Raw genomic sequence first — 119,084 nt, forward strand, 5'->3', positions numbered from 1 at the left:
TATCAGCTGTCACTTCTTGCTCCACTTCCTTTTCCTTCTCTTTTAAACTGGCTATCTACCTTCTTTCTTTCCAGTCCTGATGAAGAGTTTACAGTACAAAATGTCAGCTGTCCATTTCCTAGATGCTGCCTGACTCACTGAGTTCCACCAACCTTTTGTCTGTCACTCTTTCTATGTATATATCAAAATCACAATGGCTTTTTTATATATTATATATTCTATAAATTTGCTGATGATACAACTATTGCTGGCAGAATTTCAGATGGTGGTGAGAAGGCGTACAGGAGCGAGATAGATCAGCTGGTTCAGCGGTGTTGCAGAAGGAAGCTTACACTCAACGCAAGTAAGACCATGGAACTGATTGTGGACTTCAGGAAGGGGAAGTTGAGGAACACACACCAGTCCTCATTGAGGGATCAGCTGTGGAAAAGATTAGCAGTTTCAACATCTCTGAAGATCCATCCTCGGCCCAACATATTGATGCAATTACAAAGAAGGCAGAATGGCGGATATATTTCATTAGGAGTTTGAGGAGATACGTCACTTGACAATTTCTGCAGATGTACCGTGGAGAGCATTCTAACTGGTTGTATCACAGTCTGGTAAGGAGTGGCCATGGCACAGGATCAGAAAAAGCTGCAGAAAGTTGTAAACTCAGCCAGTTCCACCATGGGCACTGGCCTCCCCAGCATCCAGGACACCTTCAAAAGGCAATGCTTCAAAATCGTGTTATCCAACATTAGGGATCCCCATCACCCAGGACATGCCCTCTTCTCATTGCTACTATCAAAGAGGAGGTACAGGAGCCTGAAGGCACACACTCAATATTTCAGGAACAGATGCTTCCCTCTGCCATCAGATTTCTGAATGGAAAATGAACCCATGAATACCACCTCTATTCCCCCCCTCTATTTTTGCATTATGTATTTAATTTAATTTAATTTTCTTTTTTATATTTACTTAATGTAATTCATAATTTTTATTATTATGTATTGCAGTGCACTGCTGTTGTAAAGCAACAGATTTCATGATGTATGCCAGTGGATATTAAGTCTGATTCTGATTTTGCATTGATAAAGAGAGATCATGTAGTCTCATATTTCAAACAGGAATCTGCACAACGGAATCAAAGTTCCTGCAATGATAACGCTTTTCTCTCTGAGTCAGAAGGACACTCCTCTCTATGTGCATTCATTTAGAATCCAGGGCCAGTGATCTTAGTGAATTCCAAATCTTAACGCCACTTACTTCCATTTAGGACCATCTGATTTGTAAGCAGTGTTAATTTTGTAATTCAGTTCCAGTGCGGTTAATCTTTTATAATAAAAGTCTAGAACCAGAATTACAGAAGACTCACACCCCATTTATTTTCAGAATAGTTTGCTGGACCACCTTTAGACATAATTTGTCCTTTTTCTTAGTCAATGAATTAAATGCTATGTAAGCTCAAGGATTCCACTTTTCTCTCAATCAGGAGATAATGGATTTCAGCTCCCTTCCAGATCTTATGGAATAACACTTCAGGATATGTGATTGCCTTGAATTAAATAGGGTTCCAAAAGTAATCTTACATTTGACCTGATTTTATTTCTTGCTAGTTAACAAACCTAAATTCAAATTTCCCCCATTTTAACCCTTTCTTACTAAATTGTAACAGATCTGTTTTTGCCTTTGTGTACTTATTAACCACAAGACTGTCGAAGCAATTAATCAATGGCTATAACCGAGGCACCAATCATGAGTTGGAGAGCTATGAGAGAGGAGGCAGTGCACAGGTTCAGGAGCAAAGTTTAAAAGGGGAATGCTTCATGGGAACTCAGCTATAACCGGAGCACCAATCACGTGTTGGAGAGCAGGGAAGGTTCAGGCGTAAAAGGGAGACACTGCCTAGCGGAGCAGTCATCGGTGGAGTGGTCTGAGGCAGAGTGGGAGGGCTTTGGCTCATTCGGGCTTTGGCAATGTAAGTGGGTAAGTGGACTTGATTTTTTGAGGAATAGAGGGCATGCCTGTAGGGTTAGTACTTTGCTCTGGACGTCAGATGTGGGAATCCTGGGACTCTTCCTGTATTCCAGATGGCCACATCTATGCGAGATGCACCGAGATGCAGCTCCTGAGAGACCGTGTTAGGGATCTGGAGCTGCAGCTTGATGACCTACAGCTTATTAGGGAAAGTGAGCAGGAGATAGATGGGAGCTACAAGGAGCTAGTCACCCTGAGGCTGCAGGAGTTAGATAAGTGGGGGACCGTCAGGGAAGGAAAGGGAGGAGCTCAGATAGTAGGGAACACCCCGTGGCCATCCCCCTCAGTAATCGTTATCTCGTTTTGGATGCTGTTGAGTGTTTGACCTGACAGAGGACGATCACAGCAATCAGGTATCTGGCACTGAGCCTGGTTCCATGGTGCAGAAGGGAGAGAAGAAGATGAGGAATGCGGTAGTCATAGGGGATTCCATAGTGAATGTAACAGACAGGAGGTTCTGTCAGCCTGATAGAGATACCCGCATGGTGTGTTGCCTCCCAGGTGCCAGGGTACGGGATGTCTCAGACTGGGTGCAGAGTATTCTGAAGGGAGAAGGTGAAAAGCCTGAAGTCTTGGTAAAAGTTGGTGCCAGTGACATAGATAGAAAAAGAGAGGAGGTCCTGAAGAGAGAATTCAGGGACTTGGGTAGGAAGCTGAAAAGCAGGATCTCCAGGATTGCTGTCTGTTCCATGTGCTAACGAGTGCAAGAATAGCATGACCAGAGATATTAATGCGTGGCTGAGAGACTGGTGCTCAAGTTCCTGAATCATTGGGGCCTCTTCTGGGGGAGGTTAGACCTGTACAAAAAGGACAGCTTATACCTGAAACCAAAGGGGTCCAATATCTTAGCGGGCAAGTTTAATAGAGATGTTAGGGAGAGTTTAAACTTAATTGGCAGGGAGATGGGAACTGGAGTGATAGGGCTGAGGAAGGGGGAAACAGAAATAAATCAAAGATAACATGAAACAGAGATGATAGAAAGGACATGCAGGAGATGCGGCATAATCACAGCCAGTGGGATGATTGACAGGGCAATTGAGGTGTGGTGCAGTTAAAACAGAAAGCAACAAATACTGGACTGAAAGTGTTATGCACGCAGCATAAGAAATAAAATGGCCAATCTTGAAATTCAGCTTCAGATGACGTTGTGGACATCTCTGAAACCTGGCTCCAGTGGATGGCTGCCATTGTGAGCTGGATGTCCAAGGATATACAGTGTATCAGAAAGATAGGTTAGTAGGCTAAGGGGGTGGTGCAGCCTATGTATAAGAAATAATATTAAATCATTAGAAAGTGATGACCTAGGGTTGGAAGGTATATAGTTTCTATGGGTTGAGTTAAGAAATGGCAAGGGTAAAAGGACCCTAATGGCAGTTGTATACAGGCCGCCAAACAGCAGCAGGGATGTAGATTACAAATTGCAGCAGGAGATAGAAAAGGCATGTCAGAAGGGCAATTTCATGATAATCATTGGGGATTTTAACATGAAAGTGGATTGGGAAAACCAGGCCAGTACTGGACCTTAAGAGACAGAATTTGTAGAATGCCATCCCTTAGGCATCCCCTGCTAGGGGATTGGCTGTGCTAGATTAGATGTTGTGCAATGATCCGGAGGTGATAAGAGAGCTTAAGGTTAAAGAACCCTTAGGGAACAGTGATCACAGTACAATTGAGTTCACATTGAAATCTGAGAAAGAGAAACTAAATTCTGATGTGTCAGTATTTCAGTGGAATAAAGGAAATTACAATGGCATGAGGGGACCTGGCCAAAGTTGACTGGAAAGGGACACTATCAAGAAGGACAACAGAGTAGCAATGGCAGGAGTTTCTGTGAAGAATGAGCAAAGTGCAAGACAGATATATTCCAAATAAGAAGACATTTTTGAATGGAAGAAGGACACTACCAGGATTGACAAGTGAAGTCAGAGCCAAAGTAAAAGCAAAAGAGAGGTCATACAAGGAAGCCAAAGCTAATGGCAAGATAGAGGATTGGGAACCTTTTAAAACTTACTGAAACTAAGACAGTCATTAGGAAGGAAAAGATGAATTATGAAAAAAATGCTGGTGACTATATTAAAGAAGATATTAAAAGCTTTTTAAGTATATTAAGGGTAAAAGAGAGTTGAGGGTAAATATATGACCAATAGAAAATGACACTGGAGATATTGTAATGAGAGACGCAGAGATGGCAGAGGAACTGAATGCATATGTTTCATCAATTTTCACAGTGGAAGACATCTGTAGTATATGAGACATTCAAGATTGCCAGGGAAGTGAAGTACGTGCAGTGAAAATTACGACTGAGAAGGTGCTCAGGAAGCTTAATGGTCTGAGGGTGGAAAAATCTCCTGGAACTGATGGAATGCACCCTTGGGTTCTGAAGGAAGTGGCTGGAGAGATTGCGGAGGCATTATCAATGATCTTTCAAGAATTGATAGATTCTGGCTTTGTACAGGATGTCTGGAATGTTGCAAATGTTACTCCACAATTTATGAAGGGTGGGAGACAGCAGAAAGGAAACTATAGACCTATTTGCCTGACATCAGTGGTTGGGAAGTCATTGGAATCAATTGTTAGGGATGAGATTACGGAGTACCTGGAGGCACATGACAAGGTAGGCCAAAGCCAGTATGGTTTCCTGAAAGGAAAATCTTGCCTGACTAACCAGCTGCTGTTTTTTGAGGAAATTGCAGGCAGGGTGGACAAAGGAGATGCAGTGGATGTGGTGTACTTGGATTTTCAGAAGGCCTTTGACAAGGTGCCGCACACGAGGCTGCTTATCAAGATAAGAGCCCATGGAATTACAGGGAAGCTACTAGTGTGGGTGGAGCATTGGCTGATCAGCAGAAAACAGAGAGTGGGAATAAAGGGATCCTATTCTAGCTGTCTGCCGGTTACCAGTGGAGTTCCACAGGGGTTGGTGTTGGGACTGCTGCTTTTTATGATGTATGTCAATGATGTGGACCATGGGATTAATGGTTTTGTGGCTAAATTTGCTGATGATACAAAGATAGGTGGAGGAGCGGGTAGTGTTGAGGAAACAGAGAGCCTGCAGAGAGATTTAGATAGTTTAGAGGAATGGGTAAAGAAGTGGCAAATGAAATACAATGTTGGAAAGTGTATGGTCATGCACTTTGGTGGATGAAATAAATAGGAAGACTATTATTTAGATGGGGAGAGAATTCAAAATACAGAGATGCAAAGGGACTTGGGAGTCCTTGTGCAGGATACCCTAAAGGTTAACCTGCAGGTTGAGTTGGTTGTGAAGAAGGTGAATGCAATGTTGAAATACATTTCTAAAGGTGTAGAATATAAGAGCAGGGATGTGATGTTGAGGCTCTATAAAGCACTTGTAAGACCACACTTGGAGTATTATGTGTAGTTCTGGGCTCCTTATTTTAGAAAGGATATACTGACATTGAGAAGGTTCAGAGAAGATTCATGAGAATGAGTCCAGGAATGAATGAGTTACCGTATGGGGAACATCTGGTAGCTCTTGTTCTGTATTCCCTGGAGTTCAGGAGAATGAGGGCAGCACTCATAGAAACATTCCGAATGTTAAAAAACCTCAACAATTAGATATGGCAAGATTATTTCCCATGGTAGGGGAGTCCAGGACAAGAGGGCACGACTTCAGGATTGAAGGACGTTCATTTAGAACAGAGATGCAGATAAATTACTTTAGTCGGAGGGTGGAATTTGTTGCCACAGGCGGCTGTGGTGGCCAAGTCATTGGGTGCATTTAAGGCAGAGATAGACAGGTTCTTCATTAGCCAGGGGATCAAAAGGTATGGGGAGAAGGCAGGGGAGTGGGGATGACTGGAAGATTTGGATCAGCCCATGATTAAATGGCAGAGCAGACTCGATGGGCCAAATGGCCTACTTCAGTTCCTATATCTTATGGTCTTATAAAAATTAGAATTAAATATTGGCATTTCTTTCCAAACCTTCATCTATCCTTTAGGGTTTCTAATAATTATATATGTTAGGGAAAAAAAAAACTAATGCTATCTATTCATGGTTGACAATGTCCTCTGCCTTCAGATAGTCAAATTCACGTTGGTTCATGAGACATCACCAATTATATGGTACCCACTGTACTATCTCCCTGATTGACTTCTTTTCTCTATCTTCTCTTTCACACTTTTGTGCTTCCTTATTGATTATCTAATTTTTCACAATTGCTTCCACTCTCCCAATAGCTTATCCCTTTTAAATAATACCCACCTCTGAATGACCTCCCTCTGAGAATTGCTGCTTCTATCTCTGCTTTCTGCTGCCCATGGTGAAATGCTGCAATGTTTAAATCCACCTGTCTGGCAATATTCGGTAGCTCTCTGCAGATTGTTAATCTGATTTAAATGGAACCTTATGCCAAGTTTAACAATTTGAAACATAAGCTTCTGAAAAGGATTGGAAGTTTAATTGCTATAAGTTACTTCCCCAGACTGGATACTAAAGCAAAATGGCTATATGCTGGATAGGAGTCAACTGCTTAATGATCATCCATTAAGAAATTTCTTTACATGAAGTAAAGTTGTAAACTTTGTTATTATTTATCTTAAGATGTTCTTTTCATAAGGCATATTCAAGACTACAATCAATATATTTTTGGACATTATATAAATTAAAGAAGTGGGAAAGCTGACTGAGATTTAGGATTATGTATGAGGAAACAGCTCCAGAGCTTCATTGTCCAATCTTTACTCATAATCATTGTATGTTATTATATTGAATATGGTTAGGGCGTCCCTGCTCAAAGATATTTCCGTCTATTTGTTGATAGACTGGTAGAGCAGTAATCAGATGGATTTTTTTTATCAGCGTTATAGCCAACCTAGTGAATTTGTTATCTCCACTTAATTCTTGGAATAACTTAGGATGAATCAAATGAACTGGTTCTGATGGTATAGTTATTTAGGAGTAACCTGTGGTGCTCTGTCCATTTGACAGACAGACAGACATACTTTATTGATCCCGAGGGAAAATTGGGTTTCGTTACAGCAGCACCAACCAAGAATAGTGAAGAAGTACACCAATATAAAACCATAAATAATTAAATAATAATAAGTTAATCATGCCAAGTGGAAATAAGTCCAGGACCAGTCTATTGGCTCAGGGTGTCTGACACTCTGAGGGAGGAGTTGTAAAGTTTGATGGCCACAGGTAGGAATGACTTCCTATGATGCTCAGTGTTACATCTTGGTGGAATAAATCTCTGGCTGAATGTACTCCTATGCCTAACCAGTACATTATGGAGTAGATGGGAGTCATTGTCCAAGATGGCATGCAATTTGGACAGCATCCTCTTTTCAGACACCACCGTCAGGGATTCCAGTTCCACCCCCACAACATCACTGGCCTTACAAATGAGTTTGTTGATTCTGTTGGTGTCTGCTACCCTCAGCCTGCTGCCCCAGCACACAACAGCAAACATGATAGGACTGGCCACCACAGCCTCGTAGAACATCCTCAGCATCTTCTGGCAGATGTTAAAGGATCTCAGTCTCCTCAGGAAATAGAGACGGCTCTGACACTTCTTGTAGACAACCTCAGTGTTCTTTGGCACTTACTTCTGAAAAAATGCTTGGTCAATGTTTTTCAATTGTGGTCTGCCTTTGTTGAGTAAAGGAATTTGTTGAAGACTTCTCTAGTTAGTGGTTAATTTCACTTAGCCATCCACAACTTGTTATGTTCTCCTTGGGTTCATTACTGAAAGAAGGATACTCTTATTTTACAGATAGTTCAGCAAAACCCCACAAGATTGATTGGGATGAGGAGTTTGCTGTATGAGGGAACATCTTAATGGCCTTATAACCTCAGGAGTTTAGAAGAATGAGAGTTGATCTCATTCAGTGTGGCCACTTTATTAGGTACACGTTCTCGTTAGTACAAAATCTAATCAGCCAATCATGTACCAGCAACTCGATGCATAAATAATACATCTCTTCTTTTCTGAAAATTGCGAATCTTTGAAATTCTCTACCTTAAGGAGCCGTAGACTCTGAGTAGTAAAGATTTAGACTATTGGAGAATTAAGGGTTCAAGATTCAAAGTTTCAAAAGGTTCTGTCAATTGTTCACAAAATGAAGTCAAGGTCACAGATCAGATCAGCCATAATTTTACTGAATGCTGAAGTCTGTACTCAGATTCCTTGTTTTGTATTTTTATGTTCCTAAAATGCACTAGCTAAATACAGATTATTATCAAAATATTTTAATAGAAATTTCAATTTTATTGAAAATGGTTTAATGTATTAAGAAATAAAAATAAGCTAATTCCTGATTTCTCTTTAAATTCCATTGTATTTTGAATTAGTTTTACAGTCATTATTTTTCATACTGAACACAGCCCATTCCATATTCATTGTCATTACAAATTCAGGTCAGTTCTTGGCACTTTATTACCAGTCACTCACACACGCCACTAAATGGTCTTGCCACTTAGAAGTTGATTCAAACCATCTGTATCTACTTGTACAACAGTAACCTGAGGGGATAAAAATATCATCTTTTGATTTGAATCAGATAGTTGTTTCTTTTTTTATGTATATCTTCAACTAATTACATATCTAAATAATGTTTTGCATTACCTGACTTTAATAGTAAGTTAGCTAATGCACAACATTTTTAGATATGTAATTATGGTATTTTATTCCAAAGGTTTGATGAATAAAAAGAATTTGCTTAGTATAATGAATAAAACATACCATGTGGTGTTTGCTCTAAAAACAATGACACGCTGCACTACCTGATTTCATTTCTGTGAAGAAGAATTGCTCCTCAGCATGTTGTCCAACAGCTCAAGCCAGAACCTGCTTTCTCTCCAGTCTTCTGCCTCTTTAATCTTCCTTTGGCACATTGCTACCATTTTGTGTCATGCTCTGCAGCTCGCACTGTTGTTTTAAATTCTGCTTCCAATATCAGATTTTAGTTCAAATAAAAATCCTCCCTCCTGTGCAGTATCTACCAGTTTAACTTGGTAATGGGTCACTGTTGAATTCACATGAATAGAGTTATCATTGGAGCATTAAGTGTGAATGCTCGCACAAATGTCAAATTGTTTTCCATTGTTTCCAAGATACTGGTCCAGATACCTGGTCTGAAATCTAATCTACAGCTGTTATTCCTGTGGTTTTGAAAATTTAAGCCCTGGAGAGTTTAATTTATGTTAACAGAAGCATTTTTAACATATTACACAAAGATCCCCCCCCTACCATGGCAGGACAGTCTGTAATCCCAAAATATGACAGTGATCAGATGGCGGCTTGATGGTTTAGAGAGCTGCACGCAATGACTTTATTTCATTCTTATGGAATGTTAATTACTTTAATTTGCATGAAATATGAATATGAGGAATTTATGATTAAAGAATTGTAACACTGAATATACATGCTGAATACTCAATAGATAATATGTTATGCAGGGATAATGAAACAATCTTTAAAGCTGCCCTTGAAATTTTTTTATGTTGATACATCAACATAAATAACATAATGTGGATATCAGCACTGAAGTTCCTGGGCTATAGCAACAGATGTTGTAAAATGTCATGCTTTTCACTTTAGTTTTGTATCTTGTTTCTTACTTATACCTCTCTTTATTGATTTTTTTTAGATCTTTATTCACTTCACTTTTATTCCCACTCTGTTAGCAAGATTTTCTATGTTTCCTCCCTTGAAGACAGGCATAATATATTTGTTTGATTTTTCTTCTTTACTTTATTGTCACCAAACAATTGATACTAGAGCGTACGATCATCACAGCGATATTTGATTCTGCACTTTGCGCTCCCTGAAGTACAAATCGAAATAAATATAATACAATTTAAATTATAAATCATAATTAGAAAATAGAAAAGGGAAAGTAAGGTAGTGCAAGTCAGGTCCGGATATTTGGAAGGTACGGCCCAGATCCGGGTCAGGATCCGTTCAGCAGTCTTGTCACAGTTGGAAAGAAGATGTTCCCAAATCCGTCTGTATGAATCTTCATGCTCCTGAACCTTCTCCTGGAGGGAAGAGGGACAAAAAGTGTGTTGGCTGGGTGGATCGTGTCCTTGATTATCCTGTCAGCACTGCTCCGACAGAGTGTGGTGTAAAGTGAGTCCAAGGATGGAAGATTGGTTTGTGTGATGTGCTGGGCTATGTTTACGATCTTCTGCAGCTTCTTCCAGTCTTGGACAGGACAACTTCCATACCAGGTTGTGATGCACCCTCGAAGAATGCTTTCCACAGTGCATCTATAAAAAGTAGTGAGGGTTTTAGGGGACAGGCCAAATTTCTTCAGCTTTCTCAGGAAGTAAAGGCACTGGTGGTCCACTACTCCTTCTGAAGTCAACAACCAATTCCTTCGTCTTGCTGACGTTGAGGATAGGTTATTGTCTTCGCACCATGCCACCAGGTTCTTAATTTCCTCTCTGTACTCATACTCATCGTTACTCAAGATACGGCCTACAATTGTGGTGTCATCAGCAAACTTGTATATTGAGTTCGATGGAAACTTGGCTACACAATCATGGGTGTACAGTGAATACAGCGGGAGCTGAGTACACAGCCTTGTGGGGCACCGGTGCTCAGAGTGATTGTAGAGGAGAGCTTGACCCCTATTTTTACACCCTGGGTCCTGTCTGTGAGGAAGTTGAAGATCCAGCCGCAGATCTGAGTGCTGAGACACAGGTTCCTGAGTTTAGGAATCAGTTTATTTGGAATGATAGTATTAAAGGCAGAGCGGTAGTTAATGAAAAGGAGCCTTACATATGCGACTTTATTCTCCAGGTGTTCTAAGGAGGAATGTAGTGCCAGAGAGATGGCACCTGCCGTTGACCTGTTGCTCTGGTTGGCAAATTGCAAAGTGTTGAGGTTGACCGGTAGGTTATGGTTGATGTGTGCCATAACCAATCGCTCGAAGCACCTCATAACAATTGATGTCAGAGCCACAGGTCGATAGTCATTCAGGCATGCCACCTTTTATTCTATTTCTTATTCCCCAGAATGGTCACTCTGGTGTCAATTTGTATAGGCACCACATTAACAACTACTAATTGTTTTCTTGTTCCATGTCTATAGTAGCTCTCACAGTCTCTTGTCATATTTCTTTCAAGGTCACTTTCACATTCTACTTCTTTTTTTCTCATTTCTGCATTGGTTTTTTTGTAGACACTGAAATATTCCAGATCAACTTCTTACTGCTCTTTTTGACAATATAATGCCACTTCCTTTAATCTACACTGCCTTGAATAAGTATTCAGCCCCCACAACTATTTTCATGTTCTGTCTCAGTTTCTAAATTTGAAATGTATTGAATTAAGATATTTTGAATAAAACTACAAAACATTGTGCATCATGCTAAATCAAAAGAAAAACTCCAAAACTTGTCAACAGCTTGCTAAAAATTAAAATCCAAAATTGTGGGGTTGATTCATCCCCTTTGTAATTACTATGCTTACTTTCCAATATACCTTACCAACTCACCCAATTTGTTGATGTAGAAAATTGGAGGATCATCTTTTTTAAATGAATTCATAAGACTAAATACCCCCCCTCTCTGTCAGATCGAACAGCATGGTAGATTTTCAACAGACCAAACCAAAATGAAGTCAAAAGAGCATTAAGAGCATCCCACGTGGAATGCTGGAGGAAATCAGCAGTTCAGGCTGCATCTAAGGAAAAGAGTAAACAGTCAATGTTTTGGGCCAAGACCCTTCTTCAGAACTGAGAAGGAAGGGGAAGATGCCAGAATAAAGAAGTGGGAGAGAGGAAAGGGGCTGGTTGGAAAGTGATAGCTGAAGCCAAGTGGGTGGGAAAGGTCAAAGGCTGGAGAAGAATGAATCTGATCAGAGAGGAGTCACCTTGTCCTCACCTACCAAATCCCTGCTTCTGTGTCCAGCACATAATTCTTCTTAACTTCCACCATCTCCAATAAACTGGATCCCACCACCTAGCACATCTCCCTTCCCCCCCATTTTCTGCTTTTCACAGGGATTGTTCCCTACGTGACTCCCTTGTCCATTCATTCCTCCCCACTGATCTCCCTCATCTCTTTTACCAGTCCAGATGAAGGGTTTCAGGCAGAAATGTGGACTGTTTACTCTTTTCCACAGTTGCTGCCTGGCCTGCTGAGTTCCTCCAGCGTTTGCTATGTATTATTGATTTCCAGCATCTGCAGATTTTCTCTTGTTTGTGGTATGAGAGGAAAGTGGACAATGGCAGAAAGGGAAGAAGGAGGGGACCAGGAGAAAGTAATAGGCAAGTAAGAAGAAGTGAAAAGTCAGTGTGGGGAGTGGAAGAAGGGGGGAGGGTGATTGTCCATGTAAGGAGAAGTCTATATTTGGGCCATAAGATAAAGGAACAGAACTAGGTCATTTGGCCCATCGCATCTGCTCTGCTATTTTATTATGGCCGATCCAATTTTCCTCTCAGTTGCGGTCTCCTGCATTCTTCCTGTATTCCTTCCTGCCTTCTCCCCGTATTCCTTCCTGCCATGACCAATCAAGAACCTATCAACCTCTGCCATAAACATACATAAAGCTTTAGCCTTCACAGCTGCCTGTGGTAAAGAATTCCAAAGAGTCACCCCACTATCTGGTTAAAGAAATTCCTCCTCATCTCCATTATAAAAGGATGCCCCTCTATTCTGAGGCTGTATAATCTGGTTTTAGACTCTCCCATCATTGGAAACATTCTCCCCACATCCACTCTATCAAGGCCTTTCACCATTCGACATGTTTCAATGAGATCACACCTCATTCTTCTGAACTCTAGTGAATACAGGCCCAAAACCATCAAACGCTCTTCATATGACAAGTCATTCAATCCTGGAATCATTTTCGTGAACCTTCTTTGAACCTGTTCAGTTTCAGTACATCCTGCTCACAATACTCCAAGTGAAGCCTCACCAGTGCTTTGTAAAGTTTCAAAATTACATCCTTTCTTTTATATCCTAATCCTCTTGAAATGAATGCTAACATTGCATTTCCTTCCTCACCAGACTCAACCTGCAAATTAACCTTTAGGGAATCCTGCACAAGGACTCTCAAGTCTCCTTGCAGCTCAGTATTTGGTATTGTTACATACGCGCAACCCTGTAAAAGGATCAGCAGCAACAGAACACACCTAGAGTCTGGTTTTGCTGTTAACAGAACTATTTTATTAGTAACTACATCATATAGTAACTCAACCAGGTAATCCAAGGGTTAGCAGTGTTATGCATATATAGGTGTAAAAAAAAGTTCCCAAACTCATTCAAACTCAGGTGGCAAGAGTTACAGTCTTATGATGGTATGTAAGAAAGTTCGGTTCAGTTCAAATGCACAGAATTGTTATTGTTGTCATGGGGGAGATATTTGTAATCCAAGGCGAAATCCACAACAGGAGAAAAACAAATAAACAGGTGTCATCGATCTTCCCGTTGTCCTCCGCATCCTCACGCGAAGTATCACCAACAGTGGCTTGTCACAAAGGGGACCATCTTCAAGGGAACCACCACCCAGGCAAGGGTCGACACACCGGTAGATTCCACAAGGTTACCCCAATCACACACAGCGTAATAGCCACTTATCCAGTTCCATGACATACGAAATAACTACAACAGTGATTTGTCACAGGGGTGCCTTTCTTCAGTGAATTACCACACCCAGACAAAAGGTAAACACATGCGTGGTATTCACAAAGGTTTCCCCCTCGCCAGAGAACCCACTCCTGTGGATTAACTATGAGACAATCACACTTTCGTATTCAAATGGAAACAAACTTGTCCTCACAGGCTACTTAGAGAGAGAGTCCAAACAGTGAACTCTTTGTCACTAAGTTTCTTCTGTTTCAATCTTACCTTTCCTCTCCTCTCTCTGCAAATGACTTCTACTTGCAGAACTTGTGAGAGTCAATCTTCAATACTCTGGATCTATCGTCAACTCACCCCTTTTGGGCTACTGAAAGTTTAAACCAGTGACCCACTCACTGGTGTCTTGCATTGACTGAATCCATCTTGACTCATTCCTCCATCTGTGTGTCTGTGACTGTCCTTGTGAAAAGTAAGCAAGCTGTAGAGAACCATAACATTCATTGTTCCATCAAGTAACTCCACCTCTCACTCTCACTCTCTCTCTCTGGGGCAGCTCAAACAGTGTCCAAAAGTCAGTCTCATTCTCCCGGCGTTTTAAAGTGACAGTCCACAGAAAAAATGAACCCTAGGGGTATATAACAGTATTTTCTTTCCATTTAGAAAATAGTCATCCCTTTCATTTCTTCTGCCAAAGCACATGATCATACATGTACCAATACAGTATTTCATCTGCCATTTCTTTATCCATTTTCCTAATCTGTCTGAGTCCTTCTGTGGCCTCTCTACTTCCTCAAAATTATCTGTCCCTCCACCTATCTTCATATTGTCTCCCAACTTCACAATAAAGCCTCAATTTCAACATCCCAATCATTGACATATAATGTAGAAAGAATCGGTCCCAACACAGATCCCTGTGGAACACCAGCCGACAGCCAGTAAAGACTCCTTTCATTTACACTCCTTGCCTACTGCTAACCAGCCACTACTTTATCCATACTAGAATCTTTCCTGTAATACCATGGGCTTGTAGCTTGTTAAGCAGCCTCATGTGTGGCAACCTGTCAAAGGCCTTCTGAAAACCCAAGTACACAACGTTAACCGATTGTCCTTTGTCTACCTTGCTTGTTATTTCTTCAAAGAATTCTGACAGGTTTGTCAGGCAAGATTTTCCCTTGAGGAAACGTATGCTGGCTATGGCCTATGTGCCTCCAATTACCCTGCATCCTCATCATTAATAATTGATTCCAACATCTTCCCAATCATGGAGGTCAAACTAACTGGCCTATAGTTTTCTTTCTTCTGCCTCTCTCCCTTCTTGAAGAGTGGAGTAAAATCTGCAATTTTCCATTCTTCTAGAGCCATTCCAGAATCTAGTGATTCTTGAATGATCACTACCAATGCCTCCACAATCTCTTCAGCTACCTCTTTCAGAACTCTGTGTTGTACACTTTCTGGTCCAGGTGACTTATCTACCTCCAGACTGTCTAGTTATGGTAACTTCATGCCATCAAGTTGGATTATTCGAGACAAGTCAGGGAAATGATAATAGAAAAGCACAAATATAGGGAAGGGGTCAAGGTCATCTCAAAAGCACCGAACATACCTCGGAGCTCAGTGTAGTCCATCTTGAAAAAGTAAAGAAAGTATGAAACCACAGCCATACTGCCTAGGTCAGGCCTTTCCTCTAAACGTAATTGCCGGAAAAGAATGGGACTAGTAAGACAGGCCACTGTGATGCCAGCAGTCACTCTGAGGGAGCTGCTGAAGTCAGTGCCTGCAACTGGAGATGAAGTTCATGGTTCCAAATTCTCTAAGGCCTCGCACAAAAAGGTATTTGTGGAAGAGAGGCAAGGAAGAAGCTCTAGCAAAAAAAAGCATATCCTTGCCTGTAAAAGACTTTGCAAAGTGTCACTTAGAAGACACTGTAAAGATGTGGAAGAAGGTCTTGTGGTCAGATGTGACTAAAGTGGGACCTTTTGGCCTCAACAGTAAGTGGTACATGTGGTATAAATCTAATACTGTGTATCAGACAGGTAACACTATTCCTACTGATGGAGGTAGCATCATACTAGGGGGATGCTTTTCAGCACCAGGGACTGGAAATTTAGTCAGGATTAATGGGAAGATGAATGCTGCTAAATACAGGGAGATCCTGGTAAAAACCTGCTAACCTCTGCCAGAAAGGTTAAACTGGGGAGGCCGTTCATCTTTCGGCAGAACAATGACCCAAAGCACACTGTCAGAGCAACCATGGAGTAGTTTCAAATGAAGAAATTTGATGTCCTTGAGTGGCCCAGTCAGAGTCCTGTCCTTAACTTGATGAAACATCTCTTGTAAGACTTCAAGATTGCTATGCATTGTTGCTCCCTAACAAACCTGGCAAAGCTTAAAAAATTTTGCAAGGAAGAATGGACATATCTTGCTCCATCAAATTATGCAAATGAAGACTTATCCAGAAAGGTTACTGGCTGTAATAGCTGAGTGAGGTGGTTCAACTAAGTTCTGTGTAAAGGGGGATGAATACTTTTGAAGTGCTGGCATTTCAGTTTTGAATTTTTAGTTTTTCATGCTTTACAATTTTCCTTGTTTTTTGGGCTCTACTGTGAAAAAAGGAGCATATGATTCACACATAAAAATTATCAGTTAAATTGATCAAAGTCACTGGTTGGTACACTGATTTATGTGAACAAAGGTTTGGGAGCTGAATATCTTTACAAGGCCCTGAAATACCTTCTTTAATATCTCAAATCAGCTATAGCTGGATCACTTTTCTCTTTGTGCTTATAGCCTTCTGATTTCAGTTTTATTTATTAATATTTTAATTGGTTAGCCATTGTTTGTTTACTTTCATACATTTTAATGTAGTTTCTGAATCTGTCATAGTCATCTCATGATCATATATTCATAGTTTCCTGTGTTTAGATTTAAGAATTGGGTTTCAATTGAACTAAATCACTTCCATTTTTATTCTGTAGCATTATGGTAACTTTTGCCTCGATGAAGATCCTTTAACTCTTCCTTAGTGCCCAGCCTCTTTGCTGGTAGGTTTCTCAACAGCCTGACCTAGAAAAAATTCATTAGTGCACTCCAGGAATTTGTCCTCCTTGTTATTACTGATTATTTAGTTTGCCTTATTTATATGCTGATTAAAGTGCTCTATTATTATTCTATTGGCTTCCTTAACAAGCACCTCTAATTTCCTGATTGGTATTTTGACTTACATTACATCTGGAATTTGATTGTAGACAAGGTGAGAGAGTGGAAACCTGATTGAATGAGGGCTAACCAATCAGGAGGGACAGACTATGGGGGTATAAGTACCACCAGACTAGACATATCCAGGCATCATCCCTGATGAAAGTGGCAGAGTTTGTATTTGAAACGTTAGTTAAAATCAATACCTGTACCCGGCTGGAAGCCTGAGAAGAGTTTATTCTTTACAACTATTGTTTGGAGATTTTGGATAACTCTATTAAGATGTTTTCTGTCCTTTCTGCTTCAGAACTCCACTCAAACTAATTCAGTTTTTTATTTTTTTTAAAATCCATTTGGTTTCTTGAATGAATCCCATCCTTTATAATCTAGCTATTCCTCCCCTGTGTCTAATTTGCCTAAAAGTTAAATGTCCTGGGTTACTTTATTTCCAATCTTGGACCCAGCCCTAAGACATAGCAGTTATCATTGCTACCTCACAGCTTTTGTTGTCTCAGGGTCAATCCTGACCTTAGTGTTGTGTGTGAGGAGCTGGCATTTTCTCTCCATGGCCAGATGGGTTTCAGGCAGGTGCTCTGCTTTCATCCCACATCTCAAAGATGACCTGGTAGTTTAATTTTTTATTATTAATTACACAAGGAGCACGTGAGAGACAATAAATTGCAGAGGCACAGAGAATTAAGGAGAGGGATCATGAAAATATGGGATTAACCTGGCATGGAAGTGTTGGGTTGAATGAACTCCTTCTGTGTTGGAATAAGTAAATCACTTTGCAATCATGTCCGTTCACCATTGCTAATTGGTCAGTTCCAGTTATTTCTAACTGTGCTGCTAATTCATCCACCTTGTTACCAATGATGTGTGCATTCAGATAAGCAGATTCTTTTTTTTCTTCCATACTCCGATTTCAATTGGACATAAAGCCTCATGCTTATATATTCTGTCCCTCCTGGTCAGAATATGGCAATATTACAGATATTTATTTCTTGGGATATAATCCTTTTTTATTGTCCTTAACCTTTTAAAATTTCCACTCACCAGAAACTTACCTTAAATTAAATCCTTATCTGCAGACTGAGTTATTTGTCTCACTGGGATACTGATCCCAACACCCTATGAATTGAAACCTTATCTCATACTAGTCTTTGAGCTCTGCATTCAACTCTCTGATCTTATTATCCTTGTAGTATCAATTTGCACATAGATCGGGGAGTAACCCAGAGATGATCACCTTTATGGGTCTCCCTTTTAACCTGAACCCTAGCTGTTTCATCCATCTTCTTTGTCCTTCCTATGTCATGGGATCTTTCTCTCTATCTAAATTCTTTTTCAACCCTTCTCCTGGCGCTGGATATTGAGGAAGGGGCACACTGTCAATTCCAGAGATTAGCATTTATTGAAGGCAATTTATCACTACCAAAAATCAGTAACATAAGCCTAGATTTATAGAGAGTTGTAGGGAGTTAGCGTGGAATAGAGGAAGGAAAGAATACAACAAAATGTAGGGCTTAATGGGGAATGAATTTCAATGAAAGCCAATAAACAGCAATAGGCATCAAGTTTTAAACCAGGTTAGTTGGTCGAAGAGCAGCAATGGGTATCAAGTTTTAAACTTGACGCTGAGAACAAATCTGAGGTACAGCTAAGGGATATGTCTGAAATGCCTCATTTATTTGCTGTGGTTACCAATCTCTCCCCTGTAGTTATAATATTTAAGTGCACTCAGACACAGGCTGATAAAGATTATCATTGCTCTCATTGAACTACTTAAGCACTCTTGTTCTCTGCCCTGCTTTTATACCCTGTCAAATTCTCCATTCACTCTAAGTTGTGATAATATTTACTTCATTAACTTTGTTGAGTGCTGCTATTTCTCTCAGATACCTTGCAAGCAGTTGATTGGCACTTTTTCCCTTCATTTAATTCATTGTGTTTGTCTATTGTTGGAGGTAATGAAGCATGAAGCTGTAGTTTGTTGGTCGTCCATCGTCTATCTGACAATGAGAAGAAACCTGTGTGGGAGAGTATTTAAAGTGGAAAAGCCGTTCCACAGGGGCAGTTCTACTGTCGACCTCAGCAGTCTGGGTCCAGTGGTACAAGTACTCATCACAAGTGGTGTCTTGCTTGGTTACAGTGGATGATCATGACTTCTGTGCCTCATCATGCCCTGCACTCTCCACAAGGCATTGCAGAACCATCTTCCTGGCCTTTGGATCTCAGTGTTGATCTCATTTGCCCAGTCCACCAGAGCTGACTTAGCATGCTAAGACAGGCATTTCCCTATCCCACTGGGGTATAAGGCCCACTGGCTACCATTACACGGTTTAGCCCGCCTGCATGAAGTGGTATTTTCCCGCTGTCGCATGCAAATTGCTATATGGAGCCACAGGTGAGAGCTGTGCGTCCATTGGGGACCCACGGTGAGTGAGCTGCACCAGAATGGGCATGTCAAGCCCCTTCACTTGAGGTGCTGCCCCTCCTAGGACACACCATGCACCCCAATTTAAAATTAGCTTCAATTATTCCAATTATTTTTCATCCCCAAGAGATAGTATTGTGTACATTTTTAACATCTTTCTTTTTATAATTATTTGGGTTTAATGTCCTATTGGAAGACTAACAATAGTCACTAAACGTTCGTATCATCCATGCATAGATGTCTGAAGTGACCTCATATACACCAACTTAAGAAAATAAACTCCAGGAAAAAGGCAGAAGTCAAGTGTTGCTCTTGGAACAGAGTAGGCTTTGGGTCAACATCATGAGGCAATTTACACACAAGAAAAACAATTTACAAGATTTTTTATTCAAAATAGAATGTATATGAGTAAAATGGGGCTAACAGCACCAAAGTCATGGACAGAGCAGCGCAGTAGCAAAGCAGAATTCAATAATTCTATTGAACTGTCTGTGATCTGGGATCAACTTCTGTCACTGTCTGTAAGGAGTTTGCACGTTTTCCTCCAGGTTCTCCAGTTTCCTCCCACATTCCAAAAGACTTCTGGGTTCGTAGGTGAATTGGTCACATGGGTGTAATTGGGTGGCGTGGCCTCATTGGGCTGGAAGGGCCTGTTACCGTGCTGTATCTCAGGAACACAAAACTTTTTCCTATTATAACCTGTAATCTCACAAAATGGCTTAGCATCATTCTATGGTTGGCATTAGGTCATAAGACCATTGTTAAATTTATTTTAAAAAAAATTATTTAGAGGTACAGGCTCTTCCTGGCCAACAATCTTGCACCACCCAAATACACCCATGTAACCAATTAATCTGCTAAACATTATGTTTTTGGAATGTAGGAGGAAACCTGAGCACCAGGAGGAAAACCGTGCGGTCATGGAGAGATTGTAAGAACTCCTTACAGAGAGTGGCGGGTCACTGGCACTGTAAGTTATTATGCTAACTGATACACCACTGTGTCCCCCAAAACTGAGGAGCAAACCAAGCTATAACACAGGAAAATCATTTGAAGAAGTATGCAATTAAAAAGAGCTCAATGACCCTCATAAGCAATAGATTAGATCCAAACACCCTTGTCTTACATCAAATGAATATTGGTGAACAATTAAACAGCTTAAGGAAGGACATGGCTCTTTGAACAATAATCTATTTCAATGATTAGGTCAAATCGCAAAACTGTCACATATGCAATCACCTTCAGTCAGAAATACCAAATAAGTTAATTATCTTGGTCTCCCGTTGAAGTTCCCACTGTTCAACCAATTTGACTCATTTCTAGTAACATCAGAAAATGGCTGAGTGCACTGGAGATAGCAAAAGGCTGTGGGCCCGGCAACATCCCAGCTGCAGAGCAGAAGACATGTTACTAATGTAGCCACATTCCTAGCCAAGTTGTTCAACAGTTACATTTATTTGGCAATAGCAAAGTGTAAGACTTTTCTGCTCACAAAAAGTAGAACAAATCCAATACAGCCAATTAGTGCTCCATCACTGTAATTTCAGATGACTGATGGAATCTGTTGCTGGCAGGGCTATTGTATGATACTTACCCACTAATAACTTCTCGCTGTTCAATTTGGGTTCCACTCAACTGCAAATCTCATCATGGTTTTGGTCCATGATAAGGACAGACAACAGTATGGTAATCTAGAGATGAGGGAGAAAGGTGAATCCTGATAACAAGGGCAGCTTTTACCACACAACCTTAATGTGTCTTACACTGAAGACAATAAGAATCAGGGGGAACATTCTGTCAGTACCTCCAGAGAAATTTGTCCTTTTGTGTGTTTTCCCTCTAGCCGTCAGTCTGTGGTTTTGTCTTGCTCTTGTTTATCTTCATGCCCCACATGTTCCTGTCCCCACTCCTGCTCTACTCCGGCCCCTGTATTACTGAGTACTCTGTCTCTCACCTGTTTCTCATTATTACCTGTTTTGCTGCCACTTCTGTCTCATTGTGCTCCACCTGTCATCGGCCTCTCTGTTTATTGCTCAGTGTATTTCAGTCCTGTGTTTTCACCTATTTGTGGCCAGAATGGATTTAGCAGACCCTGATTGTCTGAGAGCTGCCCTGGAATAACAGGGAGTGATGCTGGGGAGACACCAGAAACAGCTGGACTCTGTGCAGGGCAGTGAAGTCACTTTTCTGCCAATGTAGCTGATCTTGTGGCCCAGACTCAGTCACTCCCATTGTATCTGCCATGCTCAGATCCCCTTGTCTCCAAGCCCAGATCCCCCTGTGGAATTTCTGGACTTTAGTGCTATCCCTCCTGAATACATGGACCTCAAGGCCGAGTTCAGCAAGCCCCAGGCAACTTCCCTACCATCTCATTGTCCATATGATTATGCCATTGACCTCTTGCCTGGCACATCCAAGGGGCTGCCTGTATTCCCTGTCCATACCTGAAACAGAAGACATGAATATGTACATTCAAGAGTCACTGGCTGCAGGCATCATCCGGCTGTCTTCCTCCCCAGCTGGTGCCTGTTTTTTCTTCGTTGAAAAGAAGGATGGCTGCTTACATACGTGCATTGATTATGGGGCCTGCATGAAGTCACTGTTAAGAACCATTACCCTCTTCTGTTAATGACCTCAGCATTTGAACTACTGCAAGGAGCCTCAGATTTCATCAAGCTTAATCTCTGTAACGCCTACCATCTTGTCCGCATCTGCAAAGGGGACGAGTGGAAGACGGCCTTCAACACCACCACAGGTGAATCTGGTCATGCCATTTGGTCTCACCAATGCCCCTGCCGTCTTCCAAGCCCTGGTAAACGACTTTCTCAGGGGCGTGCTGAACCGATTTGTTTTTGTGAATCTCGACGACATTTTGATTTTTTTTCTAAATCCCTTGCTGAACACACAGGTCACATCCGCGGAGTTCTCCAGCACCTTCTGGAGAATCAGCTCTTTGTGAAGGCTGAGAAATGTGAGTTTCATTGCAATACCTGGGGTATGTAATTTCAGGCGGTTCCGTTCAGATAGACCAACAGAAGGTCAAGGCGGTGGTCGAATGGCCCCAGCCTTTGACTTGTTGGGAGTTGCAACGCTTCTTGGGCTTTGCTAACTTCTATTGCCGCTTCATCAGAAATTACAGTAAACTGGCTGCACCCCTCACTGCTCTTACCTCATCGGCTGTCAGATTCTCCTGGTCCCCTGCTGCTGAAAAAGCATTCTCTAACAGAAAAAAACATAGAAAACCTACAGCACAATACAGGCCCTTCAGCCCACAAAGTTGTGCTGAACATATCCCTACCTTAGAAATTACTAGACTTTCCTATAGCTCTCTATGTTTCTAAGCTCCATGTACCTATCCAGGAGTCTCTTAAAAGACCCTATCGTTTCCACCTCCACCACTGTTGCTGGCAGCCCATTCCACACACTCATCACTCTCTGAGTAAAAAACTTACCCCTGACATCTCCTCTGTACCTACTCCCCAGCACCTTAAACCTGTGTCCTCTTGTGGCAGCCATTTCAGCCCTGGGAAAAAGCCTCTCATCAATGCCTCTCATCATCTTATACACCTCAATCAGGTCACCTCTCATCCTCTGTCGCTCCAAGGAAAAAGGACTGAGTTCACTCAACCTATTCTCATAAGACATGCTCCCCAATCCAGGCAACATCCTTGTAAATCTCCTCTGCACCCTTTCTATGGTTTCCACATCCTTCCTGTAGTGAGGCGACCAGAACTGAGCACAGTACCCCAAGTAGTACCAGAGCCCTATATAGCTGCAACATTACCTCTCGGCTCCTAAATTCAATTCCATGATCGATGAAGACTAATACACTGTATGCCTTCTTAACCACAGAGCCAACCTGCGCAGCTGCTTTGAGCATCCTCTGGACGGACCCCAGGATCCCTCTAATTCTCCACACTGCCAAGAGTCTTACCATTAATACTATATTCTGCCATCATATTTGACCTACCAAAATGAACCACTTCACAGTTATCTATGTTGTACTCCATCTGCCACTTCTCAGTCCAGTTTTGCATCCTATCAATGTTCCGCTGAAACCTCTGACAGCCCTCCACACTATCCACAACACCCCCAACCTTTGTGTCATCAGCAAATTTACTAACCCATCCCTCCACTTCCTCATCCAGGTCATTTATAAAAATCATGAAGAGTAAGGGTCCCAGAACAAATCCCTGAGGCACAGCACTGGTCACTGACCTCCATGCAGAATATGACCCGTCTACAATCACTCTTTGCCTTCTGTGGGCAAGCCAGTTCTGGATCCACAAAGCAATTTTCCCTTGGATCCCATGCCTCCTTACTTTCTCAATAAGCCTTGCATGGGGTACCTTATCAAATGCCTTGCTGACATCCATATACACTACATCTACTGCTCTTCCTTCATCAATGTGTTTAGTCACATCCTCAAAAACTTCAATCAGTCTCGTACAACATGTCCTGCCTTTGACAAAGCCATGTCGACTACTCCTAGTCATATTATACCTCTCTAAGTGTTCATAAATCCTGCCTTTTAGGATCTTCTCCATCAACTTACCAACCTGACCTGAAGAAACATTTCACCTCTGCCCCCATCCTGATTCAACCTGACACCGACCGGCAGTTCATTGTGGAGGTGGACGAGTCGGACATTGGTGTAGGAGCTGTTCTCTCTCAGCACTCAGCCAAGAATAAGAAGCTACACCCCTGCACCTTCTTCTCTCACCTCCTTACTCCCACAGAGCGGAATTACGATGTCGGAAACCAGGAGCTGTTGGTTGTGAAGCTAGCTCTGGAGGAATGGAGGCATTGGTTGGAGGGAGCAAAAGTGCCATTGTTTGTCTGGACTGATCACAAGAATCTGGAATGGCCAAGCGTCTCAACTCCCGTCAAGCTCTGTTTTTCTCAAGATTCAATTTTACTCTGTCCTTCTGCCCCGGTTCCAAGGATGGAAAACCTGATGCCCTCTCCTGAAGATTTCCTTCCTCTGGTGCTCCTGAGGTACCAAATGTCATCTTCACTGCTCACTGTCTTGTGGGTGCAGTGCAATGGGACATTGAATCCATTATGCAAACTGCTCAACAGAGTGAGGAAGCCCCTAGTCAATGCTCCACTAACTGTGTTTATGTTCCCAGCTCTGTCCACTCACAGGTATTGCAGTGAGGTCATTGTTCCCGGTTATCCTGTCACCCCGGAACTAAGCGTACTCAGGCCTTCATCAGTCCATTGTTCTGGTGGCCCTCCATGGGAGATAACATCCGCAACTTTGTCTCAGCCTGCTCGGTCTGTGCTCAAGACAAGAACTCTAACCGGTCACCTACTGGTCTGTTACAAACCCTGTCTATCCCAAGAAACCCTGGTCCCACGTTACCCTGGATTTTGTTACTGGTCTTCCCCCATCAGATGGTAATACTACCATTCTCATAGTAGTTGATCATTTCTCCAAGTCTGTACACTTCATTCCTTTACCTAAACTCCCCTCTGCCAAAGGAACAGCCAAATTACTAGCACTGCATATTTTTAAATTACATGGTTTACCTGTAGATGTTGTGTCAGACAGGGGCCCTCAATTCACATCCAACTTCTGGAGGGCATTCTGTAATCTTCTGGGTGCTCCATGAGTTTGTCTTCAGGATTCCACCCACAGACCAATGGCTAGACCGGGCGGGCCAACCAACAGCTAGAGACTGTATTGCGGTGTCTGGTCTCCCAGAACCCCTCCACATTGGAGTCAGCAGCCACCCTGGGACAAGTACGCCATAAACTCTCATCCGTCCTCATCAACTGGTCTGTCCCCTATTGAGTGCCACCTTGGCTACCAACCTCCACTGTTTCCTGCCCAGGAGGAGGAGGTTGGCATTCTATCTGCCAAGGCATTCATCTGCCATTGTCAGCGGACCTGGAGGTGCACTCGCTCTGCCCTTCTGCGTGCCTCTACTAGGATCAAGCGTCAAGCTGACCACCATTGCTCCAAGGCCCCATGTTACTGCCAGGGACAGCGTGTGTGGCTTTCAACCCGAGACCTGCCTCTCATTGTGGATTCCTGCAAGCTCGCCTCCCCCGCTTCATTGTCCCCTTTCCCATTGCTGAAGTCATCAGCCCTGCTGCTGTTTGTCTCAAGCTTCCCTCCAGTCTCCGCCTCATTCATCCCACCTTCCGTGTGTCCTGCATCCTGTCCTCAAACCCCCCCTCCCCCACAGCTCATCAATGGGTCAGAGGCCTTCACGGTGCGTCAACTGCTGGACGTTTGTCGCTGGGGCCGTTGTTTTCTGTGGACTGGGAGGGCTATGGACCTGAGGAGAGGTGCTGGGACCCTGCCCATAAAATCTGGACCCCTTGCTCATCAGGGACTTTCATCGCCAGCACCCCAGCTCTACCTGCTGTGATGTCTGAAGAGGGAGGGGGTACTATCAGTACCTCTAGTTGAAGTTCGTCTTTTTGTGTGTTTTCCCCCTAGCCATCAGTCTGCAGTTTTGTATTGCCGTGTGCTCGTTTGTTTTCATGTCCCATGTGCTCCTGTCCCTGGTCCTGCTCTACTCCGGCCCCTGTATTACCGAGTACTCCAGCCTCACCTGTTTCTCATTATTATCTGTTTTGCTGCCACTTGTGTCTCATTGTGCTCCACCTATCATCTGCCTCTCTGTTTATTGCTCAGTGTATTTTAGTCCCGTGTTTTCACCTGTTTGTGCTAGTGAATTTTCCTGAGCCTTTCTAGCATTGGTAACTGTACTCTGTCTGCCTGAATACTGACTCTGCCTGTTTCCTGATTCTGGATTTCTCTGGTTGTTTTGATCTCTGCCTGAACTTTGATGCTGACTTTGTTTGTACCTTGGGATTTGTTGCTCAATCAATATCACTGTGTGGACAGTACTGGGTCTGAGATTGGATCCCTGCTCCAGCACCCTGACACATTCTTCAATGGAAAGCATGATGGAAGGTGGCCATGATTGTAGGAGGTTTGTCTCTTCATTCACATGCTTTCACCACAGAAATTCCCCTGAGGAATATCTTGGGTTGCCTTCTGATGTTAATCTGTGAATTTCCTTCCTTCATTAGATCAGATTTGCCCCCAATATGATGAACTGAGACCGAGTCTGAGGGCCAATTCCAAACTGCTTTGGGGATTTGGATCTCAGGACTCAGTTTGGTTTGGAATGCTGTGCTCATTTCTATTGTTTGCACAATTTGTTTTGTTTTCTTTCTCTGCGCATTGGTGGTTGGTCTTTATTTTTTAAAATTGGGTCTTTTTGGGTTTCTTGCTTTGCGGCTGCCTGTAAGCATATAAATCTCAAGGTTGTATAATTTATACATTCTTTGCTAATAAATGTACTTGAATTGAATCATTATTGATTGACAACGGAATGCAGTTCTTTTTTTCCACTTGGCTTTTCAAAATCCAAAGGTAGAAATAGGGTAGGGATAAAGTTTCTCAGAATTGAAAGTGGGGCTTGGCAAAATGGACTGTTTGGATGGGGATGTTAGCAGGTGTTTGAGTGGTAATGTCCTGCAAATAGAAAATTGGTAGAGTTGATGGACCTGGTAGAAATGGGTTGGCAGTACTGCACTAGGAATGACAAAAGTGAGGATTCAAAGGCACAGTGGAGTCAGAGATGCTGTGATAGGACTGGAAATTGCTTCTGCTGCACTTCCCTAGGACTGAATTGTTCATGAATAGGAAATCATTTTTTAACAATCCCAATTTATAGAGGAGCAGGGGCAGAGCAAACATAATATGGGAACTCCAAGGGCTCACAGCCATTTGCAGGATTATTTAAATAGTCACTGTGTGGGTGTTATGGATCTGTTCAGAAAATGAAAGATTTGGGTCATCCTAAAAGATTAGTTTTATTTGAAACATGTACATACAGTGAAATGTGCTATTTTCATCAAATCAGTGAGGATTGTGCCGGGGACAGCCCACAAGTATCAGCACGCTTCTGGCACCCACATAGAGTTACAATTAGTAAGTGGTTATACTAACTGTACATCTTTAGAATGTGGGAAGAAACTGGAACACCTGCAGAAACCCATGCAGTCACAGGGAGAACATACAAACTCCTTATTGACACTAACGGGAATTGAACCCTGATCGGAGATCACTGCTATTGTATATCGATTGTGCTAACAGTTGTCCCCTTAAGGGGTGTCGGGTCAAAATTCAAAGTACATAGAATGTATGTTACCACACACTGTAACTATATACAACCCTGAGATTTGCCTTCTTGCAGCAAAAAAGAAATGCAATAGAATGTTACAAAAAACTAGACAAAGACTAACAAACACCAATGTGCGCAAGAAGACAAACTGTGCAACTAAATAATACTGAGAACAGAAGCTGCAAAGAATCCTTGAAAGTGAGTCTGTAGATCATAGAATCATTCAGAGTAATGGTGAATAAGTTATCATTGGCAGTTCAAGAGCCTGATAGTTGTAGGGGAATAACTGTTCCTGAACAACCTGGTGGTGTGGGATGTAAGGCTTTGTATCTCCTACTCAATGGTGGTAGCATGAAGAGGTCATGGTCTCTAATTGTGGATGCTACTTCCTTGTTGCAGCACTCCATGTAAATGTCCTCCATGGGTGGGGAGGCTTCACCTGTGATAGATTAGGCTGTACCCATCACTTTCTGTAATCTTTTTCTGTTCCTGGGCATTGGTATTTTCATGCCAGGCCATGATGCTACCATTTTGCATCTATAATTTTCAGAAGTTTTTGGTGACATACCAATTCTACGCAAACTTTTAAGATTGTAGAGACACTGCTGTGCCTTCTTTGTGATGACACTAACATTGCTGGTCCCAGGACAGATACTCGGATATGTTAATGCCAAGAAACTCAAGTTACTGACACTCTCCACCTCCACTCTCCAATGAAGACTTTGTTTCCCTAATAAAGAATTAAGGAATATAATATGCAGTAGTCTGTGATCTTGGTGTAGTCTGGTTGATTGAACAGGCACCTGCAAGTAGAATGCAGATTGTTCTGAAAGGTCCTTGAGAACTGTGGTGGGAGTTTGTAGATCAAAGTGCAAGATAGATCTGGTGGCAGTGTCTAACAGTGTTGGGAAAGCCTCAGGCCTCAATGGCAATGGTGGGGTAGGGACCTGGGAAATGCACCTTTACTTTAGGCAGGCTACATTAGAGATTTTACCTGCACTCTTGTAAGTTAGCAGGACTAATCTTCCACTCTCCTCTATCACCCACACCAATGAATCTATCACACCCAATACTGCCTCCAACATATAATCAACGAGAAGTGATATTTACTATATTAACAATGTTGTAAAAGTGCAAATTGTTGCTGTTGCCCTTGCTAAATTCCAAAGCACCAGCCAGGAGCTGGTTGTAGATCAACTAAAACTAAACACACCATTTGTTGCTTTCATGCGATTGCCAATCTTTCCCAGTCTATCTGATTGCCAGAAGTCGAAAAAAGAAGCACCTTTTCACAGTCATGAGAAAAACACCAGCAATGGGTCTGTTGGAGGAAAGATCACTCCAGAAGGGTCAGGAGGGAGGGAGGAAGGAATGTAGCAATTGTGGGACTGTAGAAAAGCTACTCACTAACATAATAATCATCAGTAAAGTAATGTAGTATCAGTAGTAACATGAAACAGTTATCCATTAAACAACCCATGTGAAATGAGGTCATTTGGTTAGTGAGCAGAGGTAGCAGCAGCTTGGAACAGGCAAAATGCCTGATCTGAGTTCAGGAGGCATAAACTGTTCAGAAAGCTGCCATCCATAACACTAAAATGCAAATGAACACCTGACAGCCTTAGACTTGGACCTCGGTCACTAGAAGAGATTAACCAATCAGAAGAATAAAATGTAGGATAGCGGAAAAGTGTTTCAGCTAAGTGTGATAGGAAAAATAATGCGAAAGGCTTAACCAGAAATATTGCAAAGTGGTTAACTTTACAGTGATAGCATACCAAATAAATGACTTTGTATATGTTACATTAGAAAGAAGGTATTATGGGACATCCTCCAAAAGCATTTATGGATGTCCACTGACACCAAGCCATCCTTCATGAATAATGCTCAATGCAGTGATGCATAAGATTTCAACTTGCATTTATATATTTAGTAATGTTGCACTTCAAGTACAAGCAGCTTAAATTATAATATTTTAATTTAAATGAATGCAGCAGCTTTCAGCATGGAATCAGAAACACGAGAGACTGGAATTCTTGAAAGTAAATATAAATTTTAGTTGTGGATTAATTGATCTCTTGATCAAAGGATTGAAAACCAACTTTAAAAGGGAACATATTTAAAACTCTTGGTTTTTTTACCTTGCAATTCCAAAAACTTTTGATTCAGTGAGTACTACTCAGGTCTTCAGAGTTATGGAGGTTATGTGTTAAAGCACCACATTTGATAATCAGAAGTGATGTAAGCTCGTTTGATAGACTGACATCCCACCCAGCACTATAGAAATGAGATGCTGTTGTAGCTGTTGGGGTTGGGATGAAATGTTAAATTGAAATTATGTCCACCCCTCTTAAGGGGCATAAATGATTCATTCACCATGTGAGTTCTCTTCACATGGTGACATGGTGACTTGACATGGTCAAGTTAACAAATTTCATGACACATGACGGTGATAATAAGCCTGATTGATTCTGATATTTATCCTTAGACTGGCAACACTAAAGACAGAATATCTGACTATTATCTCATTGCTACTTTTGGGGCCTTGCTATTTACAAATTGGTTGCATGTTTCTGAATATCAAGATACTTCAGAAAGTACTTTATTTGGAGTTAAGTAGTTTAGCACTTTGGGTTTGTGAAATATTTTACATACTCTCCTGTTTAAAAACAAGTTCTGACTCATTTCAGTTGATGAATATTTAGCCAACTTCCAGGAAGAAGATTACAAGGAAAAATGCAAACATATGATCTAATATAATATGCTATTGTTCATAGGACATGTAGACAAATTTTGAAGGAATTTCAGCCAATGAGAAATTTCTTTAGCTCAAGGATGGTGAATCTGTGGAATTCATTGCCATGGACATTAAGTATATTTAAAGTGGGTTTGATTAGTAAAGGCATCAAATGTAGAGAGGGCAGGAAAATTGGGTTGAGTGTGAAATAGATCAGCCAAATTGAATGGGAGAGCAGATTTGATAGGCTGAATAGCCTAACTTTGCTCCTACCATATGTTTTATAGTCCTATGGTAAACCTTTCAGTTTGGGTTGTTGGTAAAATGGATTGTGATTGTAATCTATGGAAGGAGTGAATGTGACAGCCGAAATCATCTTTACTCCCATCAATCTAAGGAGTACTTTTTATATATTCTGGTTGTTCCTGTTGGATGATTGGAAATCTTTATCTTCAGTTACTTTCACAAATTCTGTTCCTTAGCTGCTGATTCCTTTGCTGTCATATCATCTGAATCTGAGCTTGACCTGGAGGTGAGATTCAGCCTGCTGGTTACATGCTCCCACTCGGACTATGCAGTACCACAGCAATGATGTGGCCTGAATCCAGCCCTTCCCCAACTCATTGCTGCTGAAACTCTTGTCCATGCTTTCATGACTTCTGGACAAATCCAAGGCACTCCACTCTGATCTTCCTTGCTTTCTTCTCCATAAAACTGAATTCATGTATTTCCTAATGATCGACTGTTGTTTCTAGATACCCCAAACTGTAAATATTCTCTCCTTGTTTTCTCTTTGATATCTGTAACCCCTCGCTCCCTGAAATCCTCACTAGATATCTGTGCTCCTCCAAATTTGGCCCTTTGTATATTTTGGAATTTAGTTAATCTGCCATTGGTGTCTTCAGGTGCCAAGGCTCTTATACCTGAAATTCTTTCCTATCCCTCTCCATCTCTACCTTCCTTTTTGTCTCTCTTTGATCAAACATTGGTCACCAATATCATCTGCTGCGTTTGGATGTCAGCTTTTGGATGGGAAAGAAACTAACCAATTGCTGTTGTTACTGGTGCTCAATGCGCGCAGGAATATACATAGGAGTAGCGAGCAAGTCTGCAGTGTCCGGTGCAGCAGGTAGAAATCCAGTCGTTAGACACCTGCCTTTCTTTTGATAATCCGTAGAAAACTATTCGTCATGTTTCATTATCCCTCCCCGTAAACAATTCTGCCTATTCGTCGCCGTAACAGGGGTTCTCTTCAACCTAATCCGCTTCTTATAATAAAACTGCTATCGACGCATCAGCAGTTTGTTATATTTGCAAAATACCTCTTTAACAACCTTCTTGGCAGGTAATTATGATTTCAGGTCTCACAACAACATCGCAGACAAATGACTATGCAAAGATTTTTTTTTTCTAAAGCTTTTTTGAGGCATTGTTCCCGCGAGCTCTAACTGAAGGATGGGAAACATCATACTAACGTTGATAAAATAAAACAGCACAGATCATTATTGCACACTTGCCAAACTGAGAACTCACAACTACTCTCAATCCGCTCTCTCTCGTACATCATGGCATGATAAGTGAGCTCAGTCTTTTGTCTCTGGGGAAATATGACGGAATTTTAAAAACAACCCTACACACACACACACACACACACACACACACACACACACACACACACACACACACACACACACACACACACACACACACACACACACACACACACACACACACACACACACACACAGACACGCATTTTATTCACAATATCCCATCAGATCACGGAGATCTATATTTAAAAAGAAGTTTCGAATGTTGTCTCTGTTTGGATGAGCTTTTGTTAAACTACTTTGAACACTTCCTCGCAATATGTCACTTTATGATTGTTTCTGTCGGTTGTATCATAGACATACTGGTGGATTTTACATTCTTGTAAGAGGCAGGATGAATGTTCCAGAGATTTGATAATAAAAAGACAAAATGCACTTTTATTTTTTTTATTGCCAAATGGCACCATTCAGGAATAGATATGAAAACTACCTTATAGAAACCAGCTCGTTATTTCAACCACAAAATATTCTGAACTAGGCAAAAAACACATTTAGAAACCCTGAAAAGACGAGAATCTTTGGATGTCAGTTTGATATGTCCTTTTTTTTGTTTGTTTTTTGTTTTTTACAAAATCCGCGCACTTCAGGGGTGCTAACCAGAGATCGGGCAGTCATTAGAAATTCAGTTTTTGGTTCAATTCACTAGGAGAAGATGGGCCCAGATTATTTTATAAACGTTTTAAGGGGTATACTAATCCGGGAAATAAATAGCTGGGAGTTGCTGCACAATCTGGGATTCTCCTCCTTTGCTTACCGTGTTCAAAACTGCGACACATTCTACCAAGAAAAATAAACATTTTATACAACAGCAACTGCCACGGACCTTAAACCATTTAAATTAAAGCATGAAGTGCGAGTGCTCGACTCTCCTAGAAACAACAACAAACTCATTGCACCAAATATTTAAATACAAGGGAGGGTGGAAATAAGACAAACGTAAAAAGCTCTACCTTTAGAAACAAGTGCGATATGGGAGGCAAAAAACATCACTGCTTTCAAACAGCAACCAAGCACGGCGAGAAAGAAATAACAGCTTACAGCTCTCCAACAGAAAGTGTAAACACTCGACTGTGAACAGATGGCACAAAAATAACAATTGACACACGTTTATATAAAAATAAATAAAAATAAAATAGAAATATACTAATTATCAATACGCACAATTATAAAAAATAAAATTAAATATAAATATACCGCACCGACTAACACACTTTAAGGTCACAAATAGAGTTTAAAGTTCCATTTGTTTTGGAAACGGTGGCACTTGACAACCTCCTCAAACATTTTTATTTTCAGTTTTAAATCCACAAACTTTACTTTTCTTTTCCGTTCTCCACTGTTTCTCTTTCTCTCTCTCCCTCCTCTCTCGCTGCCTAGACATCCAAGACATGATTTAGGTAAGAAATGTAGCAGATGGCCAGGCGAAGGATTTCGATTTTGGAGAGTTTTTTGTCGGGAGGCAGAGTTGGCAGCAGTTTGCGAAGTTCTGCGAATGCCACGTTGAAGGCCTCTACCCTAATGCGCTCCCGGGTTGCGTGGGCCGTGCGGTACTTGGCAGTGGCTCTCCGCCGGCGGCGTTTCTCTTCCCGGCTCAATGTCTGCTGGACCCCTCGCTTGCCTTCAGCATCATCCGGCTTGTCTCGCACACACCCTCCCCGAGCATCCGACAGCACCGACTCACTCTCGGAAGAGCTGGGGTTCAGGTCCAGGTCAGTTTGATCCGAGTTCAACATCCTGAGGAAACACGATCGGAACTGCAATATGAGCACGAAAACCTGAAGATGCAGAGAGGGGGGAAAAGCTTGAGATTCATCACAGTAATTGTCTCCAAAGAAAGGAAAATAAAAGTCCAACAGTGACAACAACGCAATAAAACTGCACGGAAATACTGTTCAAAGTGAATCAATCATTGATAGCAATCCACACAAATAGAAAAGCATTGAATTATAAGTCAGACCAGGCCATTTCAGGAAAAAAGTTAACCTAATAATGAGGATCTGGAATGTTTACTTGAATAAATTAAACAAACAGAACAGAAGAATACAATTAAATGTATGAATTCCGAAAAAGAAAATGTAAAAACGATAAGTTTGTCAAATTAATATCTGAATTTAATTTATCTGCTTCATTCTGTATATTTGGTGATACGAGATCCTGTTTTATTTTGCTTCTTACCTGCTGATATTATCAGTCTGTTTTAGTTTATTCTTGGTATTCACTTGTAATATCTAACAATCGTCGAATCCAGGTTGTACATCTTCCCTTTTCTTTCTTCTATTCTACCTATGCTCTTTCTTTCTCAGCTCTCTTTTTCTGTCTGTCTGTTTGTCTGTCTATCTATCTATCTATCTATCTATCTATCTATCTATCTATCTATCTATCTATCTATCTATCTATCTGATCACTACCTATATCTGTCTTTCTTTCTCTGGCTAGTTTAATATATGTTTAGCTGTATCAATCTAATCTAAGTTTACAGCTGTTTATATTTCCAGGGCTATTGATTCCTGCCTGTATGGTTATTACTCAAGGCCTGCAGGATGTTGTATTTGTAATGGATATTAAATGAGTTTATTAGAAAACCTTCTAGCAGATTAAGACAAAGGCTTTGTTCGCAGTATTCCTGAGATCTGACCAGCAGTAATCGATGTTTGCCCGTGTAGAATATTAATTTATTATTATTTCATTTGGAACCGAGCCGGGGTGAAAGGAGAGACAGACTCAGGCACCATCTGTCACCCGGAAAAGCAGACTGCAGGGACATCCTCACACCCAGGCACACACACACGCACACATACACACAATGTGCATCAAGACTAAAGTAAACTGGGCCAGAAGGAGAGAAGAAAAGATAATCGACTAAAATATTAACACTGTGAGGCACAGGCAGAACATAAACTGCGCCAGTATCCGATTGTTGTTGTACATGAATTAATACCACTACATTGTGTATATATAATGCCAGCAAAGAAAATGAATAACGTGAACTAAAATATAGGCACCAGCTAGACACAAAAGAGAAGGGGTTCAGTGAACATTTGAAGAAAAACTACAAGCTAAATCTCAAGGTGCACTAAAACTAAACCAAGAATGAGACGTTATTAATATGGGAAATATGCAGATATTATTTGAAATTGAAACAATTTTCATACACATGTCTGAATGCCTCTGGGATAGAAAGCCAGAACTAAGGGAAAATGATAGGAAAATAACAAAATGAACGAACGGAAATACAGGTTTCCCGTTAGAATGCATAAATACTTACAATTAACACCATAATCTTAACCTCATTACAACAACATTATAGCGGGGAAAGTTAATCAATGTTTTAAGAAGTTTGCGTTTCTATTTTTGCACACGCTATAATTGTTTACTTGATTTTTTTTCTCGCAAATAGTAGGCAACCGCGGAAATTTTTCTTGCGGAGTGTGTTTCAATATTCCCGAAATAATTAGTTTCTGTATCTGCAGAACAGAGGTCTAAAACCTTATTTTATGTCACAGAGATAGAAATCTTACCAACAAACGAGGAAACGCGAGGATCCAATGGAATGAAGCAAGATGGACTTAAAAAAAAACTGGATTCCAATCACTAGTAATTTTTTCTAGAGATCGTATCTTCGTCCTTTATCCACAAATCAACCCTGCAGATCCTTGCATTTTCTGTCGGTTCAAATCTCTGTTGGGAGGGACAGAAATTTAATAAAATGCCCTTTGAATCCTGGTTCCTAGTGGCAGGAGTTTGATAGAATGTCGTTCAAGTCTCTGATCGCAGCGATAAGAGTTTGATATAAAAAATGTCCTCTCGGTCTCTGATCGTAGCGATAAGGACTGTTTCTCTCCCTCTCCCTCTGTCTCTCTCTCTCTTTCTCTGATGGTCCTGTCTGATCTTAGTGGAGATGGAGATGAGAGAAGGGCTTGGCCAGGCTCGGGGGCCGGGCTGGAACCAAATCCTCTTTTAATGGAGCCTCCGATTGGAGAGAAATCTCCCTAGGAGTCACCTAATGGGATCCGACATCTGTCACAAGCCGAGAATATTCACAGAGCAAGCACATTCAACAGATTCATATCACAAATACAATATCACAGATGCCAATCCATTTTGAAATACAATCCACTGTGCCATAATATAGTCAAATAAAGCAAATCGCATATCACAGGCGCGCTACTAACGAATCCAATCGGGACTAAAATGTAATCCATACTTCGAGAACTATCTACATAATACAACCATATCACATCAATAAAATCTTCTAATCCAATGAACATTTAAATATTCGGTATGGTGTTATTACAGATAAACAAATTCGTATCCCATCTGTTGTATTATTCAATCAAGAGAAGTCTAGCATTAATGCATTGATGTTATTCTACAAACATAAACAAATTCGCAATAATCCAGCTAAGATTTAAATATAATACTTGGTGCAACTCTCCTGATATTACACATTTAAATGAGCCCAGAGTAGATAACATATGGTGTTAGACAAACGCACACCTCATAAATCAGTTTCACTTATTCTTGTGGCAATGTTAAATGTAATAGTGGGTCTTATTGCACCAGCAGCAACCAGGTTCAGTAAATCTAACTGACATTTAAATATAATACCCCGTGCTATCAAACTCACATCTATATCTAACAATTCATTGAAGATTTGTATTTCTGGTATGGTACACCTAAGTAACCACGTTTATATAATACAATAGCATTCAACGCAATGGAAAGCTAGACATAATCTATCATATTGCGCACATAAATAGACTTTTACCGCGTCATCCACGGTAAGAATTAAGTCAATGCATGTTTGAATACATTTTGAAACTTACATCATAAACAAAAGTCGGAATACGCAGCCTTGTCTCTCACTGCAGTCGGTCCTACGTTGGTTTAACAATCATCTTACACCATGAAAAATGTTGGCATTATATTTTTATGCTCGAATAATTCTCTCTGGGATCTCGATCATTGTACTATATGGACCCTAATCAAGTATACAGCTCATCACCAACAAAATCAGGCCGAATGCAATTTCTCATTATTGCAGAAGTTGATCATATTTACCTGTTCTACGTGATCACCCCAGCTCAGCTCCAAACACTTTTGTTTAATCTATCACCATCTTTGTCTTTCCTCGCATCTTTTTCGCAAATAGTGTGTTTTCTCTTCTTATTTTTAACTCATGCTACGGTACGTCAATATTGTCATCGCCACGATATCCACACTTGCAGCGTTAACATTCGTTACTACTTATTTCACTTCGTCCGTCCTTATCAACATTCACACATGCCATATTAACTCCTAATCCCTTTCCATACATCCACTTGATGTGTGTGAAATCTCATATTCCCCCTTTACTTCAACTATCTTTTAAAAATATTCTTTATTAGATGTCTATTAATTTGAAAATCTGTTTGCATGCAAACGTAACTGCATAGAATAAAATGAACGACCGGTCTTAAAAATCTGACGTCATCATGAACGGCGGTCATTTAATGGTGTGTTTACATCAATATATTGTTGGTTTACTATGACCCAATCAGAATCTACGGACTTTATCACATGACGGTTTATCATCACTGTAACAATAGAGAAGTTGGCACTTCCTAAAATTAGTTTTAAAGATTTGCAACTAAAAGTTAAGAGTCGGTTCCAGACTAACATGAATAACAAAATATGTCAAAATAAGTAGTTTCACCAAAAAATGAAAAAAGAACTGCAGAGAACAACAGCCATTCAAAATATTTTGTTGTATTAGCTTATAGTGAATAGATAAGTAGTGGGAAATTGGATGGGCTTCATCTCTGTACTACATTAATTTCTCTAGTTCTTAGTATAATTGCAGAAAAAACAGCTCTTCTGCTTAATGGAAGGTGTTAGAATATGCTGTATCTATGAGTATCTTGGTGTCTAGTTTTGGAAGTCTTTAACCTCATTCTTTATTAAACTAAGTGAGAAAGCTGACTTCAGCAGCTCTAGGCTGGTGAATAAGTATCCTTAGGATTTCAGGATGGGTTCCTGTATTTGAATGGGAATATAAATGACTACTCATGGCCTAATCATCAATTGTTCAATCTGCACATCTTCTACGCTGCTAAAACAAAGTACATTTGCATGTTCATTGGTGGACTCATAAGAAACTGATACTAACTTCTCCAGAACACTGAGACTACCAAAATGATTGGAAACTGTTTATTTAGGGTAATGCTGGCCCATAAGTGAAACATCAGAAGGTTGATATACTTTCACTAGAGACCCAGAAGATCTGCTTTATTCAAGTAAGAATATTTTGACACTTTTTCTTTCGCTTTCAAGCAGATAATCTCATTAGTGTTAATGACCAATGTTCTGTAACATTGACTTTGCTAATAACCTTGTCTTACTTTGCTTTTGGAGAAAATGTATAAGTTGGCTTAACTTAACATGCACCAATATTTAGGGTTATTATTTTGAAGAAGCAAGGGATCAAATCTGGGAGCCTCCTGCTTCATGGTCTGGTATGGAAACACCAATGCCCTTAAACAGCCAAGCCTACAAAAGGTAGTGGATATAGCACAGTCCAACACTGGTCCACCATTAATTGACTAACTGAAAATGGTTCAATTTTACCTCCACAACTCAGATTTGTGTTGAAACTGCAGAGGTTTTCTACTTTCTTCAAGATTCAATGTGATTCAAATTTTTCAATTCAGAAAATCCATATATGTATCCATGTCCTATTCTGTTAAATGAAATTACATTGTCATGAATTGCGAGACACAATAGGCATAGTTGGAAGTTAGCATTAATAATTCCAACTGTGATGTGATGAGAATGAGAGAACCTACAGAATGTTTCTATATATTAGAGGCTTGGTACTGAAAAATGTAAGTAGAATTGAAAGTAACTGATTATGTTACTCAGATATAGTAATGGTGCAAATATAAACTGGCAGAAATAAATGCAAGTTGGCAGTACTATTGGAAGAATTCAATGGACAAGTATTGCATGTTCTACACTTGTAGACAGCTTATAGTAATAATACTAGAGTGAAGGTGAATGACTAATTCTCCTACACCTGTGCACCACACTGGAAAAAGTGACTGAGATTGATTTTATCTACATAGTTTATAAATCTATCATCTACCCTTTGCATTTTTTTTCTGGAGATTACCCTGCTTTTATTAGGAGCATTTCCTCTAGTTTCTGTTATTTTAAATTGAGATTGCTTGTACGACAACATGCTTGCTGTGTGCAAGTCAATTACCATTGGCTGCTTTCTATTCGTTGGGCAACACAGCCTGAGTTTCTTTGGAGAGATGTCTGGTGAAGGAGAACAGTTGATATAGGTAGGGGAAGAATATGGAAATGTACTTACATATGTAAACATTTTCTTCAAAATGTAGAGTGCAAAGAAAAGTATGTCTCATGATGAGATCATGTAGCATAAATGGCCAGAGTTTCGATATCTCTAATTATGAGGTCGATAAAGTGAGGACATAGAGACTATCTGCTTGTGGTCTGATTGGTGGGAGAAGGAATCAGAGAGGACATAAGTTGGTTGAGCTGCCTGTCTATCTCAGTAGAGGAAACTGCTTAGCTGAGGTAAGAGAAAGACATTAGAGTGTCATCCCAGTAAATGTGACAGAGACAGGGAAACTGGAGCAATGGAACAGAAACGTTACTAGAATGGAATATAATAAAAGGATAATTGTGAGAATAAGTGACTTAATATAAATGTGATTGAGAAGTGTTCCTCATGCATTGAGGACAAAATCCAGGAGTGGAAGAGACACCCAGGAAAGGAACAACACACCTAATGTAGTTGAGAAGAATGAATGTGAAATATTGGATGGGACAAACTTAGAATAAATAAGTTTTTAAAGACCTTAGCATGACTGAAAGTGGATAAATAATCTAGGTACAGATGAAATCTATCCCAGTATGTTAGAAAGCTCTCTGTAACTATTCAGTTCTGTATGGTTACTAGAGCTGTGATGAAGGATTAGAGCTCTGTTAACATAGTGCCATTGTTTAGAAATAGAGAAAGGGTGTATTATATAACTACAGGCCAATTAGCTTTACTGGACAAAATATTGGAATCACTTCTCAGGAACAGTATTATCCTTCAATTAACAAAGTACAAATGAATTAGGCACAATGTGCCTGAGTTGTAAGGCGAGTTGTTTCTGACAAACTTGAGTGAATCTCATGAAGAGGTAACAAGGAAGGTTGACATGATCATATTTGATATAAATTAAAGGATTTTAGCAAAGTTTTTGACAAGATTCCACATGGAAAGCTGGTTAATGAAAGTAACCAGTTCTGCCAAAGGGTTTCAGCCCGAAACGTTGACTGTATTCTTTTCCATAGATGCTGCCTTGTCTGCTGAGTTCCTCCAGCATTTTGTCTATATTGCTTGGATTTCCAGCATCTACAGATTTCTCTTGTTAATGAAATAATCAACCAAGGGATCCAAATAAGAGTGACTAATTGGATCCAAATCTGATTCTGCAACAAGAACCTAAAGTTAATGGTTGATGAGTGCAAAGGAGTTGTACCTTTGTTTTTTCAATTAATTGTTAATTGTTTAGACAAATGTGGGTGGTATGATGATGAATGTGGTACATGATTCATAAATTGATCATACAGTTGGTAGTGATGAAGAATATTAGACTGCAGGTAGCTATTGATAGCCTGGTCAACTGGGCAGATAGAATTTAATTCAAAGAAGCGTTAGAATCTGTATTTGAGGAGGTGCAGTAGGTGAGGCAAGGGATTTTAGGGAAAGGATCTCAGTAATCAAGAAGCTGCCCCCATCCTACACATAGAGATGATTGGGATATAGTGGTGCACTCATTCTCAGTCCTCTTTCTGAAATATAATTACCTTCACCCACCCTATCCTGCATTCCACAATCTCTACTCTTTGTAAGATTCATGCTGTTTAAAATGTCTCCCACTTGCCCCTCCTATCAATATGACCAGTAATACCACTTGGTCCATCCGGCTGTTGCTTAAAGCTAGAAAAGACAACATCTGCTGGATCTAGCAAATTTCTACAGAAGTACCATGGAGAGCATCCTGACTGGTTGCATTGTTGTTTGGAATGGAATGGAGGCACCAATGCACGAGATCGTAAGAGGCTTCCAAAGGGTTGTAGACTCAGCTAGCTCTATTATATGGATAGGTCTCCCCACAAACTAAGTCATCTTTCAAAGGCAGTGCCTTAGGAAGGTGGCAACCGTCATTAAGGACCCTCACCACCTGGAGCATTCCCACTTCTCCTACTGCCATCAGGGTGGAAGTACAGGAGCTTAAAGACCCACACAATATTTTAAGAGCAGCTTCTTCCCCTCTGGCAAGAGACTTCTAAATGGTCCATGAACCCACCTTGATAATCCTCTTTTTGTACTATTTATTCATCAGTTTTTATTGTAACACAGTAATTTGTTATGCCAGCAGGGTACTGCTGCCACAAAATAACAAATTTCATGACTTACTGTATTCTGATTCTGATTCTGCACCACTTCATCTGTTCTGATCCTAGACTACAGAGAATTCCTTATAGCTGGATCTGCCTATAGCTTGATTGAACAGTAGACAGGCCAGGAGGATGGGTAGGTGATGTATTTTGCACCCCGGGTGGTACCTCCACCTTAATGGGTGGGTTCATTCTTCAGTTCTTGTCATTTTCCTGGACTGGTCTTCGCCAGTCATAGCCACTTAATACACTTAATGCAGAGTTTGTGCTGTTCAATGGAAACTTCTGTACCTGTAATTATCAAATGAATTTAATTGAAATTTGAACTATAAATTTTCTTGCGTAAATATACTCAAACATAATTTGTGGCCAATTTCCTGATCATGCCCGAAAGAAAGAAAGTTTCACCAAAGCAAAATATAGCAATGTTAGTTTTAATAGCAAGTTTTACTGTTATTTAGATTGGGATAAGTCTGAAACATAATTAATTTGAATAGCATTCAGCAACTGGAGGTTCACCTTACTCTAGAGCCAGCTAGAGTAAGCCATATTAAATTTGGTAATGAATAGTGAATCAAATTTAGCTAACATACACTAATCTGATAGCAATCATAATGTTATTGAGTTGAATAGAGTATTTAAAAGGATGTGATATGAAACATGTAATAATACTGTAGTTTTGGGTAAGACTGACTAACATGATGGTATATACCGTGGTTAAATCTGCTCATGGATAAAATAACAGCCAATTGGTGGTAGATATTCAGGACAGTAATTCACTATTTCAGGAAACAATTTACATATTTACCAAGCAAGAACTCAATTTTTTCAAGTAAATGACAGTAGAAGCAAAAGAAGACAAAAGGAAAAAATTAATACAGTTCCTGGTAATTGGAAATTGCAAAAGAATTGAAAAAGTTGATCAAACAAATGATAAGACCTGTTTGAAAAGAAGCACCAAAAAAAAATGGGGTTTATCAAAAGCAAAACAATAACATTTACAAATATTTTAAGGAGAATTGGGAAAATTTGTATTATATTTTATACTTATGTATTGATTTACATTATAAAGGAAATACTGAATGGTCCGAATGCTAATACGAGGAAATCTGCAGATGCTGGAAATTCAAGCAACACACACAAAAAAAACACCAGGCCAGGCAGTTGCTATAGGAAGAAGTACAGTTAACATTTCGGGCCTGATGAAGGGCCCCGATGAAGCATTTTCTGTGTGTTTCGTATGCTAATTTTATTTTGGTAATTACAGTTGGAGAAGAGGGTTGCATTCTACTCATCCTAAGGAAATTAATTTTTATTCGGGGACAAGGACTCACTCATAATAATGTAGGCAAAATACCAGAAATGGAGAAAATAATGACAGTAAAAAGTAACAGTCTCCTATGCTCACATTTCTTCTGTCTCAGCATTTTATAGTAAAGCAGTGAAAACACTTCAGAGCTATAACTATCATTTTCCAAAATTTCTGTGGTTCTGGAGCCAAGAAAATGGCTTGTTTCTCATTAGAAAGTTGTGCATTCTCTTCCACTGTTATCTTAAAAAGGTGAGAGACAAGAATCAGGGAATTATACAAAAATTCTTTCCTCTGGGAAATCACTAAAGTCAATAATGATGATTAGTGTTATGGAAAACTGAAAATTTATACTTGATTTCTAAAAAAACAGTTGTGCCTAATGAACCAAATACAATGTTTGGAACTGGTGATTAAAACGGATTTAATGGATAGTGGAATGTTTGTCGAGGTTATTTGGTGAAGTTCCTGATATGAGACTGTGAGCTAAAGCTGGAGATAATTGAAGGTAAATTATTGACGTGTCTAGGAAAATGGGGTAGGAAAGCTTAGATTCAAATTGGTGATGGTGTTCTGGTATTATCTGCTTTAGGGACCCAATAATTCTCCCTATTAAAAAGCTACATATCCATGTTTGCCTATAAGATGGGTAGCATTCTGTTCAGTGCAGACAGAAGTCATAAGCAAATGTGCGCAGGATGGAGTCATACTGTCTGGACATAAAAAGGATAAACTGACTCCGTTACAAATAGTAAAACCTGAAGCAGATTCAAAAAGACAAGGTTCGATGTACACAGATTACTGAAATGTCAGGGGCAGGTACAGAAATAATTAAAAAATAATGGAATGCTGGCCAATATATTTAGAGGGCAGGTGTGCAAGAGACAGAATGAATTTTATATGTTTACAAACCTTAGTTAAACTATTCCTGGGATATTATGGGCTGTTTCTGGCACTGAATCTCACAAAGGATATGTTGTCCATCAAGAGAGTTCAATATTACCTCAGTTTCCAAGGTTTAAATTATAAAGCATAATCACTTACTCTAGGGTGCATACCCTAGAATTTGCAAGATTAAATTTGGTTCTATTTTTCAATATTTTAAGGGAAATAACAATTATGGAGAGAACCATGGTTTTATAGATTGTGGAGATTGAAAATAAGAAGCAGTGTTTAAAAATTAGGACTGGCCTTTCAGGATTGCATTTAGAAGCTTTTTATACACATTGAGAATGGTAGTTATTAGGAATTCTGCTCTGAAAAGTACAGTTATTGCTAGTTCAATTGCTAATTTTAAATTTGACTGACAGACTTTTGTTGACTAAATCCCTAAAGGAAAGTAGGAAAAGGTGTGTATATGGAATAAGGTCACGAATCAGCTACAATCTCATTAAGTCGCTGAATAGTCTCAGGGGTTTAAATAGCCATTTCTTCCCCTCTTGTGTTTTTGTGTTCCTAAATCAATCCCACTAGCATCAACGTTATTTCCAGATTTAAGAATAAAATGAACTTAAGTGGTCGAATTGGTGCACATATTCTTGAATTACTAATTTAGTAACCACAACAGTTCACGTATTGCCTCAGGCGAAGAACAGGTGAGAGAAACGAGTACACAAACTGCTATGCTGTTTTTAGAAATGCAGGTGGTGAAACGGGTGTTTTTCCCCAATGTTTACAACAGGCATCTTAGTGTGAATCAGCACTGGGATCATGACACTTTGTACAAAACAACTTCTTGTGCAGACTGCTAACTTTAGCATTATTAAAGAAAACTGAGCAAATTAAACCCAATGGCTTGATTTTTTAAAAGTTTTCCTTTTAGGGATCTGGTCATCTGTAGTAAAAGCCAGCATTTAATGCCTATTCCTAATTGTCCTTCAGAAGATTGTGTTTGAGCTGGTCTTCTTCAATCACTTTAGTCCTATTGTTTAAGGTACTTGCACACTGATATATTTCCAAGTCAGGATGATGAGCATCTTTGAGGGAAAGCTCCACGTGTGGGTGGTGTCCGCATGCACCTGCTGCTGCTGGTGGTCGTCACAGGCTAGCGACTTACTGTGGGAGATGCCTGAGTGACTAACTAGATTGTAATGAATGTTTAGAGTGGTTAACAGGGTGGCGATCAAGCAGGCTGCCTTATCTTGTATGTTGTCAAGCTTCTCGGGAATTGTCATCCAGGAAAGTGGAGAATATTCCGTTGCACTCCTTATTTGTGACTCATAAATGGTGGAAAGGCATAAGGATGTCAGGAAGTAAGTCACTTACCATTGAATACCTTGCTTGTGCCTTGTCCTTGCAGCCATTACACCTATCTGACCACTCTACGGGTATTGACGATGGGGAGCCTGGAAGCGGTGATATCATCAACTTCAAATGAATCTTTCGTATTGGAGATGGTCATTATCCATCCCTTTTCATGAATATTGCTTACCATTTATCAATCTACATCTGAACGTGTCTAGATTTTGTTGCATATACATGTGCATTTGCTGAGGGGTTTTGAATGGATTTGCATATCTGCAAATATCCTCACTTGAGATCTTCGGATAGAAAGAAGGTAATTGATGAAGCTGCTGGAGGTGGTACAGTCTGGCCTGTTGAGGTAATATTACTTTGTGTATTGTGTGTGAGTTATACGCACCGTGTTGTGCTCCTTGGTCTGGAGGGAACTTTGTTTTGTTTGGCAGGATATGGTGGAAATAACAATAAACTTGACTTAATTTGGCACTTACAGGAAGAAATTCAGCAGAGATGCCCTAATGGTCCAGCCTCAGCCTTAGCTTATTGTTATTTTAGTGTTTCAAGGCTGACTGCCATCTTTCTTTATGTGTGACATAACTCTAACCAAAGGAATGTTTCCCTTTGTTGGTCATTGACTTCAACTTTACAGCCGGGCGCTCATGCTAGGCCTGGTCTAATGCTGCCTTAAAGGACAGGCATCTTCACTTAACTTTTGGAATTCAGCACTTTGGTTCATGTTTGAACAAAAGTTGTGATGAGGTCTGGAACCATGTTGTTTGTTATAAGTGTGTGATTAAGTGCCACTTATTGACAATGTCAGAGCCTTTGCTGTGACAGTACCCCACTATTTCTCTTTCACACTATTTATTTATTTATCTATCTATCTATCTATCTGTTATTCTATTTATCAATCAATTATATATCTATCTATTTATTTATTGTTACTTAAGAATTTTTTATGTCTTTCATTGTCCTGCTGCCACAAAACACTAGCTTTCAGAAAATAAGCCTGATTCTGATTCTGATTGAGTGTAGAAAGGTTGGGCAGCATTATATTGGATCTGACCTGTTTTGGTGAAAGGAAAATACCTGGGTACTGTCAGGTAGATGCTGCTACCATAGCTGTAATGGAACACCCTGGCCCCTGGCACAGCTCGTTCTGGGGTGCTGGCCTTCATTGCTGCATCTGGGATATTGCATAGTTCTGTAACCTTTGCTGTAGTTTCCAACCATTTCTCGGTATCATGTGGCGTGAATCAAATAGATGCAAGATTGGTTTCTGTCACAGTGGGGATCTCAGGAGGAAGCCAAGATGGATCATCTCTTCGTCACTTCTGGAAGAATATAGTTGTAAATGTTTCATCCTTTTCCTTAGCCCTCGTCTGCTGAATCTCACTATTACTGTGGACAGAAACTGTATGTTTAAAGTAGTTTCAACCTTAACTGTTCTCCTCAAGATATCAAAACAATAACGACAATTTGCCTGTGTTACCTTCCATCATAACACTAACCTTATTTTTCTTCTCCGAGTTAAAAAGCTTTCAGATAGCTGGATTTAGCCAATTGTTCCTGCTGAGATTTGGCTGACTCATGAGCGGAGTCCAGGCAATTCACTGCAAATGTCTAATGACCCCAGAGCTGTCTATCAAGGGCCATTGACCTTGCACACAACACAGCCCTAATCTAAGTCCTCACCCAAAGCCAAGCTGACAAACACTTCCCCAGGATATCTGTCATCAAGAATTTATTGATCTATGGCAAATAGTTTGAATTGCCTGTGATATGGGCTTCTAAGTAAGTGTAACACAAACCAGCAAATCAAAAATGCCAAAGATACTCAAATCTATTGAAGCCTCTTTCCTTACTCTGAGCAATGAATTTCAGCAAGTCTTTTTGTAACTTCCATGCAACTTGCAAATTGCAGATGCTGATTCTAATTGCAACCCTTTGTGTTTTGTTGCCACCAATCAATAAACTTAATGATCATCTAATGGCCCAAATGTTTATTTTTATGATAAATCTCAGATATAAAGCAAAATTTTCAAACCAAGGAAACTGTCTGTGATGAAAATTTAATCTCTCTTTTACAACAGGCCAATAATGTGTATAAGTTATTTCTATCAACAAAATGGTTCAGAAGTTAAAAAGTAATCCCCTTCACTAGCTGGAAATTGCGCATTATGTTTGGCCAGCTATCACACATCAAAGAGGTCAGTGAGAACTTCTATGTTATGAATATACAGTGGCATACAAAAGTTTGGGTACCCCTGGTCAAAATTTCTGTTACTGTGAATAGCTAAGCGAGTAAAAGATGACCTGATTTCCAAAAGGCATAAAGTGAAAGATGACACATTTCTTTAATATTTTAAGTAAGATTACTTTTTATTTCCGTCTTTTATAGTTTCAAAATAACAAGAAAGAAAAAGGGCCCTAAGCAAAATTTTGGGCACCCTGCATGATCAGTACTTAGTAATACCCCTTTGGCTTGTACACACTTTTTGTAACTAGCAAAGAGTCTTTCAATTCTTGTTTGGGGGATTTTCGCCCATTCTACCTTGCAAAAGGCTCCTAGTTCTGTGAGATTCTTGGGCCATCTTGCATGCACTGCTCTTTTGAGGTCTATCCACAGATTTTCTATGATGTTTACATATAAACATAGAACAATACACCACAGTACAGGCACTTTGGCCCACAGTGTTGCGCCAACTCTTAAACCCTGCCTCCCACATAACCCCCCCCACCTTAAATTTCTCCATATACCTGTCAAGTAGTCTCTTAAATTTCACTAGTGTATTTGCCTCCATCACTGACTCTGGCAGTGCATTCCACACACCAACCACTCTCTGAGTAAAAAACCTTCCACCCCTTACCTTATGTCCTCTTGTACTGAGCAGTGGTGCCCTGGGGAAGAGGCGCTGGCTGTCCACTCTATCTATTCCTCTTAATATCTTGTATACCTCTATCATGTCTCCTCTCATCCTTCTTCTCTCCAGAGAGTAAAGCCCTAGCTCCCTTAATCTCTTATCATAATCCATACTCTCTAAACCAGGCAGCATCCTGGTGAATCTCCTCTGTACCCTTTCCAATGCTTCCACATCCTTCCTATAGTGAGGCAACCAGAACTGGACACAGTACTCCATGTGGCCTAACTAGAGTTTTATAGAGCTGCATCATTACATGGCATATCTTAAACTCTATCCCTTGACTTATGAAAGCTAACACCCCATAAGCTTTCTTAACTACCCTATCTACCTGTGAGGCAACTTTCAGGGATCTGTGGACATGTACCCACAGATCCCTCTGCTCCTCCACACTACCAAGTATCCTGCCATTTACTTTGTACTCTGCCTTGGAGATCGTCCTTCCAAAGTGTACCACCTCACACTTCTCCGGGTTGAACTCTTCTGCCACTTCTCAGCCCACTTCTGCATCCTATCAATGTCACTCTGCAATCATCGACAATCCTCAACACTATCCATAACACCAACAACCTCTGTGTCGTCTGCAAACTTGTCAACCCACCCTTCTACCCCCACATCCAGGTTATTAATAAAAATCACGAAAAGTAGAGGTCCCAGAACCGATCCTTGTGGGACACCACTAGTCACAACCCTCCAATCCAAATGTATTCCCTCCATCACGACCCTCTGCTTTCTGCAGGCAAGCCAATTCTGAATCCACCTGGTCAAACTTCCCTGGATCCCATGCCTTCTGACTTTCTGAATAAGCCTACCTTATGGTACCTTGTCAAATGCCTTGCTAAAATCCACGTAGATCACATCCACTGTACTACCCTCATCGATATGCCTGGTCACCTCCTCAAAGAACTCTATCAGGCTTGTTAGACACAATCTGCCCTTCACAAAGCCATGCTGACTGTCCCTGATCAGACCATGATTCTCTAAATGCCCATAGATTCTTTCTCTAAGAATCTTTTCCAACAGCTTTCCCACCACTGACGTAAGACTCACTGGTCTATAATTATCCAGACTATCCCTACCACCTTTTTTGAACAAGGGGACAACATTCGCCTCCCTACAATCCTCTGGTACCATTCCCGTGGACAACGAGGACAGAAAGATCCTAGCCAGAGGCTCAGCAATCTCTTCCCTCGCCTCGTGGAGCAACCTGGGGAATATTCCATCAGTCCCTGGGGACTTATCCCTCCTAATGTATTTAACGACTCCAACACCTCTTCTCCCCTAATATCAACATGCTCTAGAACATCAACCACACTCATATTGTCTTCACCATCATCAAGTTCCCTCTCATTGGTGAATACAGAAGAGAAGTATTCATTGAGGACCTCGCTCACTTCCACAGCCTCTAGGCACATCTTCCCACCTTTATCTTTAATCAGTCCTATGTTCACTCCTGTCAACCTTTTGTTCTTCACATAATTGAAGAATGCCTTGGGGTTTTCCTTTACCCTACTCGCCAAGGCCTTCTCACGCCCCCTTCTTGCTCTTCTCAGCCCCTTCTTAAGCTCCTTTTGTTTGGGTTGGGGGACTGTGAGGGCCATGGCAAAACCTTCAGTTGTGCCTCTTCAGGTAGTCCATTATGGATTTTGAGGTGTGTTTAGGATCATTATCCTGTTGTAGAAGCCATCCTCTTTTCATCTTCAGCTTTTTTTTTACAGATGGTGTGATGTTTGCTTCCAGAATTTGCTAGTATTTAATTGAATTCATTCTTCCCTCTACCAGTGAAATGTTCCCTGAGCCACTGGCTGCAACACAAGCCCAAAGCATGATCGATCCACCCCCGTGCTTAACAGTTGGAGAGGTATCCTTTTCATGAAATTCTGCTCTTTTTTTCTCCAAACATACCTTTGCTCATTGCGGTCAAAAATTTCTACTTTGACTTCATCAGTCCACAGGACTTGTTTCGAAAATGCATCAGGCTTGTTTAGATATTCCTTTGCAAAGTTCTGATGCTGAATTTTGTGGTGAGAATGCAGGAAAGGTTTTCTTCTGATGACTCTTCCATGAAGGTCATATTTGTACGGGTATCACTGCACAGTAGAACAGTGCACCACCACTCCAGAGTCTGCTAAATCTTCCTGAAGGTCTTCTGCAGTCAAACGGGGGTTTTGATTTGCCTTTCTAGCAATCCCATGAGCAGTTCTCTCGGAAAGTTTTCCTGGTCTTCCAGACCTCTACTTGACCTCCACAGTTCCTGTTAACTGCCATTTCTTAATTACATTATGAACTGAGGAAACGGCTACCTGAAAATGCTTTGCTATCTTCTTATAGCCTTCTCCTGCTTTGTGGGCATTATTTATTTTAATTTTCGGAGTGCTAGATAGCTGATTAGAGGAGCCCATGGCTGCAGATTGTTGGGACAAGGTTTGAGGAGTCAGGGTATTTGTAAAGCTTTGAAATTTACATCACCTGGCCTTTTCTAATGATGACTGTGAACAAGCCATAGCCCTAACAAGCTAATTAAGGTCTCAGACCTTGGTAAAAGTTATCTGACAGCTCAAATCTGTTGGGGTGCCAAAATTTTGCATGGTGCTCCTTTCTTTTTTCTCACTCTAAAATTGTACAAAGCAAAAGTAATACATTAATCTTGTTTAAAATGTTGAAAAGAATGTTTCATCTTTAAATTTATGACTTTTGGAGATCAGTTTATCTTCTACTCACTTAACTATTCACAGTAAAGGAAATTTTGACAAGGGGTGCCCAAACTTTTGCATGCTACTGTATCCTGCTTCAGAATTGTTTCAGCAGGAATCCTTTGACATGTCCTGCTAAAATTTATCCCCTCACTCTTTATTTCAAACATGTTTATGTCTCAGGTTGGAAGAAGTCTCTACGATGGGACTCATATTCCAGTTCTTTAAACAGTAAATTTAAAGAATTATAGATAAACAAATAGGGAACCCAGGAAGATTTTGCATATTTTTGTGCCACAGTGCCTGAGAAGACATTGGATTGCTCATAATTAGGCCTTTCAGTGAAAATACGTTAGGTTTAAGCAGAATGGCCATTGTGGGAGTGAGCCAGTGTTAAAGTGGGGAGTTCAGATTTTGGCCCTTCGAGCTTTTGGTGAGGAGAGTGTAGGCTGTAGGAAGATTTTTTAGCTATTTATTCTTTCTTTCTTAATGCACAATAAAAGCAATGGGGATACCAGGCAGGATAGTGGAATACTCCTCTTGTGGGATGTGGGAAGGCAGGGAGACCTCCACTACACCTGCAAGATGTATATCTTGCTGCAGCTTCTAACTCCAGAACTCTGAATAATTTGGGACGTACAGGGAGGTAGTTACACCCAAGGTGCAGGACACAGCTGACTGGGTGACCGAAAGAAAGGTATGACCACATAATTGGGATTATATCATAGGCCACCCAACAGTCCATGGGACTTAAAGGAGCAAATTTGTAGAAAGATTGCAGACCGTTTCAAGAAAAAAATGTTTCAAGAAATACAAGGTTGTGATAGTAGGTGATTTTTACTTTCTGCATATTGTCTGGGACTCCCCTTCTGTAAGAGTATTAGATGGGATAGAGTTTGTCAAACATGTTCAGGGATGTTTCCTTAATCAGTACATAGAAGTCCCAAGTACAGAATGTGCAATACTTGATCTCCTATTGGGGAATGAGGCAAGATAGGTGACAAAAGTTTGTGGAGGGGAACACTGCGTCGAGTGATCATAATACCATTAGCTTCAAGGTAACTATGGAAAAGGGTAGATCTGGTCACAGGTTGAGATTCTAAATTGGGGAAAGGCCAGTTTTGATGGTATCAGAAAGGATTTGGCAAATGTGGAATTGGGACAGGTTATTTTCTGGCAAAGGTGCACTTGGTAAGTGGGAGGCCTTCACAAGTAAGGTTTTGAGAGTACAGGGTTTGTATGTTCCTGTCAGAATAAAAGGCAAGGATAAGAGGTTTAGGGAACTTTGGTCTCTGAGAGATAATAAGGCGCTGGTTAAGAAAAGGAAGGAGGTGCAGAGCAGGTACAGGCAGGCAGGAACAAATGAGTTACTTGAGGAGTATAAGAAATGCAAGAAAACACCTTAGAAGGAAATCGGGAGGGCCAAAAGAAGGAATGGGGTTTTTTAGCTGTCAAGGTGAAGGAGAATCCTAACAGCTTCTACAGGTATATAATGAGCAATAGGATATCTAGGGACAAAATTAGTCCTCTCGAAAATCAGAGTTGTAATTTACCTGTGTTGCCAAAAGAGATGGGGAGATTTGAAATGGATTTTTACATCTGTATTTACTTGGGGGATGGACACAGAATCTATAGATGTGAGACAATGCAGCAGTGAAGTCATGGGCCCTATACAGATTACAGATGAGGAGGTGTGTGCTGTCTTAAGGCAAATTAGGCTGGGTAAATCCCCAGGCTCCGACATGGTGTTCCCTCAGACCCTGTGGGAGGCTGGTGCAGCAATTGCAGGGGCTCTAACAGAGGTATTTAAAGCTTCTTTAGCAATGGGTGAGGTGCCGGAGAATTAGAGGATAGCTAATGTTGTTCAGTTGTTCAAGAAAGGCTCTAAGATTAAGCCAGGAAGTTATAGGCTGGTGAGCCTGACATGAGTAGTGGGTGGGTTATTGGAAGGTGTTCTAAGGGACTGGAAATCCAAATATTTGGATGGACAGGAACGGCTTAGGGATAGTCAGCATGGCTTTGTGTGTTGTAGATCATATCTAGCCAATCTTATAGTGGTTTTTGAGGAAGTTACCAGGAAGGTTGATGAACACAAGGCAGTGGATGTTGTCTACAGGAACCTTAGCAAGGCCTTTGACAAGGTCCTTGATGGGAGGTTGGTCAAGAAGGTTCACTTGCTTGGCATTCAAGATGAGGTAGTAAATTGGATTAGACATTGGCTTGGTAGTAGATGGAGGCCTCTGAGTAGTTGTGTGCCATAAGGGTTTGTTGTTTGTTATCTGTATTCACAATCTGGATGATAATGTGGTAAACTAGATCAACAGATTTGCAGATGACAACAAGATTGAAGGTGTAGTAGACAGCGAGGAAGACTATCAAAGCTTGCAGCAGGATCTGAACCAGCTGGAAAAATGGGCTGAAAAATGGCAGATCGAATATAATGCAGACAAGTGTGAGGTGTTGCCCTTTGTGAGGATCAAGCAGGGTAGGTCTTAAACAGCAATTGGAAGGACACTGAGGAATGCGGTAGAACAGAGGGATCTGAGAATACAGATCCATGATTCCTTGAAAGTGACATCGCAGGTAGATAGGATCATAAAGAAAGCTTTTGGCACAATATCCTTCATAAATGAATGTATTGAGTATAGAAGTTAGGGTGTAATGTTGAAATTGTACAAGACATTGGTGAGGCCTAATTTGAGTATAGTGTGCAGTTTTGGTCACCAACATGCAGGAAAAATGTCAAGATTAAAAGAGTGCAGAGAAAATTTAGAAGGACATTGCTGAGACTTGAGAACCTGAGTTATAGAGAAAGGTTGAATAGGTAGTGATTATGTTCCTAGAACGTAGAAAGTTGAGAGGAGTTTTGATAGAGGAAGACAAAATTATGAGGGGTATGTATGGAGTAAATGCAAGCAGGCTTTTTCCACTGAGATTGGGTGAGACTACAACTAGGGGTCATGGGTTAAGGATGAAAGGTGAAATATTTTAGGGAAACTTGAGGGGAATGGCTTCACTCAGAGGGTGGTGAGTGCGGAATGGGCTGCCAGCACAGATGGTGGATGTAGATTTGATATCAACATTTAAGAGAAGTTTGGATGAGTATACAGATGGCAAGGGGATTGGGGGTGGGGGCTATGGCCCAAGTGTAGGTCATTTGTACTCAGCAGATTAATGGTTTGGCATGAACTAGGTGGGCTGAAGGGCCTGTGTGTGCTGTAGTGTTCTATGACTCTTTTACTCCAAATAGGGTAAACTGAAGTTAAATTGAGTACAGAAGAGTGGAAATAAAATTTCAATTAAGAATAAAAATGGTTAAATTTATTTTTAAATGTATTAAAACTTAAAATATTTAAAATCTCTAGCATTTGCAGTAATCTGGTGTTTATGCTGTTCCCTTCCCCGAGGCCAAAGTGTGAGTACTATACCAAAAGCACAAATATCCTCATTAAAAATTTATCTGTGCTGTTAAGTAGCAGTCCTAATTTTCTGCAGTGAGTTTAATTAATAGTTAATGCATGAATGCAATAATTTCTCAAAACTTCATTGATAGTCTGACAGCCAGCTCCCAATTTTTCAAGTTATTCGGGGGATTTGTGGTGATTTACAATTTGTGGAGCATCACATTTATAGCATAAGCATTCCAGTGAAATTATTTTGCCAGCATATTTTGGTCCAGATCCTCAAAAATATGTATTCAGTTCACCTGAAAACCTTTGGCATAAAAGAGCATCCAAGCTTTCATAAAGAGTAAGCATGGATTCCATTTTTTAAATCTCACTATGTTGACCTAACTAAACTTGATTGTGAAATATACTATGAATGAATATTTTTATTATGATTCAATAAAGAGCAAACATTCAGAGAAGCACACCTTTCACACAGAATAGTAGAATTATGATGACAAACCTGACTACCCTTTTGCAATTCCACTCTTAAAAAAGGACAAACTATTTAGAATGCTGTACAGCTTTGATTTCCTGAGAAAATAGAATGCACCGACAATAAACAGGCAATTAATTAGGTGCTAGATTTACAGAACTGATACACAACAATGAAACAAGTTCTTTATGCATAATTGAAAATATCAAATGCTGGAAATACTCAGTAGGTCAAACAGTATTAGTTGAGAGTTAAAAAAACAGAACAAGTCTCAGGCTGGGAAGTTACAGTTGTAAGATCTTCCACTAAAAATGAGGAGAGGAAGAAAACAAGAGTTGATGTTAGATTGGAAAGCATGAGTGTTAACAAGATAATAGATGGGTGATGGTGTAAAGTAAAAGTTTACAATAAATAGGAATCGTATCTGATGGGGTTGCAGGATCAGTTCATGACAATCTTTACTAAAAGCCACAGACGAAAAACATGGTAGAAAAGATTAGGTGCTCAGTTAAAACTATTATACTCTGTACTTAATTCAGAAATCTATAGGGTGCCTAGTCAAAGGTAAAAAAATGGGTGGAAGGGTACTGGGACAATGACACAGCCTTGTTTGTCATTGGCCTTCACTAAGCTGGCTTCAGCTGTAGACCTGTTAATTAGAATTATGTCTCCTGTGACATTGTGTGGCAAATGTAAGATGGGGGTGAATTATGGGCAGCTGAATTTGAGGAGTTGAGCTAATCTTAAGGACCAATAAGAGACTGTTCAACTTCAGGCAAATACTCAACAGAACCAAGGTCACTGAGGCCTCAGCAATCAAGCTGCAGCACATAGACACTGCTTGCTTTTGTACTTGTCTTGTCCGGGGCAAAGATCGTTTATTGTCATTCTTCAGTACAGAGCATAAAGGAGGACAAAGTGATCGCTACTCCAGATCCAATGCAGCACAACAGCACAACGAACATACAAGCACAATAGATATGAATATAAAAGTAATCCTATAAAACACAATGTACAAGCTGAGTATGGCTGTATACACATAAGATTAGCTTTTATGCATAAACTGACTGTATGTACATAAGGTGACGCTAGGTGTAGGAGTATCTGAATGTAGGTGACTCTGACAGGAAAGGATAAAGTGACAAAGTAAGTCCTGGCAAAAGAGGAACTCCTCTAGGCAGCTGGAGGGCAAATGAAAACGCAGTAAGACTGGCTGCGTCGGTGTAGTTAGGAGGTGAGGAGTTAAGTGTGGAAGCATGTATGAGTGTAAGTGGCAGTGTTGAAGGGAGTGATTGATGTGTATGTAGATGTGCGGAGGGTTATTGGGTGGCAGTGTAGATTAGCCCTAGGGCTTGGGGGAAGGGTCCTGAGGAAGGGTCTCAGCCTGAAATGTCAACATTTCTGAGATGCTGCCTAGTCTGCTGAGTTCCTCCAGCACTCTGTGTGTGGCTTGGGGGAAGTAACTGTTCTTGAGTCTAGTGATCCTGGCGAGGAAGCTGTCTCTTTCCTGATGAGAGTGGGACAATCAGTTCTAAGCAGGGTGGCTAGGATGCTTCATCATACTTCTGGCCTTTGTTTCTAGCACCTTTCTGTATACGGCACACGTCCTTGATGGTGGGTAGTCTGGTGCTATTGGTACATTGGGCAGTTTCAATTATCTCCTGGCCATCACAGTACGGTTTCCATACCATACTGTGATGCAGCATGTTAGGATGCTCTCCACTGCGCATCTGTAGAAGGTCATAAATATTGATTGATGTGTATAGCCCACCGCTCTTCAGCCTCCTCAGAAAACAGAGGCGTTAGTGAGCCTTCTTGACTCTGAGGATGTGTTCTGTGGGGATATGCACACCCAGGAGTTTGAAACTGCTCACAGTTTTCACTTCTGTGGCTCCAATGTGAAGACGGGTGTGAGAGGCTTTGTCTACTCATTTATCAAAGCCAACAAGAGGATGTTATACTCAACATCTGCAGGACCAAGGTCCCAGACCAATTTGTCCCTGCTGCACCATGTGACCCTTTAACATAAAGCTTCACAACAAAAATATGGACCAATTTCTATATCTTATGAGCCATGTTCCAGTAGAGACAGATGTCAGTAGTGAACAAGTGCCTTCAAGGCAACAGCACAGCCTTCAACTAATTCAAGAAAAGGGTATCTGAAGACCTCAGAACTGGAAGAAAGCTTATGGATTACCAGATAGGAGTAAACACTACTTCCCTATAGGTTTCTGAGACCTGAATTACCTATAGCAGGTGCCTCGAGGTACTGAAAAAATACCACCAGCACAGTTTTTACAAAATCCTCCAAATTCACAGAAAGGATAAATGAACCAGTGTCAACATCCTCTCTCAGACCAACAGTCCCTGCTTTGAGGCCGTAGTTTTTCCAGTTATCTACATTAGACAGGCCATGTCACTTCTGGGAGGGAAAACAGATCTACTGAAAACTTTCTTGAAGAAGTGCATCAAAATAGTACATTGAAGTAGATGGGACTCTTCATCCCCCAACCTGCCTTCCACCTTCTGCTTTTTGATTTGAGAAGTGTCAGTATCTGGAACATATGAGGAGTGAATGTAATCCTGTTTAAATATATGAAGTGGCAACGTTTTTCAAACTGGTTTACGTATTACCTATAAGTATTTCTCTAGTTTTATCCATAAGCAGTTTGAACAATGCTGCCTGCTTCATGTGTATGAAATCTGAATAAACATAATCATAATTTAATTTTAAACTCAAAATGAGTTGTCACTCTGAACAAGACAGTTGAGAAACATGGGATGAAGCTCTGGAGCAGTTTGTTCAAATGGAGGTGAGAAATAGTCCTGACCCTCGACAACATTCTTGCTGAAACATAAACAAGCTACAAACGTTTGTACAAATGACTGGAAATATTCAACAGTTCAGGCTCTACCCATGGATATAGAAACAGAGTACTTTGCAGGAATTTAACTGAGGATCCATCAAGGTAACCTCAAGCCAACAAGGTAGTCAGCGGCAATTGAATACAGGTTACGATCTAGGCCATTTTCTTTGTAACTCCTCAAACTATGTTTGGGGCAAATAACAAATAATAGTTCACATGTGAATTCTCATTTCTCATGACCTAAAAATACCTTTTCACATCCGTGGTCTAGAGTGTCTTGTAGACAGCTCAAGCACAAATGGAAAACCATAATCACACCATTCTTAGAAAATAATGTGTCCTAATTATCTGGCTTCTCTTCCTTGCTACAGAAAAAGAGAGTGATAGGTGCTATGATGAAGTTTGATGTGTTAGACTTAGCACATCACTGAATATTAACCCTGTGAAGCAATTTGTTGCTGAGTTTCTAGTAGAAATTCATTGACTTGTTCAGGATAGTTTCCTTAATCAGTATTTAGAAGTTCCAATGACAAGGTGTACAATACTTGATCTCCAATTAGGAAATGAGACAGGGCAGGTGACAGATGTTTGTGTAGGGGAACGTTTTGCATTTAGTGACCATTATCCTATTAGCTTCAAGGTAGTTATGGAAAAGGACAGGTCTGGTCCGTGGGTTGTGATTCTAAATTAGACAAAGGTCAATTTTGATGGTATCGGAAAGGATCTAGCAAGTGTGGATTGAGACAAGCTGTTTCCTGGCAGAGACAGCAGGTTTAGGGAACCTTGATTTCCGAGAAACATTGAGGCACTAGTTAAGAAAAAAGGAGGTGCATAGCAGGTATGGACGGGTAGGAACAAATAAGGTACTTGAGGAGTATAAGAAATGCAAAAGAATACTTAAGAAAGAAATCAGGAGGCATAAAATAAAGAATGAGCTTCCTCTAGCAGACAAAGTGAAGGAGAACCCTAAACACTACTACAGATATGCTGAGAGCAAAAGGATAATGAGGGACAAAATTGTTCCTTTGGAAGATCAGAATGGTAATTAATGCGTGGAGCCAAACGAGACGGAGGAGATCTTAAACAGGCTTCTTGCTTTTGTATTTACTCGGGAGATGGACACAGAGTCTATAGAGGTGAGCAAATGCAGCACTGATGCAGATTACAGAGGAGAAGGTGTTTACTGCCATGAAGGTGCCATGAAGGCAATGGATGTTGTCTATGTAGATTTTAGCAAGGCACTTGACAAGGTTCCGCATGGGAGGTTAGTCAAGAAGGTTCAGTCACTTAGCATCCAAGAAGTGGTAGTAAATTGGATTAGACATTGGCTGCATGGGAAAAACCGGAGAATAGTAGTAGATGGTTACCTCTCTAACTAGTGGAGTGCCTCAGGGATGGGTGTTTTGTTGTTTGTCATCTATATCGACAATCTGGATGATAATGTGGTTAACCTGATCAGCAAATTTACGGATGACACCAAGATTGTGGGTGTAGTGGACAGTGAGGGAGACAATCAAAATGTGCAGCAGTATCTGGACCAGCTGAAAAAGGTGATAGATGGAATTTAATGCAGTCAAGTGTGGGGTGTTGCACTTTGGGAAGACCAACAAGGATAGGTCTTACACGGTGAATGGCGGGGCACTGATGAGTGCAGTAATACAAAGGGATCTGGGAATACAGGTCCATAATTCATTGAAAGTGGCATCACAGGTAGACAGAGTTGTAAAGAAAGCTTTTGGCACATTGGCCTTCATAGATCAAAGTATTGAGTACAGGAGTTGGTATGTTATGTTGAGGTTGTATAAGACATCGTTGAGGCCTAATTTGGAGAACTGTGTGCAGTTTTGGTCACCTACCTACAGGAAAGATGTAAATAATTCTGAAAGAGTACAGAGAAAATTTACAAGGATGTTGCCAGGACTGGATGACCTGGGTTATAAGGAAATATTGAATAGGTTAGAACTTTATTCTCTGGAACATAGAAGACTGAGGGGAGATTTGATAGAGGTATGCAAAATTTTGAGGAGTATAGACAGGGTAAATGAAAGCAGGCCTTTTTCACTGAGGGTAGGTGAGACTACATCCAGAGGTCATAAGTTAAGGGTGAGAGGTGAAATGTTTAAGGGGAGCATGAGGGGAACGTCTTCACTCAAACGATGGTGTGAATGTAGAATGAGCTGCCAGCACAAGTGGTGGATGGAATTTAAGAGAGGTTTGGATAGGTACATGGATGGAAGAGATGTAGAGTGCTTTGGTCTGGGTGCATGTCGATGGGAGTAGACAGTTTAAAATGGGACAAAGGGCCTGTTTCTGTGCTGTAGTTTTCTATGACTCTATCACCCTATGGCTTCACAATGCTTATTTGATACCTTCAAAGCTTGGCTTGGATAAAGATGGTTGGATAACTGCCTTATTTTAATTTATCCAAAATTATACTATCCATAATGTCTAATCTCCATAATGATCCCTAACATATGTAACTATCAATTATGGAAACATCTTGACCCATTTAGTTTGACAATTCTAAAGCATCACAACCTTGGTATAGATTTTTTTTTTCTTTATTAAATGGTTGAGCCCTCATTCTGGAGATTTTGCCTCAACTTCACGTTGCAAGCAAGGGGAAATGGACTTTCACTGTTTTACAGCTTTCAATGAGATTGTTTTTCCTATGTCTACAGAGATTATGAGCCCACACTACCCAATCCATCTGTACTGCACAATTTACTCTCCCAGGGAACCAGTGCAGGGAGTTCTTAGACTTCGACTCTCTTGCAATAAAGACTAGTGAATCATTTGTCCTCCTAAATGCTGCGGTATTAGCTTTTTCCATTTCATAACCACGAACATCCAGAATTCCTTGAAGCAATTAATAATTTCTCAACCTTTGTAAATATAATCAGATTTTCCATTAGAACAACACAGGAACAGGCCCTTCTCCACAATGTTGGGCAAAACTAATTAAATTAGTAACCAGATGTTTACCTGAACTAATCCCTTCTGCCTACCCAATGTCCATATCTTTCCATTGACTGCACATTTATGCATCTTTGAATTTACCCCCTAATTAGATGCCCTCTTTTTTTTAATTATCCACATTATATTCTATCTGTCACGTTCCTTAAATAAATGAACAACTTTAGCTATCCTCCAGTCTTCTAGCATAATACTTGTGACTAATTAAGACTCAAACCTTAATCAAGATCCCAGCTCTCTTCTCCCTTGCTTTCCATTGTATCCTGAAGTAAACAGTTTCAGGCCCTGAGGATTTGTTAAACCTTATACATTCTAAGACCTCTAAATCTTTCACTTTCATAGTATTGAACTATTCCAAACAATCAATGTGCTCTTCCCTGAACCCAATGCCATCCATGTTCTTCCCCTTGGTGAATACTATTGAGAAAACTTTGGTTAGGATCTCACCTCAGTATATTCTCTGGTTCCACACATGGATTACCCCTATGGTCCCTGCCCACTCTTTCTCTGACAGTGCTCTTTCTCCTAACAATATCTAGGATTCACTTTACTCTTAATTGCTGAGGATATTTTGAGGCCTATGTTTTTAGACCTGATTTCTCTCTAAAATTCTTTCCTACACCTGTTATATTTATCAATGGACTCACTCAATTCCTGTCACCTATACCTGTTTTGTGCTTGTTACAAACCCTGTAACTGGGTCCCTTACCAGCAAAGATAGAGAGGTCCGTTGAAGTCTGATGGTACTATATTTAACAGTATTTATTGATAAAGATACACAAAAATAATATCAATGCAAACATACAGATAATACACGTCGTCAATACTAAATCTAAAAGCGAGGGTATAATAATAATCAATAAGAAATAGCTCTATCGTTGTCTAGGGAATAATGTATTGTCCGATGGAAATATAAAAGTCACTGTTAGTTTGTTCAAGCTGCAGCGTTTTGGTTTGAGAGAAAGACGGGTTAAACTTGCCCATTCCTTTTATGATGCCAGTCCTTCGAGAGTCGTTGGGAGTTGGTTTCCCCGTTGCTAGCTAAAAACCGTTCTTCCATGGTAAAGGGCACCGGTTCCAGGAAAAATGGAACCGAACGCACATGGCCTCCCCACCGGCTTCTGCTATTACGGGATCACTAGCGTTTCTTCTGGTGCGTCTGAAGGGGCTGTTCCCACAGACCCTCTTTTATCCTGACTCACAGGGTCTCAGATGTCAATCAGGTTGGGGGTGATGCAATCCCTCCCTCAACCAGCCCACTTTGCCTGAGGGCTTCCACGTAGAACAGTATTGTAATACATTGTCTCCAAGAGACAATGGCCGTTTCCTGTAGCTTTATATCGCCGGGGGGTGGGGGGGGGGGTGGTCAAGACATTCTGCAGGTCTCTCTCTCATTTCCTGGGCCTCCTGACCCAAATCAATAGTGATCTTGCGATTCTCACAAAGGAGGGGGCTACCCTGCACCCTTCGGCCCCTCAGAGCTGTGGTACATTCATAACATGCTCAAGCCTTCGATATCCTTTGTCATCAGATTCAGATTCACTTTCAGATTTATTTAACATGTGTAGATGAAATAAAATGCATCTTTTTTTTAACAAACAACACACCCAAGGATGTGCTGGGGGCAGGATGGGGGGGGGGGGCTTAGCCTGAAAATGTCACCATGTAGTGTTTTGTAAGCCCAGAAACTAAACAAAAGAAAAACATAGGAGCTGGGATAATTACCGCCTTAGTTTTTCTTTAGTGAGGCATTCACCTAAGATGTCATGGCATAATAACGTAGACCATTCACGTACTTCTTACATAACGAATTATGTAATCAAACAAAGAACGCTTAATCAAACAATATATTTACAATATTACTCAAATATTGAATACACTACAGTTTTCCCTGCTTAGCTATACAGGTAAACTCCAACTCAATATGTTGTTGTTGTTCATCCTTCGGAGTCAAAGACGACCACGACTTCTGTCAGGTGGAGGGTTTGTGACTGTGGGTCCGGAGGTGACTGGTGAGGCCAATCTGGGCCCTGAAAGCTCACCCACTTGTGGGACACATGAGAGTAGGTGCTGCGGTGGAAGTGGAGGTAGCTCGAGCCTTACGTATCTCAACTCAAATATGTAACATATTGCTTTCTGGTCCTTAGATGACCAGCATGTAGCTCCTCCAACACTTTAGCTCTCAGCTTGGATGGTACAACTCTCAATCTCCATATAAGGCAACCCATGGCAAGGGCAGACTCATTTCAGCACTGGTAAAAAATGGGGAAATTGGGATTTCTGCTGCACATTCCTGTGGCCATGTAGACCTGAGACAGTGTGAGGTCCTTTCTGGTTTTCCTTTGGATCACCTCTGCCATGATAGGGAAACTTTCGATTTGCATTAGGGAAAATACATCATGATGAGTGTTCTCTTTTGTACATTTTTCAGGTACTTCCTTTTCCAATGGTAGACAGCACAATCCATCTGCATTTTCATGATTAGTCATCCTGTTGAACTCAATCTTGTAATTGTGTCCTCCAAGAAACTGAGCCCATCTCTTCACTTATCCTGCTGCTGTTAGTGAAACACTCTTCTGTGGATTGAGAATGGGCACCAGGTGATTGATGATTAATGATGAGGGTAAGCCCTCTCCCATACAAATACTGGTTGAAACATTGTGCACCCCAATCCAAACTCAAAGCCACTCTGCCAATCCATGTGTACTTTTTCTCTGCAGCAGTAAAGCAATGTAACACAAAGGCTATGGGGCATTCACTTACATCATGCGTAACATGACATGACCACACCTATACCATAAGGTGAGCCATCACAGGAAAGCTTCACTGTATGATACAGATCATAATGGGTGAGTACAGTGTCTGACATCATCATTTCCTTGGCCTTTTGGAAAGCCACCAACACTACTTTGTCCATTGCCATTTCTCCCTGATCTGTAGAGGTCAATGGGTGGAGCACAGTAACCAGATTAGGCAGAAACTTGTTATAATAATTGACAAATCCTAAAAGAATTACAATTGTGACATGTCCTTTGGCTTTGGGGCATTCACCACTGCTTGAATTTTCTCAGCACACTTGTGTAATGATTATGCGTAAATAGTGTGACCATTGGTTTGATTTGAAGAATTCACATTGGCTGCATTATGCTCTGAGCCCATAATTTTCCAATCTTTTTAAAACAATCTTGAGATTTTGGAGGTGTTTCTTGCCATCCTCACCGCTGACAATGATGCCACCCAGGTGCTTGGGTGTCCTTGCCGCACCTGGTCCTTAGATCTCTGCCAGAGTGCAGATACAGAGGCTACTTTAAGATAATGATAAAGCCCCTTGTGAGTGATTATGGTGAGAAACACTTTAGATTTTTCTTCCATCTCCATCTATATGCAGGCCTTAGCTGTCCACTTTGCTGAAGTATTTCATTCCAGAAAGTTTTGCAAAGCTATCCTTTATCCCGGGCAGAAGGTGCTGAGCTACTTTCAGTACTGGATTGATAATGACCTTAAAATCACCACAGATCCTGATGGACCCATTCTTCTTGGCTACTGGGACCACTGGCATTGCCCATGGGCTCCACTCAACCTTGGAAAGAATTCCTTCAGCCTCCACGTGATCTAGCTCACTGGCTACTTTATCACAGATGGTATAAGGAACCAGACAGGTTTTGTAAAACTTGGATGTGGTATTCTCATTTAATGTTATTTTACCCTTGATATGCTTGCATTTTCCAATCCCATCCTCGAACAGTGTTGTGGCATCATCCAGTACCTTAATTCACTTTCAGTTGACTCTATTGCTTGGGGTGTGGCATGCAAATGGTGGATGCATCTCAAATCATGTTGTAGTTATCTCAGCAAATCATGACCCTAGCATGCTGACTCTTCTGTTTTTACCACATACAAGTTCAGTGGTTGTTGTATTTCACATTTACGAATGTCATTCCCACAGGAGTTATCTTTTCTCCAGTGTATGTTCTTAGTTAGATATCTTCAGGCTTCAGTTCAGTACCTTTGAAATGCTGTACAAACTAATTTTGTGGAATGACTGAAACAGCAAAGCCAGGGTTCAATTCCATTTTAATTAATTTGCCATTCACTTCTGGTGGAAGCTATATTGCTTGCCTGTTGTTCGTTTTCGCATTGTAAATCTCAAGGCTACTCAGTCCTGTGCCACTCTCATTATCAGATTTTTCATTAAGTAGATTAGAGTGATTTTTGAAACTGCAACTTGACTTTTTATCTTTATCTCTTCCGTGTGGAGTTCATTTATTTTGTGTCTGCCCAGCATGCTCTTTGTATCTGTCCTACTTTGTTGTATCCTCTGCAAGCTTCATCCTTAAATCTGCATTGGTCTGGTGTATGTGGGCCCATTCCACAATGGTAATTTTTTCAGCCAGACCAATTTCTGTTTAGACATTGCAATTTTTTCATGACCACTTTCATTCCTGACTCTAACTTAATTGTGTCTCTAAGTGCTGTTTATGTAGAGACAATGATTTTTACTGCTCTTTTAAATGTGAGTTGTGCTTTTTAATCACCAGCATGTAACCTGGTGCATCAGAGGTCCCAACTCACTAGACCACTGCTACACTATGATAAGGAATGCCTGTCATTGCTTTCTGAGACCACATTTTGGCAAATCAGACTCTTTGGCTCTACTCCTAGTACCTGCGTCCAAACAGAGCCCAAAAAAACAAGACTCCAGAGAGCAAGGCAAACAAAAGGTAGTTATAGGAAGTGGAGGAATGGTTGCACGTTTGCTTTGAACTAGTGAACTGGGCTATGTCCAAGAATTCATCTGAGGATCTGAATGACTGCACTAAGGTCATTGTGAGTTTTATTAAAACAACTGTGACTGACTGTTCCCCTGTGAAATTGTTCAGTGTTTTCCCCAATCAGAAGGCCTGGATGAGCAATGAAATTCAGAACCTGCTGAAAGCCAGGTCAGAGGCATTGAAGTCTGGAGATGAAGAATGCTAAGATCTCCGGAAAGCCACCTCAAGGGTGAAGTGGAATTTCCGGACTAGTCTAGAATGAAAGAGGGATGCTCAACAGCTGTGGCTGAGTTTGAAAGCCATAACCTCCTACAAAGTTAAATCTTGCGACATAGAGGATGGAAGAACTTTGCTTGCAGATGAGCACAATGCCTTCAATGCTAACTTTGACCACCAGAACAGGGAAGAAACATCACACACCCCATGTCTCCTGATGATCCTTTGGTCTCAGTACCTGAAGATGACATATGGGCTGCCTTCAAGACAGTGAATCCAAGGAAAGCATTTGGTCCAGACCAGTACCTGGACGAGTACTGAAGACCTGTGCCGACCAGCTGGCTGGTGTATTCATTGATATCTTCAACTTCTCACTCTGGCAGTGTGTGATACCCACCTGCCTCAATCAAGTTTCAATTGTACAAGTGCCAAGAAGAGCGTGGTGACCAGCCTCAACGACTGGCACTTACATCCACAGTGAAGAAGTGTTTTGAGAGGCTGGTGTTGAAACATATCAGCTCCTGCCAAAGAGGCAACTTGGATCCACTCCAATTTGCTTAACAAAGCAACAGGTCCTCAGCAGATGCCAGATCATTGGCTCTTCACACAACCCTGGAACATCTGGACAGCAAAGATGTATACCTCAGCATGTTCTTTATCAATTACAGCTCAGCATTTAATACCATCACTTCCTCAACCTAATGAGCAAACTCCAAGACGGGCCTCAATGCTCACTGGTGCAATTGGATCCCAGATTTCCTCATTTGCAGACTTCATTCAGTTCAGATTGGCAAAAATATCTCTTCCACAATCTCCATTAGCGCAGGTGCACCCCAGGTGTGCTTAGCCCCCTGCTCTACTCACTTTACACCTATGACTGTGGCTAAGTACAGTTCCAACACCATATACAAGTTTGCTGATGACACCACTGTTGTGGGCCGTATCAAAAGTGGTGATGACAAGAGGGAGATTAAAAATGTGGCTGAGTGGTAATAATAACTACAACTCTCACTCAATATCAAGGAATTGATTGTAGACTTCAGGAGAGGGAAACCAGAGAGAGGTCCATGAGCCAGTACTCATCAAAGGATCGGAGGTGGTGAGGGTCAGTAACTATAAATTCCTGGCTGTCACTATCTCAGAGCACCTAGTCTGGACCCATCATATAAACATTGTGAAGAAAACTCGACAACGTCTCACTTGTTCAGGAGTCTGTGAGGTTCAGCAAATGATCAAAAACCTTGGCAAGCTTCTACAAAGTGTAAGTGGAAAGTGACTGGCTGCGTTATGGCCTGGTATGGGAACATTAATGCCTTTGAGTGGAAAATCCTACAATAATATAGTGGATTTGGCCCAGTTCATTGTGGGTAAAGCCTTCCCAACCATTGAGCACATCTACATGAAACATTGTCGTAGAAAAGCAGCATCTGACATCAAAGCTCCTCACCACCCAAGCCACGCTTTTTTTTTCCGCTGCTGCCATCAGGCAGAAGGTACAAGTGCCTCAGGACTCACATCACCAGGTACAAGAGCAGTTACTACCCCTCAACCATCAGGCTCCAGAACAAAAGAGGATAACTACACTCATTCTATTTCTGGTCTCACTTTAAGGACTCTTTATCTATTTATTTCATATGTTATTTATTGCTAATTGTTTATATTTGCATTTGTTGTTCATTGATCCTGTTTAACAGTTACTGTTCTATAGATTTGCTGGGTATGCCCGCAGGAAATAGAATATCAGGGTTGCATTTGGTGATGTGTATGTACTCTGATAATAAATTTTACTTTGAGCTTTGAACTTTGGACATGGTGACATAATGATATGGGCCATTCACATACTTCTCACATATAACCCAGAATGAATTATGTAAACAAACAAAGAATGCTTAATCAAACAATATATTTACAATATTACTCAAATGTTACTGAAATATTGAATACACTGCAGCCACACATTTCGGTGCCAACACCGAATGCCCATGAAGTTCAGCAGAATAATACAAACGGCAACAACAGCAACAACCATAGAACAAAACAAGAGGACAGCATAAACAAGCACATTTCCCACCCTCTCACCCACCCTCCTCACACACACAGACAGGTCTCCAACCCCAGAACAGGCCACCTCTGGACCTTCAGTCCTTAGCCCCGGACTCTCAGACTCACGGACACTGGGTGTCCAACCTTCTGAGCCTCCCCTGTACTAGCAAGCTCGAACTTCCTGACTCAACCTCTGGGCTGTCATCGATCTTTTGTCTTTTAACCTTGAGGCTCACCAAGCTCTGGACTTCAGCCTTTGGCTTTGCCCTCCAGATTTCACTGACCTCTGGGTATCAATGTCAGGACTTATCAACCACAGGTCTGACTTCCAGGCCTCAGTTTCTGAACTCAGGCCTTTAAACCTGGTGAACTTGGTGGGGGTGGGGTTGGTCACCAGCCCCATGACTCTGGACCTCCATTTCAGGACACGTCGGACCTAAGGGTCGCTGATTTCCTCAGTGCCTGCTGACCTGACCTCTGGAATGGCTCACCTTCAACCATGGAGTGCTTAGGGCCTCGACTTATGGACATACAGATCTCTGACTCCAGTCACGTGGCAGGGGGCAGGGGTTACAGGCCCTCATGATTATCACCCATACAGTCCTCTGACTTGGGACTCGTTGATCTGGAGATTGATGGTCAGCTTAGTACCTGCTGACTTGACCTTTGGGACAGCTGACCTTCTACCGTGGAGTACTGCGACTTGGACTCTGAACATCAGATCCGGCCACTGACTCTTCATTCCACTTCATCCCTGTCCCTAAATTTAACCTGATTTCTATATCTCCACACGGTCCTAAAATCGATCCCCGAAAGTCTAAAAAATAACAAACAAAAGGTTTCCTAATCTTTCCTTTTCACCCTCACTAGAAAGTGCTGGACCTGATCTCTTACAAATACTCTTTTAAAGTCTACTCTCGCAGGCTATTAATGACAGCTTTCACTAATTTAGGACCCTAATTTAAGAACCACCCTTATCTCTGTCCATAGCTACCTCAAAACTTGTAGAATCATGGAATATCTTCCCAAAATGTTCTCCTGCCGATACTTCTACCACCTATCCAGATTATTCTCCAAAGGCTGAGAACTGCTTCATGACTAATAGGACTATCTAGAACTTTTCCTTCTGCCTGGGTCTCCAGAGCCTTTATTGCCAGCTTTAATAACAATGGATCTTCTTTATAGCAGTGAGTACTGGCACTGCCAGACTGGTTGTCAATGCATCATGGTGGAGAGATGTGAAGATGGACTCATGAAAAATACATTGCTAATATGGTACTGCTGACTTGTTTTTCTTTCTCTTCTGCAGGCTTACAGATCACTGCAACTTGTCACCATTTCCCGTTTTAATTCAGACTTTAATATAGCATGAGTATTTTATTGTCTCTATTGTTTCACATTTTTGTTTGTGCATCCTTGTATGTGAAACATTCTTGCTTCTCATTGTTTCTACATGTTTTTTTCCCGTGGTTGCTTTTGCTTCACTTTAATGAAAAAAATAACTATCATTTATACAAGATGCAGTTTGCAGCTCATTCTATCCATATGAGACTCCTCCTACTGTTCTGGATGCCCTAATATTTGCTGATGCTGAATGGCCTGGTGCAGGTTTAAACCATTTGCTTTTTATTTTTCATGTCCTTTATGATTACAGTTTTAGGATATCTATTTCAATCTTGCTATAACAGATGCAGTGCAAATCTCTCCTGTTGTCTATAAAGGTTGGATATAAATGCATTGGGCAAACTGATCTCTATCCATCAGTTCATGAATCTACAGAATATTGCAAATTGTCAATTTCAACCAAAAGGTTTCAAAGAGAATAATTGAAAGAAATGTTATTGAACACTAAGTCATTTTAGCTGTTAGAATTAAAATACGTTTATAATAGTGAAGAAGGAGCTTTACTTGACTCATGGCTGTGTCATGTCTGATCTGTGTTGTATCTAATAAGACTGTGAAAGATAAATAGCTTCATGACCATAAAATAAATGGTCTAGGAGACATAATACAGGACAGGGAGCACTTATGGATTGTTCAACAAAGCCATCAACATAGTATACAACAGAAGCAGTGAAAGCAAACAAGTCATTATAGGATTTATTCAGAGAAGTAGAACGACATACCCAAGTAGTAGCAATGAACTTGATCAACTGTTCATGTTGTACTGTGTTCTGTTCTGGTCAAGAGCATTGTGCTATAGTAGCATACTGGTCATAGCATTGCATTAGCTAAAGTAGTGATCACGTGTACAAATCACAAACCATGAAATTGAATTCAATAAAACTAGTGTTGAGTGGAATATCTCCAGAATTAAGTGTCATAAACACTCAATTGATTAATTAACATTAGGAAAGGGCACCTCTCCAGCCATAATGATGTTAGGATTGCTATCTATATCTAACAGTACATTGATGTTTTGAAAATTGTCAGGAAGAGATTTCAGATTCTAGTAATATGTACACAGCTAAAAAAGGTAATGGTGGCTGATAGAATTCTCGTTTTAGCAATACAACACCTGCCATATGTTTAGCAAACTTAGCTGTGGAAAATATAAATGTTTATAACATTTTAATGCTGTTTAAGCAGCATTTTGGAGGGGAGGGTGAGGTTGACAATCTGATTCAATCTGAGGGTTACTCATGTTATATTGAACTCCCAGGCTTCTTGACAGACTCTGAATATTGTCTTGATAACCATGTTCTGATGCCGGATCTGTAAGTCCAGCAGTGTAGCTCTGTTCCCACACTTTCCCAGCAGTTAGGTCAGGGAATCAGTCCTGAACCTGTGTCACTTGCGGAGTGTCCCTCCCCAGAGATACTGCCTGACCTGCTGAGTATTTCCAACATTTTCTGTTTTTCTTTGTTTTAGAACTGCAGTATCCGCAGTTGCTTTCAAGTTTATGGAATCCTCCATGCTCTTGACATTACACACACATGTTCTGGTGGGCCTGACTGTGCACCCAGAATGTCATTGTGCATTCCCATCTCCCTCAGTTACAGGTCACTTCAAAATGTTTGCCTGAGATATTTGTATTGAAATTCCAAGTTCAAGTTCAAGTTTATTGTCATCTGACTACATACAGTGCCCATAAAAAGTATTCACCCCCTTGGAAGTTTTCATGTTTTATTGTTTTACAACATTGAATCACAGTGGATTTAATTTGGCTTTTTTGACATTGATCAACAGGAAAAGACTATTCTGTATCAAAGTGAAAACAGATTTCTACAAAGTGATCTAAATTAATTACACATATAAAATACAAAATAATTGATTGCATAAGTATTCAGTCTCCTTTAATATGACAACACAAATAATCACTGGTGCAGCCAGTTCATTTTAGAAGTCACATAATTAGTTACTGTAAATGGAGACCACCTGTGTGCAGTCAAGGTGTTTCAATTGATTGTATCTGGAAGGTCCAACTGCTGGTGAGTCAGTATCCTGGCAAGAACTATACCATGAAGACAAAAGAACACTCCAAGCAACTCTGCGAAAAGATTATTGATAAAGCCCAAGTCAAGAGATGGATACAAGAAAATTTCCAAGTCACTGAATATCCCTTGGAGTACAGTTAAGTCAATCATCAAAAAATGAAATTAATATGGTACAGCTGTAAATTTGCCTAGAGCAGGAAGTCTTCAAAAGCTGAGTGACTGCGCAAGAAGGGGTCTAGTGAGGGAGGCCACCAAGAGACCTATGGCAATTCTGGAGGAGTTACAACCTTCAGTGGCTGAGACGGGAGAGACTGCACAAACAACAACTGTTGCCCGGGTGCTTCACCTGTCGTAGTTTTATGGGAGAGTGGCAAAGAGAAAGCCACTGTTGAAAAGAAAACACATGAAATCTCAGCTAGGGTTTGCCAGAAGGCACGTGGGAGACTCTGAATTCAGCTGGAAGAAGGTTCTATGGTCTGATGAAACTAAAATTGAGCTTTTTGGCCATCAGACTAAATGCTATGTTTGGCATAAGCCAAACACCACATATCACCAAAAACTCACCATCCATACCGAGAAGCATGGTGGTGGCTGCATCATGCCGTGGGGATGCTTCACTGCAGCAGGTCCTGGAAAGATTGTAAAGGAAAAGGGCAAAATCAATGCAGCAAAATACAGGGAAATCCTGGAGAGAAAACCTGCTGCAGTCTGCATGAGAACTGCAAGGTGGGTGAAGATTTGTTTTTCACAAAGACAATGACCCCAAGCATAAAGCCAAAGCTACAGAGGAATGGCTAAAAAACTATAAAGTTAATGTCCTGGCGTAGCCAAGTGAGAGCCCAGACCTCAATACAATTGGGTATGTGTGGCTACATTAGAAAAGGGTTGTTCATTCACAATCCCATGCAATCTGACAGAGCTTGAGGAGTTTTGTAGAGAAGAATGGGGAAATTTGCAGTGTCCAGATGTGCAAAGCTGGTAGAGACAAGGCTGTAATTGCTGCTACAGAAGCATCTATTAAATATTGACTTGAAGGGGGTGAATACTTATGCAATCAATTATTTTGTGTTTAATAACTGTAATAAATTCAGACCAATTTATAGAAATTTGTTTTCACTTTGACATGGAAGAGTCTTTTCTGTTGATCAGTGTCAAAAAAGCCAAATTAAATCCATTGTGATTTAACATTATGTGACATGAAAACTTCCAAAGGGGGTGAATATCTTTTTATTGGCACTGTACATTTAACTAAACAAAACACTGTTCCTATGGACCATGGAACACCCACAAAACATATATCACGCACACCCTATAAAACAAAATATTACCATAAATAAGTTAATAAAATATAATTCAAAAATGCATGTAGTGCACAGCACAGGGAAGCAGTGAAGAACACAGTAAACAGTTTGCTGTGCTAGTGACGAGACTCTGGTAGTGGCAGGGTATTCATTAGTCTCACAGCCTGAGGGAAGAGGTCGTTACCCAGTCTGGCTGTCCTAGTCCTGATGCTCTTGTACCTCCTTCCTGTCAGTAGTGGGTCAAAGAGATTGTGGGATGAGTGGAAGGGATAACAATACTTTGGGTCCTTAGTCTACTGTGCTTCTAGTTAATATTACAAACAGGGGAGAGAGTCACCGTTGATTGTGTCGGTGGTTTTTACCAACCTCTGTAGGGTCTTGCAGTCCAGTGCCTTGCAGCTTCCGTAGCACTCAATGATGCAGTCAGACAGGGCACTCTTGATGGTGCTTCTGTAGAAAGATGTTAGAATGGAGGAGGGGGTGGTGCCTTGCATGTCTCAATCTTCTCAGAAAGTGTAGACGCCACTTTGACTAATGATGAGGTGTTGAGTGGATGATCCTTTATGTGCACACCAAGGAACTTTGTGCTCTTCACTCTCTCCACCGCAGAGTCGTTAATATGCAATGGAGAGTGGTCGACCTGTCCCTTCCTGAAGTTCACAGTCATCTCTTTTGTTGAATGAACGTGCTTTCACGGCCTTTTGACATTGTTCCGGTGGCCCAGTTGGATTGGAAATGGGAGAGGAGGCTATTCACAAGTCTGTGAATGAGATTTAAAGACAAGAACGATCATAGGCTTTCAGTGTTTTCTGGTAGCCCAGTCAAATCACAATTCATTAGCATGGGCAAATAGAAGTAAGGTAGGGACATTGTAGTGACATAAAATGGAGTGGCCATTGTATGAGTGGACCATTATTGGAGTGGGGAAGCTTGGGTGAGATAGGTGAATGCTAAGTTTCATTCTTCTGGTAGTCCATAGTTAGTGCAGTGAGGATGGCTCCAGGGGAGATGTGGGAATTCTGGGAGACCTCTAGCCTCCTGGATAACCACATCTGCACCAGAGGCACCAAACTGCAGATTCCTGGAGAACATATTAAGAAACTGGACCAGCAGCTCGATGACCTTCAGCTCATACAGGAAACGGAAGAGCTGATAGATAGGAGCTACAGGGAGATGGTTATCCCTGAGTCGCAGGAGGCGGGTATCTGGGTGACTGTCAGGAGAGGCAGGGGAAATGGACAGCCTGTGCAGAGTACCTCTGTGGCTGTTCCCCTCAGTAATGCCGCTTTGGATACTGTTGGAGGGGTACGACCTACCCAGAAGGAAGCCGCAGTTTCTGGCAGTCAGCCTGATGTTGTGGCTCAGGAGGGAAGTGGGGAGAAGAGGACTGCAGTAATAATAGAGGATTCCATAGTTAGTGGAGAGTACACGAAATTCTGCGGATGCAATAGACACACCTGGTTTCCTCCTAGGTGTCAGGGTCAGGGACGTGTCAGATCAGCTCCAGAGTGAGCAGCCAGAAGTCTTGGTACATATTGGCAGCAATGACATAGGTAGGAAACAGGAGGAGGTCCTGATGTTAGAATTTAGGGAGCGAGATTGAAAGCTGAAGAACAGAACATCCAGGGTGGTAATCTCTGGATCGCACTGTGCCATGTGTCAGTGAGGGTATGGATAGGATGATTTGGCAGCTGAATGTGTGGCTGAGAAACTGTTGTAGGGGGCAGGGGTTCAGATTTCTGGATCTTTGAGATCTCTTCTGGATAAGGCCTGTACAAAAAGGACGGGTTACAAATTAACCCAAGGGTGGAGGGGGGAGCAATATCCTTATGGGCAGGTTTTCTAGAGCTGCTGGGGAGGGTTTAAATGGATTTGGTGGGGGATGGGAAAGTGAGTGATAGGGATGACAATGGGGAAGTTGTTATGCAAGCAGAGGCAGTGTGTAGTGACACTGTCAGGAAGGACAGGCAGATGATGGGGCACAATTACAGTCAGTGGGATGACTTGCAGTGTAATGGGGGCCAAAATTCAAAAGGGTGATGAATGAAAAGACTGAATATGTTATATTTGAATTTACACAGCACAGAATAAGGTAGATGAGATTGGCAGGCATGACGTTGTGTGAATCACTGAGTCACAGCCCTAGATTATAGGTGAGACCTCAACATCCAAGGTTGCACATTGTATTGAAAGGACAGGCAGGTAGGCAGAGGAGGTGGTGTGGTTATGTTGGTTAAAAAATGAAATGAAATCCTTAGAAATAGGTGACATAGGATCATAGACAGACAGACAGGGTTGAGTTAAAAAACTGCAAAACTGCAAAGACCCTGATGGGAGTTACATATAGGTCTCCGAACAATAGCCAGGATGTGGGCTATCAATTACAATAGGAGACAGAAAATACATGTCATAAAGGAAATGGTAGATTTCAATATGCAGGCAGATCAGGGAAATCAGGTTGGCGCTAATTTTGGATCCCAAGAGAGAGAATTTGTAGATTGCCCACAAGATGGCTTTTTAGAGCAGCTTGTGGTTGAGCCATCAGTTATTCAGGATTGGGTGATGTGTAATGAACTGGATTTGGTTAAGGTAAAGAACCATTAGGAGGTAGTGATTATAATATGACAGAATTCATCCTGCAATTTGAGAGGGAGAAACTAAAGTGTGATGTATCAGTATTAAAGTGAAGTAAAGGGAATTTCAAAGGCACGAGAGAGGGTATGCCCATAGTTGATTGGAAGGGGATATTAACAGGGATGACAGCAGAGCAGCAATTGACTGGAGTTTCTAGGAGTAATTCAGATGGCACGGGATAGATACATCCCAAAGAAGAAGAAGTATTCTAAAGGCAGGATGGCTCAATCATTGCTAACAAGGGAAGTCAAAGACAACATAAAATCAAAAGACAGAGCATATAATAGGACAAAAATTAATGGGAAGTTAGAGGGTTGGGAAGCTTTTAAAAACCAACAAAAGACAACTAAAAAAGCCACAAAAGACAACTAAAGAAGCCATAAGGAGTGAAAAGATGAAATAGGAAGTTAAGCTAGCCAACAATGTCAAAGAGGTTACCAAAAGTTTAGAGTAGATATTGGACCTTTGGAAAATGAAGCTGGAGAGGTAGCAATGGGGGACAAGGAAATGACAGATGAAATTAATAAGAATTTTGCATCAGTTTTCACTGTGGAAGGCATTAGCAGTATGTCGGCTGTTTGAGAGTGTCACGGGATAGAAGTGAGTGCAGTTGCTATTACTAGGGAGAAGGTGCTTTGGAAGCTGAAAGGTTTGAAGGTAGATAAGTCACCTGGACCAGATGGGCTACAGCCCAGTGTTCTGAAAGAGGTAGCTGAAGAGATTGTGGAGGCATTAGTAATGATCTTTCATGAATCTAGATTCTGGCAAGGGTCTGGAGGACTGGAAAATTGCAAATGTCACTCCACTCTTCAAGAAGGGAGTGAGGCAGAAAAAAGAAATTCTAGGCCAGTTAGCCTGGCCTCAGTGGTTGGGAAGAAGCTGGAGTCAATTGTTAAGAATGTAGTTTCAAGGTATTTGGAGGCATGCAATAAATGGGCTAAAGTCAGCATGATTTCCTGAATCAAAATTCTTGCCTGCTAAACCAGCTGGAATTCTTTGAGGAAATAACAAGCATGATAGACAAAAGAGAATTTGTGGATGTTGTACACTTGGACTCGTTTGTGGATGATATGAAGATAAGTGGAGGGGCAGGTAGTCTTGAGGAAGTAGAGAGGCTGCAGAAGGACTTAGATTCGGAGAATGGGAAAAGAAGTGGCAGATGGAATATAGTGTCGGGAAGTGTATGACCATGGACTTTGGTAGAAGGAATAAAAATGTAGATTATTTTATAAAGGGAGAAAAAGTTTAAAAATTTGAGATGCAAAGGGACTTGGGAATCCTCATGCAGATTATCTTGTAGGTTGAGTTGATGGTAAGGAACTCAAATGTGATATTAGCATTCATTTCAAGAGGACTAGAATGTAAAAATCAAGGATGTGATGCTGAGGCTTTATAAGGCACTGGTGAGGCCTCATTTGGTGTATTGGAAGCAGTTTTGGGCCCCTTATTTAAGAAAGGATGTGTTAACATTCCAGAGGGTTCAAACAAGGTTTGCAAAAATGATTCTGGATTTGAAAGGCTTATCATATGAAGAGCGTTTATTGGCAGAGGGTCTGTACTCACTGGAATTTAGAAGAATGAGGGGATTCTCATTGAAACCCCAAGTTGGGAACCCCTGGAATGGAACGATGTCCATTTAGAATAGAGAGGAGGAGGAATTTCTTTAGTCAGGAGATGGTGAATCTGTGGAATTCATTGTCACAGGCAGCTGTGGAAGCCAAGTCATTGACTGTATTTAAAGCAGAGTCAGACAGATTTTTGATAAGTCAGGCTGTGAAAGGTTATGGGGGGAAGGCAGAGAACGGGGTTGAGAGGGAAATGGATCAGCTATGATCAGATGGCGGAGACTGGCCAAGTGGCCTAATTCTACATCAATGTCTTATGGTCTTTTGTCCTGTCCGTGATGAGACTTGGGTTGGTGTTCTCACACCATTTGACAACACTCTCTAACTCTTCATTGTCTGCTGTCTCATCATTGTTGCGGGTGAAGCCAACTAATGTCGTATCATCAGAAAACTTGATGATACGGTTTGGGTTAGATCTGGCAATGTGAGTCACAGCGTGAACAGCAGCAAGCTGAGCGTACAGCCCTGGGGGTGTTGGGGGGGGGGGGAGGGAACCAGTGCTTAGGGTGACGGAGCTTGATTGTTGCTGCCAACTCCAAACGACCGAAGTCTTCCTATCAAGAAGCCCAAGATCCTGTTGACAAAGACAAGACAAAGAGAGGTGTTGAGTCCCAATGAGGGTTGTTTACCCACCAGCCTCTGGAGGGATAATCATGTTAAATGCCGAGCTGAAGTCAATGAACAACATCTTGGAGTAGGAGGCATTGTTCTCTAAGTGGGACAGGATGGAGCGGAGGGCTAAGGCTATCATCAGCGGACCGATTTGTGTGGTAGGCAAGTTGCAGCTGGAAGGTGGGATTTTATACGCTCCGTTACCAGCCACTGAAAGCACCTCATGATTGTTGAAGTTAGTGCCACTGGCCGGTAATCTTTTAGGCCAGTTACCATCACTCTGGAACACCAGGACGGTGATGGCTGCCTTGAAGCCTGCAGGAACGGTGGATTGTTTTAGAGAAATATTAAACATGTCTGTTATTACCTCTGTTAGCTGGCTGCACAGTTCCTCAGCACCCGACCAGATATGTAGTCTGGGCCCCTTGCTAGAGTCCTCATGTCTGCTGTGGTCAGATAAGGTGCCTGTTCCTCAAGGGGAGAGGGGTTTTCCTTGAAGTCACATCATTCATTGTGTTATATCGTGATATAACATTCAGCCTATCAGGATGTCACTGTTGTTGACACACAGGGTGGACTTGTAATCTGTTATGGTTTGTGCATATTCCCTGGTGTCATAAAGGTGTCTGTGAGTTTTCTGTGAGTCCTCATGCTTTGCCTTCCTGATGGCATGGAGGGGGAGCATAGCTCTTACTGACCTGACAGTTCCCCTATCCCTCAGTCTGAAGACAGTGTCCTGATTCCAAAGCACTGCACAAACCTCCAAATCTTGGTCGGCTGGTTTAAGGCGATCTACTGAATACCTTCAGGTTTATCCCTCTTACCCATGATAGAAGTCTTTTCTCCACATTGCACGTTGCTCCACGTTAAGAGGGCCTAAGGGGCCGAAGGAGATGGTGTGCACCGTGGCGGACAAAAACTAACTAAGTGGAACGTAGGTCAACAGGAACCCAAGAGCGCTGTATGTCATGAGGGGAGGTAGGAGAGTAGGTGAAAAGGAATTGAATTTACTAAGGAGGGTGGAACACTGTTGAGAGGCCGACCAGGCGGTCATGGTGTCAGGAATGAATTATCTAGCACTCATAATGGTTGTCTGAATACCAGCTCAGTCATGGATGACTGCAGGTCCTCTTTTGGAGCTGTTCTGAGCCCTAGCGGGCAGAACCTGTGGAAGTCAATCATGCCGACACTCATTGGGCATGGAAGCCCTCAGCGCAGTCTTTAAGGAGCAGTGAAACAGCTTGCAATAACCTAATACCGAGGTTCTGGGCCATTGGAGCCCGGACGTTTAATATGAATTGGGGACCCCCAGTCTGGCCACCTGGCGATAAAGTTCACCATGATAAGGAGGTGCATGGAACTGTGGGGGTGTGGAGGAAGAGGACCAACAAGGTCCACATTGACGTGATCTAACTGTCACTCTGGGATCTCAAAAGGTGCCAATGGTGCCTGAACATGATGGTTAATTTTTACCTGCTGGCTCTCCACACAGGCTGCAATCCAATCATGCACGTCTTTTCAAAGGCCGTGCCACAAAAACTTTGGTGCAATCAGTTTCTCTGAGATCTTCTGGCCCGGATCTAAGAAGCCATATGAATGGAGTTAAAAACACTACACCTCCAATTTGTGGACACTAATGGGCCAGTTGAGACAACGCACAGGAGAGAAAGCCCAGCTTCTCTGAACTTAATGTCAGCCATCGGCAGGCCTGTGACTAATGTTCTCTAAGCCTGGACCTCTGTACTTTGTCAGTACTTTGGTCGGCTGCCATGCTGGCATAGTTAACTCCTAGGTGTACGGTCTCAATGGCTGACCGTGAGAGGCAATCAGCCACGGGATTACTTTTCCACTGGATATGTTATATATGTTAGTTCTGAGCTCGGGTATGTAGGCCAATTGGTGTTGCTGCTGTGCAGACAAATCACCTGATATTTTGGCCATCGCATGCACAAGGGGTTTGTAGTCAAGGAATGCTATGAAATGGTGATCCTCTAGAAGAAATCAAAAATGGTGGACAGACAGATAGAGACTGAGAAGCTCACTGTCAAAATGCCGTATTTTCTTTCAGGGGACAGAGCTGCCAGCTGAAAGAGATGAGCAGCTGCCACATGCCTTTGACCAGCTGTTCATGAATAGCACCCTCAGCACAGTCTGAAGTGTCAGTAGTAATGGCTGTAGGTGCATTGGGGAGCGGGTGCACCAGTGGGGTCATGGTAGAAGGAGCTCATTTGGCAATATCAAATGCCCTGGTCATGTACGCTGACCAGTCAAGCACGTGATTAGGGGTATTGCCTTTAAGCACACTATGAAGCATAAGTTCAGCATCTTGTAGAATGAAGTGGTGATAGAAATCCACCATGCTTAAAAGCTCCTGTAGTAATCAACTCCTGTTGGCCCAAGTGCTCAAAAAGTGTGTGGAGATGGGACACAGGTTCAGATTTGGATGCACTGGACACAAGTATGTCATCCAGGTAAACAGAAAGGAAATATAAGTCTTTTAATACAGAGTCCATCAGCCACTGGAAGGTCTGTGCTGCATTTTTCAGTTTAAGTGGCATGCACTGAAGGTCAGATATCAAATGGGGTTATCACTGCTGTTTTGGTAGAGTCCTCTGAGCACACAGGCACCTGATGGTAGCCCCTAACTAAATCGAGTTTGGAAAAAATTGACTTCCAGGTCAAACTGCTGAAAAGTCTTGGATGTGTGGGATTGGGTAGTGATTGGGGGTGGTGGCCTCATTAAGGCATTGGTAATCACAGATAGACTTCTGTGCCCAGTAGCTTCCACAGTAAAGGAAAGATGTGAAAAATCTAAAGAGGATTCAGAAAATCTTACAAGAATAACACTGGTGACGCAAGGATAACTGAGGGAGACATAATAGGGACTTAAAAATTATGAGTATCTTGAAGCACCTATTTCCCTTGGCAGTGGTTGATACCAAGAGGGCATAATTTAAGTTAATTGTTGAGAGGAGAAAGCAGTGATCTGAAGATTATTGCTTGAGAGTGATGGAGATAGAAAGGCTCACCATATTTGAAGAACCATAAACTGAAAGATGTGGTCTAAGTTCCAGGAAGTAATAGTAATATAATTATCTTTCTTTTTGTCTGGCATGGTTGAGATGAATCAATTCCAATACTGGAATTCTGAAAGGCAAAAGGGCCAAGTATAAGGTTGCGGTGAGGAGAAAAGGTACATACTTGTACTATTTGCAGCTTGTCAAACAGACAAAATTCTGCAATTATTCTGGAACTTGAGAAGGAGGATTAGATACAAGAATGCTGGCTGCCTTGTCTCTGGTTTCAGCCCTGCTGTTCCCTGCATACTCAGTGATGTATAGTTAGGTTCTGTGCCTCCATTTAGGTGAGGACATGTCGGAATGCCAGTTATCTGCAGGGTAGTGTAACACTTATCCAACAGGCTGGTATATGTCTAGGGAAAAAGGAGATCCAGCCACACACCAACCCCACCTCCCGTACACGCAGGTGCTGTGAAAACCAAGTTTATGCCATGCGCACACACACCATATCAAACTCACACCAGATACCGTTATGGAATACACTTTAAAGATTTTACTAAAACTAAAAGAGTACTATGCAATACAATATATATGAAGGAAAAGAAAATAAAGTAAAGGGTGCCAACTTATCAACGTTCAGTCAGTTTAGTGCACATCATTGGAGCTCAACCATCGAACCATGCGACCCCTCGTCACTCTCCTCCGACCTCCACGTCCTCGCACCTGGGACCACCCGGGTGGTTGACCGAACAGTGCGGCACACCACTTTCCTCGGCGTCTTCTTCCCGACTCCCCTGAAAAGACCGTGAAACCCCCAAGCTCCCAACCTCACCAGACAAAATAACATTCCCCATTGGTCAACAAATGAATACAATCCCGATATCAGCAAGTCCAAAGCTAAACAACTGCGAGAGAAAGCACTTATCATACAAAGAAGCACTCCTACTCTTAACAAAGAAGCCATTTTGATTAGCATACACAGTACATTGTACATTCTTTCCCCACCAGCAAATGTCATGCCCTCATGACATTACCAGAGTTCCCCAAGGCTTCTTGCAACACACAAAACCCAACCCAGGTGCAGAAAGCAGTGACATAACTACCCAGAGCAGTAGAAATCACACGCGGTTCTCCTGGTACCACATATGTCAACTGCTCCGGGGGGGCGCCTACTTCTCTGAGATCTCCGTACCCTTCTGCCGACCCTTCTGCATCAGACCCCGCGGGGGTCATTCCTGTCGGACCCTCATCCCACCCTCACTGGGCTCCCTCTTCACCTGCAAACCCTCTGCCTCGGACACCCCAGGTCTACCTGTCAGATCCTCACTCCCTCCCTCACGGGTTCCCCCCTCACCTGAGAACCCTCTGGCTTACGTTTGGGTTCCACCCTCTCTCCCCCCAACGCTGGCTGCCTCTCCATCTGACCAACAACACTTTCCCTCCTCTCACCCAACTCAGTAGGGGAAGGGCCAGGAGCCTCCTCTTCTGGTACTGGAGCGCCAGCGAATGGGAACAGGGGCCACTCATCTGAGCCGTCATCTTCCGAATCGGTATCCATTTCCGGGTTAAGGACCCATCCTGGCTCTTCAGCAGCGGCCTCCTCCCTTGCTCCATGCCCTCGCAGAATCCCTGTTACTAGGCGCAACCTCCCACTCTGGCTCCTTCTCCACTTGCACCGCTTGGCTCCGGGGCAGCAGGTGATTCCGATGGAGTACCTTGATAGGCCCATTCCCATCCTCAGGTTTCACCCGGTAAACTGGTAGATTCGGCATCTGGCTCTCTATTACATAGGGGCTGGCCGCCCATCGATCTGCCAACTTGTGCTTACCAGGGAGTCCCAAATTCTGTATAAGGACCTGGTCACCCGGCAATAATTGGGCAATCTTCACCTTTTGATCATACCTCATCTTATTCCTCTGATTTTGTTTGGTAGCCGCCACCTCGGCCAACTCGTACTCAGCCAACTGCAACTCCCTCCTTATATCGGACACATACTTTAGATAGGGCTTCCCGGGTAATTCACCCACTTCAGCCCCAAAACAGAAGTCAATGGGCAACCTCGCTTCCCGCCTGAACATCAGATAATAGGGCAAGTGCCCTGCAGTATCATTGCGAGTACAATTGTAACAATGAACCAATTATCCAATATGACGACTCCACTTATTTTTCTGCCCAATCTCCAGTGTCCTGAGCATATCCAACAGGGTCCTGCTAAACCTCTCTGGCTGAGGATCTCCCTGTGGGTGATAAGGGGTAGTCCTGGATTTCTCAATCCTAAGCATAGTCAGCAATTCATGGATAAGCTGGCTCTCAAAGTCCCGCCCCTGATCACTATGGATTCGCCTGGGAAGGCCGTAATGCACAAAATACTTCTCCCATAACACCTTCGCCACTGTCGTAGCCTTCTGATCCTTAGTGGGAAATGCCTGAGCATAGCGAGTGTATTGATCGGTGATGACTAAGACACATTCACGGTGTTGTTGGTGTCAGGCTCAATCGACAGGAAATCCATACATACCAGGTCCAGAGGTCCCGCACTCTGCAAGTGCGACAGTGGAGCCGCCAACGCTGGCAGGGTCTTCCTCTGGATGCAACGACGGCATCCCCTACAGTATTCTTCGACCTTCCCCCTCATCCGGGGCCAGTAGAACTGGTCTTTGAATAATCCATAGGTCTTTTTCACCCCCAAGTGTCCGGAATCATCATGTAAGGCCTGGAGTACAGACTGCTGATACTCCTCCGGCAGGACCAGTTGCCAACAGTGGGGTTGGTCCGGAGGCGCCGTTACCCGGTACAAGACCTGGTTCTTTAACTTTAACCGAGACCACTCCTTCAATAACAGAGGCACTGACGCGTGTTTCACCTTCTCAGCCAACGCCCCATCCCCCTTCTCGACCGCTCTCCTCACTGTGCCAAGACCTGGGTCATTTTGCTGAGCAGCTGCCACTTCCCCTGGACTCAGTTCCGGTTTAGTCCGCAGTGCGGTCAGGTCACAGTAAGCTAGGGGTATGGTGTCGTCAAAAACCCCCAAATGGTCCATGGCTCGCTCCAGCCTTCCTCTTCCCTCGGCCTTCACGGTGATAGCAAACTGACACATCGCCTTCACTCCAGGGGCAGGGACACTCTCCCACTCCTCGTCCCTCTCCTCCTCCCCCAGCTCCCGACGAGACAATGCATCCGCATCGACATTCTTGCTTCCGGGGCATTACCTCAGGCTGAAATCATATACCGACAATGCCTCCAGCCACTGATGTCCTGTGGCATCCAGCTTCGCCGAAGTCAGAATATAAGTGAGAGGATTGTTATCCGTTCTCAACTCAAACTTGGCTCCGTACAGGTAATCGCTCAACTTGTCCACCACCGCCCACTTCAGCGCCAGGATCTCCAACTTGTGAGTGGGATAGTTTTTCTCAGATGGTGACAAGCTTTGGCTGACAAAGGCTACCGGCCTCAATGCTTTTCATGCTCCTGGTACAGAACAGCCCCGAGACCCTCTGGGCTGGCATCCATGTGCAGCACATATGGCTTCTGGGGATCGGCAAAAGCCAACACCGGGGCCTGTGTCAGTGCCCTTTTCAAAGATCGGAATGCCTCTTCACATCAATCATCCCATCTCGAGCCAAAAGGTTCCGCCGGGTTCCAGTATCCTCCAGCATCTTGCCTCCGGTCCCCCTTCCTTTTCGTTCCCACCGGGGGATAGCCACACAACAGCTGAGTCAATGGGTGACACATTCTGGCGTATCCTTTCACAAATCGGCGGTAATACCAACAGAACCCCAAAAATGACTGCAGAGCGCTTATGTTCTGGGGTCTCGGCCAGGTGGTCACGGCCTCTATCTGAGTTGGATCAGAAACCACTCCCTCTTGCGAAATGATATGGCCAACGTAGCTGACTGACGACTTGCAGAACTGGCATTTGTCCAGGGAAAGCTTCAACCCTTTTTCATTAAGCCGGCTTTTCATGTTCCTCCAAAGTCAATCCAAACACTATCAAATCGTCCAGGTACACCAGCACCTCCAACAGATTCATATCCCCCACAGTCCTTTCCATGAGCCTCTGGAAGGTGGCTGGGGCTCCCGATATGCCTTGGGGCATTCGTTCGAACTGAAAGAACCCCAGCAGGCAGATAATGGCTGTCTTCTCTTTATCGCCCTCACTCATCAGGATCTGGTAATACCCACTTCTTAAGTCCAGCACACTGAACCACTTCGCTCCACTCAGGCAGGCCAACGCGTCCTTGACCCTGGGGACGGTATATTGATCAGGGACAGTTCACTGATTCAAAGTCCTGTAGTCAACACACATGCGCACCCTCCCATTCTTCTTCCGTGCCACCACTATTGGGGACACATAGGGACTTTGGGATTCAGCTATGATTCCAGCTTCCTTCAACTTGCACAAGTGCTGCCACACGTCCTCAACATCTGCCAGGACCAGCCGCCGGGATCTCTCGGAACAGGGTGTCTTCCGTCACCTGGATGGTGTGGCGGGTGCTTTTGGAGCAGCCCACATCAAACTCGCCCCGAGTAAAAACAGCTTCCATCTTCAGCATCTTCTCCACTAGCCTGCGTTTCCACTCCGGTGACACAGGAGAATCCCTGAAGATGAAGACGTCAGCAGTCAGCTCCCCTCGATGCTCCAATCCCTCTCTGTTAGGGGTCCTCATGGTGTGCTAGACATTATCATCACCGGAAACAGATGTGCCAGCGGTATTCCCCTTTTAAAGGTGATTTCTCTTGTCATGGTGTTCCTGACACTTACGGCTATACGCCTCACATGTACCACCCCTGGTCTCTGCACTTCGGGCCTCACCAGCGCCCCCACCGGAAATCGTGTTCCCCCTTCAAGATAGTCCGGGGCGTCTACCAACAGGGCTTCACCCGTCGGTACCCCAGGGAATCTGGGTGTCCCCATCACAAGTGCTACCTCCCCTGGTTGGATTGCCTTGGGCCTTGCCTGCATACACCACACCGTTCCTCATTTACACTCCAGGTCCAGCCCCTGGGGGGCAACCCCTCCTTCGAATATTGCTCGAAACACTGGATGCACCGAGAAGGTCTCCAGAAAGTGTTCTCCCCCTTTCTCCTTACAAGCTCCCAGGAGCCGTCGCACAACGGGGGAGTTAGTCCCTACCAGGAGAGCAACACCATCGGTTTCCACCAGGTTAGGACACCAACACCAACGTCTCAATAGCTTTGGACACTCCCACATTGCCCTCCGAGAACTCCAATCTCACCGATAGGTACCCATCATACGGGTAATCACCCTTGTTCACACCCCAAATCTGCAGAGCGTCAAATGGGGTTATGGGCAAATGCTTTAGATATTGGTTGTAGAACGACCGGTCCAATAAGGTCACCTGCGATCCCGTATCAAGAACGGCTTTTGCGTAAACTCCCTCTATCCGTAGACACACACTGGCACGGGGTCCTACAAACCCATCCGGAATAGGGGCATGGGCATCCGGTGGTCCCTTGGCTGATCCCTGGGAATGTGTTCCTCCAGAGGCTCCAGTCCGTTCCCTCACTGAGCCTCTCCTAAGTTTCCCGACACCTCTCCCTTCTTAGTCGCAGGGGAGCTTGCCCTCCACGGGACTCCTTGTCTCTCACAATCCCACCAAAAGTGCCCCTCTCCACAGCTATCGCACACCCTTGGCCGCCCACAGTCTCGCCTGAAATGCCCCTCTTTCCCACAGTTAAAGCACACACTGCCCACCGCCCCTCCTGTCCCAGTAAGGCCCCCGCTCCCAACTCACTGCACGGGCCGCCCCCCGGGAGTGGGTATCTTCCCTGTCCTTCCCCTGGGGATTTTCAGGTCTCCACCCGGCCACCAGTTCCTGTATCGCTGAGGATCGCTACCGGTGGCCCGAGCCCCTTTTCCGCCCCAACTCTCTTTCTTCCTCCCACACCTCTCTGATCAGTTGCCCGAACGATGGAGGGGGGCCCTTTCTATAAGCCTGCCAGATAGTCCACGCCATCTTGTCCTCCTCTAGAGAGCCACTGAATATCTGACTCATCCTCATCCTCAGAGAGGGTGTGGAGCCCCCATGGCCCTGCCTCCCCCGGAACACTGACCGTCGCCAGCAGTTCCAACGTCATGACGTCAGCACTCATATGAACCAACACCCAACTAGACTCTACCTCTTTACCACACCGTCTAGCTATCAATTCTACCTGCCCAATACCTTTTACCAAACTTAACCCCTGCACTGACGCGTCTCCCAAAACTCAAACATCCACTCCGCTCACTACACAGGCATACTGTACCGGTACATCTTCCAGCTCACACCAGCTAACAATCTTATCTCTGTCCATCTCTGCTCTGCTACCTGCGCGATTCCACAGCCCCTGACAATCCAATCCCGGATGAGCCCCCACAAATGTAACACTTACCCAACAGGCGGGTATATGTCTAGGGGAAAAGAAGATCCAGCCACACACCAACCCCACCTCCCGTACACGCAGGTGCTGTGAAAACCAGGTTTATGCCGCGCGCACACACACCATATCAAACTCACACCAGATACCGTTATGGAATACACTTTAACGATTTTACTAAAACTAAAGGTGTACTATGCAATACAATATATATGAAGGAAAAGAAAATAAAGTAAAGGGTGCCAACTTATCAACGTTCAGTCAGTTTAGTGCACATCGTTGGAGCTCAACCATCGAACCATGCGACCCCTTGTCACTCTCCTCCGACCTCCACGTCCTCGCACCTGGGACCACCCGGGTGGTCGACCGAACAGTGCGGCACACCACCTTCCTCGGCGTCTTCTTCCCGACTCCCCTGAAAAGACCGTGAAACCCCCAAGCTCCCAACCTCACCAGACAAAATAACATTCCCCATTGGTCAACAAATGAATACAATCCCAATATCAGCAAGTCCAAAGCTAAACAACTGCGAGAGAAAGCACTTATCATACAAAGAAGCACTCCTACTCTTAACAAAGAAGCCATTTTGATTAACATACACAGTACATTTTACTGGTGACCCTTGTGTTATGGCAATTTTTCCTGCAATAAGAAAGAAGTGTGTTAGAAAGTGTTTCACAGCCTACTTAAACGTGTGCCTCTGATAATTAAATAAAAACAGTGGTGTGTGCAAGCTGGTGAATGTGAGTGTGATATTAAGAGTGGAGGGAGCATACAAAACTATGAACACTGACTTTTAAATATTGTTGGTCCCTAAGTGATGAAAGTGTGGTGCACTAATCAGTGATTCGTTATTGCATTTGACAATTGAACACGTCTCTATTCATTTCAACCATTTGTGTGAAGTGATTTAACTGCTTGTAAACTCTGTCCACGCTTTCAAGTCCTGACTCTTGGTGCTGGCCAATGCAGTTAACAGATCTTCCTGCCTTTGAGGAGCTTGTATTGAGGCCTCCAAGTTGGGAACATGCTTTTGCATTCAGACAGTGTGGCTTTGAAAAATCTCAGATCCTTTTCTCTCCTAAATTATACTATTTCTGGATCAGAATGACATTTATCTCCTGTTTTCACAATGAATTCCTCCTTTTAATGTTTCAGTCTATTATTTGGCATTTCAGGGTAGTAACAACTGCCACTCACAATTTTGAAGCCAGTGGAGATGAATGCAGTAACTCTTTCAGTTCCAGCTGCACACAGCCATAATGTTGTAAAATCAGTAAGCTCCATCTTGGGAAATAGCCTTCCTAGTACCCAAGACTTCCTTAAGGAGTGATACCTTAGGAAGGCAGTGTCCATCATTTTGGACCCTCATCACCCAGGACATGCCCTCTTCTCATTGTTACTGTCAGGAAGGAGGTAAACTGTCAGAAACCTGAAGGCACACACACAGCGATTCAGGAACAGCTTCTTTCCACTCTGCCATCTGATTCCCAAATGAACATTGAACTCATGAAGACTTCCACACTTACTATTTCTGTTTTTGCACTATTTTTAATTTAACTATTTAATATACATATATACTGCAATTTACTTTTTCTATATTATCATGTATTGCATTGTACTGCTACTGCTAAGTTAACAAATTTCACAACATATGCTGGTAATATTAAACCTGATGCTGATTCTGATTCTGAAAATAAGGGTATGTTGAAATTGGCAAAGTGCCTTAACCAGAAGGAAACTTCTGAAATCCTTCTTCTAGACTTCTGAAATCCCAACTTTCAATTCTGACATCCATGTTAGACTATCATCCAACTGAATTACCCAGGTATGGGTTTAGGTATTCCATGTGATCATCATACAATACTCTACCTCTGTAGATACAAATAAATACCAAGATTAAATGACTCTGAAATAAATATTGTTATATCCAAGAAATTATAACATGTGATGTCAATTTAAAATGTGCATCTATAAAGAAAGTATATTTGTAATACGCCTATTAATGATGCTTCAAATGAAAATGCTTCAAATGAAAAGGTACAGCCAAGTGAATCCTGCCGAAGGGTTTCGGCCCGAAATGTCGACTGTACTCTTTTACATAGATGCTGCCTGGCCTGCTGAGTTCCTTCAGCATTTTGTGTGTGTGTTGCTTGGACTTTCAGCATCTGCAGATTTTCTCTTGTTTGTGATTCTTTTGTTGTTTCTATAGTAATATAGTTTCTAGGCTTAAAATACTGCTAACATATTTTGGTTGCCTATCTGATATGCCAATTCATGGTTTAGATGGTTACTCGTGGAAAACAATTCTTTTTAACCATTGTCTTCATAAATTTGTAAAGATATTCTCAATAGGAATTCTTTATCAGATTTCAAGAAATAATTGGAAAGAATCATGCATTAGTTCCTGTTGTTTTTGACAAGTGGATACCACATTAAAATAATTGAGTGAAAACATTTGTTGGATTGCAGAATGAGTGAGGAACAGTGGATTAAAGGAGTGAAAGCTTTACACATAAAGAGGCTTTGACTGTTTAAATAGTGAGATCAAAGTCTATCAGGTAATTTTACTCTCCTCAGCCACTCTTTACCTATTGGCAAAAGAAGATTGACAACATTCTATATTAAACAAAGGAACCCTATGATGTGAATAATACCAATTCAGCAAAGGATTCTGTAGTCCATGCTTCATTTATGTTGTAATGAACTTGACACTACAATTAAGGTCTTCCCCTTTCTTGCCGCTGTTTCCCTTCTTTCCCTCTGCCTAATCATCACTCCTTTCCAATCTTTCTCCTTTTCTTTCACTTTCTACATGTCTGTTTCTCCTTTTCCTTTGCCTTGTTGAGTTGCTCACTCTCCCTTTCTCTCTCTGGAGACAGGTAGTGTAGTTCTGACTGCCATCTGCTGCCTGTTTTACGAGGTTGGGATCAGATGGCATCTAATCAATCGTCGCCGTTTCCCTGGTAACAGGAGTCCACAGGAAAGATGAGAAACTCGGTCTCCAGCCTCAGGCTGTTACCAGTCCAGAGGGACTCTCTTTATTTTGTACAGTCACTCCTTCAATCAGTCAAGAACGCCTCCTTTATTTCAAATTTTCATCCCCTTACTTGATCGCTTACAGAACAGGATTTTAATCTTTTTTCATTGGTGCGCCTTTACTTGGTCTCTCAACCTACCAATAACCCGGTCTGATGTGTGTCTACTGTGTTTCTCTTCAGTCCTGCAGAAGAAAGGATTTTCCTTATATGAAGCAGCATTCATGGCTGTGCCCCTTAGTACTTGAGGGAATAAAAATCTGTCTAAGGGAATCCACTGGGCTCTGTCCGATTCTCAGGTGGGCCATCCATTGCCATCAACATGGAACAAAAACAAAATTCCTTTTAACGCTTTCAGTGCCAGTATCTCAGGGTAGTTTTCAGCAGAAACATACAATATTTCTATCCTGTAAGATTTAAATTTATTGCATTTATTTCTCACATTGAACATTACAGTTAAGTATCATTTGTCCTTTTTTATTGCTTTGAAATGAACTGCATAGGTTTATGACTAATTAGGAATGATATTTTTCTATCTTGTGTTTTGAAGACTTTGCATCTTCAGATTTTCCTCCTATTTTCCCTCCATTCTAGGTTCCACCATCCCAAGCCCCTTTGCCAGTGAAATGATAGCAGGTGGCCTGATCCCAGACCACTGCCAATTTTACTATTTGGCCAGCTGCACAACAGTGGCCCAGTGAGACAACCTCCCCATGCCATTCCCTTCCCCCTGTGGGGAGACACCTGTCTTCTGCCTTACTATGCTCTCCATACAGCATCGCCAGGATCAGGAACTGTGGAGAATGGGGATCGAAATTTGTTCCTCCCAATTTGTGACATTGCACAATGAGTGGCTTATGGGTTTGCCAGAATCTTCAGATCTGTTGTTTTTGCGACTAATTGCGCAAAGACAATAAAGACGTTAACCTGAGGAAGTTGTATTCTCAGTAAACTTTGAGGTAATTGTATGATATTTCCTAACTTTTATCCTTGTTTACTTATTTCTCTTTTGTAGAATGACCTGTTACTAATCAGCTTTCCTTTTTGCTTTGCAGACAATAGGGGCATTTGAAATTTAATGTTAGTCCCAAAATTTCCCTATTGTACCAAAATTATTAGTAACCACTCATACAACACCTGTAGCAATTAATCCATACTTTTGGTCAAAATATTACATATGCAGTGATTTTCAAAGATTAATTTTCTTGCTTGGATGCTCTGAACCCACTGATTCTCTTTAGTCTGTCCACAGCTGTAATATTAGTCATCGCTGAATTATTCATGACATTGTCCTCAGCTGGCCATTAGCACGAGTGTTCCCAGAATGTCCCTGCACTGACTGCATGCATAACTTTACTGCAGGTGCAGAGGGGTGCCAGTGCTAATCTAAAATTCATGCATCAATTTTTGGTAAACAATTATTAATAATGTGAATTTGATATTTATGATGTTGACCCATTATATTATTCAAACTAATGGGCTCAAGTACAAGGTCCACTGGACAAGCTAACCTAAAATGACATCCTGCATTGCTATTTTAAGAAGTACTTACTCTACTTTTTAAAACAACACAAGAAGGAATCTTACATGAAAACATTCACTTGTTAACATCTGAAGAAGACTAAAAATAAAAAAATTGTAATTTCTTACTGTTCATTTATTTTAATATTATGAATTAATTGTGCAAATACAACATAGTTAATATATACGTATGCATTGGAAGAAAACATTCCATTATTTTATTTTAAAGGAATGGATCACATACACTTCCAAAATATTCTTCCATATAAAAATATTTTGTTACAATACAGGACTGATGAATACAAGGGTTGGATATTTAACTTCATTTCATTGAGTTATGCACAGTAATTTTATCTTGGGACATGAATGATGTACTAAAAATCTTGTCACTTAGCTCGCTATGAGTGCCTTCTATGAAATTAGTTTGGGCAGTCCAGTTCCCATGGATACAAAACTAATTTCAATTTAGCAGAGTTTGGCAATTACATTTAGACCATATGATGGATGATGTGAAAGGCACACCCACCATAATATCCTACAATACAAGGGACAATACATGTGTAATCAGCTGCCGGATCACCAGAAAAGCCAGGTAAGTGTGTGTTCAGGTTAGGGGAGGTGAGGAAATTGATAGGAATGAGAAGAGCTACTGTGAGCACAAGAAGAGCATTTCTACTCCAGCAATCAAATATAACATTAAAAGTTTCCTGACGTGATGATTGCTATTGATGCTGATTGTCATCTGATACAAAAGGATGAAGTGTGAAAGTTTCACCTTCTGGGTATGATATCACTAGCAATCTGGATGACTGTTCTCTAGACCCAGAGTTTGAATCCCATGGCAGGGCATAATTTAAACTCAAGTCATTAAATGCATCTGAAGATGTTTTTAAATGATTACTATCAAAATAGCAATCATGAAATCACAGAATTGTAAAAACCATCTGGTTTACTAATGTCCTTTTAGGAAAATAATAAAACATCATTCTTTAATCTAGACTATGTACAAATCCAAAGTCTCCAATATTGCCATTAGCCAGGGGCAACTAAGAAAGGCTAATAAAAGTCTTCAATGTACTAATCTCAAGAACAAAAATATATTAAGAAGTACCAGAAATCTGATCCAGTATAGGTCTGGGGTATGACTCAATGCATATATAAGCAGCCTTCCCCACATCCTTTTACAGATAGGCAAGTGTTTGAAAATGCTTTCATAGAACCTTATATGGCTGCTTTCAACTTTTATGTAAGGAACAATGGGAAGTTTCTCCCAGATTTCCCACTGTCCTAATGTAGAATGTTTGCTCCCAACTTAGACCCTTGAAACCTAGCTTCTTGGGCTTGTGACAAGAACTGGCAGTTCTTTTCCTTCATGGAGTGTTGAATAAATCCTCAGCAGTTTCTAACAACTGAGTTCAGTCACTTAGCCACTGCTTTTCACTCAGAGTTCCCTTTCATCTAAGATGTACACTTGCATTAGTGCCAGATACTTGAGGAGTTCAGATGCTGTAGTTAGTGGGTGAATCAAGTGAAGAACGAGTCCTTGGTAAAAGAAGTCAACTTTCTGGCTGACATTTCTTTCTGGAACCAGTATGCGATGATTATTCAGGACAATTGGCTTCGGGAGGTTTTCTATAATATAACAACGAAACAGTGGGAACCATTTCAAACCGTTGTATACCTAATCTGTCTGGGATGTATAAAGCTTCTTTATTGCGACCATTTTAAAGGTCAATGGATATCTGATTACAAAACATTCATTGGCTGTTAAATGAGCACAATAGAGAAGTTCTGTGCATCCTGGTCAGATCATAGAGGCAATGGTTTGAATGGGCACCTACTGTTTCTTTCTTTTAATTTATTTGCAAAATCCATTCCTTGTTACAACTGTTTACCTCAAAAGCATTGATTTTCAAAGAAAATAATTATTATAAGGTTTGAGATGAGCGTTGTCTATTCATTTTGATAAAAGCTAAGTGTGTGATGAGTGTTTAATATGATATGCCACTTGGCTTGCCTCTTGTGCTATGTTCACTAATTGCCTTGGACCTCCTTGCGCACTACAGTTAATTGATATACTGCTGCATGGAATAAATGCTGAGGCTTCCTGAGGAGTCTCCAGGGGATCTGCTTGTGATTCAGCTGCTCCTTCTGTCAATGTTTTGCCAGCCCAGAAGGTGTTGCCTGTATGCCCCATACCAACAGCAGGAGCCTGATTTGCTTTGTGCCTGTGGAAGTAGAGAAGGGGAGCACACTTTTGCTGTCATTTATCCAGTATCATATACCAGCAAGGAACTGATGTCAGTGTGAGATCCTCCTGCTCCTACACCTCTTCACTCATGCTGTTGTTGGAGAACAAGTCTAAATGGCAGCCACTGATCCCATAAGTTAAAACTCTGCCAACACAATGAAAGCTCTGTATACTTCCATCAGAGTTCACCATAATTGGTTTTGGCCAAATTCAGCAGCCTTGGTATGAATAGTGGGAACATTCTCTATACTTTAACCTAAGCATGCAAGTTAATGCAACTTCTTGCTGATGTACACTGCAGGGGAGTCCACGGATCCGTCACCTTTGCTTTCTTGGAAGAAGCTGCAGCAGATTGGGCTTAAAAAAGTGCTAAAGTTGACTTGAATGGACATGCTCTTTGCTATGAATAGCCTCTGGAAATTGGATTTAGCTACAGCTTGCTAATCCAAAGAGGGTTTTGCTTGAGGGGCGGGAAGATGTGAGAATGCTTTTATCTTCATTTAGTTCCTGTTCAGCACGGACCAGAGCCACAGCATTGAGAATCACAGTAATGATGATCATCATCTCCTTCACAGATTTTATAAATGCAGGCTTGTCTAACTCCCATCAATTGGTTCTCATTGCCTCCAGTTCTGTTCTACCTTTAGTGCAAGAGATAGAGAAGTATGTTGGTGAATGTTGAGCTGTCTGAGCAATATGGTTGCCATGGCTGTGTATTAAGGTCCTAGCATGTGGCCTTGAGACTTGCTACATTGCTAACTGTGCAAAGTGTAGAAGAGTATTTTGATTTTAGGTAACAGTTCTCGTTGATTGGTATTATTTATAGGTGAGTGTTGGAGTCACTGTGCAAAGTCTGAAGCCAGTGATGCTTTTGGCAGGACATTGTATTTTGAAAATACTTTCTGTGAACTTGACCACATATGGCAGGTCAACTCATTTTTTTTAATGACACTGTATATAGATCTTCTAAGTCCCAATTTGTTCATCATAACTACCATCTGATCATATCTGAGGAGTGGATAAAGGACCCCCTCTTACTTCTTTTCCACCAAGTGCTCCAACCTGTCAATTGATAAAATGGAACTTGATCTGTGGCATATTGCTTGTTGTTGTTGTTCAGTTGTTTAGTCAAGTCAGACTCTTCATGACCTCATGGACCATAGGGTTTTCATAACAAGATACAGAAGTAGATTGCCAGGCCTTCCTTCCACACAGATACTGCCGCTGCCCAGGTTGGGACCCGGCTGGATTTGAACTCTGGATCATCTGCCTTGAAGTCCAGTGCTGATGCCACTACACTACCAGCCGGCCTGTGGCATATAGTACATTTATAAAATCTCATAGGTTAATTTCAGTTTTTGGAGTTGCCAGCACCAACTCCAATCAGATTGTTTCTCCCCATTGGTTTTAACAGTTGATAAGCATTCATGGTATTGACCCCAGACAATACCTTCAGCTAACAAGCAGCTCTGCCGACATTGGCTAGCTGCTGCAGTCATGGAAATGTGCAGGCAAGATGAAAATCAGTAGGCAACTGACCTTCTTCTCCAAAGGCATGATCCCTGCTCTTGTTCTTGAATATAGCAGCTACTTCCAATGAGATGTGGTATACTTTGTATTTCCTATTGCAAATTATTTATTGCTGTACATTGATCATGGTTCCTTAAGGTTGTTATAGTGATAATGGGGACAAACTCCCACTACCCATTAAATGCTCCCAGTGGCATGGGCCTCAAATAGCCCCTGACAACCAAGCCCAGCTCCTGGCCTTCACGTGCAGCTTAGCTTCTAAACCCAGCAGAACAGTTGCTTCAGGCAGGTGGGGTTTATTAGTCATGGTTGGCAGCTCAACTGGCAGAAGGAAAACTCTGATCTCAAACCTCTGCTGCTTTGCGGTTATACCCACTCATTGGAAAGGCTTTGGGAGTAAACCCAGAGGGAAAAGTCTGAAACTGGAGTCCCTCAGGAAATCCTACATTGAGTTCAGTGCTGACTGGCAACTTCTGTGATGCTTTTGGTACCAAACTGTATCGGTCTCTGCCGTTCCTTTGGGTTCATCAGGTGAGTAGAGATGGGGTGCTTGCTACATGAGCAACAGCTTACTCTCCATATTGTATTGCCCAGGCTTGTGTATCTAGACAGCTAGGATGCAATATCCATGGTCAACAGACCAACAGAGGTCTCAACTCAACTCAACTCAACTCATTGAGCATGGTGTCTGCATCAGGCTGTGGTGTTTATATTGAGTACTGCAATTAAGTTTAACGTTTGAAGAAATATTCTTCTGTTCCTGGAACATACACATATCTGTCAAAATAAGAAAGCAATCTCCAGTGAACGCATGTCATAACTAGATGAGCCATTCTTGCACTGCTAATACATAGTATACTTTGTAGCATGCTTATTTAAATTATACAATTATAACAACAAGACCAACGATTTGATCTTCTCTGACTTGCAGCTACAGTTAGCTACAATCCCCCACCTGTTTGTTAACCACTTTACACTCAGGAAGGAATGTCTTATCGTGTTTTCCAGTATAAATTGAAATCTGCACCTTACGTTGACGACTATCTTTTTCATCCACGAGAAGGACAATAGGCACTAGATTAATAGATATCTTGTACTGCCCCATTTAGGTTAATCAGTGCTTCATGATACCCTGCATAATTTACCTAAATTTCTAAAGAATTAACTTCAGAAATTCAAGGAAATGCCTTACAGTATTGGAACTGACAAGTGTGTAAGTATGAATAATGCTAGTCAATCATCAATCCCTCTCAAGTGCATCTTTTAATGTTTCTATTGGCCTGTTCTAATAATTAGCAATAATCCTCATTAGTTGCTGGAAGTGCCCAATTACAGAACAGAATTGCTTACTGATCAATTTTTAAGTTAAGTGTACCAAGTCATTTTATTAAGTATGCTTCATCATATGAAACTTCTGTTGATTGCCATAAATGCCAAGTCTTCAACTGGCACTGGAGACACATCTTCTGGGAAAGATGTTTTTTACCTGTTGCATCCTCCTTCTGTTTCCAGTAACAATTTGTATTCAAATAACACCTGGAATATAGAAATACATCTAGGGATATTTTTACCGGAGAATAAAGAGAGACTTAATTTAAGGAGAAATGATAGGTAAACAATGCCTCAATTAAACATAACTAGTTATCTTCATTTTAGGCTAGTCCACTTTTTCCACAATTAATGGATCAAACAGTCTTTGACCAGATATGTTTTTCTAATATTTTCTGTTTTATTTCAGATTTCCACCATCTGCAATATTGTTATTTCTGGATCACATTTGCTAAATGGCTAATTATAAATTTAAGCACTGTTACCACAGGCATGTTGCTATTGGCCATCCAATAATTAAGTGGTGCAGGGATTGGAGCAATATAAACTTGGTTGAAGCCATTGTTTGAAATATTATTTTACAGGAGAATGCTAAACAGAGGTGCCTGCTCTTTGCTGAATATTCCCAGGAACCTATCTGCATGGAAGATGTGGTCCTGGCCAGTACGGCTAATTCTATCCACATTGCTGGACGATAGACTGGACATGCAATGCTATGTTGCTTGTTGTAGTTAACTTGTATTAATTGTTCGCCCAATAACAATGACTATAGCTTCAAAAGGTAATTAGAAACATAGAAAACCTACAGCACAATTCAGGCCCTTGGGCCCACAATGCTGGGCCGAACATGCATTTATTTTAGAAATTATCTAGGGTTACCCCTAGCTTATTTTTCTAAGCTTCATGTACCTATCCAAGAGTCTCTTGAAAGACCCCATTGTATCCTCTTAATCAGTCACTCTCAGTCTGTGCTCATATCCACAGCATTCATGAATTTTGTTCTGGTAAATTCCAATTTTGCAGATTTCCTGTTTCCCCACTTCTGTTATTTGCTGACCTTCACTAACTCCATCACAATTAGTACTGTGCACACAATTAAGTCAGAAAGCACACTGAGAGATCTCGAGTTTGAATATGAAAAGTGAGCAGAGTTCCCTTTTTATATACATGACCTGACCTAAAAGATGTAGCTTTATCATCCCTAGCTCTGCAGTTAAGGGCTGTGTGGGGTTTCTGTATCCTGGCTGTTCCTCTCCACCCAGCGCACGGTCACTTTTCAACCTCCGTTCTGTGTTCCCACTGATCTCACCAATACTTGGAACCTGCACCTCTGGCCATGTGATTTATTAAGTTACCTTTATTGAGCCGGTCCAGCCTGAGGACTTAGAATCCTTCAGAAAGCCATCTCCATACATCCAGATTGGGCTTGTTTGCTGGGGTGGAAAGTCATGGCAGCACCTCTACTTTGTTAGGTGTTTGAGGAGATTTAGTATGCCACCAAGGACCTGCAAATTTCTACAGGCGGACTGTATTCTGACTGGTCGGAGGCTCCAGTGCACGGAACTGTGATAGGCCGCAGAGGGTTACAGCCTGAGCTGGGTCCATCATGAACACAACCCTCTTGACCATTATGGACATCTTCAAGGGTCACTAAGGACTCTCACCAACTGGGACATGTCCTCTCCTTGTTACTACCATCGAGGAGTAAGTCCAGGAGCCTGATCACCCACACTCAATGATTCAGGAACAGTTTCTTCCCCTCTATCATCAGATTTCTGAATGGTCCCTGAATCCATGAATACTATTTAGTTATTCTTTTATTTTTTTGCACTATTTATGTATTTCTGTAATTTATAGTGATTTTATGACTTTGTACAATACTGCTGCCACAAAAAAATAAATGTCACATTATATTTCACATCAATAAATCTGATTCTGAATCAACATCCGTAGGCTATAAAAGGGATAAATCTTGGTATAAGCACAGAACAATTTAGAGCAGGATCAGGATATACTGAATGTAGACACTTCAAAAACGGCCACGCCGAGAATAAAATAATATTGTCGGAAAGCTATTTTTAAAGTAGCAGTTAGACAATTTTAAGTAAACTTTACTTATAACTTTAATAAAACTCTACCATTATATTTCTTCAGTAGTTGCCTGGTAATCCTTAGACTGTACTAAAGCTTGCAAAACTCACTTTCACTGTGTGAGGATAGGAGATCAATTCCCATCTGATTATTTGTTGCAGGTATTTAGCATAAATTATTTCAACATTTCATCACATTCATTATCTTCTTCCTATAACACTAAAATCACTGAACTTTGGTTCATTAAGTATATTGTGCTATGCTAGTTTTGGGAACAGGAGAGATGTGGCTCATCAGAATTGAGAAATACAGAAACACTTCCTGAAAGGACAAGGTAATATGTGTAATATTAAACAGGAAGAGTCAGAGCATATAGTGATTACAGCGAGACAGCATTGCAGAGTAGTATTGCATTGTAGTATTGCAGAGGCATGCATTTATGAGAGCAGAGCAGATTATTGCCATATGTGCTTTTAGAGATACTGACCAATTAGTCGTCAAATGTTTTTTCAACATATAATCACAAAATATCAAAAATGCTTTTCCCTCCTCCCACACCAACTTTCTTTATCTTCCATCCCCTCTTTAGTTTATAATTCATTGTATTTAATGGTTTCTACTATTACCGACGATGCAAGCAGACTTCGCAGTGAATATCAACTGGTGGAGATAAAGGATACATGGCATCAATTGGAGACAAGTACAGTCATTTCTAGTTTCCTGGTTAACATACTTTCAACAGTTTTTAGGACTTTTCTGTGTCCCAACCTTCTATTGAATTCCCTGCATAACAGCATTAACTGCACTTTGAAATATTGCATTGGTGTGTAGTGCTCAGTGGCATCCTGGTGTAGTAATATAAATGCAAACTTATACTTTCTTCCAAGGCTGATTCTGTCCTGACTGGAAACCCACACACATGCGCTTCCAGCAGAAATTTCTGAAAAAAATATTCAGAGTTTTTAAAAGGCAACAATTATACCAGTGCCTAAGAAGAATAATGTGAGCTGCCTTTATGACTATCGCCCAGTAGCACTCACATCTACAGTGATGAAATGTTTTGAGAGGCTGGTCACAACTAGACTGAACTCCTGCCTCAGCAAGGACCTGCACCCATTGCACTTTGCCTATTGCCACAATAGGTCGATGGCAGATGCAATCTCCATGGCTTGTCACATGGCTTTAGACCACCTGGACAACACAAACACCTACATCAGGATGCTGTTCATCGACTATAGCTCAGCATTTAATACCATCATTCCCACAATCCTGCTTGAGAAGTTGCAGAATCTGGGCCTCTGTAACTGGATCCGCGACTTCCTAACCGGAAGACCACAGTCTGTGCAGATTGGGCATAGCATATCCTCCTCGCTGACGATCAACACTGGCAACCTCAGGGGTGTGTGCTTAGCCCACTGCTCTACTCTCTATATACACATGACTGTGTGGCTAGGCAAAGCTCAAATACCATCTATAAATTTGCTGATGAAACAAACATTGCTGGTAGAATCTCTGGTGGTGACGAAAGGGCATTCAAGAATGAGATATGCCAACTAGTGGAGTAGTGATGCAGCAACAACATGACGCTCATCGTCAGTAAGATGAAATAGCTGATTGTGGACTTCAGGAAGTATAAGACAAAGGAACACATACCAATCCTCAGTGAGGGATCAGAAGCGGCGAGAGTGAGCAGCTTCAAGTTCCTGGGTTTCAAGATCTCTGAGGATCTAACCTGGTCCCAACATATCGATGTAGTTATAAAGAAGGCAAGTCAACGGCTTTACTTTATTAGGAGTTTGAAGAGATCTGGCATGTCAATGAATACACTCAAAAACTTTTATAGTTGTACCGTGGAGAGCATTCTGACAGGTTGCATCACTGTCTGGTATGGACGGGCTACTGCACAGGACCAAAAGAAGCTGCAGAAGGTTGTAAATCTAGACAGCTCCATCTTGGGGACTAGCCTTCAAAGTACCCAGGACATCTTTAGGGAGCAGTGTCTCAGAAATGCAGAGTCCATTAGTAAGGACCTCCAGCACCCAGGGCATGCCCTTTTCTCACTGTAACCATCAGGTAGGAGATACAGAAGCCTGAAGGCACACACTCAGCAATTCAAGAACAGCTTTTTTCCCTCTGCCATCCAATTCCTGAATGAACATTGAATCTTTGGACACTACCTCACTTTTTTTTAATATACAGTATTTCTGTTTTTGCACTTTTTATAAAAAATCTATTAAATATATATAACTGATTTATCTATTTATTATTATTATGTTTTATTTTATTTTTAATTTTTTCTCTTTCTCTCTCTGCTAGATTATGTTTTGCATTGAACTGCTGCTGCTAAGTTAACAAATTTCACGTCACATGCCAGTGATAATAAACCTGATTCTGATACTGCCCAACTATGGGACCTTCCATATTAGAGGAAGTTATTTTCTCTAGACTTTATGCTGAATAAAACTTCCAAAATAAGCGTTCAGTTTCAGGATACCAAAGCAACAACCCATCACTTTGTACTCACTTTATGATTGTGGGAAATCAGTAATCATCTGGTCTGATCCCTGTTTATCACATGATATTGTGTAATTATTAAATTATACCCCAGTGCTGGTTGAGACAGAAATGAGGTAATGACATACCAGGTGATGAATGGGTTTTAGATGATCTCATAAATCCGAGACTAACAAATGGCAAATCATTAATGCACTTTCAGCCTGATGTCCATCATCTTATAATTAGAAAGGAAAACACTTCATGTCAATTAATGAAAATTAATAACAAGCACAAAATCCATGATATTAGAAACTAATAAAGCTATATTATGGAGAAAATATTCTGAAAGAGTGACTCCTTAATATCTACCGATAAATCATTAATTTTAGCACAAAAACATATTATCATACAAATGTTGATAATTCATCAAAGTTTGCTATTAGTACTGTCTAACTTCACTGACATCATTATTTTTCTTGTTTTCACAATATTACATTGTCATTTGTTAGCAATATGCTCACTTCACTGTTTTCTTAACCTTATCTTGATCTCACCATGTTAACATAATATGTTAGAACTCATTTTGCAACTTACTTTATATGGTCCTAAGCACTTACCAAAGGTTCTCCAAAAACTTCCGGTCATTTATTCATCATATATTAAAAGTTGCTCCATATTTCAATTCCAAAGACAGGATGAATCTTTCTATTAATTCAGTGTTTACAATGTTTGCTTCTTACTGTCCACATCCCTTCAGGTCTCTGAGAGTAAATCTCCATTCTTTTGCTCATGTACCATCATGATTACCTATCATGAGGGTGTACTGCAGGAAGATGTGTAGAATTTTATGTTATGCATTGGAGGAAGGACCCTAAATCATGTGAATGCTATTTGGGAAAGAAGGTCGAGAGGATGTAACTTGGAGTAAATTAATTCAATTCTATATCTTTACAATATGTCTCACTAAATAAAGTATCCTCTCATTGTCCTATTCGCACTCAACCATGATTATGTCCCACAATGTCAAGGAGCTGTCAGGTTTTATATAACTCATAAAACTCAAGGAATCCTGCATTATCCTTCTTAAAAAGCTTTTAAAAACATCTAAGATATAATACAACTCATCTTATTATTGTCTTGACAGCAGAAGGTGCTAAAAGGATCTGAATAATAGTATTTACTGTGGCTCAAATATGAGACGAATTTATAAGGCAATCTCTATCACCAGAGAAAAAAATACCAAGTAAACGAATAAGACTGAAGGTGAACAAAACCTTAGGAGCTGGTGATCTGTAACCCGGCACCATAAAAGGAGCAGCTACAATGGACAGAATGGATGTGATCTACCAAAAGTTAATAGATTCTGGAAACCTACCAGTGAATTGGAAAACTGCTAATATATTAGTGTTATTCATGACTGATCAAATTTCATGAACATTCTGGCGGTAATAAACCCTATTCTGATCCTGAAAGCAGGAAACTATAGTCCGCTTATGATTTGTCACTGGAAAAATACTGGAATCCATTACTAAGTAAATCAACATAAAATTAAACAGAATCAACATGGTTTTATGAAGAGAAAATAACTTTATATAAATTTATTCAATTTTTTTGAGGATGTAATTAACTTGCTGGATAAGGAAAAAGCTATCTGATCTTTTGTCTAGGCATGTTGTAGCCTTTGGACTCAGTTTTAAATCCAAATCCTTCAGGAACGTTGATTTCTCTACATAAGTCATCCCCTCTAATATTAGCTCAGATTGTTTGTTTTCTTTCCCTTTTTTCCTTCCTTTGGGAATGGAAGACATGCAATGCAATGTGCGTCTTCTTGCTCTGATTTTGTAATTTTTACACTTTTTTCCTAGTTTCTTTTCTCAATCTTTAACTCTTCCTATTTACCCATGATGAATTAGCCTTATTTTACAGTCTATCCTCATGGTCACTCCAGTTTTAACGTATCAAAGACCCCTCCTGTCTATCTTCCCTAAAGCTTGACAAGCATCTATTCTTTCCCTCACAGTTCAGATAAAGGATCTCCAACTATAAATACAGGTATTAGCCTTACTTCTTTTCATGCAGCCTGATCTCTGAGGATTTCCTACACTGTTTTGATAGCTTTATAAGAAGTACCAATATATGTTTTGACATTGGATTTCTAAAAGGCATTTGTTAAGGTACCACAAGTACGATAGGACAGTGAATGTTGTATTATTGGTCCCCCCCAACTTCTTAATCTGGCTTCTGCCCGCTTCCTTTCTCTGATGAAGGATCTTAGCTGACATGTTGATTCTTTGTTCCCCTCCATAGATGCTGCCTGACTTGCTGAGAGCATCCAGTATTTTATGTGTTCCTCTGGATTTCCAGCTTCTGCAGAACTCCTTTTGTTGACTGCATGATTGGTATTCATATTGGTTTATTACTGTCACATATACCAAGATAGAGAGAAAAACTTGACTTCCAAACTGTTTACTCAGATCAAATTATTACACAAATGGAGTATAATAAGGTAAAACAATCACAATGCAGAATGAAATGTAAAAGCTACCAAAAAATGCAGTGCAGGTAGATAAAGTGCAATATCATATGAAGTAGATTGTGAGGCCAAGACCGCATCTTATCATAAAGAGGCTGATAACAGTGGGATAGAAGCTGTCCTTGAGCCTAGCAGTGTGTGCTTTCGGACTTTTGTATCCTCTGTTGGACGGGAGAGGGAGAAGAAGAAAGAATGCCCAAGGTGGGTGGGGTCTTTAATTCTACTGAGGCAGAGAGAAGTACAGACAGAGTCCACAGAGAGGAGGCTGGTTCCTATGATGTGCTGAGTTGTGTTAGCAGGAATGAAGAGACAAATTATGGAGTGGAGAGAAATGAATCATTTTAAATTTGGCAGACTGAAATTGGCAGACTATTAAGGGTCTTCTGGTAAGATTGTAACACGTTTGGATGGCCACTCCAGGATCAACCAAAGGTGTGTTTGCTCATCCTGCACGTCTCTTTTACTATTGCAAGTCACTGCTGGATACTAGAGACATCAAGTACTGCAGGACTATCCCATCAGTAAGTTGCTCATAGCAATGGAGCTGGACTTATGTGTGTTGTGTTGTCACCTGGACTTGTCTGTCTTTGTGCTGAGACGGTGTGGTTCAAAGAAAGGTGCGAGTGATTGTCTTGGATGTTTTTGTTGTGATTGCAAGACGCTGTGGACATTGGTAATGTAGAATATTGCAAGCCCAGGGTCACTGGTTCATTGGCGAGAATGACAGCTGGGGGTGGAGGTTGAGGGAGGCACTTTTCCTCAGTTGTAGCGGTGAAGATTATATTGACTAGTTGCAGGGCCCAATATGGAAACACCAATACTCTTGGACAAAAACTTCCACAGAAGTTAGTGGATACAACCCAGTCCATCATGGGAAAATCCCTCCCCACAACTGAGCACATCTACACAGGGCGCTGTCACATAAACACCGCACCCATTGTTAAGGACCACCAACCCCATGCCATTCTCTCTTCTTGCTGCTGTCATCAAGAAGAAGGTACGAGAGCCTCAGGACTCTCACCACCAGATTCAGAAACAGTTATTATCACTCAACCATCAAGCTCTTGAACCAGAGGGTGTAACTTCACTGAACTGTTTCCACAACCTATGGACTCACTTTAAAGAATTATTCACCCCCCCCCCCCCGGAAGTTTTCATGTTTTATTGTTTTACAATACTGAATCACAGTGGATTTAATTTGGCTTTTTTGACACTGATCAACAGAAATAGACTCTTTTGTGTCAAAGTGAAAACAGATCTCTACAAAGAGATCTAAATTAATTACCAATTTAAAACATAAAATAATTGATTGCATAGGTATTCACCCCCTTCAAGTCAGTATTTAGTAGATGCACCTTTGGCAGCAATTGCAGCCTTGAGTTTATGTGGATAGCTCTATCAGCTTTGCACATCTGGACACTGCAATTTTTCCCTATTCTTCTTTACAAAACTGCTCTGTCAGATTGCAAGGGGATCATGAGTGAACAGTCTTTATCAAGTCCAGCCACAAATTTTTCAATTGGATTGAGGTCTGGACTCTGACTAGACCACTGCAGGACATTAACTTTGTTGTTTTTAAGCCATTCCTGTATAGCTTTGGCTTTATGCTTGGGGTCATTGTCTTTATGGAAAACAATTCATTTCCCAACTCACAGTTCACTTGCAGACTGCATCAGGTTTCTCCATATTTTCCCTGTATTTTGCTGCATTAATTTTTCCCTTTTCCTTTACAATCCTTCCAGGGCCTGCTGTAGTGAAGCAACCCCACAGCATGAGCAGCAACCACCATGCTTCTCGGTATGGATGGAGTGTTTTTGGTGATATGTGGTGTTTGGCTTATGCCAAACATAGCATTTAGTCTGATGGCCAAAAAGCTCAAATTTGGTTTCATCAGACCATAGAACCTTCTTCCAGCTGACTTCAGAGTCTCCCACATGCCTTCTGGCAAACTCTAGCCAAGATTTTGTGTGTGTTGTTTTCAACACTGGCTTTCTCTTTCCCATTCTCCCATAAAGCTGCAACTGGTGAAGCACCCGGACAACAGTTGTTGTATGTGCAGTCTCTCCCATCTCAGCTACCAAAGCTTGTAACTCCTCCAGAGCTGTCATGGGTCTCTTGGTAGCCTCCCTCACTAGCCCACTTCTTGCACGGTGACTCAGTTTTTGCAGACAGCCTGCTCAAGGCAGATTTACAGCAGTGTCATATTAGTTCCTTTTCTTGACAAGTTTCTTAACTGTACTCCAAGTGATATTCATAACTTGGAAATTTTCTTGTATCCACCTCCTGACTTGTGCTTTTCGATAAACTTTTCAGGGAGTTGCTTAGAGTGTTTTCTTTTATCTTCATGGTGTAGTTTTTGCCAGGATACTGACTCACCAGCAGTTGGACCTTCCAAATGCAGGTGTATTTTTACTACAATCAATTGAAACACCTTGACTGCACACAGATCTCCAAAAACAGATCTCCATTTAACTAATTATGTGACTTCTAAAACAAATTAGCTGCATCACTTATGCAATCAATTATTTTGTGCTTTATATTTGTAATTAATTTCGATCACTTTGCAGAGATCTGTTTTCACTTTGACACAATTTTTTTCAGTGTCAAAATGCAAGATTAAATCCTCTGTGATTCAATGTTTTAAAACAATAAAACATGAAAACTCCTTGGGGGGGTGGAGGGGGTGAACACTTTTTATAGGCACTCTACATATTCTTAAATGGACAACCTTGACAGCTAGTGCTGGTGTTTTTAAAATACCATGATTGAATTGGGGAGGGAATATCGACGGCTAAGGATATGGCCAAGCAGGATCATTGATTTCTGTACATGAGTGCAGTCCTTCTTCTCCTGGCTACTGTGAACCTTTAACAGTACACAGAATGTCTGCATTTACCCCGACAGCATTTTGTGCCGAGCTCAGATGATAGTGAAAGAGGACCGTCTGCACAATCGTATCAGTTTAATTGCTCTCCTACCTCTCTGGGTTTTTCTGCGCATGAATTCAGACATGGACGACATGTGGACTGGGATGGTTGGTGATGCTCCTGTCCTGACCTACAATTTTTATGAAACTGTAATGTATTTCTGTGTATTTTCTTAAATGTTCTCCATTTTCAATTCCTGCAAAATTTAAGAACAATGCCGAAGTTTACTTTTTGTCTGAACAGACACATTAAGATCTCAGATAACTCCAGATGGACAGATTAAATACACATTTCAAGCATGTAATTTAATATAGTGCAGAAAGAGCTAGGTTCTGGATGATGTTCTTCCTCAGCCTGTGGTTCGCAGCGAACCAAACGCTAACAGTATTTTGTGAACCTGTCCACTCCTAACATTTGTGCCTATGTAATGAATGTAATTTGTGTTGCAGAGCAGAGATCAGACACCTGCATGTCTCTCCTTTCGCTCTGACACGAAGTCCAGCAACAGAGATCAGTCACACCACAATTTCACTCGTCTTAGCTGCCACATCATTAGAATTCGTTTGCCAACCTCAATGAAAAAGGTAAATGGTATATTTTTCTCCTTTATTTTAATTAGTATGAATGCTTAATTAATTCATATGTTGGAAGTACGTTTGTATTTTTAAAAACAAGAGAAAATCTGCAGGTGCCGAAAATCCAAGCAATATACACAAAATACTGGAGGAAATCAGCAGGCCAGACAGCATCTGTGGAAAAACTAAACAGTCAGGCCAAGACCGTTCATCAGGACTGGAAAAAAATGATTGAGCCAGAGTAAGAAAGTGGAGTGGGACGAAGAACCACAGCCTGAAACATCGGCTTTTTACTCTTTTCCATAGGTGTTTCCTGGCCTCCTGACTCCCTCCAGCATTTTGTGTGTGTTTATTACTTTTTAATTTAGTTTCTGAAGATATTAATTTATTAAATTATTTTAATTTTTAAACTTACTTAAATCAATTTTACTGTACTTACATGACTAATCATCAGAGAGAGTTAGGCCCCATGAGCTGTGAAGTGCTCATTTGGGAGATAATAAGTAATTTGTAATTTATATAAACATTCTGAATGTAAATGCACAAGGGGTGATTAGTAAGTTTGTGGATGACACCAAAATATTTGGATAGTAGAGAGTGCAGAATGTTATGAAAGCTTACAGTGGAACCTTGGTCAGATAGGTATTTGGGCTGAGGACTGGCAAGCAGCTTTCAATCCAGATAACTGTGAGGTATTGCATTTTGGGATATTATAACAGTAAATGGCAGGGACCTGGGGAATGTTACGAAACAGAAGGACCAAGGTGTGCAAGTAAATATTTCACTGAAAGCAGTGACTCAGGTAGATAGGATGGTGAAGAAGATGCTTGGAATTTAGCCTTCATCGGTTGGGCCATAGAGTAGGAGGAGTTGGGAAGTTATGTTGCAGTATGTGAAATATTGGTGAGGCCTATCGTGTACAATTTTGGATAACCCGTGAAAGGAAAGATATTATTAAACTAGATAGTGTGCAGAAAAGATTTAGCAAGATGTGCCTGGACTTGGGGGCTGAGTTGCAAGTAGAACATTATTCCCCGGAACACAGGAGATTGTAACCTGACAGAGATGTATGAGGTCATGAGGGACACAGACAGGGTGAAGTATAAGGACTGTTTCCCAGGGAGAGGGTGCTAAAAACAAGAGGGCAAATGAATGACAGAGCAAGTTTGCCTCTCAGACAGAAATGCTCCATCACTATTTTCTTTCTCAGTCTCCCCCGTTATTTGATTCCCACAAAATCAAATAATGACTTGGTTATTTGATTTACATTATTGGTACTTCTATGTATTTTCTTTGCTCCTAGTTCTCAAATAATAACTCGGTATCATTTAGCTTTAGTTTTGCAGAGTGTTTTTAGGACTTTTTACAACAACACACACAAAATGCTGGTGGAACACAGCAGGCCAGGCAGCATCTATAGGAAGAAGCGCTGTCGACTTTTCGGGCCGAGACCCTTCGTGAGGACTAATTGAAAGAAAAGATAGTAAGAGATTTGAAAGTGGGAGGGGGAGGGGATGGATGAAGCTAAGAGCTGGAAAGTTGATTGGCAAAAGGGATACAGAGCTGGAAAATGGAAAGGATCATAGGACAGGAGGCCTGGGAAGAAAGAAAGGGGGAGGGGAGCATCAGAGAGAGATGGAGAACAAGCAAAGAGTGATTGTGAGAGGGGTAGAGAGAGAGAAAAAAGGAGAGTGAAAAAAGGGGGGGGGGGAATAAATAAATAAATAAGGGATGGGGGTAAGAAGGGGAGGAGGGGCATTAATGGAAGTTAGAAAAATCAATGTTCATGCCATTAGGTTGGAGGCTAGCCAGATGGAATATAAGGTGTTGTTCCTCCAACCTGAGTGTGGATTCATCTTGACAGTAGAGGAGGCCATGGATAGACATATCAGAATGGGAATGGGACGTGGAATTAAAATGTGTGGCCACTGGGAGATCCTGCTTTTTCTGGCAGACAGAGCGTAGATGTTCAGCAAAACGGGCCCCAGTCTGCGTCAGGTCTCACCAATATATAGAAGGCCACACAGGGAGCACCAGTTGCAGTATATCACACCTTTTTATAATGTCATTTCTGTCTATGTTTTACATTTTTTGGAGCAGAACAGAATTTGGAATTGAAAATTCCGATTATTTGTGAAATCACTAAATGTGATTAAGTTTCCTTCCACGGTCATGCAAAAATATTGTTTTAAGTGAAGTGAATAGATTTTTATGCTCTCATCTTTACATCCACAGCTAAAGTATTGAAGGTTACCATTAATAAGAAGTCCAATGCTGTGCTGCTCGCTTTGTGCTAAATGATTACAGTGGGAAATCCAGTGTCACCAACGTGCTCTCTAACCTTCAGTGGGAACCACCTGAAAACCGACGTACTAAACTATGGTTAATCTCCATTTTCAAAGAAGTTCACAACATCACTGATGCACCATCAATAACTCACACTGAGACGTAAGGCGAGATATCAGCTTTTATTGACTGGAAGAAGGAACCAGGAGTGAGTGTCCATCATACTATGTCCTGGAGACTGAGGCCGAGCGTCAGGCCTCAGATCGCCTTTATACAGGGGCCTGTGGGAGGAGCCACAGGAGCAGTCAGCAGGGGGCGTGTCCCGACAGGCACATAGTTCACCACAATCACTCCATCAGACGTCTAAATTCGTCACAGGGTCAGTTCAACTCGACAGCAGACCGGACCTTACATACTGGAAACCCCTTCATTCAACAAGATTTGCTACCAATACTCCCGCTACCCAAGATCAAAAAGCAAGTGGAATCTTCTGCCGCCAGACCTGCGCAGTATTTCTGACATTAATATTTTTAAAGATAGACTCAATTAAATCAACCTAGGGGATCTAGTCAAAAAGCTCACTTTACAATTTAACTCTCACGCTGTTCACACCAACTGCGCGTTATAACAGCCGTCCGGCAGTGCTTATGCAGTACCAAGCAGAAGCAGAAGCAGAAACTAGAAGGTGGTGGGAGAAGAAGGAATCTGATCGGAGAGGAGAGAGGACATGGAAAAAAAGGAAAGAAGGGGGGGACGCTAAAGGAAGGTGATAGACCAGAGTGGGAATAGGAAAAGAGAGAAGGGGAGGAAATATCGATGTTCATGCTACCGGTTTGGAGCCTACCAAGATGGAATACTTTCCTCTAACCGGAAAGAGGCCTCATTGTAACAAACGATGTGGCCATGAACCAACATGTCAGAAATGACTGGGAATAGGAATTAAAATGGATGGTCACTGGGAATTTCCATTCTGGTGGGTGGAGTGGAGGTGCTTGACATTGGAGGTGCCCCAATTTATGTCGGGTCTCACCAATGTAGAAGAGGCCACATTGGGAGCACTGGCCACAATAGACAACCCCGATAGATTTGCAGGTAAATTGTTGCCTCACCTGGAAGGACTGCTTGGGGCCCTGAATGGAGTAAGTGAGGAGGTAAATGGGTAAGTGTAGCATATTTGTCACTTGCAGGGAAATGTGCCAGGAGGATGATTAGTGGGGAGGGACAGGGGAATTATACCTAGTATGTGTGAGGAGAGATGCATCAGTAAGTCAGAGGGAAAAAGGAAATATGAGTGGTTGACAGGACTTGATGTGGGTGATTCTGCAAACCTGGTTATGTTATGAAACTGCTTTCTGCACTGTTTCTTAGATAAGGTCACAAAACACCTGCTGCTCATCTCCGTGCTAACCGCACTTCCTGAGTGAAGCCAACAGGTTTCTTCCACCCACTGCTGGAGAAATGTATGTGAGTCTTGTTACTGACTACATCCAGCAAAAATCCAAGGGAAGGACTGATCTTTCTGAATCCATCCAAAGCACTTCTTGAGTCCGACAAATTGTATTGCTGCATTTGGTCTTTAAACTACAGATATTTTATTAGATTAATGCAACATTTTTGTAGGAAATAAAGGGGCAAAAAAAAAATAAATTCACCGAAACTCAGAATGAACAAACACTGATGGAAAATCACAAAGAGAAATAATACAGGACTTTTCATTCTGCCCAATGCATTAATAATTTCTTTGGACAACAAAGATTCTGCTTCCTAAATACTTTTGAGTGTATTTTATGGATTTTGGGCTGCTGATCGTGAATATTACCATGAAATTTCCCTATCATCCACCATTATTTTTAAAAATTGCCTATTTTTGTTATTTCAAGTCAATTAAAATATTGCCCACAATGTAAGCTGAAAAGTTTTCTGTCTTGTCCAGATATGCCTGGGAATGCTTGGGCAGGACAGGTTATAGAAAGGCTACAAGAGCATCATGCACACGTCATTCTGCGCGTTGCGCTTACAGGTATATTGGTTTGCGAACTTGTTCATGCGCATGCTTTACCCACATAACATAATGTATTTACTCATTGTAATAAAGTAATTGTACTTCATTTTGCTAAGCATTTTGTCATACCAAAATGTCCCACCAATGTTGCAAAAGCTATGATACTTTCTGTTATATTTGTGATGAGTATATACTTAAATCTCAAAGACAGAGTATGACTCCTCGCATAAGAAAGCCTACGAGCTCCACTTTGGGTGTAAAATTGGTGACCAAGGCAAAGCCTGGGCTCCTCGCATTTGTTGTGCAACATGCTCTGTCGATATGACAGCTTGACTCAGAGATACTTGGAAGTCAATGCCATTCGCTGTCCCGATGATATGGTGAGAGCAGAAGGATCATGTGACAGACTGCTACTTCTGTCTGACCAGTGTGTCTGGTTTCTCTGATAAAAACAAAAGATCCATTGAACACCCCGATCGCCCTTCAGGCAATGAGACCTGTCATACATGATAGTACATTGTCTTCAGTCCTGAAGCCACCAGTGACATGGAGTCTAGAGGAGGTAGACAAAGATGCCGTGATGCCTGAACCAGGAATGGAAAATGACACTGATACTGATACAGATTTTGAACCCTTTATGTCGAGTGAGCCTCAGCTGCTAATTTAATCTGAGTTAACTGACCTGGTCAGAGACCTGGGCTTGTCAAAGACAAAAGCGGAATTACTGGGTTCAAGACTGCAAGGATGGAATCTACTGTCACCAGGCACAAAAATTTCTGTGAAGGATTTCAATATTTGAGACAGATATTTCCCAGAATAACTGATGCCAAGATTAAAGAAGGCATTTTTGTTGGTCCACAAATCAAGCAAATCTTCAATAAACAAACACGAGGAAATCTGCAGATGCTGGAAATTCAAACAACACACACAAAATGCTGGTGGAACACAGCAGGTCAGACAGCATCTATAGGGAGAAGCGCTGTCGACGTTTCGGGCCGAGACCCTTCCTTAGTCAGGAAATCTTCAATGATGTACAATTCGTAGAACTCCTAGTGGGACCGGAGAAAAACACATGAAAGGCATTCAAGGATGTTGTTGAAAATTTTCTTGGCAACTACAGAGCACCAAACTACATGCAGCTGGTTGATGAAATGCTTCAAACATACAAAACAATGAAGAGCTACGTCACTAATGAAGAGCCATCAGTGATGAGCATGGTGCAAGTTTTCACCAGGACATTACGGTCATGGTGTAACGGTATAAGGGCAACTGGAAATCCATCAATGCCGGCTGATTATTGTTGGACACTTAAGGAAGAAGCCTCAGACACTGAGTACAAATGAAAATCACCAACAAAACATTTTGGCTTAGTTGAATTATCGCAACGTGTCAGCACTGTTCTGCAATTCAGCACATCATACTCAATAAAAATTCATTTCTTTTTTCTCCAAATTCCTACGTGATACAAGTAGTTATATTTGAGTTCAGCTTCAAGATGTCTATCATAAACAAAACTTTCGAAAACACTTGCTGTCCAGTGTTTAGTGGCTCTTTTCTATTCATGATTATACATGCCTCCATCTCGCCACATGTTCTGAAACAAGGAAATAGCCAACTGAACCGATGTGATCAAAAAGCAACACCTGGAATAATTGCATCAAACAAGTACAATACAGTATGAGAAAAAATAAAATACCTGAAATGGCCACATAAGTCTCTATAATATATAAATAATTCAAGTGGAACAAAACACAAAGTATGGAAGTCCCATTTGTACTATTCTAGTTGTTGGTAAGCAAAAATGGGAGAGGTATTTCTTCAGCGCACAAACCTAAGCTTAATTTTTCTCCAGTTTTTAAATTTAAAAACCACACTTATTTTAGTTATCGCTGTGGCTCAGCTAACAGCGTTTTATGGCTGAGGTGAAGTATGAAAGCTCAAGTTTCACTCCAGAGACAAGATCCATGGTGACATTGCTATGCAGCACTGAGGAAGCAATTGGTGGCGGCATATGTCTGTTAAACTTCAAAATGAGACTTCACCTGTAGTTTCAGGAGAAAGTAATAGATCAACCACATTGTTTTGAAGATAGCTCAGTTTCTCCAATGCCTTAGTGTTATTCATTATCGATATCTTTGCATTTGATTGTTGTAGGCGATTTGACTGCTGAATTTTCTACATTACAATAGTGACTCTAGAAGTGCTTTGCACCAACCTGAAGCTCGAAAGGGAGAGCCCAAGTTCAGTCCTTTCCAATATGGTATGCCACTCAGTTCAAGAACTGTAAATAAACATAACATACATTGATCAAACATCATCTGCAAAAATGCTGCTGAATCACAGGATCACATCCCCACAGACATGTACCCGATATGGGTGCTGCATAGTGCTCAGACAGTGGCAGTTGGGAAGATTTCAAAGCACTCGTTGAGATTCTGGCAAGCCATTGAATGAGGTACAACAGGTAAATGTAGATGTCATTGGTAAAGGATGAAATATCCTGAATCACTATCCAGGCATTCAACCCAAACTGTTGGACATTCCTTGCCTCCCATGAATGCTGCTCAACCCCGCTGAGTTGCTCCAGCAGACTGTGTTTTGCTTAAGATTCTAGCATTTGCAGTCCCTTATGTCTCCATGAACTGTTCTTTCCACATTTTGTAATGCAATGATCACAATTGTTAATTGAGTGAAGAATAATGAAATGTCCGTCCTGTTGCACAAAGAGGATGCTTGTTATTTGAACAAGCTGCTTAAAAAGTCAAATTTTTAAAAACGTGTTCTGTGAATCTGTGACTCCAATTATTACTCGTGTCTTATTGCCATGAGATGGCAATGGTGCCATTTTCCTGGAATCCTTCCTTTCCTTGTTGTGACAGTGGTGAGGTCAATGGAAAGAGCAACCAAATGAAAAGAATGGATAGACCATCAATTTGTAATCACCCTTTTGACGTGATTGTGCAAAGTCAAAGTTTATCTCATAACTTTATAATACTCTCAAACTCCATTTCCCTGATGTATGGCAGGATCCATTGTAATCTTCTCCAGTGAGTAGGAAAGGAAAACTACACAAGTTTTGAATCTACTTGAAATTTAACTCTGGTGTATTGCAGGATGCATTACAATCTTCTGCAATGGATAGGAAAGGTAACACTGCACTAGATATGAATCTGCTTGAAATTTAACTTTTCGTTGTCATCAATTTTAAATAGCAAGATTCCACAAATAGACAATGTTCTCTTTCAAACAATAGGACATCGGGAATTCATGTAAATTGCAACTCTTTTATACTAATTGACTCAAATGTAATTTTAACTAGGATATGAATGGTTGTTGTAGATCAGCAAAAGGTAAGGACAAAGTCAAAATAAGAATTCCATTGTAGAATAGATGGATGGTCATAACTTTCCCTGCCTTGGACATCGCCTTCCAGAAAACTAGGAGGCAACCACCTAGCAGCTCAAAATGTTAATCCTTCTTGGAATGGTTGGGGGATGGTCTGAGGCCTGTGAGAGGAGCTTGGTGTTTAATATTGTTTTAGTTAAAATAGGGAGTGGAAAATTAGTTACTAGCTACCCCCCCCCCCCCCCCCCCGTTAATATTTACTTCTTCTGTATTTCCACAGGAGAATCAAATGACAAACTGCATAGGTTTTGTTGTGGAAAAACTTGTTTTAAGACTTAAATTAATACCACCCTGTGGTAAGTCAAATTGCTTAAAACAATCAAACGTCCTTCATTTCCATTTTATATCATCCTGAAGCTCTAAAAAGGTAACGACTTTTGAAGTGCTATCACTTTGGTGATGTAGAAATGCGGCAAGCAGTTTGCATGCAACATGCTCCCAGTAATATTGACAACAATCATATTATAAACAGATAACTGTTTAGGAATGTTTCTTGATTATTAAATGTTGGCCCTGATATTTGCTTTTCTAAATGAATTGATTCCGCAACCTATGGACTCACTTTCAAGGACTTAACCACTCAAGTTCTCAGTATTATTTATGTGCTTAGTTATTGATATATTTATCTGCACATTCTGTCTTCTTTTGCACATTGGTTGTTTTTCAGTCTTTGCTTGTGTATTGTTGTTCATTGATTCTGTTGTATTTCTCTATTCTACTGCGCATGTCTGCAAGAAAATGAATCTCAAGGTAGTATGTGGTGACATATGTATAGTTGGATAATAAATATACTTCGAACTTCAAAGTATTTTTAATGAGAAAGTGATAAAGATGTGATGAATCAGCTGAATTATGACACCTCACATAGCTTAACACTTGACAAATACTATGCCCAGAACCAAACTGGAATATTTGTATGTGGAATGGAACCCATACTTGGAACAGTGAGAGTACTACTACCAACTGCACTCCTTTGTTTCTGTACTGGTGTTATTATGATAATGCTATAGATTACTCCTTCAATAATCTGCAATGAATGATGCATTAATAGTAAATAGTTTTTGTTTAAATTCATAATCCTTCTGAGTGAGTATTTTGTTTCTTTTTTAACTGGCAGGACGATGTTGTCTGTTCTGTATGTGTGGCTGTGAAACAACAAGCAGCTTTTTAATTCACAAAGTCTGGGGATAAGGCGGTATTTCATTTGCTCCTCTGTATGCTGTCAAATTTCTTGGGTCACATTTGGAAGTATGACAAGGACAGAATACTAACTAAATAATAACTATTGTGCAAAAAAATTGTCAATTGATTATTTATTGTTTCTGACAAATGCCTTATATGTTGAAATCAATTGTGATTTACATCTATAACCAATTATACTTGAAAGTAATCAACTGTGACTGCTGCAAAAACAAAGAAGATAGTATGTGTAGCTGAAGTAAAAAAAAAGTCATAATTAAAATAGATTTGAGCATTTTCTCTAAAATGTTAGCACGCACATGCTGAAAATGATTCTAGCTTATCTTAAGTGACACAGTATTCTCGTTTTGCTGTTTTCTCTTTAAATTTTCACTTTAACTCCAATGTTTTTTGACATACGGACAGAATATTTTATCAGTGAAAAAAATTCAAATGAGCAAATCAATATATTTGGATGACCAAACAAAATTTCAATTCATATTAATAATACTTGCACTAAATATCATTAAATCCATGATGTAAATACAATTAATTTTATTGTATACTCATATAGAGATATCTTACTTCTCTACATTTCTGTGTACAACTGAAATTACTCATTCAAGTTTTAACCAAATGATTGGAATAAATGCAAATAAACACATTTGAATATATAATTAAAATTATTATAACAGCAAGAATAATAAGAAAAATACTAACAATATTTAATGTGGGGTAGGAAGGGAAATTAGTTGTAATGGGATTGGGATTTAGTGCGGACATGGATTGACGAAAGTTTGGGACAGGCAAGCAAAATGTTAGGTAGTGGCCAGATATACCTCTGATTGAAATGTTAAGACCGCATGAAGATGGCTGTGAATGTGGACGAGAGAGTTCATCATATTGGAGAAAATCAGGTCTACTAAGAGGGAGGTGAACACAGTTGAAAGGGAGCTTGATTAATTCAGAAGAAATTTAAGATGACTGAGGATGCAATAACAGTGCAGAGGGCAGGGGAAGACCTGTAGGTGTGCATCAGAGAGTGTTCCATCACTACAGAACAGAGTCTCTGTTCATCAGGCAAGTGTTTACTGTTCCCTAGTTCTATAAAAGTCAGGGGCCTTGTTATTTTTATTGTTGTTGGAAAACACATTGTGTCATATTTTTTTGGTGTGAAAGCAACCTGGAATCTGCCCAATGCAAAAAGTTGTGTGGGAATTGCTGTTGGCCACTGGTTGCACAATTATCAAGGAATTTTGAATGGAGCTGAACATAATATATCAGAAACAATGGGAAGATTACACATGATCAACAGAAATTTTGCTTTCTGAATACTTTTGGGTGTATCTTATGCATTGTGGGCTGCTGATCATGAAAATCACAATGAAATTTCCCTATCGTGCACCGTTTTTTAAAAATCACCTATTTTTTTTCAATTCATAATTCAAGTCAGAATAACTGAAGCTAAGATTGAGGAAAGCATTTTTGTTAGTCCACAAATCAAACAGGCCATCAATGATAGGCAATTTGAAGAACTTCTAATGGAACTGGAGAAAATCCATGGAAGCCATTCCAGGGTATTGAATATTTTCTTGGCAACTACAGAGCACCAAACTACATAAATCTGTTTGGCAACATACGTCAACCATACAAAACCATGAAGTGCAACAGGTCAGTAAACATTCATTGTCTACATTTTCATTTAGACTTCTTCCCTGCAAATCCTGGTGCTGTCAGTGACGAGCATGGTGAAAGGTTTCACCAGGGCATTGCATCACGGAGAAATGGTATCAGGGCAACTGGAATTCTAACAAAACATTTTTAGCTTAGTTGAACTATTGCCAAGGTCAGCACGATTATGCAATTAAGCACATTACATTCAATAAAAAATCATGGCTTTTTTATCCAAATTCCTACCTGATACAAATAGTCTGAAATTACATTTGTGTTCCACTTGAAGTGGTCTATCATAAAAATTTCTGAGGAAGCAACACTTTTCAAAAAATTATTTGTCTAATGTTATTGGTAATAAGATTCTGGCAGGGGCTTTACCGAAGACTTTTGGTAATCCTTCACTAAGGATGTTGCCTGGATTAAGGAGCATGCCTTATGAGAATAGGTTGAGTGAACTTGGCCTTTTCTCCTTAGAGTGACAGAGGATGAGAGGTGACCTGATAGAGGTGTACAAGATAATGATAGGCATTGATCGTGTGGATAGTCAGAGGCTTCTTCCCAGGGCTGAAATGGCTAGCGTGAGAGGGCACAGTTTTAAGGTGCTTGGAAGTAGGTACAAAGGAGATGTTGGGGTAAGTTTTTTACGCAGAGAGTGGTGAGTGTGTGGAATGGGCTGCCAGCAGCGGTGGTGGAGGCAGAAACAATAGGGTCTATTAAGAGACTCCTGGATGGATACATAGAGCTTAGAAAAATAAATACGTTCCTTAATTGAAATACAGCTGACCTCCTTCAAATCTTTTCTGATGATTGATTGGCCATATTAATTTAGTCCTGCATTGAGATATTATTTGAATCATTTTTTGATACTGTTGACTAGATGGAATTAGCACAGTCACGCTGGAATAACTTGAATATGGGAGAGATTAACTCTAATGAATGTATTGTCAATGTTATAGCTTTTACTGATGATTAAAAGAAGAGGGATCTGCGGAGGAGATGTAAGGCAAGCATTTGTGCAACATTGGCACCCACTGCACCCGTACATCACCACAGTACATCAATTGCAAACCAATGACTGCTGGAGAGGCTTCAAGAATCTTTCATGATAAGATTGAGAATTTCACAAAACTATGAGGTAGAACCTCTTACCAATCCCAAGAACCAATCCCAGGTCAAAGCTGTCCTCAAGTGGTTGTCGTGGTAACCATTACCTTATTATGTTCTTGAAACTTTCCAAGCAACAGCAATTGTATGAAGATGATTTGTATACCCAGATCAGCGAATTCATCAATTTCCCCACAGAAAATTGACAGCAGCACAAAAGAATCCTGCACTTTTACTGTTTGACTGGATTCCCTAAAGTGCAGACATTATTGATAGCGTGCATGTGGCCATATGCGCCTCTCCTCCTTTAGGAACAGAGAGACGGTGTACTTTGTGAGCATGCAGCTGGTTGTGACCACGAATACAAAATCATTCATGCTAATATCTGAGGTCCGAAAAAAGCTAAATCATGTCAACCATCTCTCACTATCTTACCTCAACTCCCAAGAGCAAGCCAGCATTCTTTAAAACTGTCTTTAATCAGTCTATTTTAAATAAGTGTCAATGCACACTAGAGTATCACTGGAAATAAATATTACTTACCCAATGCATGATGCACGTCATTCACTGTGTTAGGTTCAAGTGCTTCCCCTCAGCTACTTTCCAACTATGTTTTATTCCTAATAGCTTCCCCAGTGAGAAGAGTTTCAGTGGCTACTTTCGTAGAGTTACAGGATCGATTATTGGTTGTTTCCACGGGTATGGATAGTACATACTAAACTGTATAAGCCTGTGGATTAACTCAGGATCAGGTTTATATTGTGAAATTTGTTGTTTTGCAGCAGCAGTTCAGAGCAGGACTGAAAAAAATTACTATAAGCTACAGAAATAGATAAATAGTGCAAAGGAAGAGAAAGAATGGGGTGTTCATGAGTTCATGCACTGTTCAGAGGTCTGATGACAGAGAGGAAAAAGCTCTCTCTAAAATGTGAGGAGCATCTGAGTTTAACTGCAGTAACTAGATGTTAAAGGTGTGGTTATAGACTAAAAAAACTATTATCCATACCAGAACTTTCCTGGTTAATCACTCTTCCATGCATTCACATTG

At 41.2% G+C, this 119,084-nt stretch overlaps 1 protein-coding gene and 1 long non-coding RNA gene across 3 annotated transcripts; one reads left to right on the forward strand and one right to left on the reverse strand.

The window, feature by feature from the left end:
• The first annotated feature begins 1,853 nt into the window (after positions 1-1,853).
• On the forward strand, positions 1,854-116,901 carry LOC132393288 (uncharacterized). Of its 2 annotated transcripts, XR_009511819.1 has the most exons (4): positions 1,857-1,968; positions 20,093-20,179; positions 106,261-106,395; positions 108,622-116,901. It is a non-coding gene; the product is annotated as an uncharacterized LOC132393288 (long non-coding RNA). The 2 variants fall into 2 exon arrangements; XR_009511820.1 differs by lacking the exon at positions 20,093-20,179 and having other exon boundaries at positions 1,854-1,968.
• nhlh2 (nescient helix loop helix 2) lies at positions 31,523-35,333 on the reverse strand. Its single transcript, XM_059968327.1, has 2 exons — positions 35,228-35,333; positions 31,523-33,484 (listed from the first exon to the last, which is right to left on the reverse strand). Exon 2 carries the CDS (start codon positions 33,440-33,442, stop codon positions 33,083-33,085), a length of 360 nt encoding a protein of 119 aa, XP_059824310.1. The 5' UTR covers positions 33,443-33,484; positions 35,228-35,333; the 3' UTR covers positions 31,523-33,082.
• Positions 116,902-119,084: the final 2,183 nt, after the last annotated feature.

This window comes from Hypanus sabinus, chromosome 4 (assembly GCF_030144855.1).
Source record: "Hypanus sabinus isolate sHypSab1 chromosome 4, sHypSab1.hap1, whole genome shotgun sequence".
Classification (NCBI taxonomy): domain Eukaryota; kingdom Metazoa; phylum Chordata; class Chondrichthyes; order Myliobatiformes; family Dasyatidae; genus Hypanus; species Hypanus sabinus.

What these genes read in the sequence shown, in the direction of transcription:
- nhlh2 (XM_059968327.1), bottom strand. Translation starts at nt 33,442, where the DNA reads ATGTTGAACTCGGATCAAACTGACCTGGACCTGAACCCCAGCTCTTCC.